This window comes from Crocuta crocuta, unplaced genomic scaffold, assembly GCF_008692635.1.
Source record: "Crocuta crocuta isolate KB4526 unplaced genomic scaffold, BGI_CrCroc_1.0 scaffold286, whole genome shotgun sequence".
NCBI classification, from domain to species: Eukaryota; Metazoa; Chordata; class Mammalia; order Carnivora; family Hyaenidae; genus Crocuta; species Crocuta crocuta.
The window spans coordinates 892,014-1,036,192 of NW_027530979.1; the positions used below are offsets into that span (position 1 = coordinate 892,014).

At 38.5% G+C, this 144,179-nt stretch overlaps 1 protein-coding gene and 2 long non-coding RNA genes across 5 annotated transcripts in view; 1 reads left to right on the forward strand and 2 right to left on the reverse strand.

The window, feature by feature from the left end:
- Positions 1-800, reverse strand: part of LOC144236519 (uncharacterized) — a 34,091-nt gene extending 33,291 nt beyond the window's left edge. For both annotated transcript variants that reach the window (XR_013336582.1, XR_013336583.1), the window contains exon 1: positions 709-800. This is a non-coding gene — a long non-coding RNA (uncharacterized LOC144236519). The remainder of the gene's footprint in view (positions 1-708) is intronic.
- A 28,386-nt stretch (positions 801-29,186) lies between these two features.
- On the reverse strand, positions 29,187-101,927 carry LOC144236520 (uncharacterized). Of its 2 annotated transcripts, none has more exons than XR_013336584.1 (3): positions 101,845-101,927; positions 41,344-41,472; positions 29,187-29,315 (listed from the first exon to the last, which is right to left on the reverse strand). It is a non-coding gene; the product is annotated as an uncharacterized LOC144236520 (long non-coding RNA). The 2 variants fall into 2 exon arrangements; XR_013336585.1 differs by lacking the exon at positions 101,845-101,927 and adding an exon at positions 98,686-98,855.
- Positions 101,928-125,647: 23,720 nt separating this feature from the next.
- The window catches only part of MCHR2 (melanin concentrating hormone receptor 2), a 22,029-nt gene continuing 3,497 nt past the window's right edge, over positions 125,648-144,179 (forward strand). Inside the window, exons 1-4 of the mRNA XM_077770164.1 lie at positions 125,648-125,829; positions 135,080-135,289; positions 140,743-140,937; positions 143,425-143,544. Coding sequence (XP_077626290.1) covers positions 125,648-125,829; positions 135,080-135,289; positions 140,743-140,937; positions 143,425-143,544 — 707 coding nt within the window. The remainder of the gene's footprint in view (positions 125,830-135,079; positions 135,290-140,742; positions 140,938-143,424; positions 143,545-144,179) is intronic.

The following is a 144,179-nucleotide window of genomic DNA, read 5'->3' on the forward strand; positions in this document are numbered from 1 at the left end:
GCTGGTCCAGGGTTCAAGTTTAAGTTAATAACCATCAGGCAACAGAAGAGAGGCTTGAGTAGGATGGCTTTGTTAAAGACGGATTTTAGAAAAGCTAATCTGATTATAACAGTCCAGATTTGATAGCTGTGATCACAGGAATGAAGAGAAAGTGATCCATAGGAGGGTCCCATTTTTTTAGAACATAGCACATGGTAAATAAAGGTTTAGTAAATTAAAAATGGAGATATTGTGAAGGAAGTTGCGACAAAATTCAATAAACATATATATAGTCATTCAAAGACAGAAATTGTTCCTTTTATTTCTTTTGCATCGTCAGTGCCTGTGGTCATCTGGGCATAGAGTGGGTACTTAAATAATTTTCTAATCCACTAAATGTCTTTGGAGCATAATCTAAAAAAGACTATTTTTGGTTATGCAACATCAACTCACCACATGGAAATTCTTTATCCTTTCTACTCTCATCCACACCCTGCTGGTTGGAACAGTTACAGTTAGGGAGAGCTACAAGGGAGCAGGATTTTCTAAAACTGTGGAGGAAACACATTAGAGCCACTGTGGTGCTACACTGAAATAGTAAGAGATGCTTTGGCAGAAGCCTTAGGGAAATGTTAGTAAAAAACAAAACAAAACAACAACAAAAACCCAACCGTCTTTCTTACATGGTAACTACTTCCATTTTTACCTTATGTATTATCTGCAGCCTACCTCTTTTTCCTTGTAGATATATCTTGGTTGCCCAGAAGCATCCTTTTCTTTGTAGAACCTAACTTCCTCTCTCCAGGTGGTCCCAGTGGGGCTGTCAATGACATCTCCTAATTGCAGAAAGGTGCGCTTGACTTATAAGGATCAATCAGACTAGCCACTCCCCCAGCAGAGTAATTTAGCAACAGGAAGCAGGGACAATGACTTTCTTTCATGAGTCTTATCATCAGGCCACCAGGCCACAGAGGATCTCTTCTTGAATCACACATTGTAAGAATAGGCTTAGAGATGCCCTCAGCTACCTTCCCCATCATATGAAAAGACTGCCTTCAGAATGAGTCCATCAACAGAGAAGGCCAAGAAGTTGAGATATGGGAAGAGAGAGAGGTCCTGGCATCGTCTGAGCTCCTGCCTCATTCTGTGCTCATGGCAGTGCCACCCCTGGACTTCCCAGTTACATGGTCCAAAATTTCCCTTTCTGCTTGGTCTATATAGAGCTTGAGTTTTGTCACAACTAAAATAAATCCCTGATGAAAACCCTTCTTCCTTTCGCCACCCCTCCTTACCTGATTATTATTACCCTTCTCTCCTGGCTTCTTTCCCACCTCTGCTAGAGGCTCTTCTATCAGAAAAACTTTTCTAAGTTTAGAGTTAAATTTCATACCTAATTTTAGGACCCAGCGGCATCTAAAATAAGGCTAGGCACATTGTGGTAGGTGCTGCTAAATGGAGATACTCTTCTTCACCTAGATCTGATATATTCCAGCTCGCCCCCCTAATTCAATTGCATTTTATTCCTTGTCACTAGCTTTTTGTTCCACTTTCTGGGGAGCTATTTGGACATTATATTTTATGTCTTCTTCTGAGTCTTTCATTCCTGTCATCACAATTTTAATTTCTAAGAATTCTTTTTTGTCCTTAAAAGTCACTTTTATGGCATGTGGAGAATCATCCACTGCATAAATCATATTTTGCTGAGGATATCAGTGATAGATTTTAGGAAAAACTTTTATTTCCTCATGATTGTTTGTTTTGGTCTGTATCATTTATGTTGAAGGCTTTTCCACAGGTTCTGAGGATCTGGGAGAATTTGCTCACTTTTAAGGTGGAGGCCCATGGTGCCTGGGCAGAGCTTGTCAAGGGTGGGACTCCGTGCAGTGAGACAGGCTGTTGTGTCCCCCAAGGATGAGTTTCCAAACACCAACAGGGAGCCATCTACTGGGCTGAGCCAAGAGGAGCTGAGTGGAAAAAAGAGCTAAGAGTGTAAGTGATCAGTTATGGGTTTGGTACCCTAACTGCTGCTTTACCCTCTTTTTAGAATAAATTTCCAAGCTCTTGCTTATGTGGAAAGGGACTGAAATCCAGGCTATGTGTAGAAGAAGATGAATCTGGGAACCTAAATTCTTCTTCAGCTGAACTTCAACCAGCCTTCCGTTATTAGCTAACAGAAACGTCTCATGCCTGAGGCTTTGCGGGGAGTCTGTGGTGTGACTCAGGTTGACCGTCCACTTTCCCTACTGGCTGGTTTTGCTTCTGACTCTCTCAAGATTCTGCTAAGTCTTCCATCTGCTTTCCATTTTTGAAGATTTTGTTGTCATTTCACCTCCTCTATTTTTTTAAGCTCCACAGTTTACAGAGTTTTAAGACATTCCTTTTGCCCAAATCCAGTCAAATATTTTCAAGACCGAGAAGGTAGTTCTATATGCCATTTTTACTTGGAAGTTTTCGTTCATTACTTTAATGGTATGGAGATCTTGCAAAGAAAATACATCATTTAAGTTACACATATTATAGATTTAACCCAGATTGGACAACATCCCAAAAGGCAGTGACTCTTCATGCTTCACACCCATCTTGAAACAGGACCCAGCCCCAACCCACATTCCTCCCAAGCCAAGTGAATTCCATGAAGACTTAATGATCAAGATGAGTGTTTTTGTACTTTCAACTGAAGACACATTGTAGCGAGTGATGCAATAAAAAACAAAAATGAAATTTTTCATATGTTCTGTGAAGAAAACATGGTACTAGTTAGAGATAAGATCGAGATTATGGGATGGGACTTAGAGAATGGGCAGATGTGCTTTGACGGTGATTGTAGGATGGAATAAATGAAAGCTCAAAGCCTCAGCCACCACAGGTCTGAAATGCCTCTGTGGGGACACATAGGGACACTGGAATATGAGGGCTGAGGAGCTGAGCAGACCTGTGGCAAGGCACACTTCATAGTGCAGCACGCTGAAACCCATGGCTATCTCTGCCTCACTCTTTTATACTAATTGTATATTCTAATTATTCATGGTCGACATTTAGGAATATAATTGATTTTGGTATAAGCTTATATGCAGCTACCTTGCTAAATTCATTTACTAGATTTGTTTACTTAATTGTAGATACTTTTAAGCTTTCTACATATATATGCATGCTATCTGCAAATAATCCATTTCTTCTTTTACTATCTTTATACCTTTAATCTTTTTTTTTCTTGCTCCATTACACTACTAAGGACCTCCATTTCAATGCTAAAGTAGAGACAGCTGATATCCGTTTGTTCCCAATCTCAGGGGAGAAAACTTTCAAGATTTCAGCATTAAATATGATGTTTGCTACACATTATCATAGATAATATGTTATCAAATTAAAGAGGTTCTTTACTAGTTTTAGTTTGGTACATTTTCGCTTTTTGTTTTGTTTTGTTTTGTCTTTTGGTCATAAGTGGTTGTTGGATTTTATCAAATGCTTTTTGTTGCATCTATTGAAATTATAACATACTTTTTCCTTTTTATTCGGTGAATCATAAAGATTGATCTTTTTAATATTAAAGTAAACTTGCATTCCTGCAATAAACTGAACTTAGTCTTGATATATTATCTCCGTATAGTAGTGATTCAATATGCTAATATATTGTTGAGATTGTTCATGAATCTCTCATGAAATCTATAATTTTTCTTTATTTTAATGCACTATTTCAATTTTAGTATGAAGGTTACACAGACCTCATAAACAAGTAGAGGAGAGGGAAGTGTTCCCCTTATTCTTTCTCTGGATGACTTTGTATAAAATTGGTATTATTTCCTCTTTAATTATTTCTAAGAATTAATTGTTGAAGCTATTGGTATTAAATATTTCTTTGTGGAAAGACTTCCAATTATACAGTCAATTTACTTAATAGCAGATATTCATCTTTTCTAATTTTTATTGTCAGTATTGGTAATTTTTGTAGGGGATTTTGTCTCTTTCATCTAATTGTTTTAATGTATTGACATAAAATTTTTCATAATATCTGCATACATATTTTATGTTGGTAGGATCTTTAGTGTCCCTTCTCTCATTCTTGATATTGGCAAATTCTTACTTGTCTTTTTTTAAATTTTTTTCAAATAATCAACTTTTGGCTTTTCTGCTTTCATTAATATACATCTGTTTCCTATTTCAGGACTTTTCACTCTTATCCTAATTTATTTCTTCTTATTGTTTTCCAAACTTTTACTCAAGTTTGAATACAGTTTAATTCTTCTGTTCAAAATCACTCCTAACTTCTGATGTGATTTCTTTGATCCATGGGTTGTTTTTGAGAAGCATATTGCTTAATTTTAGAACAGTTGATGAATATTCTAGTCATCTTTTTCATCCGGATTTCTACTTTAATTCCTGGTTAATAAATATTTTATCCTTTATTTTAAATTATTTCTTGAATTCTGTCACTTCATTACTAACTTTTTTCCATTCTGACTTACATTGTTCTTTCAGCTCTTGCAATATATTCTCAATTTTTAAAAGATATTTTGAAATAGCACATTACAGTTTTTTCTATTTTAAATGTATTTGTAATATTTAACTTTAATAATCTATTGTCTCCCTTTTTTTTTTTAATAATTTTTTTTAATGTTTTATTTATTTCTAGGAGAGAGAGAGAGACAGCGTGAGCAGGGGAGGGTCAGAGAGAGGGAGTCACAGACTGAAACAGGCTCCAGGCTCTGAGCTGGCAGTCAGCACAGAGTCCGACGCGGGGCTCGAACCCACGAACCGCGAGATCATGACCTAAGCGAAAGTCGGACGCTTAACCGACTAAGCCACCCAGGCGCCCCTATTGTCTCCCATTTTAATGTGAATTTAATGTTCATGAACTTTTATAAAGAAGAAAACTTCAAGATAGATTTCACAGTGTTTCATTTCATGTTCTTGTGTAGTATTAAAAAAAAAACCTAGCAGCTCTTTCTGTGATTTTCTAGCTCTGTTTTCCTCCCCCATTTTTATCTGTCCCTTCTCTTTCCTTCATCTCTATTGTCTGTGTCCTCAGCTTTTATTCAGATCTAATGTTTTCTCCTCAATGTGGGGTTCTATCATGAATGGAATCATGACTAGTCCATTTTGAGGGTTCGCAAGGGCTGGCCTGCTCCATCCCTCCAGTCCTCATCACCAGACTGTTTGCACTGCTGTTGAATTGGACAAAATCTCTCCTGGCTTCTCAAATTGGTATGCTACAGTTTTCATGAATATGCATGAATATGGTGATGTGGGGACTCTCTGGTTCTCAGGTCTGACAGATGTCTAGGGCTTTCCTGAGCTTCTTCCCACATGGAAGCTGATAACTGATACATCTTGTGGCTGTTGGTAATCTGTTCCCATAGTCTTGTATTCTGATGTTAATAGGGATATTCTGTCACCCTTTGTGTTGTTTGTGGATTTTTTTATGTTGCTGTCTAGTTGTCTATCTCTTTTTATGTGGTATTTGGGAAGATCCAAAAATTATGTTGCCACCTCTGCCCCAATCATCTCAGACTTCCTCCAAATAAATTAATAGTTTAAATGTAGTTTTTCCCTCTGAAGTCCTTATGAATTACATAGAAAGTTCCCATAATTTGGAAACTTATAAACATTTTTACCAGATCTAGATTTATTATAAGAGAAGGTTTATTGCCTTGGAAACAATTATAAACTGAATCCACAGTAATTTATAGCTGATTCACAACCCACAAATCATAAATTACTACCCAAAATGAGTTCTTAAATAAATTTAAATAAATTTATTAATCTTTAGGATAAGGGAAATGACAGAAAACCCAACAATGTAAGCAACATCGTTGCTGACAATTAGTATTTTCTGAGTGTTTATATGTCCTACACATGTTCTTATTGGATATATGGATTAATTTATTTAAGCCTCACACCAATCTTATGAGACAGAACTTATTATTATTTTCATATTATGGGTGATAAAACTGAGGCACAAGGAGGTTAAATAGTTGGCAATAATCACACAGTCACACAGAGCTAAGTAGGTACAAGCCCACTACTCTACTGTCTTCAAACATGTACTAACAGAAAGAAGTATCTTCCAAAAACGGTTTAAAGGGCAAATTTTATTCTTCAGGTAGTCATTGGGGCAGAATATTAATCTAAAAAATCATATAGGATTTATAGAACAGAGTTGAGTGTAATGCTGGGTATTCTGCATGTATCTTGAGTCAAGCTAGAATGCTCTCCTAGGCACACAACTTCCTCTCTTCTTGGCTTTTTCTACACTTAGAACAACAACAGAAAATGGCATCAAAGGTAGGTAGGGAGTCATGGCAACCTTAATTCAGTCACTTGATCCTGAGAACAAACATGTTTTCTGCCTGGTTTTCAGGAGTGTATAAAGATGAGTTAGGCAAGCAGCGGGAAAATCGATGTTCTCACCTCACCTGAAACTCTGGGCTCTGCCTGCATAGCAGCAGACCACCAAGATTTCAGGAGAACAACTTCTTCTTTGACTCCTACCAATGGGTCTTGACTTTCAATAACAAGGGGTTAATTTAGACAGACATCAGAAACCAACTCAGGCCCCAGTCACGGAGAGAGAGCCAGGAAAGACCAGAACCAGCAGGGGCTGTATGGTCTCTGTCCCACTCATCTGTTAGTTTTCCCCGTATGTTTTACAAATCTTAATTTGCACCTGTCTCCAAACAGCCCACAGAGCAGATAAGAGCATTTTAAATATATATTTCCTTAAACTTTTTAATAAGAAAGAATACATGACTTCTCTGCCCCTAAAAGACTTTCAAAGTCTGTAGGCTTTGAAGATACAGAGAGAGCAAGGTAGAGGCAATTAGAAGAGAATCGGAAGACTCTTCCCCACTCTCCTCCATACAACTTCCCTCACACCTCTCAGCTTGTATCTACAGATTTATGGAAATGTGTAAGTTAGGGTTCGGGAAAGGGACTCTGGAGAGGAGTAGGCTCTGAGTGATGGCATCAGAAAAGGAAGGAGGAGATAGCGCTCTGAGTGAAATACCCACCCAGGTGCATGTATGGTGGAAATGTGTGCATTTCATTCATAGATTAGGTCTTCTAATGACCTGCCACGCTTGGAATTTGGGGGGATTTCTGTGCAGCTTTCCGATACCTTAATGTTTGGAAGGAATGGAGAATACTTTGGCAGAAAGGAAATAATATTAGATAATAGTGGTTCCATCTAGTCACAGGGTGGGGTAAAACAATTTTTTATTTTTCCTCTTAAATTGCCCATCACCCCATACTAAAGCCATCTTAGCTCAATGTCAAGGATTTTCTCCTTTTCTGCCTCCCTCTCCTTCAATCACCTCCCAGATAGTACAGGCTACCTTGTCACCTCTTTACCTCTACCCCAAGGTATTAGGTTTCATTTATGTTTTGCCATCTGGATTCCCCACCTCTTTCTCACGGAGCTGGAGAGACTGAGTGCAGGTGGGAGGGTTTTAAATTCTTCAGGTACTTTGCAGCAATATTTACAAAGTAAACACACCTCTATCTCTTATAATATGACCACTTCTCTCTGTATAATGTTAAGGCATTATCATTACATGGTACCTTTACTCCACTGTGTCAAATATCTACTTCTAATGCTCTAGATTGACCTGAGCAGCACTGAGAGAGATAGATGAGCAAGTCCCCTGCCTCACAATGAAGAGGGTTCAGGAGGAGGAGAGCCCTTCCTATCTGGTGCAGCCTTTGAGGTACAGCACAGGTGTTTTGCTAAAGCACACCAAACAGGAAATGATTTTCACCAAAGCTAGAAAATGCAGGTTGCAAAGTTTGTCCAGGTTGCTCATGCAAAGACGTGGATTATACTAGTTAGACAAACAGGCCTTCTAGTCAAAATGGCAGAAAAACTGAATTGGGGCAGTGATTGACAGTGCTAATAGCCAACGATGGAAGCCATGAACAATTCTTTTTCCCCGGGGTTTTAGCCTTTTCTGCTTAGAGGTTTTCCCTCCTTTCACTGTGGAACATTTTTAGGAATCCTTATGCAGTACCAGGCACTTGGTACATGTTAACATCCTTATCTGTGGAACGTCATCTTTGTAAATTTGAAGGCTGCTTTTAATTAAGGGTAGTTACACTAAAGATGGAATATATAAAGAAGCACAAGTAGTAATAGAACACTCTTTAAAAGATTAGTTCCTAAATATCCTATGTTTTTTCTAAGACATATAATTACATTCTCTATGCTTTCTTCAGGAGACCACTTCAGAAATAAATGTGTCCTAAAGTAACTACTGTATCAGAAGCTGGAAAGAGTAACCAAACCATCCTCTCTCTCTCCCCTCTCTGCTGAGTCCCAGGAGGCTGAAGCAATACCAGTAATAGACACACTGGGATATGGGCAGGATACACACTTAACAAGTCCCATGCAGGAAAGCTTGTTTGCTGTGTCACTATGCTCTTCAAAGTCAACTGGGATGATGACAAAGGCCAACTGTCTTATGACCCTTTACTTTAGGGCAGAAAAACATCCTCAGTGGTCAGAATGACTCAGGGTAATCATCAAAAACATTTCTAAATATCATAATTCACCACTATAGAGATTGTGTCATTAGAGAAAATAAGATTATTAAGATAGAATAAGAGGTCAGGCTGCTGGGAATTAAACATGTCATAACAATGCAGATAGTGCAGTTACCTGAACTTCCTGCTTAAGATGAAAATCAAGTATAAGCTTTTCCTGTTACATTAACAATCATGTAATCCTCTAAGGGTGGCTTTTACGACATGAAAGATTTAACATTTTCTAGTACATATTAGGAACATTCTTAAATTTAATCTTTTCTTTTATGAAGAGAATGACATCTACTCTTTCTTAAAGCTGACCCTTTAGGGACTAATGAGCATAGTGGGCATGCATTTGGTTGACCGCTGGTATAGAAAAAGCATTCAATTGGCTAAGTACTTTTCAATAAACATTTCTTGACCACCTACTATGTGCTGAGCACAATGAGTGAGACAAAATGAGCCAAAGACCCAGAATATGCCTTTCAGAAGAATATAAACTTGTTAAGAAAACAGCAAGTGTTAAAAAAAAAAAAAAGTAAGATGAGGCAGGATATGGAGTGGACATAATAAATACCATGGGAGAGACTGCAATGAAGAGACAAGGGATGTTAGGTGAGGCCAGGAGTTTGGCAAGAAGGAAGAGAAACCATTCTGAGCAAAAGATCAGAGGGTAAAAGAGCATGGTAGGTCTGGGGCACAGTGAAGAGCCTTGAGAAATAAGGTTATTCCCACAAGGAAGGGTCAAATGATAAGAAAATTTCAATTCCAGGAAAAGGGATTTTTTCAGTTGATCCCATAAACAATGGAGTCAGAGTAGCGAAAATGAACAGGGCGAGTGGGTGGGCTGTGTACAGAGAAGAGACTCAAAGATTAAGCAGGAGCAACATGAACACTCAGAGCAGAGCTTTTGCAGTAATATACCCATTACGTGAGGAGAGGTTATGGTGAAGTCCATGGGACTAGAAATTAAAAATAAAACCGGGAATATGACAGGGTTAAAAGAAAATAAGGTGCTAAAGATCAGGCCCTAGGACAGGGCCCGACAGAGTCAAATAAAGGTTATTCAATGCTTGGTGTTTGAGTCAGTGGCTAATAAGTAAATCTCAGATTCTGAGCCTGGGCGACCGAGACATTGAGAGACAATAAATAAGAGACTGTAGTGGCACAAACACCCTCATGCTGGCTCAGTTGAGACCACACGAAATTGAAATTATGATTATCCAAGGTCAGTTCACTTAATTCAGTAAATCCAGTTTTAAAAAATCCAGCTGGCTCGGGGGCGCCTGGGTGGCTTAGTCGGTTAAGTGTCCGACTTTCGCTTAGGTCATGATCTCGCGGTTCGTGGGTTCGAGCCCCGCGTCGGGCTCTGTGCTCACAGCTCAGAGCCTGGAGCCTGTTTCAGATTCTGTGACTCCCTCTCTCTCTGACCCTCCCCTGCTCACACTGTCTCTCTCTCTCTCCTAGAAATAAATAAAACATTAAAAAAAAAATCCAGCTGGCTAGTTTAGGGATACACAGGAGAGACAGCTCGCTTTCCCATACTTGCCTTCTTTCCTCAATGTTTTGGGTGTTGTGGAGACCTCGATCCGTGAACAAGGACAGAGCCCTAACAGGGGCTGCAGACTATGCTAACTTTCCCTACGTTTTCTTCTTTTACGGAAAAGACTGCTGATGACGCGGACTATATACTTTCAATAAATAAATTTCTGGATAAGATCGTTTGCAAAGGCCAGAAAGATAAGAGGACTTCTCATGGAACAGCGTGTGGCTTTTCCCAAGCTCAAGAAGCCATTTCCGCTGCCCCCTCATTAGCCTTCTGAAGAGCTATCACTCTCTCTCCTTTCCTGTTCCTGCTTTTCAACCATTTCTTTATGGTTATTACCTTGGCCCAAAGCTCCCATAATAGCTTTTTCTTTAAGCACAAGGACATGGAAAACGGAGCGATGATCACAGCCGAGCAGCACTGCCGGCCTGAAGGATGGGAAATGCCGGCCTGTGATGACAAACGGGCAGACACACAGTATTATATCGGAAAGGAAGACCCGGGCCACAGCCTCATTCTCACACTGTGATGCTCCTGTATTATTTTCAGGTCTGTAAGCTGGCAATATTTCCTTGAAAGGGACTATTCTATGAAAGTCAAAACAAGCAATATTCAGTCTGAGGCTAGATGAGATCATTAATAATTGAAAAATACTGCTTGCACAGCTCCAGGTTGGTGGTGCCCTAGAGGTGTTATTCCTGGATGCACTATTTTTATGCGGTTTACCGGATCTTTTAATTAAAAACTTCAGTCGGGGAGGATTTGAAAGCTGTGAAGGTGCTGCCACCTTGAGGATTCTTCCTGCCTGGTTGGAGATTTCACCTTTAAAGCAAGGGTAGATTCGTGGTGGTATCATTTTATTCTATGAAGAAATTGAATGAACTTGGAATTTCCTGGTTGGGGGTGTTGCAGAACTTGGGGACAAGCATCCGGAAGGCTGACTATACTCTTCAGCCATACATTTTAGCATCAGGTGCCACAGGCACCTGTCAGAGGGAGTCTTTTGCATTTTCCTCCCCGGTGACAGCTCAGACTCACACAAACCTTATCATACAACCCCATCTTCTTTCCCCACCTCCACCTCCCATGAGAAGTATAAAATGACTGGAGAAAAAAAATGGTAGGATTCTATGTCACTGAGGCTGAAAATGATATAAAATGAGCAGATAACTTAAAATACAGATTTAGTCACAGATAAAGAACTACAAAACCCTCACCTCTCCAGCTCTCCTAAAGGCTATCACTTCTTTCAGCATTAATGCTTTAACTACAATAATGGTGCCCTAAAAATGCCCTACTCAGAAAACAGAGGACTTAGGGGTGGTTAGGATCCCATTCCTTAAATTTATAATAAGGGGCATGATGGTTGCCAAATTCATTACCATGTACAAATGAAAAGGCAATGAAGTGTATTACCCAAGGTATTCTTTATCAACTAGCCTCCATTTGATGAGACTTAGTTCTATGTACATTAGATTGACGTATTTTTGAAAAATAAACCTAAACAGTAGGCTGTTAATTTGGGGAATTTTTTTTTAATTTCTTGGCTTTCAGAAGCCCTACTCATTAAACCTTTAGTATGCTCCCCATGAATTCTTTAGAACATGTTTACCAAGATGCCTGCCTTCAGCTTGCTGAGAAAAAGAAGACTTGAACTTCTATTGAACCTGAGGCTTCAGCACAACTATGGGGCAGAAGTGGTTCCATTTCCCCATTAAAAAGCTTTCATTTGCAAGCCACAGATGAAATTTCATCTGCTTTGCATCAGTGTACTTTTAACTTGAGAGAACTTGGCACTGCAAACCCCAACCCCATTATTGGTGTTCCCCTTCTGATGGGAAATGATACATTTACGGCTTGGTCTTTGTTTATTTTGTTTGTGTGTAAAATAAATAAATAAATAAATAAAACACAGTGCTGCCCTCACAATTTTCGGCCCTCATTCAGAGCTTGTTCTGGACTGTCTCAACTGAGTGTCTCTGAAGTGACAGCCATACGTGGTTTTTGGTGTGTGTACTTTGCCAAGCAACCTGGAACTCTGTAGGCACTACAAAGGCGCTCCTGGAGGGCCGAAGATCCACCTCCATACAAACTACTGTTTTTCACATATGAAAATAAGATGGTGCATTTTAAGTTTTTTCTTAGAAAATGTAGTCATAAGCTTTCTCTTTCTCCACGTTCTTTTTTTTCCTTTTGTTTTTCATTCATAGTTTATTGTCAAATTGGTTTCCATATAACACACAGTGCTCATGCCCACGAGTGCCCTCCTCGATGCCCATCATTCCCCTTCCCCTCCCCCCCACCCCCATCTGCCCTCAGTTTGTTCTCATCATTCAAGAGTCTCTCATGNTTTTCCAGAGGAGCTGCACCAGTTTACATTCCCACCAACAGTGTAGGAGGGTGCCCATTTCTCCACATCCTCACCAGCATCTAGAGTCTCCTGATTTGCTAATTTTAGCCACTCTGACTGGCATGAGTCTCCACGTTCTTTTAACAAAGGTGTTACCACGTGGGTACTTACTAGACCTGAAAATCAGTTTAAGTTGAGGGACCCAGAATCTACTTGATGGCACATTGATAGTCATGTGGAGAACTCCTTGGGGGTCACTGCAGGACACATCAACTCAGTAATGAGTTTTTTGAGCTGGTCTCTCACATTTGGAGACTATGTATTTATTGAATAAAGATATAGAAGAATGAGAGAGAAAAAAGAGAAAAGAAAGGATGCTACTTGCTGGAGAGTGGTTGAGTACCATCACCATTACCATTGCTCAGAGAGCACCAGGCACCGAGGAGGGTCCAGGCAGTGACTGTCCATCTTCATCCCTTGCCCAGAGCAATAGATCCAGGAATGAACCATTTCCAGTTCTCTATGTATAGAATGCAGAAGTAATGGTAAAAGTGAATGCACAAGCAACTGGAATAAGCCCCCATTCATTCCAGCAGAAATGAAATGGGAGCGCTGGAATGAATGGGGGCTTAACCTTCTTCTTTTGGTTGGGTTTCATCTTCCTGAACCAAGTTCTTGTAACCTAGCTATCCTTAGCTGTTAGCACTTGCAACTTCCCTTAGCTATTACCATTAAAATAAAAGTCTGCATCAACATTTATTCTTCCAGGACAGAGAAATGGTTTGGCCATAGAGAATTAAGCTGAACTGAATAGATTTTATCATATGACAGAAAGAGGGCAAATCTTGGCAAAGAGTATAGTATAGACATTTTCCCCTCAAGTGAAACTTAAAAAGCAAAATGTTCAACTTGTTTTGCAAAGCTAAAAATAAAAGAAGGGGAAAATGCAATCATTGAACTCCTTGACAGATTAAGTCACACTACATAACGGATAGTGTGACTCACATTCCAAACTGTTACCATATCCCAATATCAGAAGCACTTCTTAAAATATCTTAACATTTAACTCAGTAATAAAATTAATTACATGTTATTCCTTCTATTTTCTTTATCTGAAAACAGAAATAAAATGTGACTTACAATGTAACTAACAATATGAATTGTTACGAATAAGTCTCTAGACTTATGAGAATTTCAAGATAAGCGGCTCACTTAATCCTTTATATGTCACTACGTTTAGATTATAATAACATAATAACGGTAACTGTAACCAGGTATTGCGTGAGAAGCTTTGGATCCACCACCTCATTTAGTCCTCAAGCACTATGAGGAAGTCACTGTTCTAATTTCATTTTATTCTGACACTCCACAACACCATACAACTTCCCCAGGGTGATATAATACTAAATGGCAAATCAAAATTCAGACAGCCAGAGTCCAACACCCGAAATCACCCTATGAGTATCCACGCAGTAAAGATCATCCAGTTATAATCATTCACTTACTCTATTTCCATTTCAAGATTCTTATCTACAGTGACTATTAACCTTAGCTCCCATGGCCCTTTGGGTGGTGACTTTTGGCATCTTCCACGCCTAAATTCATTTAGGGAAGTTCTAAAAGAATCTGCTCGTTGTTTTTCTTATTCTAAGTTACTGTGAATGAAGACATAACAATCTAAACTACCAAATCTATGAAACGTCCAACGAATTTGATTTTAAGTGAGCCAAGTCTGCAGTACAGTTTTCTCTAAGTATTTATTTATTTAGTGGGGGAGAGACAGAGATAGAGGGAGAGAATCCCAAGCAGGTTCCGAGCTGTCAGCACAGAGCTGGATGTGGGGCTCAAACTCAGGAACAGTGAGATCATGACCTGAGCTGATCATGACCTGAGCTGAAACCAAGAGTCAGGCGCTTACCCAACTGAGCCATCCAGGTGCCCCTCCATAGTTTTTAGTTCTGAAGAAGAAGACTGAGTGAAAGAATCAGCAGTTGAACAGTGCATTCATTCTGCACTCTGTTAAGCTTACAAAAAAAGAAAAAAGCTTAAGGAAAAAACTAGTAAACTAAGTTGTAGTTGTATAATATAGGCAAGAGCTAACAGCTTTCTGGCTTTTGAACTGATGCTATTTAGGAAGAGATCCCTAGAACATTGTTTTGGATTTTTTTTTTTTTACAAATAGTTTATTGTCAAATTGGTTTCCATATAACACCCAGTGCTCATCCCCACAAGTGCCCTCCTGCATGCCCATCTCCCCTCTCCCCCCACACATCCATCAGTCCTCAGTTTGTTTCTCAGCATTCAAGAGTCTCTCACCTAGAACATTGTTGTATTGGTAACGGCAGTATGTCCCTTACAACTCTGTCATATGAAGAACAAAGGGAACTACATAAACCCGATGCCCTCAACAACTTACTCATGTGTATCATCACAGCCTCAATCTACCTACGAATTTGTAGCACGTGTTGTAATTAATGAGCAGTGTTGCAGTTTGCCTCTTACAGATTTATCATTCATTGTAGATGTTAACTACCACAACAAGTAAAGAAAGAGGGTTGAAAGAGTTCCAAAAAATTGTTCACGGTTCACATAGCAGACAGGCATGTGCAAGGTCAATTTACAACAGAGGGCAGAGGTTGCCATGAGAGCCNATTTAGGAAGTCATTTTAATGACCTTATTAAAAGCTTTACTTGGTAAATAGTGGCCTACAATACATTTTAGTTTTTCTGTAATGAAAATAAATAATAAATAAAAATTCTTCGAAATTTTGTGATAGTATAATAAAAGCAAACATAAGAGGCCTTTTTCACCTCAAAATGATCCATCTAAGGCTTTTTACTCACCCCCATATGTACTGAAGGGAAGGTTTGCAGAGCGTCCTCAGACACAAACAGATTTTCCACTAGGAAAAGAAAGACATAAAAAGATATTGATGCTCTTCAAAAGTAAGATAACATTTAAATGCAGATTGTTCACATTGTTGTCCTTTCATATACAGAAAAACATATATATATATTTATATAGGTATGTGTGTGTGTGAGTGTGTGTGTATTTGTTTCCATTACCCAGTAACTCCATTCTTATATTTCCTGCAGAAGCTGTAGAAACTTCAACCCTTCCTTGCTTTCTCAATATTCCTTGGCTTCAAGTGGCTTACAGTACTTTTCATATTCCCCTCAAACCCTGGGAGAGCTTGACAATAGTTTCACCAACTAGAATTTTAAATATCAAATTTGTAAAGATCATGATATTATTTACAGATTATGTATAAAATGTTTCTGAAACATTTCCCTACCTCTAAAATTAGATGAACGCAGTCTAATTTTAAATTATATTTGGTCAAGGGTGCTTTTGTTGCTTGGGATTTTATTTATGATCTAGGATGTGGCCCTGGTTTGAATAAGATGCCTTGCCCGTGAAGAACTTGGCCTGATGAAAGGGATAAATCACCTCTTATTCATGATGCTGCATACAACATGACATAAGCCACCTTGCTGCTTATTCTGGGCACTTCATTATTCCCATTGCTGTCAGACTCCTTGGTAATCCTATTTTAGAAACCTGAACAAACTTGAAGAGTCACAGAGCGCTGAGACACTCCTTCCCTGAAAGGTAGTTGGATAAGCCACCTCTTCTCTCAGACAAGTATAAGAAACTTGGCCATTTTTAGCCATTTTTAAACAAGCAAGCCCACCTTCCTCTTGCCAGGTTTTGAGGGTGTATTTTCTCACATGTTTGCTCTGGCCCATTCATCGATGCATTTTCCTTTCTAACAAAATACCATCACCTTGTTTCAGTGTCTTTACCCAGGGCCTAAGTCTTCCATAAGAAATGGCTCCTGGGAAAGCCAAAGGGGTGGTCTGTCTCACACATCATCATGCAGATCTCTTCTATCTGGGAGCTATCTTTGAAATCTTCATTCCAAGAGAATTTTTTAAAAAAATAGCCAACAGTAACTTTCATTACTATTTTTTACTAAAAGGAAGTCTCCTAGCCTACACGATAAAAACAAGAGAAACAACTCCCTCTCTGCCAAAGACACAGTTAAATGACACCATGAGAGGCAGTGGCCTAGGTGGAAAGATCTCCTGAGTAGGTCACAGGTTGCCTACTAGACTGGGTGACCTTGAGTAAGTATTGAACTACTCTGGGCCTCTGGAAAATGATGATCTATGCAAGGCAACCCCTAAAACTCTATCGGATCTTATACATGAATATAATAGCTTTATAAATATGACAGATGGCACAAGCTTTGATATTTGACTGTCTCTTGTGCACACATATCTGTCCTTATTTCACATATTTATTCCATAACGACTCTTCTATTTTACTTCTTTTCTGATAACTAAACCATGCAGGTAAATCCAATTAGGGGAAGGCTTTCTCTCCAGGCACCAGCAGAGCAACCAGCTGCTGATCATTAGCACCCCTCCACATCTAGATAGTTATACTAAAACTAATTAGAGGGCTTATATCAGATTTTTAACAAAAAGATGTTGTCTTTGAGTAACTCCAAAGTGATATGGACAAAATGATAAGTGGCTTTCTTAGACACTGAGTGAAACACTAAACAAATTACAGTATCTATAAGGAAGCCAGCTGTTGGCAGCCACATTCCACCACCACCCTCCACCTCCTCCTGTATATCCTTCCCTGAGAATGAGTTAACTCATTTCAACATATTACTTCTGTCTTCTTGGGCGCCTTCTTCACGAGGCCCTCATGAGTTGTAGAAAAGGTTGGGTCTCCAAGATACCATCTGTCCACAGTGCTATGAATGCTTAGGACACAGCAGACCCTAGCTCCACAGATATTTCTCAGTTCCCAAACTGCATGATTATTGTTGGAGCTATTTGTGGAAAATTCTTATAACTTTGTTCTTCTGTCTCTTCCTTCTGCCCTGTTCATATGGAGCTCTCTTCCATATTCTCTCCTCCTCTGGACTCTGGCTTTTTGAGACAGCCTTCCCCATTCTCTGCCCTGCCCTGCACCAGACAGTGGTTGTTTCAGATCTCTTTCTACCCTTTTCTCCAATATGGGTGGACAATCCTCTATAAAATAAGAAGCTAAACTAGGTAATTAAGAAAAACCCAAACAGCCTACTTACATAGGTAACCATTTAGGGTTGTCTACAAAGATTCTTCCATCCTTGGTTCTTGGAACTTACTGAAGAGTTGAGGCTCCTTACCACTCACATGATGATTTGGTGGAAAGGACAAACTCTGGGGGCATGCTAACATAGGAAAAAATGAGGCCTCTTGGAAGCTGAAAGGAGTTTATCTGTAATTCATTTTCCTTCATTTTAAAGCATTCCCAGACCAGAGTCTATGGACTCTTCCTTACCAGTACATTTAGATAATAACTATAAGCAATGTTTTTTTGAGCACTTACTATGTGCTCAACACTATACGGAGTGCTTTATTTATCTTCACAGTCACCCTTTGAGGAAAGTGCCATTGTTATAGCCATTTCACAGATGGTAAAAATGTGGCTCAGAGAGGGTAAGTAATTTGCCCAAGGTCACATAGTAGCAAATAGCAGAGCTGGGCTCCCAAATTAGGCAACCTGGCCCCATCACCTATGCCCTCAAACTCTGCACTCTCCTGCCTCTGCAATATGGGTTTCAGATGCACAACGATTTGGTTGGACTCATGTGTGTATGGCATGGGGGGTTAAAATGGTATAACTCCATTGAATAGCGAGTAATTAACTGGATTCTCTTTCCCCCCTTTCAAAACAACTGCTTGTCAACGGCACATCTTAATTGTTTAATCTATCGGTTCCTAAAAATCTAAAGTTGGCAGATCTGCTCTTCCAAAATTACCCATCCTGATTTGGGTTGGGAAACAAAGATTTTCATCTGGATTGGGATGGGTACAGGCACTTTAAGAGGGTACCATGTGAATTACAAGAAATATAAAAATAGAGCAAAAGATACTTGCTCTTTTCTTATAGGAAAGAAAACTGAGGCCCAGAGAAATGAGGTGACCTGTCTGAGTTTATTAGTGATAGAGCCTAAATGTCCATCAGCTGATTAATGGATAAAGATATTGTTCATATAGACAATGGAATACTAGTTGGCAATGAGAAGGAATGAAATCATGCCATTTGCAGCAATGTGCATGGAACTGGAAGGTATTATGCTGAGTGAAATAAGTCAGTCAGAGGAGGACAGATATCATATGTTTTCACTCCTATGTGGATGTTGAGAAACTTAACAGAGGACCATGGGGAAAGGGAAAAGGAAAAAATAGTTATAAGCAGAGAGGAAGGGAGGCAAACTATAAGAGACTCTTAAATACAGAGAACAAGCTGAGGGTTGATAGGGGAGGTGGGGAAGAGGAGAAAATGGGTGATGGGCATTGAAGAGGACACTTGTTGGGATGAGCACTGGGTGTTGTAGGTAAGCAATGAACCATGGGAATCTACCCCAAAAACCAGGAGCACAGTTTACACACTGTATGTTAGCCAACTTGACAATAAAATATATTTTCAAAAAATAATAAAACACTTTGAACTTAAAAAAAGAATAAAATTAGAATCACCTATTTTCTCTTTTAAAATTCTTTCTAGAAATGGATGGTGCTTCTTACCTGGTAATATCTAAAAATATGTAAAATATCTACAGTAAATGCCATAGCCCTGTCACTGTCAAAGGACTTATATTTTGATAACATTGTAAATCTTTTCCTTTCTTTCTAGCATCAGTGTCCAAGGGGAAAGAATATGTCAATGAGAGCCAGCAACAATAGCTACCATATCTCTTCTGTCACCCGACACTGAGAAAGCAGTTCCTCACCCTCATTTCTAGGACAGAGAGGCCACCGCAGATACTAGAGTAAGGGAACGTGATGAAGAAAGCAGAGCCAGATTCACCACCTATGAGCTAGCAGTTGTATCATCTAATCCAGTCATATTCATGGTGCATTTCCCTTATAAATGCTCTTAAATCTTCCCAGGCCTTTTAAATTATTCAACCTTCCTGGAGATGTATCAGGAGAAAACGGTATTTAAAAACATATACTCCCTTTGTCCCCAAATCCTTAGTCTCAGATATGTAAATAACCTAATTCAATTATTAGACCTCCCTCCATGCCCTCTTCCCAAAGATAGGCATGAGATCCTTTCCAAATTCTTTGTGGAAAAGAATTGATTCAATAAATTCCATAACTTACTCATTTCCTCAGCTTGGGTGTCCCCGTTGTTCAGCTTGTTTGTGGCGTTCACTTGCTATGTTACTAGATCTGCTCTGCTTCTATCTGACCTTTCAGTTCAACCTCCAGCCCCAGAATTATTGTCATGTACGTGTCGCTATGGCCCATTTCTCGTGAGAGAGAATCTGGCCAATCAGTGAATTGATAGGGCGCAGATGATGTGTCCATCACTGGTCCAAGAACCATAGTGGCCAGAAAAGCAGCAAGCCTGTCTTTCTATCACCTAGTCATCATGAGACACTTAAAAAAATGCTAATAAATTCAGTAAAGCTCAACAGAAAGTATTAAGACATCAAACTGAAATGAAGAAAAAGACATGAGTAGTATTATAATGTTCTTAATAATATAGTTCAACCTCTTATGCTGGAATAAGATCAATCCAAATGCATATAAAACCAGATAGTCTATTCAAAGTACAGCATCACTTTATGTAAAAAGAAGCATTATAGAAACTCTCCAGTTTTTACCTCATGGGATTTTACTGTGTTTAAATACAAAAAGGAAGGACAGGAAGCATTTACTCAGTCCAAAGTTCAGAGACAGAAAAGGACCACGTGACTTTTGAGGTACAGAGATAGCAGTTCCATTGTTTCCTGAGGACTGGTATTTCCCAGCTCCCACCTTGAAGGTTATATTCTCTTCCTTTGAGTTCCTTAAGCTATTTCTATAGTCTTTAAAGTATTCCCCTTTTGCTTAAGTCAAGTAGACTTGTGGAGGGTTTTTTTTTTCCTTTTAACTAAACTTGAGCAAGCAAATCTACATGATCACCTCTATTCAAAAGTTTCATTTGTTTGTTTAATCATTCTTTCACTAAAATGGTGAAACATGGGAGTCTCAGTTGGAAAGAGACAGAGTTAAATACCTCCATAATTTGAAAGATCTTTATTTAGAATGTTTCCACACCAAAACTACATCTGTGTGTAAAACCCGATTAATTAGCAATATGGTTAGTGTGAGTTCTGCCACCATCACAGATGTCACTTGTTGAGCAGGAAATGCATGTGATTTCAGGCTCCAGGTTAAACTAGTTATCATCTGGCAAAGCTGAATCTCCACAGCCAAACCCAGAGAGCTCAGGTTCAGTAAATAGAATCCTAGCTTGGTATTTCCAAATCAGAACGTATACTATGCTTTCAACATCAGTCATCATAAATATAAAAACCAAAGATACACACACACACACACACACGCGCTCACACACACACACACACACACACACACACAAACACACACACACACACACAATTTAATAGTAAGCAGCACCACATAGTGGTGAGACAGGGAATAGCCACATAGCCACTGTGGGAGAGAAGCATCAGCATTTGTCTCCCTTAGAGACAGAGGATTGGTTCTTTGTTATCTTTCCAGAGCCTTAGATGTGATCAATGCCATGTCATTTCTGTGAGAAACCATTTTTGTGATGTTTTCACTTCTTCACCTCTGGACAAAAACAACTGTTGGCTGAATTTCAAACTCACAGATGAAAATGCTAACAATGAAAAAAATAGTCATATTTTGCCATGTGTGTTTGTTTTTATTACAACCAAATGCATTTCAAAAAACAAAGATTGAAAAAATGTTATTGCCCGAGGACTTTCCTTTTATGCGTTGGCACAGAGAACCTTTTACTGCTAAATTTAATCAACTGAAAATCAAATTTAATAACTGAAAATTTAACAGAAATGTAACCATTGGCATTATAGTGATCACATTAACTAAATGAAACTAAAATACACCTCTGATATTGTAAGTTTAGCTACAATTTTGCTTATAATTTATTCCACGTATGAAGTAGAAAACAGTGATCTGAAAACCATTCCCACCTCTTTCCGTCTAAAGATACTGCTTCTTCTGTTCTTTGAGGTAAAAAGACTATAATTTCTAGAATGTATTCTGTTTGTGTCACAGTGGGATGTTCATCTTTCCTCAACAATGCTTGATCTCTTAATACCTTCACTGACAACCTCAGTGGACAGCCTTCCTAGGCATTGCTCCATAAGTGAAGAGTTTTCAAGAGAACTTCAGTAAAACCACTGGTTTCTAAAGAGTCATTTTCTCATTATTTAACTTTTTAAGCCTTCTTGCTATTGAATGAAACATGATTAGCAGTAGAGCTGCAAACTAATCTGTAGTTAAGAAGAATGCACAGGCAGGACCAGCAAAGCTCAGAGAGCATCTTTGAATGGTTAACAGCATAAAAGTAAAGACAGCCCTTAGCATAGCTGAGTGACATACCGAGTGATGCCAGCCCTAGTGTTTTCAATACTTTTCCATTCTTCATATCCCGGAATGAAAGGTCCTGTATGACCCACATTCTCATATTTTCTCTCAATTTTTTTGATGCTCTGGAGCATCAACCATGGGGAGACAGCCCCTGGGGGCAATTCCTAGAGACTGTAGAGGAGTTGTCTGCAAGCACCCCTTTCATAGGCGAACCAACCAATCCAGAACCTTTACTCCCCAAATACCTCCTTAACTGAAATTTCAAATACCAAGCCACCACCCACCCTGCTGCCCCCCCGCCCCCAGTCACCTCAGGACTAGGCAAAAGACAGTTCAGAACAACCCAAACACCCCAGAGCCTGCTGGGATTACTCAAACTAGCCAATCCTAAACCTGCTTACCTTGCCTTGCTCATTCTCTCCCACGGAAAATAAATAAAAGTTTTCACCCATGCTTTCCCCTTGCCTTCCCTCACCTACTGACAGACCCCAGTGCTTACAGTGTGGACGAGCGCGGCATGCCCAGCCTCCAGCTTCTAAAGACCTGTGAGTATAAACACTCCTTCCTTCACCGTAGTCCTTTTCAAGTCTACGTGTCTTACCATAAAACAAATTAAAACAACTCTTGGGCACATTTTAAAACAGGTTCCCGATAATGTAGTGCTCTCTCACCTCCATCCTTTCCATTTCCCGATACCTCTCTATTCCCCAAATTAGGTCAAAGTATGTTTTGTCGAACACTGTGTGTAGATTTGAAGCCCAAGAGATGTATAAAGAGAAGATGATTGCTCTCTTTGTTACTCTGTTTGTGGATCTTATTTGTGCCATTGAGAAAGCTCTCCCATAAAACTCAGCCCAAACAGTGATTCTGGAACCATGCTTTCTGGGGCTTTATGACCTAAATTTAATTTCTTACATTGAAATTTGATTATAGCCCTGGTCTCTGTATTAGTTCCAACCATTTTTTTTTTTATTGCACTGGCTTTTAACTGATTTTAAAGTGCTAAAAACAAATGCAAACTGATTAAATAACCAAGGCATTAATTTGGTGGTAATCAATAGTCGTCACATTTACGTATTTGCCTCACATGGCCTGATGCATGTGGCATATTGTGACGTCGTATATTTTGACTAAATGATTAACTTCCAGTCTGCCTAAGACATCATTTCACTCTCCTCATACCTTGTGCCCAATTGACTCTGCTGCTCAATTTCTTCTATTGGATTTCTAGGGCCCCAAGGCTCAGCCCATTTTATTTGTGCAACTAAACACTGTTCTTCTAGGGTTACATTTAATTAAACCAGTATTTAAGAGAAATATTTCACTTCCTAGGTCTAAACCATCCTTTGCTCGTATAATTACTTCATAAAAATCACACTGTGGCAAGATAGGGGAAAAACAGATGCTATTATGGAATCACTCTCTGAAAGCTGGAAAACGAAATCATCAGGAAGCAGCTGTCATTTTTTTGCCTTGTTTCTACTTAATAAACTGATACCTCAAATATATCAACAAAATACCATCCACAGTAGATGCCCAAGTCTCCTGCATTTTTACTTTGCTGAGAGAAAACAGCTTCTGAATCATATATGTGTGTAGGTGTGTTGTATGTGTATATGCATGTATGTGTGTATGTGTATTCACGTGCGCATCAATGAGTGTGTGTGGACATGTGTTATGTCGGGGGCACTATCATCAATTAAGCTCCTCCCACACACAAGGCAGTGTGCTTCACCACCACGCATTTGCTCTCTTATTTATTCTTACAATTCTAGTAAATATTATTATTCTTACAATTATAGCCCTGTGCAATGAGTTTTCAACATTAAATATTCTCAGTAATATAAAGATTAATAAGAATGGATGTTTATGTTTTATATGTGGGTAGAGAACTTAACTGCTGAAATGAAAAAAGTTTTAGAAACTCGACTTACTTTATAAGAAAGTTAACATTTCTGTGCCAGGCCCTGAGTTGAGAATTTTATATATGTTTTCTCATCTGAGCCTTTCAACAACTAATGAGATGGGGTTTGTTATTCTATTATTATTGTTGAGGAGAATCAGGCTTCCAAGAGGTAAAATGATGTTTTACATTTATGTAACTCTATTCTGTATTTTTTGTCAAGGGATATCCAGATGGTAAAGTAGACAATATTTTAAGATCTTAACTGAGGTTCCTTTTTGTGAATTTTCTTGATTTGCCTGTGGCTTTCCTCTCAGTGGTTTTGTGGGACTCATGGCTTCAGCAGAGTGAGCAGACATAGAATTCCAGACCTCACAGAGAAGCCCTAAGCCACGGCCAACATGGGGCCTGAGCAGTAAAAAGCAATCATCCAGGCCAAGACTTCCCAAGCTACTTTTTTAATACAAATAAAATAATATAAATGAATTATGAGGTATATGAAATAGAAAATCCAAATGTATCAAAAATACAAGCCTTAAGTTTTAATTATTAAATTCAGATTTCTACAAAAGTTTCTGAATATTTACTCTCCATTCCTGTACTGATCTCATTGATAACTAGTCACAGTAATTTAAATAGTTTACATACTAGTATCATGTCCATATAACACCCTTTTTATAGCCCTGGTCCAGGCGATGGGCCTTAGTGTAGCCCCTATTCAGAGTTCTATCCACCTTAGTTTGGGGTGGGGACCAGTCATGGATTCCTGGTCCCTAAGAAGGCAGAAAAGTATTTAAAAGAATGATAGACTAAAGAACCCTGTGATTGGGTCAGGAAGGACAGGGAGCATGGATTATACAACTGGAAGCCAAAGTAGGACAACAACCATCCGTGGAAGATGAAGTGGAGGCAGAAGTCCGTCGCCAAGACCTGATGAGGTGAGTCGCACCTCAGCGAAGGCCTCTGAGGGCAGGAGATCACCACGGACAAAAAACGCACACTTCAAATGCACCACCATTCCCTTAGCTAAGCCTCCATAAGCCCAGATTTCTTTCAAAAAGAAAGGAAGAAGGGGATAAAGAATCTTGAATGGCTGAGTAGTAAGTCTTCCAAAAGACTGAGTTTAAAACCAGAGGTGACTGACTTACCTGGAACTGGCAAGATTCAGTTTTCTATTATTGAAGAGAAAGAGGGTACTGTACAGGAAAACAAATGCAATTCCAGGTATTTTTTAATTATATTTCTGAAACTTGAGTATGCATTTTGTAAAACATCATATCTTTTACATAGAATTACATTTTAACAGCAGACTATCTTCTGATCTAGGAAAGTGAATTTTTTCTAGAATTCACTTACTTATTTTGAGACAGGGAGAAACAGCAAGAGTGGAGGAGGGGCAGAGGGAGAGGGAGAGAGGGAAAGAGAGAGAAGCTCCAGCAGGCTCTGCACTACCAGGGTAGAGCCCAATGAGGGGCTCAAACCCACAAACCAGAGATCACGACCTGAGCCAAGTTGGATGCTTAACTAACTGAGCCACCAAGGCTCCCCTAGAAAAGTGAATTTTTTACAGAAGAATGTCTACTAAGAATCACAAGTCACCAGGAGAGACATTTTTTTTTTTTAAACAGGGAATTTTAATCTTGTTAATCACAATGTCACAGAGAGTCACCTACCCATATGTCCGACCCTTTTGAGAAGTTCTGCTGTGCCCCACAGAAATCATTGGCAGATCTGTAATACTATAGGACACTGTAGGGCTTCACATTTTAGGAGTCATTTAATATTCCATGTGTATAACTGAGAATTAAGTGTGATACTGTTAAATATCTGAGTGATAAGTAGTCTGTCTAGATGGGAACGGAAATTGCTCTTTCAGTCAGGTGTTGAACTACGGCATCGGCATGTTGCTGAGACCCTCACTGTCTTGTCTCAGTGCCGCAGCCATGCCCCCCAGCCCTGGCTCCTCACCTACTCTGCGTGGCAATGATAGTGAGTATCCAAACTTCTTAGCCACCAGCTTTCTTTTTTTTTTTTTTTCAAATAAAACTGAGTACAAAATTTATAAAACAGAGACAAGAGGTAAGGAATGAAAACACACCCACTAGTAACCTCCTCCTCATGTCAGTCCCTGAGGCTAGGCAGAACCCTGGATCTCTGAAGAACAAATTTGGAAACGAGTTCAGGGGCTCCACCTACACAGATGCCTACCTCCTCTCTGGGGAAAATTAAACCAGGGGCTTTACCCAGCTGTGGACTTCCCTCATATTTAAAGTGGTCAGCAGTCAGGAGAGACTTTGGTGGGAAAAGTTTCGGCTGTTTAACAACAGCTGATGAAGAGAATGTCTTAGCTCTGAAGACACGGCCTGTGTGATATTGCAGATTGGGGCTCAACATAAAGCCACTGCTATGTGGCCATATCATTGGACTGGAATGAAAGATGTGGTTGGTTTTATTCATTACGGTTTGATAATAAGGCACTGCCTTAAGGCAAAAACTTACAAAGTCCTGGGTTCCTGTCTTCACTTGTTGACACTGACTTAGCTAAATGACATCACCAACATGTTTTTAGTCCCGTATTTTCACTGCATATATCCAGATTTACTATTTTCATTTCTTGTGATGACATCTTGTGACATCTGAAACAAGTTTTGAAAAGTAATGATATGAATATTTTATGCTGTCTTCCACTTCCTGTACTTTAATCTCCATATTGAGGGTACAGTTTCTTCCATGAATCATCCTCCTAACTTTCTGTTTGGTTGTACAACGACATATGGTAGCTATTATCACAATCAATAGCAAAAATAACTAAAAAATGTTCAATTTTAAACATGACCACTTTCTTAAACTATTGATTTAGAAAGATACTTTTCAGACAACATATTTATACTTTATTTAAAGTCATAAAAATAAGCCATTATTAAATTCATTCTTTGCCTTCTCATTATTTTAAATATACATTAATTGAACACTTACCTTATATGATGCCCTGTTTTGAGATAACCAAAATGAATGAGCAATGATTGAACTGAGCTATCTACAGTTTAGTAGCATTGTCAGAGATTTAGAAAAGAGTGGAGTCCACACGTCTCTCTTCCTAACAGAACCTTGAGACTCTCAGGCATGCATTTTGGTTGTAATTGACCTCAGCTCTATTCCAAGGACAGCCTCTGATTGGCTTAAGCCATTAAGCATAATCCCATTCTCTTGACCTAGTCCCAGAATGAAAGAAACAGTCTAATTTGATCCAATCAGAGTGAAGCCCTGTTTGGAGCTTTTTACAGGGAGAGGGAAAGGGAAGCTTTCTCTTCCTGAGGACTACAGTGATGGCAGGTATGACAGATTGTATTATCACCATGAGAGAAGCAGCTGGAGGACAAAACCTAGAACAGAGCTGAGAGAACCTAAAGAAACAGAATCAGAGCCATGATCAAACCAATATAGGTTTTTATTGTATGGACAACAGATTATCTGGGCTTTCTGTCACTTTCTACAAAGGCACTCCAACTAAAACAATGTCAGTATCAACCTCAGGGAAGGTGGGAAGTCATTAAAACTATAGTCAGAAGATTCCAGGGGTGCCTGGGTGGCTCAGTAGGTTAAGTGTCTGACTTCGGCTCAGGTCCTGATCTCACAGTNAGAAGTCATTAAAACTATAGTCAGAAGATTCCAGGGGTGCTTGGGTGGCTCAGTAGGTTAAGTGTCTGACTTCGGCTCAGGTCCTGATCTCACAGTTCATGGGTTCGAGCCCCATNTTTTGATGACATCTAAAATTGAGCTGATATTTGTCAGCAGTTCTAAGTGATAAATTTTTCTCTAAAAAAGCACAAACAAATATTCCAATATCTTTTCAAAAAGTTGACGTCTGTAAGGAATTAACTTTAGATATCTATGGTGTTCTTAGATACCACCTTATCTTTAGATAAATGTTTTATTAAAGTTCCTCCTTAACTTTTGAAATAGTTAAATATGGTTCTGGAGTTTGAAATCATGTGAATCAACTAGAAACCTTGTGAAAAGAAAACAAATCACTGCATATTTACAGTGATCCTTGTTATTCACCATCGCCCACCATCAACTAGGCCATCCCAGCTCTAGCAATCTATGATTTTAAGTATCTGTTAGGCAGCTACTCTGGACTTGACATTGTGTGAAGCTCTGTGAATTTCAAACAGTTCAGTGAAATCTGTAGAATACTAAACATCTCAACCATGACCCATGTGAAGCTTACTAAAAATAACTGGTTGTTTTCTTTAAGTAAAATTAAAAGTTGAGTTTAAGATATAAGTTTGGTTTACTCTGAGTCTATTGATATGAAAAAAAATAATTAAAAAAAACCCCTCTTTTCTACTTTAAAATATTCACCCATGAAACAATGACTTTATCACTTTCTTTCTTTCTTTTTTTAACTTGAAAATTTAACTTTATTTACAAATGCTCTCCTATAAACAAAGATGCCATTCTATCACTTTAAACTATTATAACTGATAATTTCCAGAAAATCCATTTACATAATCTTAATCTTCCTGCACATCACTCTCTTAGAGAGAATTGGCCAGAGACATTGTATAAACACTAGGTGGCACTATAGTTTGAAATAACACTCAAATAAAAGAAGCTATTTATGAGAAATGGTAAAACAGAAGAAAACCAAGAGTATAATAAATCCATATTTAAGAAAAGATTAAACACTCAAGTCTTTTAGTGCTTAATAGAGAAAATGAATTAACCTTATGCAATTAATAAATTAAATCAATAAATTAACTTATATAACTTGTCTAGTAAAAAAGCTAAGCTTTTTTCTCCAGTTGAAATAAGGCCACTCCTCACTGGAAGGCAGTAACTAATTAAACCAGTCATAATTATTCAAAAATAGTTTTGTTTTTCCAGATGAAGTCTAAATTTAGGCTCCAGCTTATCCACCAAATTTTACAAATATTTTTTTCTCAGAAAACAAAAACAAAATATCTACTGGCATTCCTTAGTGAAAGAATAGGTTGCATAAAAAGTTAAGTGTACAGTTTATTTCTTTCTTCTATTTAGAGCACAGGCACACAGGTAGTTTATATCCAATAAACACAGTAAATCATAACTTTAATGAATTTAGGATATATGCCTGAAGTATCAAGTTACTTTTATATACTGTTAAATACAGATAAATATATAAATTTATATTAAATATAAATATATGTGCAGTATTTTATTGATCATGCATAGTCTCTTAACCAGATGGGGGAGGGGGTTACTGAATGGATGATGAGTACTAAGGGCACTTGTTGGGATGAGCACTGGGTGTTATATATAAGTGATGAATCAATAATTCTACTCCTGAAACCAATATTATACTATATGTTAACTAACTTGAATTTAAATAAAATCCTGAAGTTAAAAAAACCTGGAGGAGCACATAGGAGCTACTGGCCCCCTGAGTGAGCAGTCCACTGGACTCTACCTTGTCTTAGACCTTGAGCCATCCAGAGATCTTGGTTAGTTTTCAAACTCATGTCTTCTGTCCTTCAGACCAGTCTACTTCTATGATATCAAGCAGTGGAGAACTTCTTCCCAAAGTCAAACAGTAAAGCCTAAGAGTGAAATAAAATTGATTTTTAAAAATATCATCTGAATATTTGATTTCATGGACCAAAGACTTTGTAGACTTAAAATGTAAGCTTATTTTTGTCCCATTTCAGAGGGGGGTAAAGTGCTCTCTATTTCGATGGGTCAGTTTGTACTTTCTAAATGTTCTCTGCGAGGCTCCATTCTCTCTTATGGAAAACGGTTCTGTTAGGTCACTAGGAAGAGATATTTTCAAAGTAATTAAGCAGGTTCTGTTAGGGATTTCTCAATAGTGCTTGTCTTTACTCACAAAATATTGCTATTATGGCTGAATAAGCTTAAATGACATCTGCTATCTAAGGCAGGAATATCATTTTCATAACGAAAAGAGGCCAAAATAATTAAGAATGAGATTTATAAAATTTGGACTAATACCATGTTACTTTATTTTATTAATTTAAGAAATGAAAATATTTTATCTTTGGAGCCAGAAACTTGAATTATAAACAATGAAAAAGAATATAGGATGTCTAGAGTGGCCAAAAATCAGAAACACATACTGAACCCTCCTATTTTTAAGGAACAATATTAAGGATCATGTAACATAAAATTCATAAAAGAAAATCCCAGTCTTTTAAGGAGCTTATAATTTTGGAGAGAAAAATCTATAAGCACTCATAAAGTTAATTAACAATAAAAAATATAAATAACAGTTCAAGACAGAGATAGATACGAAACTAAAGGTAATACCTAAGACTTCTTACACGAATGGTACAAATACAAAAGTGTAAAAGTAGTTCAGAGATGAATATATTTATTAGTTGCGGTATAGACAAAGCTACTGTAGGAGAGTGAGAGTGAGACCTAAAACTTTAGAGGCTCAAACAACACAGACATTTAGAGGAAAGGTGGTCAGGGCAGATATGTATCTTGGCTCCACCGGATCATCTGGGAAGCTCAAAACCCCCTTCTACTTAGTTGTTTCACTGCCTTTCAGGGTATTGTATTGTATTGGATAGAGTGAGGTTAGCATCCAGGGTAGATAAAATAAGCATCTTAATGCCACCACACAGTCATTTCTCACCTACATAAAGTCTGGAGGGTGACCAGAGTGATAGCAGGGAAGGTAGGACATCTGCTCCATGAAGACATTTAAAGACCTAGGTTGACTGAGGCTCTTCTGTCATTGGCAGCATGGTCCTGGGCATAGATATCCAGTACTGATTGCTTATGAAAATGAAAAGGTTCCGGGCGCCTGGGTGGCTCAGTCAGTTGAGCGTCCGACTTCAGCTCAGGTTATGATCTCACAATTCATGGGTTCGCATTGGGCTCTGTGCTGACAGCTAGCTCAGACCCTGGAGACTGTCTTCGGATTCTGTGTCTCCCTCTCTCTCTGACTGTCCCCTGCTCACACTGTCTCTCTCTCTCAGAAATAAATAAATCATTATAAAAAATCTTTTTAAAAAGAAAATGAGAAGGCTCAAAAGGGTTTTTATCTTATATATTTTTTTAATTTTTTGATTTCTTTGACAATAGAAATCTCTCAAAACCAAAGTAAGCTTCTAACCTATTTATTCTCTTCAGTTCTTGTAGGCAAAATTCTAAGATTGTCCTCCAAATTCTTATCCCACTGTGTACATGCCTTATTTACTATATATAGTATATAATGCCACCTTGACTTTGGGCACACCTGTGAATATGATGGGACATCACTTCCATGATTCAGGTACTAATCAAATAACTGAGCTAATCAAAAGGGAGAGTATCTGAATGGGCCTAACCTAATCAGGTGAGCCTTTAAAAAGAGGTGGGCCATTCCTGAAGCCAGAGATGCATGTGAGGGAGATTCTGTTGCTGGCTTTGAAGATAGAGGGAGCTATATGTCAAGAACTTGAAAGCATCCTCTAGAAGTGGAAAGCAACTCCCAGATGACATTCAATAAGGAAATGGTGGCCTTAGTTTTATAACCTGAAGAAATTGAACTCTGCCAACAACCAGTAATTTTGGAAATGGACCTTAAATCTCAGATGAGAACACAGTCCCAGTCAGTACTTTAAATTCAGCCATGTGAGACTTGAGCAGAAGATTCAACTATGCTATGACCAGACCTTTAACCTATGGAACAGTGACATGATGTTTTAAGTTGCTAAATTTGTGGTAATTTGTTAGGCAGCAATAGAGAGCTAATATAATTCCAAAGTTGCTAGACATAATTCTCAAGCCCAATTTCTTTCTTTCTTTCTTCCTTATACTCACTCTTTACTCCTCAATTCAAAGTATCTTCCTTGAGGCCACCAGACTTGGGAAAAAGGGCCACAGATGGGATCTTGTTACTTAAAATTTGCTTCTTCTTTTTGAAGCTGTCTTAGTCAGTTCAGGCTGCTGTAACAAAGTACTATAGACTGGGCATCAACAACATAAATTTGTTTTTTCTCACAGTTCTAGAAGGTGGGAATCCCAGATCATGAGATCGTGGTGCCAGTATGGTCAGATTCTAGTGAAAGCTTGCTTCCAGGTTTGCAGCCGGCTATTTTCCATTGTCTCCTCACATGGCAAAGAACAGAGACAGGAAAGAAGCTCTCTCGTGTCTCTTTAAATATAGACATCATTCCCATTCCTGAGCGCTCTGCCTTCATAACCCAGTTACCTCCTTACTTCCAAATACTATTGCACTGGAGATTGATTTGGCATACAAACTAGGGGAATGGAAGGGGAATGAAGAGGATGGGCACAAATATTCAGTCCACAACAGGGGCCTAGAGGCAGTGGGTATTTCCAACCGCTCTAAATCCTAAATTTCTGGACTGACTCTAGTCCCCATCCTTTCTCTTGCAAACCAACTAATTCTTATGTTCTTCTCTTTCTTATAAAACTTGCTAAATGAAACCAGGTACAATCACACACACTACTAATATTCTATTTTCCAACTATATTTGAAAATCTGAATAAAAAGGATAATTTTCCAAGAAAAACATATATTATAAAAATTTGTCCATAAAAAGGACAACAACTTGTACAAACAAATAGTAGAACAAAATGACAGTTTTGAAAAAAAAATAACCTTGTAAACATTGGCTCAGATAAGGTTTTTTGGTCCAATTTCAATAAAACCCATAGAAGCAATTACTCTCATACTATTTATATAATTCTAGAGTGAAGAGAAAAAAACCCTCATTTTTCAAAATAAGCTATTATAATTTTGAATCTCAGACCTGACAAAGATAGAATATAGATAGAATTTACACCAATTTCACTTTTGAATAGTATGTACAATCCAAAAAACCTGGCAAAATATATATACATTTTAATGTATATGTAAAAATCCTACCACATTAGCAAAGAATCCTACAATACAACAAAAGAATAAAATTCCATCACCACAAGAGGGATATTAAAGTATTGTGAGCATTGTTCAATATTAGCATTGGTTAGCAAGATGAAAATACATGCCATTATACAAATAGACCAAAAAAGAAAAATCAGATCTTGATAGACTTTTAAAAAGATGTTTTGCAAAATTTAACATTTATTTCTGATTAAAGTTCTCAATAAGATTGAAATATAACATATTTCCTTAATATGGGAGAAGGTTATAAATCTGTTTCCAACCAACAACCAATGTCATGCTTAGTGTCAAGATAATGAGGAGAGGGGCTCTGGGGTGGCTCAGTCAGTTGAGCATCTGACTTTGGCTCAGGTCATGACCTCACAGTTTGTGAGTTTGAGCCCCACATAGGGCTCTATGCTGAGTGCAGAGCCTGGAACCTGCTTTGCATTCTGTCTCTATCTCTCTGCCCCTCCCTTGCTCATGCTCTCTCTCTCTCCTTCTCTCGAGAATAAATAACATTAAAAAAAAATTTTTTTTAAGACAGTAAGGAGAGAACCAGGACTATTTATTATCACTGTTATTGTCTAACAAAGTCCTGAAGCAAAGTCATTTTAGCCAACAAGCTGTAACTGATTGTAATTTGCAAGTATACCTGAAAATTCCAAATAATCAATTGAAAAAAACATTAAACATAATTTATAAAAACATTATGAGTAAGGCAACAGATTAAAAAGATAAACACACAATAATATTTTAAATATAAATTATAATCAGTCAAAATATAATACGTTAAAGGCTTATTCATAATAAGAACACAAAAGTAAATACCCAAAATGTACTTAAGAAATGCAGAAAACATATGGGGGGAAAACCCACAATGTTTTTTAAAAATTATTCAAGAAAAGTTGAAGTGTTAATGACAAAAACAGAACATCTGAGACACATTGATAACCACCTAGAAGCATTTGGAAGATCCTTACCTCATAATTTAAAATGTAATGTCTTTCAAGCTAAATTAACTATAAAGAATAAGATTATAAAACTAAAATGAAGGATCAGTGAGTATTTTTAATTTTGGTGTGCATGTGAACTTGTAAACGTGACTTCAAAGGCAGATTCCTCAGTGAAAAAAAATCGGTAGTTTTTATCATATAAACTTAAAAACCATTACCCATCAGTTTCAATGGAGAGGAGATAGTGGTCAAAAAGCAAGGCCTGTCCCATGGACAGAAGCATGTCAGAATTTTCATGTATATGAATTCTAAGATTACTTTCACTTTGGTTTTTATTTTTTTAACGGTCATTCATTGAGTATTTAATATGGGCCAGGCAATGACCATACAAGGTAGACATCATTATTCTCGTTTTACAGATGCAGACTGACATTTAGAGATGTTTTTATCACCATTATATTATTAGTACCAAGATAACACGATTAGCAGCTTGCATATTCTGAAAAGAGTGCTGAGTACTTTATAAGGATTCTCACTTAAGTCTCATCATGATTCTATGTGATAGGAACTATTAGTATTCTAATATTCAGATAAGAAATCTCAGGTTCAAAGAGGTTAAAGAATTTGACCCGGCTTGTAAGTAGTAGCCTGGAATTGAGCCCACATCTGCCTTCACACACCCCACCCCCACAAGCCAGAGCTCAGAGGCATTAGTTATGCTATTTAAATTGTGTTGAAATTCTCAAGCAATCTGAAAGATGGACATGAGATTTTTATGTTTTTCAGAAGCAGATGTTTGTTTGAAGATGTTAAGAAAGAGTGACTTAAAACTTCTATAAATTCAAAAAGTATCAATGAATAGTTAAAATTTAACATAAAAATTATGAAAAATTATATGTAACATTTAATAAGTATTTAATGAATGCCTCTTATGGGCTGGACACCATTTTAGGCACTGAATATTTAGAGAAGGAGTAGATAGGTCCCTAACTTCGCTTCTCTAAAGGGACTTTAAGGTCCCTTAAGAGTAAGGTAAATGTTCTTACAAATCATTAAAGAAAAAAATGAGCAGCAATCCAATATAAAAAGGAATAAGGATGCAGATAGGCAAGAAAGAAATGAATTCTCAGGAAAATATACTCACATTCTTATTAGTAATAAAAGAAATGAACTTAAACAATAAGATTCCAGTTTTTATCTATCAGAAGAACAAAGATTAAACAAGAATGATTTCATGTCATTTTGTGGTTGGTGTGTGGAAGGACATACGCTACCAGTCAGAGCATAAATGGGCCCAGAATTGATGTAAAGCTGAAGGTAGAGGACTGTTACCAACTCCAAAAGTTGGATGTAAACAGCCAACAATAAAGAATAAAATAAAATAATACAATGGAATTTACATATAATGGAACATATCTAGTGATCAGATATGATGATTTGATCACTACTTACCAAAAGGAAAGATTGTTAAGAAGTGAAGAATATCATTATGTGAAGAAGAAGTTATAGAGAAAAATATATAACATGAACTCATTTTTTATGAATCATTGTATCTATATCCTGTAACAATACTAGGAGATATTTTAAAAATTTGCCTACCTAGGATCTAATAATAATGTATAATTTCTATGGTCTTCAGGCTGCAACTACAGCACACTAACGTCAAATAAATCTAAGTTGAGTAAGTTGAGGAGAAGGTCAGAGACTCACTCAGCTGTTGGGATCTTAGACACAAAAAGCCTAAGGTTAGAATCTCACTGCCCCTCTTCTATTCTGCCTCTGAACATTGGCTCACTTTTAGCAAACCTGTTACATGCAGAGAGATAAAATATACTAGAATTAGAGGGCATAGTTCAAAGCATTGTCCCTTAGAAAATAACACAAACCACAATTATTTAGCATTTGTTAGTCTCTAAAAATAGAGTATTACTATCCATGTCTCAAATAGGCATTAAAGATGTAGAAGCTCTGAGTCATGCTTGGCAGGTTAAATATCTTATTTGCCCCTAGAACTTGGACCACGTCTTTATATTTCATCAGGTAAGCCAAATATGGCATCGGGGGAACAGCTAATTCCCTCTGCTGTCCTAGGTCACTGTTGATATTAAATGACCCTTTCATCGCTACTCAAGTGCTGAGAACTGGCTGAAGCAACTACAACTTTGTTTATTTTGGGAATGATATAACTTGATAAGCTCAGGACTTGCTGAATTGGGGCTACTAGTCTAAATGTTTGTTCAATTGGCAAACCAATTGAGTGTGCCTCCCCAACTAAATTAATTTTTTTTAATTGAGAGAACTGTCAGTGGTATTGGCATCACATAGATATAGTCTATTATATTATTATTAACCAAGGATCCTTTGAACCTAAATGTTTTATAAACAAAAGATCCTTTGAACCTAAAAAAGAGCATTTCTATTAGAGAAATAGTACATCACCTATATTTAATTTCTAGCCAGAGATTGCCATCTAATGTAAGCCAGAACATTGTGTTTGTGAAGGGTAGAAACCCTTTAATTATGGGAATGTAGGGTTTCTGCATCAGGAAAGGATAGATTTTTTTTTTTTCATGACACTCCATTCTGCAAGAAAATGTCTAAAGCTGTAGAAATGGGTGTGCTGAAGCCTCACAAACTGTTGACTAGCTAGCTAACTTCTCAAAAACACCCAAATTTAAATTTTATGACAAGATTTAAATCAGTATGTCAAATTATTATCTAAAGCTTTTATTTAGTGTTTTACAGTTCAGAGGGAACTTAACGTAGTTCTCACTTGGGATAATTCACAAAACTCTCGCAGCTCAGGGGGGTTAAGTGCCCTGCCCTGAAATACTCAGGTAGTAAGCAGCAAGGTCCAATTCAAATCCAGGTCTTCTGAGTCTATATTTGGTCAGTTGTCTTTCTACACCCTATATTTTCTTTGGGTTACCTTTGACCCGATCACAGCTTTGAGTAGAATGCCCCATAAATCTTCCATGCCCATCACAACACTAGGCATTAAGGCAAAGAGCATGAATGACAAATAGCTGACATTTATGCTGGCTCTCCCCACTCTGACACTGCACTCCTTCCTGCTATTCCTGGATGTGGCCTCAGAATCCTTCACAACACAACCCTCCATGCATCCACTATAAATTAATGAGATTTGGAACGCCAGGGGACACCTATTTTTGTCATCCCTGAAATAATGTTCTGTCATCTTCCATCCTCTTAATTCTTAACAATTACAAATTCGTAAAAAAATATTTCTGTGCATCTGGAGTGAAGAAATTCTCTGTATTTTTAATCATAGATTATTAGTACTCAGCTTTTGAATTGTTTCCCGGTCCTCTCATTCCACAACAAGGCTGTCTTCCCAAAGTCCTCTTTTCATCATAGCACCTCTTTGTTTAAAAATCCTCATTGCTTCTCCAATGTCTACTGGGAGTCCAAACTCCTTGCCCTGGCATCCAGGTCTCACTGCCACTATTTCACAACATGTACATCATTCCCGGGCAATTGGGACTGCTCATTTTTGAATACACACTCTCCTTAACACCACCCTCTTTTCTTGATAAGCTTTATCAGAAATGCCTTTCCTTCCTTATCTTACTCCAACTTTATTCATCAATATTCCTACCAGTTTTTCAAGGAGACCAATTGCTATCTAATTTTTTTTTTATTTTGGTTCTTCCACTTAAAAGCTGCATGAGGGGCGCCTGGGTGGCTTGGTCGGTTAAGCGTCCGACTTTCGCTTAGGTCATGATCTCGCGGTTCGTGGGTTCGAGCCCCGCGTCGGGCTCTGTGCTGACTGCCAGCTCAGAGCCTGGAGCCTGTTTCAGAGTCTGTGACTCCCTCTCTCTCTGGCCCTCCCCTGCTCACGCTGTCTCTCTCTCTCTCCTAGAAATAAATAAAACATTAAAAAAAAAAAAAGCTGCATGAAGTTGGGCAGGTTACTTAACTTTCCTGTGCCTCTAATTTGCCATCTATAAAGTGGGAACAATAATAGCTCATGAAGTTGTTATGAAAATTATTCCATGCAGAGGCCTCAGAAAAATGACTGGCACATAGTTATGGGCTATGCCATTCTTGTTATCGGTATCATCATTATTATTTGAGAGCGATTGTTTCTCATTATACTCTAAGACCATTAGGTATTATCTTGTGATAAAACACCACACACTGCCTTGATGCATTGGTATATGTATATATGCCCTATAGGCATTTTAAGTTCTAGTAGGGAAGTAGCCATGATGTTAAGACATTTTTATTTCACAAAACCAATAATATAGGGCCTTGAACATTGTAAGTAAGAAATAGAGATCTATTGCATCTCATGTTTTCACAAAAGAATGCTATGCATAGGCATAATTTAATAAGTATCATATTTTCAAATTCTGTTGACTTTTTCCACCATACATAGAGTAAGAAGTAAATTATTTGCTAGAATCTCAGAGCAGACAAAGAACTTGAAAAGGATTGCAATTCATTCTCTGACTTCTAGTTTAGGGGAATCTAAGCTATTCAAAACAAATGACTACTTCTCCACAGTTAATCGATTTCAAAGGACAAAAATACTTCAATCACCCCATTTGTATTATTCCAGTGTTTATGTAGCTAAATGTGTTTCCTCAAGTCTAGCCAAGTTCTCTTGACACAGTGAATATCTCCCCAAGATATTATCTTCTCCATCTTTAATCCAAGTAAAGCAAGATTATTAGTTTCTTCTCAAAGGATCTATTTTTCTTGTCTTTAAATCAACTTGAATCCTCTTTCAAGATTCATTCTTATTCCTGCACTGAAAGAAAATATAGAAACCAGTGCCAAGAATCAAGGATGAATGACTTTCTGGATACATTAAAATATTATCTTGTATTTTTCATAAAAGCTAAATTCTTGTCCTGTGCTCACTGTGATTAATAAGACCCTTGAAACTTGGCTGCATTTGTGTGGATTTTATCCGTTCCAGAGCTGTCTGACTTAGTTTTAGTCCCCAAATGAACTGTTTTGCAATGGGGTCTATAAACCACTCTCAAATGTATCAAGGAAACTCTAGGAGGTGTTATTTGCCCCAGATAATTTAGTGTCATGAACAGACGTGATGAAATCTCAATTTCTTCATCCAGGTCAGAGTTATCCAATAAAATTAGCCCTTGAGGGGCCCCTGAAGAGCAATTCCTAATGGGTGATCTTTCAGACTGTTATTTTATGCACTAGCAGTGGTTTGGTCTAGATTCAATCTTTTTAGCTTGTAGACAAGACTATCAGAAGGCAAGTTAAGTGGTAGTGGTGAGGGGGAATCCAAATCCTTATTAAAATCAGTCAGGATATGCCAATTATTCCTCCTTTGTCTGAATGCAGCCCATGTCTCATATAGCACGAACACAATATTTTATAACATGACTCACTGCACCAAGAACCATGCCTCTCACATCTAATACTTTGTGTTCATTTACATCCTTGCAGCAGATCACCGGGTCATTTTTAACAATTCAAGAGCTTTTTCTATTACTTTTAACATTGTACCGGTCTAGAAAACTATTTTAAGAATGCTCCTATACATTATAGCAAAGACTAAGAAGTTTACAAAATAGTGGATGAATTTGTGGTTGAAAGCCTAAAGTGATAAATGATAACCACAAAAATCCCACATGTGAGGAAATACTCTGTTCTTTTTGGAAAAGGAAAGGCACTAGGGAAGATTAGATCTAAAGTTTTCCCAAAGGCTTATGCCCTGAAAATTGGAAAAAGACCAAACTCTGGAAACTGTTAAGATTTTTTTTTAAGGGATTAGGTCTGAAAGCAGACCAAGGGATAACTACTCTAAACTGAGAGATGGATTGTGCCCGATTGATATCAGATGTCCCAAGTTAAACACCAAGTAATCTTTCCATTTACTTTTCATGATAGTGACAGGCAAATCAGAATCTATTTTTGATGCTCTTTCATGGCAGATACTAGAGAATCTGTCCTGCCTTTGTACACTTGGTGTTTATGACAGGTCATATTTTCTTTGAAAGCCATAGGGATTGAATATATACTAACCCAGGAAGTGGCATAAATGATCCAATAGAGATGTTACTCATCCCTAAATGGTATCCATAGCTTTGAAAATCTACCAAAGGGAGTAAAATAACAGTAGCAACAATAGCAATAATAGAATACTAATCCTCCAATGCAGCGCATTTGCACTTGAAATGAAAATAATGTGTTGTTTTGCTCATTACAAAAATTACAGATATTTACTGTCTACTAAAAATACTAAGAAAACAGAGAAAATCACAAAAAATAGAGTAAAAATCATTGAAGGCCTTTCATTAGGATAACTACTTTTAATTGGTCTGTAAGCATCCTTCTACCTCTATATATACATTAGCTCATGTAAAATTGTATTTCCAAATTTACATATACAGGGCCATATTGTACAATATATTTTCATTTAACAAGATAGTATGCATAGTTTCATGTTATTAAATACATTTTTAAATGATTGCATAGAATTCTATTGGATGCATGTATCTTTGGGTTAATAGATATTTAAGCTATCTTCAATTTTTTTTTGCTATTATAATTAAGACTTGAACAAGCAATCTTTAGCACATGTATTGGCAGATTTGTGCCACTTTTTCTTCATAAAAAAGGACTGTCTTTACATTTTAATATGTATTGCTGTCCAGCAGAGTTGTGTTAGTTACTCTGGAAGCAATGCATGATCAAACTCATTTACTTTTCTAACATTAAGCTTACTGTTGCAAGCCCAAAGTTCCATCACCTTTGTCATCTTTGCTAAATTGATGGGTGAAAATGATACTTAATTGCGGTTTATATTATTTCTTAAAGTCACAGTGAAGTTTAAAATATTAACCTGAATTATTAATTCTTTGTCAATTGTACATTTATCATGTTCTTGGTCAACTATTTTTCTACCATTGATTTCAAAAAGCAAAATATATTAGGGATTGTCAATTTGGTCTGCCTTGTTTGGTTGTTCAAATAGCTTCTTGAATTGTCATTTGCTTTTCAACTTTGTATTTAGTATTTTTTAATTGTATAAAATTTGTAATCAACATTAGTCAAAATTGTATGCAGCCGATTCCACACTTCTGATTTTCACATCATGATGTGCTTAAAAGAATACTCAGCCCTAATAATTTTATGTCTTTACTTTTTACATTTAAATTTTGTGATTGAGTTCCAAATGAGGGGAGATAGGACACAAGATGTTTTAAATTTAAATGGCTAAACAACTGTCCCAATATTCTTCAGTTAAAAAAATATTCTTTTGCTCAGTTGTTGAAAACCCTCTTGTTATACACAAAATTGACATAGATACCCAGTCATCTTTTTGCAGTCTCCCTGCCACTCAATTGCATGTCTCTTCTTATAGCGTCACCACCAGCTTTAATGACTACAGCTCTATGGTATGTTTTGATATCTGGTGAAGAAAGAATTCTTCATTCTATTTAAAGAACATTTCTAGTTCTTCTTCTTATGTGCTTTTCCAGATGAACTATAGAAACACTTAATCAAGTTCCAAAAAATTTTTCTGGATTTTTAATTAAATAAAAAGATGAATTTCAGTAGAATTAAGTAGAATTTAAGATGAATTAAGTAGTGGTTTGTGACATGTCAAGTTGGGTAGACCAAACTACCTCTCCAAGAATTCATTTTCCTGTTTGTTTCCTGTTTACGTGCATCCTGGGAGAGCTTCTTGGGTGAGATTTGGCTGTGAAAGTGAAGGTGAAGCAGCAGCTATTTTGCAACTCACACTTTATCAGCGATTTGCTGACTCACTTGGTTGCCATAAGGCAGCAGCTGGACCTGCAATTGTTCCACTTCTTCAGCTAGAAACTTCTTTAGCTTCTCTGACTCCTAGACCATGACCAAGGTCCCAGCTTCTGAAGGATACCACACCAACAAGATCTGAAATGGATAGGACTAGTGTGAGGAAAGCAAGGCACCTAGGAGACCAAAGACTCTCATATTTGTGCAAGTACCACTCTATGATTGCACATACCTGAGCATGCACACTTCCTTAACTTTGATTCTTGGATCCCCTGCTCCTAACACTATACAATGCAACAAGAACTTTCCCAGGTTTTGGTTGGTCTCTGTGAGCTCCTGATTTGGTTTGTGGGTCCCAGATTGTTTTTGCTTTGTCCCACCTTTTATTTATGCTCTGGCATCAGACACAAAGACAACAGCTAGTTGAACTAGTTCCCATAATTGTATAAAGTTAAATCCCTATAACAAATCCCCCCTGCCACACACACACACACAATCCCGGAAAATACTTGAACTAATTATGGTAGACAAAGTTGAAGGACACTAAAATATAAAAATGCTCTTGAGAGTCAATAATAAAAAAATATATATAGAAAAATAGACCAAGGATATAAGAAACGAACAATTCTTAAAAATCCAAATTAATATTTTAAACTTTACTAGTAATCAAAGAAATCAATATAAGCACAATTAAACATCATTTTTCACCCATCACATTGTCAATGATGATATGTAGGTATCCCCTCAGCTCCATTCCATTGCCCCCTCCTTCAATAATCAAAATCCTATTTCTTAAGCTATATAAATGAATACCACTCCTGATTCCATCTTGTTACAGTTATCTGCAGAACTCCAATCACTGAAGATTTTATCCCCTGGCTCACCATTTTCTCTGCCACTAATGCTGTCATCATTCTTAATGTCTCACGAATTACCTGTCCAACACCCTGGACTCTCAGTTCACAGAAATCTTTCCTCTCAAGGATTTTGCCCTTCATGTCAACTGAGCCCTCTTTCTCACACTCACACCCTCTCTTGGACTATCCCTGAGCACTGCACCACATCAGAAATCTTGATGTCAATCATTTCACTGTCACCAAGCAAATGGTCAATTTAGTGTTTAACAATTATAGAAGCAAGGGTTTAGAAACTTAAGTAATGACCTCACAATACTAGCACTTTGCCTATTGCTGGTTTTCATGCATCTTAGCTCCCAGATTATAGTCTCTAATGCCATTCTCTATCCAAAGGAACCAGGTAAATGTGAAAGTGGCTGATTCTATGTCCTTGGTGAGGAATAAATCCAGATAGTTAGGTCTACAATATATTGTTGTGTCCAGAAATCAAAAACACTTGTTTTTAAAGGTGCTTAAACTATAAAGGAGCTACATAAAGTTGCTCCTGAAGATTGTTACCACAGTCTAATACCAAAATAGGATAAGTATTTGGAGAAATCTAAATCTATGAAAAGCCATTAATCTCTAGTAAAATTTATAAATATGAATATTAATATGATATATTTAACCAGTTACAATATAAAGAGAGGAAGCAAGATTAGAACATGGTCACTTTTAAAATTCCATTTTTAAAATGTAGGCTTTTGTATATATGGATGTTGTTTTTTTCTATACTTACATGCCTGTCTATGAAATGCGTTATTAAATCTGAAATTGATGGTCATTTTGACTCACAAGAAATGGCAATTTCTAGGGCTCCTGGGTGGCTCAGTGTCTGACTCTTGATTTCAGCTTAGGTCATGATTCCAGGGCTGTAAGATTGAGCCCCATATCAAGTTCTGCACTGAAAGTGGAGCCTTCTTAAGATTCTTTCTCTCCCTCTGCCCCTTCCCTCTCTCTACATTTTTTAAAAATCTTCTTAAAAATGGCAATTTCATGTGTTCAGCCAACACATACACATTTATATGTATCTGTGTAGGAAACAAAGGTTGTAAACAGATAACTATAAATGCCACAAATACTATTCAAAGAATTGTAAATAATGATTTTCTTTAGGGTTCACTCAAAATAATTGATTAGCCCAATATCTGGAAAAGAGAGCTCCTAAGATAAAATTACCTCCTCATCCTTTGGATGACCATAATATTTATCATTAAATAGCAATAGTGCTCAAGAAAGTGAACTGAGGAGACATCTGACAAATCCTTGCTGAGAATGAAGAGAGAAGCAACATCAGATATCAACAGATCTGGTTTGGAGTGTTCCATGTAAGTAGTAACTGTAAAAGGCTTTGATCTGAGCTAACAACCAGGTCCTCATAGGAGAAGAGCACACCATACTGCCTTGGTGATCACGCATCTCCTCATGGAAGTTACAGAGGCAATGCTTCACTGCCATTTGACCAATCTTAGCAGAATGTCCTGCAATTTTTCACAGAGCAAGGGGAAATAAATGTGATGAGGAGCCACCAGGAGACAGTGCCTTATCACACTCATGTGAGAGACTGCCAGTCCACTGTTTCTCATCCGTCTCCCTAGCTCCAGCTGAGTACACGACTTTAATCTTGACCCTCCCTTAGGGTACAGCTGCAGGCTTCTGTGTAGGGGTATAAAACTGCTTGGCTGCATTTTAGAGTTGGCTCCTCTACAACAGAGCAGCCCACCACCACTCATGACACGTATGCTCTGGGCTCTGATTGGTGCCATCTTGTGATACTAGGGAAACAGGAAGCTGACCCTATCCAGCTTGCTTTTGCTGTCTGAATCCATCTGGATTGATTGCTTTCTCTTTTTTTCTTTTATGTTTATTTACTTTTGAGAGAGAGAGTAGGAGTGAGGGAGGGGCAGAGAGAGGGGGACAGAGAATCCAAAGCGCGCTCTGTACTGACAGCAGAGAGCCCGATGCAGGGCTGGAACTCACAAACCACAAGATCATGACCTGAGCTAAAGTTGGACCCTTAACCAACTGAGTCACCCAGGATCCCCTCATTGTTTTCTTACCAGCTGAAGCTATAGAGGTATATGGCAAGCCAAGCTAACAGGTGCAGCACTAATACTTGTGGCCCATTAGCCACAGGGCTGCTGCTTTGGGAATGCTCAACTGCTTGACAGTCCTCTGGCCCAGCCAAGAACCAATTGTTCTGTAGTTCAGAGACAAACATCTCAGCTGGTCTGAAACATTATCCTTCTTGTTTTGAGTCTGACATGATTAATGACACCTTGAGAGGCAAAGAAATAAGCACAAAGAAAGAAAAGGAGCAAACCTATAATTTTACTACTTTGAAATGCCTTAAGTGAAACAATAAATGTTTATCATTATAATAATTTGTGTGCATATTTAAGGCAGAAGAAGCACTTAAGAAACTGATATGTTAAATCATGATATTTTTTACAATATTTAGAGATTTGTGTGTTTGAAATTAACATCTAAATGTTTAAAAGGAATTTATTTGTAATGAATACATTTTTGCTTTATTAATAATGCATTAGTTGTACCAGTAGGGTTTAAATTTTTAAAACTTAACAGATTTATAAATTATTAAATTGAAAACTGAAATAATCATAATTAGTAGCAAGTGTTCTTTCCTAACACAAAGAAGCCCAGACATTATAGATTCCAGTTACGTCACTCCTCTCTCCATCCAGCCTCCTTACCCTAAGGCACAATGCAATTCTGTGACTCTGACAGCATTTGGAGTCCATTGACCCCAGTAATTTACACTTCCTACTACTTGCTTGGTGTTCTCACATCTCTCTTTCCTGGCTTACACTTTGTAGTCCATCACCGGAAATACTTTTCTGCAAACGCATTCTGTTTTCATGTTCTCTTTCTACACATACTCCACTGGCAAAACATTGGTCCAAGGTTCACCCAAGTATTCCCTTACTCCATGCTTTACTACAGCTGGCTGACTGGTCATACTTTAAATGTATGACTAAAACTTTAACGTGGGCCTTCAGCATTGCTTAGCAATTCTAGAAAATTGTCTCAATCCAAGATGACAACTTTATACTTCCTCTCTGTTTCAAATCTCCAGAGTTTTTTTTCCATTTCAACTGATGACCTTGTTTTTCTGTTCACTGGGAAACCAGAAGAAAACGATCTCATCTTCCTGCCAGCAATCCTACTAACATCCCCATTTATATTGCCATAAACTCTGCCTTCCTCCTATTGTTAGGGATGGCCACTACCTCCACTTATAAATTTAATTGAACACTCTCTTAAGGACTTTGTTCCTACAATTACCTGCTTTTTTCTCCTCTGATTACCTCATGCTCTTTCCACCAGTATAAAAATGCACTAATTTTCATAGTAAAAAAAATCCTTATTGACTCTAAACCTTCCCCCAAGCTCCATTTTTCAGCAAAACTCTTCTCAAGAGTTTTCCATATTAGCTTTCTTTCTTTCCTAACACTCATCCTCTCCATTTATTTAGTCCAAATCACTTCACTCGAAGGGTTTGTGTCAAGGCCACCAAGGATTATCTTGCTGAATTTAATGGTTAATTTTTACTCTTCATATTCCTCCAGCCTCTTAGCTTATCTCCTTCTTGACTTCCATCGCTTAGCTCTAAGATGTCACACTGTCCCTGTGTTCCTATTGACTAACGCTCCTTCTCGGTTGTCTTTGCAAGCCTCTTGGCTTAGTTCTAGGTCTCCTCTTCTCCATGTCGTTCTCCCTAAATATCTCATCTAACTACATATTTTTATTTTTTAATGTTTATCTATTTATTTTGAGAGATAGAGAAAGAGCAGGGGAGGGGCAGAGAGAGAGGAAGAGAAAGAACTGATGCAGGGTTTGATCTTACGAACCACAAAACAATGACCTGAGCTGAAATCAGGAGTCAGACACTTAACCAACCGAGTCACCCAAGCACTCCTACCTCCATATTTAAATCTGGAGGCTCTGTCTCCAACCTGACCTCTTCCTTGAGTTCCAGACTCCTATATACTTCCTTCTCAGTTCACTGGGATGATTCCTAGGTATATTTGCCAGGATTTTCCAGAGAAACATAGTCAACAGAATGTTTATATACAGAGAAAGACATTTATCTTAAGGAACTGGCCTGTGAATTTATAATGTCTAGCAAGTCCAAAATCTGCAGGATAGGACAACAGGCTGATCACCCAGGAAGAAGCTGATGTTGCATTTTTAGCTCAAAGGCTATCTGCCACAGAATTCCCTCTTGCTTGGAGGAAGTCAGTCTTTTGTTATAGACAGGCCTTCACCTTGATTAGCTGAGGTCTAATCTAGATCCTCGTAAAGGATCATCTACTTAAAGTTCACTAATTTAAATGTTAAATTCATCCAAAAACACTCTCACAGAAACACCCAGAATAATGTTCGACTTCATATCTGGGTGCTGTGGCCCATCTAAGTTAACACATAAAATTAACCATCACAAAAAGACTTCTTCAATTAAACATGTCCTCAAATGTGCTTTTCCCCAAAGCTTCCCCATGTCAGTGAATGGTACTTCCATTCACTTATTTGGTCAGACCAATACTTTATATTCATCCTTTATTTATTTTTCTTTTGCTTCATATCCAATCCTTTAACTCATTTGTAGACTCTATGTTCAATTTGTCCTGAGTGTATCCCTTCATACCACTCCTAGCACCTCCACCCTGGTGCAAGCCACTATCATCTTTTGCTTGGAGGACAATAATAATATAACCTCCTAAATGGTCTCCCTACCCTCAGAATGCAGATAGAAAAGAGAGAAGGTTCAAGGCCTGTGCTTTGAGCTACTCCAACATCAAGAGATCAGGAAGATGAGACCAAACAAGTAAAAGAGGCTAAGAAGAAGCAGCAATAAAGAAATTAAAAAATCGGGTGTTCTAGAAGACCCTTGAAGAAAGCATTATAAGAAAAAGCAGCACCGGTAGAAGATTTCCTTAAAAGATAAATAGTACGATTTGACAATTAGGCTCAGCGATGTGTTGATCAGTGGGACGTCAACAAGTACAAGTTTGGTGGGGTAGAGAGGACAAAATCCTTCAGATGTTCAAGAAATTATGGGAGAAAAGAAATTGGAAACAATGAGCATCTGCAACTATTTTAAGGAATCATATTATGAAAGAAAGAAGAGATATGTACTGGTAGCTGGAAGGACCAAGGAAGAGCTAGATTTTTAAAAGATAACCAAAATAACTGCAATGTCCAAAAGAGAGTAGGAAATTAGCTGTTGCAGAAGGAAAAAAGGAGAACTGTCAGAAGTGGTGAGCAATGATGAATTCAGTGCTCAGACGGACAGACAGAAGACCAGTCATTGGGTCCATAAGGCATATGGCAGAACATCCATACTGACACTGGGGAAAGACAAGTGTGCAGAGAGAGATAAGTGTGCACGGAGAGACAAGTGTGCAAGCACAGACGCACCTCACCCATGGAAGCTCTAGGTAAGTCCCTGGATAATGTCCCCTGAGCTTGGACAAAGGTGTCATGTACAGCACCCTCAAACGATAACCTCTGATGTGATTGGTCAGGAATCTCAAGATAAAGACAAGGAATAGACCTTAGGGAACACAAAACTCATAGTGTTTAAGGTTTCCAGTGTATCTGGGGCAAGTGGCTTGAAGCCTCAGCTTCAGCAAGATTTGAAATAAGGAATTTTTTACCCACAGGAGCTTGAGGAGCTCAAAGTGGCTTTTCCACAGGTAAGTGGCCAGTTTCAATCTTTTTCATATGAATTTATATTTAAATTGGGGGTAGCGTTTGTTCATTAAACTTACCCAGGTGCCTTCAGTGAGCAGAATCTGCACGGTGCCCTGTTGGCCCTATTAGGATACCCGACGTTCTGCCTGTGAAGTGGCCTTTCTAACAAGGAGCTGGATACCCTGACTAGCTGTTGATCTCATCCAGGTAAATGGATCTAGGTAACCATGGGCTTTATGGCTAAGCCCAAAGTGTTATGAGGAATGAATCTGGGAAACGTTGGTGGAGGGCACATTTAAATTCTCTTTCCCTGACATTTCCTTCCATGTAGAGGGACATAATCCTCTTGACTCCTCTGTTTCCACACCCACTCCTCCCACGGAGGGATGGAATACTTTATCTGATTGGGGGGCTTGCAGGGAGAAAGTCGGGCATGCAAAGTCCAGTTGCTTCCCCTTCCATTTCTCATGTAACCCAGCTTGCCCTCAGAGCCTATGTAATTGAGGTGGCTCCAGGACGTGTGGTAATATTACAGATAAAGTTCCTGCCCTTGGTAGTTTAGTTCTGCCTGTGATTAGGAGCACAAATCTGCTAAATTCTGGGATTCGCATTTGGAAAGCCCACTATCCCACAGAAATGAGCAACCTACTCAAATACCAACTTTACCAGTAATTAAGGTGATATTTTGATCTTCCATAAGCTCTACTCCTTGTCTATCTTTTTAAATAGCTCCAAATTCAGGTGGAGAAGAGGGGTACCACTTACTGGACCCATTTAAATTTCCAGCAATTTCACTCATAAAGGCTCAATACAAAGGCTACAGCTACTCTGATTTAGAAAGATTTAGGTTTTCTAAATACACTTGAAAGTATGAGTTCAGTCTATTTTCATTACTTTTACATTTATCCTGAAATATTTGCATATGTAAAAGTCTATTTGAGTATTACTGCCAAGTGCTTAAAATTAGTCCACAAAAAATGAACTACAGACAGAATAAAATTAACATAGACTGTAGAAAAACACAAAATGCCTTAGGCTTACCATTTTATTACTAGTACCAAGTGTGAATATATTTCCTCCTGCATATTTTAAATTATTTTGAACACTACCAATCTCTAGGATCTATTTACATGGATGATTATACATTGAAATTAACCTGCAATATAACCCAGATTGAAGTTTTTTTAATCTGCTAGGCAAAGAATGACATTGTTTGGCATCTCACACAAGTCAACAAAAAATAGAAAAGCAGCTGTTTAATGAGGTTTTGCTAATTTTTTAAATAATGAGATGCCAAACTGGTACCCACACACCAAAAAAGCTCAGCTCTGATTAAGGTGATATCAGATATCAGTGTCAACAGGATTTCTTAAATATAGTGTCTTCATGTGGGCTCTTCCAGTCTGTCACAACTTAGTGGTTTTAGTAATGAAAAATCATGCATGAGCAAAATGTTATTTACAAATGCAAATGTGCCTCCAAAAATAAGTTTTTAAAGTAAATCTTACAACTTTTCTGAAAGAAGTTAGCCATTTGACTTGTATTAGGTTCTGGTACCTACCTAAAATATAGCTCCACTTAACATAACTTGTATTCAATTTTAGTACCTTTTATTTTGTTTGTCACCCACACAAAAATTTCTTATAGAATATGATGTCATATGTAGAAATTTCCATTACATACTTCACATTCAATACTAGACATTGTGTATTTAGGTATTGTCAGCTCTCACATCAAAAAGACATTGGAACAAAATAAAATAAGTACAGTATCTTTTCTGACTATTCTAGGCAATCACTAAAGTGAATATTTTGGGTACTAAATTTAGTGACTCCATAGTTTAATAATATCTGTCGGGGCGCCTGGGTGGCTTAGTTGGTTAAGCGTCCAACTTTCGCTTAGGTCATGATCTCGCGGTTCGTGGGTTCGAGCCCCGCGTCGGGCTCTGTGCTGACTGCCAGCTCAGAGCCTGGAGCCTGTTTCAGTCTGTGACTCCCTCTCTCTCTGACCCTCCCCTGATCACGCTGTCTCTCTCTCTCTCCTAGAAATAAATAAAACATTAAAAATTTTTTTAAAAAATAATATCTGTCATTTGGGGATATGAATTCATCATTTGGATAGCTTAAAACATCAAACTAATTAGTCAACCAATCAAAAACATGCATTCTTTTGAATAAAGAAGATCTCTGGCTGAATTCAAACTAATAATGATATTCTAATCTTTGAATTAAATATGAAGTCACATTTGGCAGTAATAATGTTACCATTTATTGTGCCAGGCACATATCAGATGCTATACACTATCATATCTCATATAACTTAATCCCTAAAACAATGCTAGAGTACATAGTAATAGTCTAGTTTAACAAATATGAAAACTGAATCCTAGAGAGGTTAAGTAACTTTAAGTACGATCACACTGCTTGTAGGTAGAAGAACTGGGATTTAAAATTTTTTAAATGTTTTACTTATTTCTGAGAGAGGGAGACAGCATGAGCAGGGGAGGGTCAGAGAGAGAGGGAAATACAGAATCTGAAACAGGCGCCAGGATCTGACTAGCTGTCAGCAGAGCCCGACGTGGGGCTCAAACCCACGAACCGTAAGATCATGAACTGAGCCGAAGTCGGATGCTTAACTGACTGAACCACCCAGGTGCCCCGAGCTGGGATTTAAGCAGAGATGTCTGCCTGCAATGCTGTCCTTTGTCTTTACAGAATAAAGTATTTCAGGTGAGGATCCATTTGTACAAAGTCATCATTTGTGAAATGGTTGATCTGGCTGGCATGGGGTTGAGTTCATGGCAATGGTTTAGAGCAAGGCAAGCCATTCAGGCTGAGGGTGAATTCTAAAATCTTTTCCTTCATTAATATTATGAGGTAAGTAGTTGAACTAACTTATCAAAGCATCCTTAATGACAGGGGGAATCTGATATGGAACCATAATCCCTAGTCACGTCAGGTTTGTACAGATAGGCTAAACATCTGAAGCATTTGTGCCCATTTATTATTGAACTGAGCTGTCCACAAAAGCTGTACAGTGTGTTGGTCTTATACAGATATTATTTAAGATCGATACTTATGTATACAGAGGAAAACTAAGGGCAACAAGATAATTAATACCTCCCAATGAAAGGTCCTTCTCATAGGATTTCTTGAAGTTAAAAAAGATTATGGAACCTTCTGCCCACGTATAACTCAGTTTTTGCATACATGTATTTCCCAACCCATTCTTGGCTATAGTTTGTAGCTCCAGATAATTATTGAATAAAAATCACAAATAAATGAAATATGTTTCTAATAGAAATATATTATTGAAAGTAAAACAATAACGATGATGGTAATAGGCCTGAGTATTATGGGACAAGTAAGTATTTAGAAATGACTAAAAACAGAAATTAACAACCAATTTTCTGAGAAATCTCAGAAACATACAAGAATTTGAGGCAGTGAACAGAACTGTTTGTCACGTTAATGTTAACACTACTCTTTCCATTTGGTTGTCCACCTAGCCTACAAGTCGAGTGGTTCGGGTTACAAATCCCTGAGTTCTAAAGATACTAAGCATGCTAAACTTTCATCACAGACACATATAATCCATCTCCATTAGGGAGAGTAATGCACGCCGATAGCACTAAATGTCAACAATCTGCACTCACGAACTCAATCAGGAGATTTCAGTGAATCCAATTTTTCAGAATCCTTTAGTCTTGAATATATTCATATCCTTTGACCCCGTAGCTCCACTTCTAAAAAATTATCCCACAATAATAACCACCCACATATACTAAGATATATGTACAAAGATATTCAGTGTCATAGTGAAAGGCTAGAAAGAGGGAAAGCTAAACACTTATCAATAAAAGAATGATTAAATAATTATTATTATTATGAAGTCATCAAAAAGAACAAGTTAAAAATTTTGTACTGACATGAAAATCTCTTCAAAATATACTGTTGGGTAAAAATAAGCAAGGTAAAAGGTAACATCTAAAGTATGATGTTTCCTTAAAAATAAATGTGTTTAGAATATGTGCATGTAAATGCATAGGAAAGGAACCAGGAAAAATACCAAATATCTGGCATTAGTCACTTCTTGGGAAAGGAGAGAAACTGGGAAGAAAAGTGAGCAAAGGGAAGTATTCTCATTTTTTTGTAAATATTCTATGTTGTTTGAATATTTTATAATAAGAATCCTGTAGTACTTGCGTAAACAGATAAAGAATTTGGGGTGCTTGGGTGGCTCAGTCGTTTAAGCATCTGACCTCAGCTCAGTTCATGATCTCACAGTTTGTGAGTTCGAGCCCCATATCAGACTGTGTGCTGACAGCTCAGAGCCTGGAGCTTGCTTCGAATTCTGTGTCTCCTTCTCTCTCTGACCCTTTCCCTCTCTCTCTCTCTCTCTCTCTCTCAAAAATAAATAAAAAGACTTAAAACAATATTTTTAATAAGATAAACAATTCAGTTATGAGACTAAAACTTTGCTTTTAATATACTAGGATATTATTTGTGGGGTGCCTCAGTGGCTCATTTGGTTAAGCATCTGACTTTGGCTCAGGTCATGATCTCACAGCTCGTGAGTTCAAGCCCTGCGTTGGACTCTATGCTGACAGCTCAGAGCCTGGAGCCTGCTTTAGATTCTGTGTCTCCATCTCTTTCCCCACCCTCTCTCCCCCTTCCCTGTGTCTCTCTCTGCCCCTCCCCAACTTGTACTCTATCTCTTTCAAAAATAAACAAACAGTAAAAAGTATTTTTAAAGGATATATATTTTTATGTGGTGGGTGGGTGTGTATATATGTATATGAAACAGTTTTTAACTAATTTGACTCTTTGACCCAAGATATATTTATAGTTATAAATTGTTCCCAAATCTGTCTAGTATGAAAACTTTTTGTTGAAATCATGTAGGGATTTAAAATGTGTATATAATTCATGTAGCAAACCAAGCTAAACCACAACAGTGATATCAAAGTCCAAATGCACTGCTAAGTTTAGAATTCCAGACCTAAAATATTCTTGGGAACGTTTCCTCATGATTCAATCTTGGTTTTAAATAATAGCATTTATAGTTTTCCCACATCTAAGTTGCTGAATAGAGGACAAAGTTAAATGGAATGGTCATGACTGGTTAAGTTGGAAGGAAGCCTCAGGCCTCGATTTATATTTTAAAATTAAACACAAAGACCCCTCTATCAGTATTCACTGTGTCACACTCCCTCATTCGTGCATGGCATTGTATAGTATGGTGCTTGAACTTCTCATTTCAGCACCTGCAGTGTGGAAGGAGCAGATAAGAATTTTCCCTTTTATTAATCTTATGTTAAAATGTCTAATTCAAGCAAGAAACACTTTACCTCTACATGTCATAGTTACTTAATGAAGAAGGCACAGGAATGGAAGCACTGTTAGATCTAAACATACTAAGAAATTAATTAACCTTCAAATGTTGTGATCGTGGACATCGATGACTATTAAGTAGCAGCAATAAAAATGCAATCAAAGACCCATAAACCAGGAAGCTTATCACAAAACTCCTGAAATACTCCAGGCCTTTTTTAAATTTCTAAGGGTCTTTGCTATTCATTCACTGATTTTTTTTAAATTTTCAGTCAAAATCTTCCCTACATTAATCCTACTTCCTTTTATTTGGTCTATCGTTAATATGTAGAATTCAATTTCCTTATCACAAAATCTCCTTAGACATTTCACTAAAGCATGAACAAAAAAAATTTTTTCTTATGATACCTGGGTTTCACTGAGTAAAGCCAGTTCAATCTCATCATGACCTGTAATTACTTTGATAATAACAGCAAATATCTGCTTTCACCCTTGTGAGAGATTCTTTAACTGGATGAAGTCCCAGTTGTGTTGAATATTTCTACCCTTATGCCTCACATAAAGGTTATGAGCTCTATTTGTTTCAGTTCTTTTGGCTGGATAAAGGGGAGGGATGAACATATGGTACCTCTGCAGGTTAGGCACTGTGCTAGGTGTTTTCAGAAGTTTCCCTGTTTAATTTGCCCAACTAACTACTGAAATGGATATTACTTTCTTCACAAAGACTCAAACAGTTGTGTAAATTGTTGAATATTACATAGCCGGGAAAAGGCAGAGCCTGGATTTCATGCTTGTATGACTCCATAATATCAGTAAAATCCAACTCTTGAAATATGAAATTCCAGGTCTAGCTAATACTCATTGCAAAGCTGATGCTTCTCAAACACCTGTCCAATCTCCTTTGGGCTTTCTGTCATTGCACATTTCTCTGCTCTCAGATATTTGTAACACTTCCCTCAAATGAAAGAAAAATTGATCCCACCAAACAGAAATACTGGGGAAAACATCACCTGCAATTGGATTACAAAAACATTCAAAAAAACAACAACACTGAGTCACAATATAAAAATTATTCATTCAAATATTTTGCTGCATACCATCTCTACAATTCACAGGATTCTTTTAGACAATGAACATAGTTGCATGATATTTCACTGGTAGAGGTAACATTCAGGGAACTATAAATGGCAGAACTGACGGACAACACTTTCAAGAAAAGATCACTCACTGTAGAGGACGCCTGTGTGGCTCAGTCAGTTAAGCATCTGACTTTGACTCGGGTCATGATTTCACAGCTTGTGAGCTCTAGTCCCACACTGGGGGAGCTCGAGATCCTCTTCAAGTAAACACAAGAGCCCTGCTTATCTCTTTCTCTGACCCTGGTGTGATTCTCTCTCTCTCTCCCTCTCTCTCCCTCAGTTGCACTCTTTCTCTCTCTCTCTCTCTCTCTCTCTAAGAAGAAAAAAAAATGATCAGTCATTGTAGAAAGAGTGTTTTTTAAGTGCAGATGTTTGATCTTAAATTAAACATTTCATACCTTTAGCAGATGTTAAAGAACACTGATTCCCACATTGTTGGGCTGCATAAAATAATGAGTTCCTCCAACCTGTGTTGTAGCTAACTAAAAGGGTTCCTGAGGGGGGAAAGTATGCATTTGGGATAATGGAGGATGGGAAAGATGATGATGGTATTAAATGGACAAAGGGAAATACTAAGTCTATAGATAAGGATAATAAATAAGGTCAGTGATGCCCTGAATTATTTGAGGAACAAGGCAAAGAATAGAGGACTTAATTTACTTTTGAAGCTGATATATAGTAATATAATATAGAATTTATTACGGAAAAGTAATATGAGAATCCAGCCTTCAGAGATCTTGATAAAGGAGAGAATGGAGAGAGAAAGGAAGAATATAGTTGGCCAGAAGCCTTTTATGGGCTAGTCTGTGGCTCTGTGAAAAATTAATCAGTTTTCTGTTCTGTTCCTGAATAGAGGATGCAATTTCACAAGTATTATAAGAATTAATAATAGCTACATGTTTAAGGAATTAATATTACTAAATTGCTTTTGAATTTCAGGTATTTATAAGGTAATAACAAATGTTACTATAAAAGGCTTTTTGTTTTAGTATAAAAAGTAATGTACATTTGTCATTAGAAGTTTAAGCAACACAAAAGTATATAATATAAAAACTGAAAAATGCCTCTAGGTAACCTCCCAGGACTCACATGCTTGTTTCAAGAGGTAACCACTGTTAATTCTTTGATAAGTATCACTGCCATGAAATTATAGTCCTGCAACTAGCTCTTTTTTTTTCTATTTGATTTTTCCTTCCATGTGAGCACATGCAAATTCTCATTCCTTTTACAGTTATGTAATATTCTTTAATATATACAATAAGTGGATTTTAATGTATATATGCCAATTATGTACCAATTTTTTTCATACCAATTTTTTAAAAATTGATTTACATTTATTTATTTTTGGGGCGCCTGGGTGGCTTGGTCGGTTAAGCGTCCGACTTTCGCTTAGGTCATGATCTCGCGGTTCGTGGGTTCGAGCCCCGCGTCGGGCTCTGTGCTGACTGCCAGCTCGGAGCCTGGAGCCTGTTTCAGAGTCTGTGTCTCCCTCTCTCTCTGACCCTCCCCTGCTCACGCGGTCTCTCTCTCTCTCTCCTAGAAATAAATAAAAATATTTAAAAAAATAAAAAGAATTGTTTTACATTTATTTATTTTTGAGAGACAGAGTGAGACAGAGTATGAGTGGGGAAGGGGCAGAGAGAGAAAGAGACACAGAATCCGAGGCAGGCTCCAGGCTCTGAGCAAGTACTCAGCACAGAGCCTGGCATGGGGCTTGAACCCAAAAACAATGAGATCATGACCTGAGCCAAAGTCAGATGCTCAACCGACTGAGCCACCCAGGCACCCTCATACCAAATATTTTTAACCTCTTGATGAACCTTTAGAAGGCCTACAGTTTGGGGCATTTCAAATACTACTGTGGCGAACAATCATGTATACATGGACCTCAATAATGTCATTAAAAGAAAAATAAACCATAGTTTCTAACTTTGACAATTTTTCTTTAATGCTATTATTAGGGCTAAATTCTCTTATTTTGTAGCTCCATTTAATTAATTGTTTAGGGGAAACAGGTGATTCAGATGGTTAAGCATCTGACTTCAGATCAGGTCATGATTTCACACTTGTGGGTTTGAGCCCCATGTCAAGCTCTGCACTAATAGCTCAGAGCCTGGAGACTTTTTCAGATTCTGTGTCTCCCTCTCTCTCTCTGCCCCTCCCCCACTCATACTCTGTCTTTCTCTCTCTCTCTCTCTCAAAGAAAAATAAACATTTAAAAAATGTTTCAATAAAATAAATTTAATTTTTTAATAAACTTAATTATCTTTAGGACAGCTCTTTGGAAAGCAAGAGAAGCTTTCAGTGTGTGTGCATGTTAAGTATGAAAATCAAACAAAATAAACAATAAACAATAACAACAGTAAGAAGGGGGGCCTAGGTGGCTCAGTCAGTTGAGCTCCTGACTCAGCATTTTGGCTCAGGTCATGATCCCAGGGTCGTGCGACAGAACCCCGTGTTGGGCTCCACACTGAGCATGGAACTTGCTTGAGATTCTCTCTCTCTCTTTCTCTCTCTCTCTCTCTCCCTCTCCTTCTGCCCCCGTCCTCTGCTTACACTCTCTCTCTCAAAAATTTTTTAAAGGAAAGAAAAAAAAAAAACAGAAAAAAATCTCCACATAGGAATGTTGGAGAATAAACCAAGAAGATCTGTGGCTAGGGACCAGGGACCGTGTTTGAGAGTCATCAGTCATATATACCATTCTTCAGCTTCAATTAGTTACTAGGGCTAACGGAAGAACTGACTTTTTCACTCATGTCTGGGGTAGAAGGAAATGCAGACATAGATTTTGGTGCTACTGTCCTAATGCTCCCAAATGATGTGCTTCTCAAAAACAAAAAAGCACATTAATGTAATGTTTTAGGCTCATACTCTGAGATACACAGTCTTTTAAAGAGTAGATTAGGGGCGCCTGGATGGCTCAGTTGGTTAAGCGTCTGACTTTGGCTCAGGTCATGATCTCACGGTTTGTGGGTTCGAGCCCCACATCAGGCTCTGTGCAGACACCTAGCTCAGAGCCTGGAGACTGTTTCAGATTCTGTGTCTCCCTCTCTCTCTGACCCTCCCCTGCTCATGCTGTCTCTCTCTATCTCAGAAATAAATAATAAAAAAAAAAAACATTAAAAAATTAAAATGAAAGACCATGAACAAATTTGCTTATGTATATCAATGTCTGTATAAGTACCCTGTAAGAATCTTAGCACCTTAGAACTGGAAAAAAAAAAACTATATAGGTTGCTTGGTCCATTGGTAAAAGAAAATGAAGCCCAGAAAGACTAAATGATTTCTCCAAGGTAACAGCCAGTGAGTCGCAGAGATAACGCCCAAATCCACGCACAGATACCTGATCCAGTGTTTTATTCATCATACCATTTACCTGAAAAGCATAATTGATAAATATCAATCAATGAAATTTTGTTGGTCTTTTTTTGCACCTATACAATCAGACTTAAAGGGAAAATTGATACATCTTTGTGTGATTAATGATGCCAGACTCGAAGTCTGCTGTGGGGCCTGAATTATCCTGATTTTAATTGACTGAAGAGGCTGCGTTACCAGCCCTGCACTCTGCATGGGCTCCCCGCCGGGCTGTAAATGCAGCTGGAGCATGGCACTGCTTCATAACCACTGTCTGGGATCAAGCAGAATTACAGCTGTCCAAACAATAATTAACCATTTTTTAACAAGCAGGCTGTATGGACAAGGATTTGACAAGAAATCAGGCTTGAGCCATGTGTGACCCTTCTCACTGTTGAGGGCAGTTTTGCTCTGTTAGATGTTCTGTCCATATAACCCAAGATTTGGTAATACCAAGGGGAATCCACCATAACACTACTTTAAAATGGTGAAAATAGGAGCCCCTGGGTGGCTCAGTCAGTTAAGCGTCTAACTTCGGCTCCGGTCATGATCTCACTATTCGTGGGTTCAAGCCCTATGTTGGGCTCTGTGGAGACAGTTCAGAGCCTGGAGCTGCTTCGGATTCTGTGTCTCCCTTGCTCTCTGCCCACCCCTTATACTCTGTCTTTCTCTGCCTCTCAAAAATAAATAAACTTTATTTTATTTTTATTTTTTAATGTTTACATAATTTTTGAAAGACTGAAAGACAGAGCACAAGTGGGAGAGGGGCAGAGAGAAAGGGGGAAGGGGTCCTTTGTTTGGTTCCTGGGTCTTCCTCTTCAACCTGAGGTAGCAGATCTTCACATTCCTGCAATGTCCACTCTAACACACAAATATCATCGAAGACAGGGCCCAGGGTACTCAGTGCTTCTTAACTCCATCAGGCCCAATCCTCTAATATCTAACGTATTTACTTAAAGTCCTGGAAATGATAGAGGAGAGAGAAAGGGAGGAACAAAGTACATAAAATCCTCTTTCTGGGAAATGACAGCAAAATTTCTGCTTACCTGGAGAAATCTTGCTCATCCTTCAATTGAATTCAAATGTCACCTCCTCAGTGACAATTCTTTGACTCCCCAGGGGTTATCATTCACCCATAAAACTGACTGTGACTGTATGTGTATGCCCACGAGGGTCTTATTACAATTTTATAAAAAGCCATGGGAATCTATAACTCCCCTAATTGTGAACTTTTTTAAGAGATAAAATTTTATTCATCATTGTTTGCCAAAAGCCTATCACATAGCAGGTAATCAGCCAATGTACGTTAAATTTTTACAATGACCTTTGTGTCATCTGATTTGGTCAGAAAGTACAGTTAACTATTCTGATGAAAAGAAAAACGTAGGCACTCTACATAAATGGTCAATTTGAATAGAAGAGTACACAATAAAATGCACTTACCACCTGAATTGTGCTAACATTTCATTGTCCTTTGATAATTCACACAGCATTTACTGTGCCTCAGGGTCATCGTTAGAAATGTCAGTTGCTGCTGTGTAGAATATGTGCAGAAATGCCAGCTAATTTGAATCTCTGGTTGATAGAGTACCAGATACACCACCTATGTCTTTATTTGTTCTGCCCTCTACAAGGCATCGCTTAGGCATCCACTTTGACACCTGTTAGGGTTACTCATGAGTTGTTTATCTGTGTGCTACTTCAATCTTTATTTATAAGAATCAGGACTGGATGCCTGTAGGCTCTTATTTCTCTTTCTTATTCTACATGTTCTCCCTCCATTACACACACATGCGCTCACACACACACACACACACACACACACATTTCATCATATTTTAATATCCACATTTAGCTCTGTAGTCATTCATCATATAAAATGAAAGTGAAATGAGCCAAGCAAGCATCCCCCAATAGTACTCAGCTTATGTAGTTTAAAAATTCTAATGTTTTATTCAAGCACTAGCTCTCTGGTAATTCTCTTCAGAAGATGTCAATGTATATCCAATTACTAAGGCCAACCACACATACAGTAGACCAATAATCTAATTTGGGGTTCAGCGAAGTATAGCAATCATACAAAATTCAAAATTTCAGACTTTTCTCATTCTCAATTTGACTTCCAAGGAAAGAAGGAGATTTAGTAATTATAAGGCAGAATTATAATAAAAATTAGGAAATATAGTTCTTCTGACTGCAAAAACAGAGTGCTACTCTGCTAGATGGTAACTACCGAGGATAACATTTTCTATCATTACGTAAACAGCTCTGACTGTTTAGAAAAAAAAAAGATAATCTTCTCTTGAGGCTCCTGGGTGGCTCAGTCTGTTGAACGTTCAACTCTTGATTTGGGGTCAGGTCATGATCCCAGAGTTGTGGGATAGAGCCCCCCGTGGTGCTCCTTGCTGAGTGTGGAGCCTGCTTAAGATTCTCTCTCTCTCTCCCTCTGCCCCTCTTCCGTGCTCATACTCTATCCCTAAAGTTAAAAAAAAAGAAAAAGATGATCTGCTCTTGACACGCCAAAATTACATGGGTCCCAAAGCACCAAGAATCAAACTTATACATTTATAAGTGGGTGATAATTACAAACATTTAATATTATTAATTATTGATTTATCAAAAGTCTACAAGCCCAGAAATGTTATTCCCCTTAAAATACATACATGTAGCGAATGTGAATATCTCTACAGAGTACACAAAAATTAGAACTACCAACTTTGGCAAATAAAAATACAGACACCTAGTTAAGTTTGAGATAACCAACAAATAATCTTTAATATAAGTATATCCCACGCAATATTATATCTGAAAACACCAATATAAATCTACGAAAGAGGCCATTTATCCAGTGAGTTGTGTGGCAGAGAAGGGAATAAAACAAAACCCTCACATCTGGCTTTACTCAAATCTATCACTCATTTCCAAAAACAGGGATGGAGATAAAACAGAAGTAAATCTATTCAGAAGTTTGCACTTTTTAAGGTCTAGAGAGGTTCAACCATTCAGTAATGTGTTTACTTTTCCCAGTCACAGCATTACAAGCCTAAATGTGGCTCTACTGTGCAGTCATTTGATACCTGAAGTTCTCCGAAGACTGAATCTCTCAAACTCAGCCCTGTGATCCCCTCAGGCAAATATGTTGGGCTGCTTGTCACCTCTTCCAAGCCTCAGGGCTCCCTGGATACGGGTCATAAATGAATTAAGAAGCATGTGAATTACTTTGTGAACAATAAATTGACACTCCTGGAGCACCTGGGTGGCTCAGTTGGTTCAGTGTCTGACTTCGGCTCAGCTCATGATCTCACTGTTTGTGGGTTCAAGTCCGTGCTGACAGCGGGGAGCCTGGAGCCTGCTTTGAATTATATGTCTCCCCTCTTCTCTCTGCCTCTCCTCCCCTCATGCTCTGTCTCTCTCAAAAATGGATAATAAATAAAAGATAAAATTTTAAAAAATAAAATAAATTGACGCTCCCTTATAGAGTAACATTATAATTAAAAATTGATAGCTTCAGGGGGGGCACTGGCTAATGTGGGACATTTTCTTGATATATTTAGACCTCCACAAGTGGCATGCAAATGTCCAGCCTCTCCCAGGCACACCTGAGTGGCTCATCCACTAAGACCCACTAGTTCACGGACAGGTCATTTTCCCACTTTGTTCTTCTAATGACACAGAACACCGGGGAAGAGTGATTCACCTAGAAAGGATGCTTCAGCAGTGACTTGATGTTAATTATGGGGACTCTGCAGCCATAAGCCCCATGGTGGCATTGCAGTGGACATGAACAACTTGAGACCAATGATCTACCATATATCATTGAACTCAAGATCCTATCAACTATCAGATACACCAATACTTATATCCCACTAAAGGAAACAAATGTTGATGCTAAAATGTAATGCTTGCTTGACATTGGAAACTTTATACTTACTGAAAAACCCCTTACACACTTTTTAAGCATAGATTTTTACAAGCAGTTATGGATTTGTGCATACGTAAGAAGAAAAGTAAGTAAAATAATTTGATGGAGGTATTCCTAGAATATTTTTGTATTTAGTATTTGACTCATCTGAACAGATCCATCTCTAACAATTCAGGCTCAGGAAAATGAAGGGCCAAATGCCATATTTCTAAATAGTTAGAAGTTATAAATTAAACGACAGCCACGGCCTGGAGCCTGTTTCCACCTATGCTCTCGAGGGATCACTCATTACGTAGAAGCTGAAGGAGCACTTCCTGTCCCAGACCAGCTTTGCCTACTAGAAACCAGAGCAGTCGCTAAGCAAGGCAGGGCAGAAGCTGGACTCAGACTTCTAGGTGGCGACTGGGCTTATCAGAACTGGGTCAAGTCCCCAGCAACTGGAAAGAACAACTTCCCCTTACCCATATCATTTTTCTGACTCAGAATTCCAGGTAGTTCTAGTACTGCCCAAGCTATGTCACACCGTACAGGGCAGGAAGTACACGCTGTTATCCTGGGAGCCTGCTCTGCCCTGATGTGGACGGCCAGCTGGGACCAAAGCAGCCCCGCTTTCTCTGCTTTCCCACGGCAAGTCCACAAACCATGTTAGCTACCTCCTCCTCATTTCCTCTACAAAGTTTGGGGGGCACCAGCCATAATTCCCAAACACTCAACTTTCTGAAAACTTACAGAATGTAAAAGAAACTTAGGCATGTTTGTGTTACAATGTGTCCTTGAAAGGGCGGAACCCAGAGCAGGGCCTCTCTTAGCTAGGTTATTGAGCAGTTCTTCTTTTTTGTAAATTTTTTTTAAATGTTTTATTTATTTCTGAGAGAGAGAGAGATAGTGTGAGCAGGGGAGGGTCAGAGAGAGAGGGAGACACAGAATCAAAAGAAGGCTCCAGGCTCTGAGCTAGCTGTCAGCACGGAGCCCGATGCGGGGCTCGAAGCCGAGAACCTTGAGATCATGACCTAAGCGAAAGTCGAATGCTTAATGACTGAGCCACCCAGGCGCCCCCTGAGCAGTTCTTCTGAACCACCTTTTCACCCAGAGTCAGAGGTGTGCTGTTTTCCACTGAATTCATCCTTTGTGCTATTAAAAGCATAGATGATGAGAATTTCTTTAAAAGTCTTATGAGGATTTGGGGGCACTTGTGTGGCTCAGTCAGTTAAGCATCTGACTCTTGATTTCAGCTCAGGTCACAGTCTCATGATTCGTGAGATTGAGCCTCACGTCAGGCTCTGTGCTGACAGCGTGGAGCCTGCATGGGATTCTCTCTCCCACTCTCTCTCCTTTTCCTGCCCCTCCTCTGCATACATGTGCACATGCTGTCCCAAAAGAAATAAACTTAAAAAAAAAAGTTTTACCAGGATTTTTTTCTAAATCACTAAGAAATGTTTTCAGATTATTAAGCAAAAGATAAAATATTGGCACATTATTTTTAGTATGTTTTCCCCTTTTAAAGTTGGTAGGTAAATATACTCTATGATTAAATCTTAATATTTCTGCTTGTATTAATAAATATCTAGAAATTTCCCACAAGAAAAACATATATCATATATATTTAAATTTATTTATTTTGAGAGAAAAAGAGAGAGAGAGAGCACAAGCAGAGGAGAGGCAAAGACGGAGAAAGAGAATCCCAAGCAGGTTCTGCACTACCAGCACAGAGCCTGATTTGGGACTCGAACTCATGAACCATGAGATCACAACTTGAGCCGAAATCAAGAGTGGGAAGGCTTAACCGAGTCACCTAGGCACCCCAAGAAAAACATATTTCTTAATGCTTAAAAGTTATAGTCATATATTTTTTCTTTTTTATATACTCTTCAACCTACAAAGTCTTGAGAAAAGAAATCGAGTAAAATGTGTTCACTATATAATTTTCCCACTCTCACTTACACTTTTTATGCTTTAGAATAACAACTACTCACAGTAAAGAAAGGTTGTTGTTTTAAGGATAATAAATTGTTCCCTAACAATATAAGAAGTTGAATTTAAGAATAGCTTACTGTTTGTTGATGCAAAATTGTCAGGATTCACTTTTCAAAGCCTCATTTTTTTTCTTCTACCTTCCCTAGGGAAGGAATGTATAGAGTGCAGGGAAAAAGTGTCCTTTCAAAATAAAAATAGTCTTACTTAAAGTGTTATTTTGTTGCTGTTGTTTTTAGCTCCAACTTATTGGTAGGGATATAACTATCCATTAAGAGAACTAGATTCAAAGAGTTCTCTTGAGTGCTATACAGTTCGTTAAGTCACAATTACCTTCTAGATAATAATGAAAGATCATGAAAGCCACAAAGGATATGGTGGGCTGAATCCAGGTTATGGTATAATGCTCTTTCCTATGTAAAAAGAAAATACCAGGAGGGTGCCTAGGTGGCTCAGTAGTTAAGCCTCCAACTCTTGATTTTGGCTCAGGTCATTAGCTCACAGTCCATGAGCTCAAGCCCTGCGTGTTGGGCTCTACACTGACAGTGCAGAGCTTGCAGGGGATTCTCTCTCCCTCTTTCTGCCCCTTCCCTGTGTGTGCACATATGTGCTCACTTGCTCTCTCTCAAAATAAATAAACTTAAAAAAAATAGAAGAGAGTTTGGGAAATCTAGCCTTTTACTGACCATATTCTTCAAGGTATGTTACAAAAGGGAAGGGGAAAATGGATAATAGGAAACAATTACTGGTCCTTGTGGAGTGGGATCAGTTATTTTACTTCTCAGTGGAGGTAGCCTTCCTGTGATAATCAGAAATCTAAGATCGACTAGATATGTCATGTGTCCCCTCAAATCCAGATAGCTCCTGGGCTTTTAAGTCCTAAAATCCCCAATGGGGCAAGATGGTCATTGAGTAAATAAATATACTTTATTTTAATCTATATTTTATTTAAAAATAAAATCCTTTTAGATTTTGTTTGGGGAATATGTGAATGTGTTTATATATGTAATGGAAGATGAGCTTAGCTTACACTATACACAGAAGCATTATTTGACAGTGACAATAGTTAAACATCGAAATAGAATTTCTCAGAGAATTTATAAAAGGCCATTTTTTTTTTTTTTTTTAAGTTTATTTATTTATTGAGAGAAAGCACACACAAGAAGGGGAGGGGAACAGGGAGAGGGAGGGAAGGAATCCCAAGCAGGCTCTACGCTCAGTGGGGCTCGATCTCATGAACATGAGATCATGACCTTAGCTAAAATCAAGAGTCCAAGGCTTAACTGACTGAGCCACCCAGATAAGAAGCCATTCTTGAGAGACGGTTAAACATAGTATAGATATTCCTCATGCTGAAAGGATTGGGAGGGGAGTATAGGACTAATTGGGGTAGGGACATGACTTGGCAAAGTTCTTAACTTTATGATTTTATATGTAGATTCCAAGGGAATCATTGATATTTTTTAGAAAATAAGCTTTTTACAATATTGGATAATCTATGTTCAAAAGCTGACATAAAGACATTTATTATAATTAATCATGGTATTTAAATCCCAGGCTCTTTGATTTAGATCTGCCAAAAGTTGTGAGGAATCTGCTCTAACTTAATTGAGATACTAGAATCTCAATATAAATCTATATGCTTAATATGTCTAACGTAAAATGTCCTTATTTTAAAGGTTTTAAATAATTGTATTTCAACCTTGGTTTTAATTTCCTACCAACTGCTCCTTTCTCCAACCATACTCTGATAGTGATTGACATTGCAAAGGTCCAGCCACCTGTGAACAGTTTTAAATATCACTTTCTTGAATTAATTATGCATAAAGCTCAAAATAGGTTTGTAAGGCACCCACTGAAGCAGAATTAAATCGGGAAGTAATGTGGTGAGCACAAAAACCATTTATTTTTGGTATAATAGACAATTATCAGCTTTCTATAACCAATAATAAATTGAGACAAGCACAATTAAAATTACATATTTTATGCCAAATATATTGGTTCATGAAACTTAATGTATAAATGTCAAGTCAACTGAAAAAATGACACTTTTTTTTTCCTGTCAACACATTATTCTAGTTGGTCTTAACTCTAGGCCCTCTGAGAAAATGCAAATCAAGCAAAAGTTATGGTCTTAGCCTTCCGGAGATCTGCAATTTGCTGATGTCGAAAATATAAACATTAAGGAAATACAAACATACAAACCATAAGTACTTAATTAATTTACATCCAATACATTCATATTTTAAGGAAATCTAAAGCCAACACGATATAATTTTTGAAAGAATATATCCATTTGGATTGGCGTTTTTATATCTTATTTTTATAAAGTTACCATGAACTTACTTGATTTAATTGGATTTCATCTTAGTAAACACCTTTATTGTTTGAAATCATTCTGCTCTTAGTTAATAATTCTACATTTTTTACATCACTATACAGAATCTTATTTCCTCCAGGTATTCACATTCATTCAATATAATTTTTGACCTTACTGTGTGCAAGGCACTATTCTAAGGACAAACATGAAGTTTAACTTTCTGTCCTGTCCCATATGTAAAGGCCTATCCAATTGTTGAATAATCAAACATCTTCAAATCCCAGGTAATTTTTAAGTCATACATTTTCTCACTTCTTTCCATTTTTCATTCTTTTTTAAGGCTTCAAACTTTGCCTCTAAAAAAATGACCTCCAATTCTTTTCTTCACCCCTGATGTCTTACCTGAATTTTATTCTCATGTTATCAAACATATCTAAAACACTTGCCTTTAGATTCTCCTCTGAACTGATCCTCTTCCAGAATGTCCTTGACATCTTATGGATCCATCTGGACTCTCACTCTTCCTCTGCCCTCAGGCATAGCCCTTCCACCAGATTTTATGAATTACTCAGCAGGAGCCCTCTAGTTTACTAAGAGAGTCTTTCTGCACAGCTGACAAGCCATACTCATACTACCTTCTTTGGTCCCTTATTCCCTTTGCTCTTCAAATGTTTATTGGGCACGAGTTATGTGCCAGGCACTCTTCCAAGTGCTTGGGTAAAAACAAGAACAAAAAGCAACACTCTGTCTGCATGGACCCACATTCTAGTGAGGTTCTGATATTCTCCTGGTTGGATTAGTAATAATAACAGCTAATGCTTACAGAATGTGTGATTATGTGCTAGACTCTGTGTTTACATACAATTCAACAAATATTTATCAAACGCTTAGAATATTCCAGAATATCCCAGGTGTTTTGGATATAACAGTGAACAAAATATATCACACTGATGGGAGAGAGACACTAAACAATTACCATAATAAATTAGCAAATTATAGGGGTGCCTGGGTGGCTCAGTTGGTTAAGCATCCAACTTCAGCTCAGGTCATGATCTCACAGTTCGTGAGCTCAAGCCCCACATCAGGCACTGTCCTGACAGCATGAAGCTTGAAGCCCACTTCGAGTTCTGTGTCTTTCCCTCTCTCTCTGCCCCGCCCCTGCTCACACACTCTCTCTCTCTCTTAAAAATAAATAAACATTTAAAAAATTAGCAAATTATAGAATATGTTAGAAGACAACCACTATGGGAACAAAAAGACTAGAACAAGTAAGCAAGAACAGGAGCCTTTGCGATTTTAAATATGGTTATTAGGGGTAATTCACCTTGAAAAGGTAACATTTAAGCAAATACATCAAGGAAATGAGGAAGTTAACCCTATTATATCTGGGGGAAGAACAGATAAGGAAGACGGAATAGTCCATAAAAATATTCAAAGAAGACAGTGTGCCTGGCATGTTCTAGAACAGCAAAGAGGCTGAAGTGTCAGCCATAGAATGTGAAAAATGTAGAAAGAGTAGAGGAGGTCATAGGAATAAGGGGGACCTTATCAGCCAGTGTAAGGAGTTTAACTTGGACTCCAAGTGAAATAAGTAATTTCAGAAGGTTTTGAACCAAACTTTTTAAAATGTTTTTAAAAGATCATTCCAACTGCAGAGTTGGGAATTGAGCATAAAGGGACAAGAATAAAAGGATCAGTGAAAAAAAGTATTTTAAAACTCCAGGAAGAGATGACAGTATAGCTCTATGGTACAGCAGGAGAAGTGTTACTGGATGAAGAAATGGAGCCTTAGAAAGCAGAAGTGACATGTCCTCCGGGCCACCTCCAGACACCGAGCTCTTTAACTACTATGTCTGCTACCTTCCACTGAGATCCCTTTGAGCTCAAAAAGGACCTAATGAAGTCAGTATGAAGAGTGCCTTAAAAATAGCAGATCATTTGCTGGGATACTATTTGGTGATGAACAAGAATGAAATCTTGCCATTTGCAACAGGGTGAATGGAACTAGAAGGTATTATGCCAAGTGCAGTAAGTTGTCAGAGAAAGACAAATACATGATATCACTCATACATGGCATTTGAGAAACACAACAGGTGAACATAGGGGAAGGGAAGGAAAAATAATACTAAAAACAAAGACAGAGAGGCAAACAATAAGAGACTCTTAAACAGCGAGAACAAACTGAGGGTTGCTGGAGGGGGGTTGGGGAGGAGATAGGCTAAATGGGTGATGGGCATTAAGGAGGGCACTTTTTGGGATGAGCACTGGGTGTCATATGTAAGAGACGAATCACTATGTTCCACTCCTAAAACCAAGACTACACGATATGCTAACTAACTTGAATTTAAATTTTTAAAAAATGGCAGGTCATCTCATGAGGTAAGACTTCAAATTGTTAAAGGGAAAGCTACTTTGATACCCAAATTACAAGTCTTGCTCACCCTTCAAAGCCCATTATCAAGTTCTAAGAGCTACTATGGTTCTTATCTGAAATATTGTTATGCTGTGTTTGATACCATATGGTTTCTTTCATATCTCTGTATAAGTTTTTATAATTCCTCAATGGTATTGTGAGTCCATGAGAGCAGGAAATAGGATCACATCTGTATCCCCAACATTGCCTGGGATAAGATAGGGATACTAATATTTTAAGATATTAATTGATTTAAAAAAAATTTTTAAATATTTGTTTGCTTTTGAGAGAGAGAGAGAAGAAGAGAGCAGAGGAGAAGCAGAGGGAGAGGGAGACAAAGAATCCAAAGCAGGCTCCAGGCTCTAAGCTATCAGCACAGAGCCCCACACGGGGCTTGAACTTAAGAACCGTGAGATCATGACCTGAGCCGAAGACGCATGCTTAACCACCTGAGCCACTCAGATGCCCCATCAGCATCCCATTTTGAAAGTGTTCTGCAAATAATACAAATGTAAAATTATTTTAAAATGCTCATATTGGGGAGCCTGGGTGGCTCAGTCGGTTAAACGTCTGACTTTGGCTCATGTCATAATCTCATGGTTGGTGGGTTCGAGCCCCGCATAGGGCTCTGTGCTGACAGCCAGCTCAGAGTCCGGAGCCTGCTTCAGATTCTGTATCTCCCTCTCTCTCTGACCTTCCCCTGCTCACGCTGCCTCTCTCTCACACACACAAATAAATTTTTTAAAAAATTAAAAATTAAATGCTCTTATGGAAGGGAAAGGAGAAGATAAAATGTCAGTGCTCTATATATAAACTCTAACAATAATAACACACGATGATGAGGAATTTATTATTGCTTAATTATTCTCATTGCTCATTCATATAGCACACTACTGATTACTTAGTCATTTCACTCAAATTATCTAATTTGATCATTGTAGTGCCCATGATTTTATTCTCACGTTGATAATTTTTGAGACCAAAATTATCAAGTAATGCTAGATGAAAGATGCATAATGTATCAAGGGAAATATCATTCCAAAGTTCAATTTAAGTTCTGTGCACTGTACCTTTAGGATTTCTATTGCATAAGAACTACTAAAATGTGGGGGGGAAATGATTAATTAAGTGTACATTCTAGGGATTTGAAAGCATTGTTAGTAAATACTTCTACTTTCCTCGAATATGGTCCCTGCATAGACCCACACCTACTCCTTCTCACAGGTGAACTAAGCACATACTTAAAGCTGACTTCTCTGTCCTCTTTCAGCCTTGCCATTTGATGTGGGTTTTAAATGTCATCTACTTGCATATCCTTTTTTCTCAACCACACAAAGACCATTGAGTCATGCTCATTTGTATGCAACATTGTACAGAGTCATATTAACTCCTATGCGTGCCTATAGCTCCCATTCCTCTCAGATGGGAGATTACCACATCTGGGTTCTCAACCCTTTCAGATTTTCACAACGCATTCCTTCTGTGGAATTCTAAATACCTTAACACAGCTTCCTCTTTATTATTTGTGCTAATGGCTCGCCAGGGTAAGTGAGAGTCACAGAAAACTTGTAACTCCAATTTAGCCTTTGATCCTCCCCTTTCCCGCCCTTTACGTGAGTTGCTAATGAGCAGTGAAGTTGACAGATTGAAATGTCACCTCTTTCTGCCCTCTGATATAAGTGTTAATGAAAATGAATATGACAAGAGGCTGATAGGACATTAGGCAAAGAAAAGTAAGGGCCTGCCTGACCTATATGACAGTCAACTCTTCTTCATAATTGAGTTTATTTTAGTTATTTCTTTTACAAATTATTCTGTGACTTGGGGCTGCATATTATACTCTTCTTATTTCCGATTTTGTGACCAACTAAGTCACTGAGTACTTCCAAGTCACGAATTTCCTATCTATTCAGGTTGGTCAACTAAAATATTCACGGCAATTTCATAACTCAAAACAATAAGACATAGCTTTCCATTTCTGATTTGCTCTCTTTTAATTTCTCACTAATGAATCCATAAGAAGGCAGAAAAGGATTGCCAGTCATAACAGAAAATCATGACTCAAAGCCATCCTATTGCCAGGAAATGAGAGAATTTTCTACCAACTACATCATCAATGGAGTGGACTTCAGAATCCCACATGGTATCTCATACATATTTTGCTGTCATAAATGGAACATACCTACCAAGCTGAAAAAAGCAAAGGGAATGTTAATAGCCTCATAATTTTCTACTCTCTCCCAGAGACCCAGAGGCCATAGCAGCAGGAAACTCAGCAGCTATCCTTTAGAACAGGATACTGTTGGAAACAACTCCCCTTCCCAAAGCATATTTTTCTACTGCTCTTCAGAAACTGTAATTTCTGGAAACCAACACACTTAGAAATGAGAGGCAAAGAGAGGTAGCAATGATACATCATCCTCTGAGAGATCCAGCATTTGACTTGTTAGAGTCAACACAAATAGCAAACAGAAACAGGAAAAGACTGGCAACAGCCTATACTAAGAAGGAAAATTATAATGTCTTGCTCAGGGAAAAATACTACTAAATTCAAAGAGTCGCCTTAACGAAATGCCCACCAGAGGGTGGGAATTTGAAGAGAAGCTTTAAAACGTCAACCTGCCTTCCAGTTAAAGATCTGAGGGTATTTTTACCAATGCCCAAATAGTCAGGGAGCCAGGAGAAATGCAATCCACTCACCTGGCCTATTGGCAAATATCAAGATTAGAGAGACATCACATCATTCAGAGCCGGTAAATGAAATGAAGAAAAAAAAAAAGAAATCCTGAAAAAGTGGAGCAGCTAGAGAAAAGGAAGATCATCCTGATCGTCCCTCTACTTAGAGCAGAATTATACTTTTCAAAATAATTAACTAGAGTAACTAGACGTTTTTAAAATATTATTAATTATGAGTTATCCATAAGGTATAAAATTTTATTATTTCTCTGAGACAGGATAAGAAAGTCATGAAAAAGGAACATATAATAGCAACCCACTAAGTTAAAAAGATAATATGCTGAAATAAAAAGAGATCTGAATGAGATAAAGAAGGATTAAAAGGAATGGAAAATGCAATATCAGAAAGAAGATGATATACTAAGAAGGTCAGACAAGAGAAATCCAGTCCCCAGGTGATAGATACTCCTTAGGAAGAATTCAGTGTGGTTGAAAACAACATAACAATGAGGACATAATTAAGGAAAGAATCTCTGAAACTGGAAAACAAATAGCTAAACATATCAATTGAATGATCCTTTTATTCCCTGAAAAATTAGTGAGACTAGACCTATGTTTATGTACATGTATTATTTTATTTTTAGATAAAGTATTTCAAAAATACAGAAAAACTAAGCTAGTTGCATGTTTTCTTCATTTTCTATTTTTAAAAGATGTTATGAAATGTTTATTTATATCTTTCAAATTTCATCTAAAGCTACTTACGTCCTTAAATGAAAGCTTTCTTTGAAAATAATATTTTCTAATAATAAGTCCATTGCCCATAGGCATGAACCTATTGTCTTGTATCTACAAAGGTGTGTTCATGGCAATAGCTAAATTGTTCAGCATTTTAGATAGTGGGAACTGAGTTTCTGGGGCATACTGAGTGGGAGAATTGAAGAAACTAATGGCATAGAGACACGAATGATTTAAGGGCAGGTAGAATTGAGGGTCCAGGGAAACAGGATGCCAAAAAGAGTCAGCTAGTGACAGATACCCAGGATCGTTAAGAATGGGTGTTACTGCATGAAACGATGCTCAGCATCCCTCCTCATCAGGGAAATACAAATCAAAACCACACTGAGATACCACCTCACGCCAGTCAGAGTGGCTAAAATGAGCAAATCAGAGAACTCTAGATGCTGGCGAGGATGTGGAGAAACGGGCACCCTCCTACACTGTTGGTGGGAATGTAAACTGGTACAGCCCCTCTGGAAAACAGTGTGGAGGTTCCTCAGGAAACTAACAATAGAACTCCCCTATGACCCAGCAATAGCACTGCTAGGAATTTACCCAAGGGATACAGAAATGCTGATGCATAGGAGCACATGTACCCCAATGTTCATAGCAGCACTCTCCACAATAGCTAAAACATGGGAAGAGCCTAAGTGTCCATCAACAGACGAATGGATCAAGAAGATGTGGTTTATCTATACCATGGAATACTACATGGCAATGAGAAACAATGAAATCTGGCCATGTGTAGCAACATGGATGGACCTTGAGGGTGTTATGCTGAGCGAAATAAGTCAGGCAGAGAAGGACAAATATCATATGTTTGCACGTATAGGAGGATTAGGAGGAACTTGACAGAGGATCATGGGGGAGAAGAAGGGGGGAAATGGTGGGGGAAAGGGAGAGAGGCAAACCATGAGAGACTCTTGAATGCTGACAAAAACTAAGGACTGATGGATGTGGGGGGGAGGAGGGATGGGCATGGAGGAGGACACTTGTGGGGATGAGCACTGAGTGTTATGTGGAAACTAATTTGATAATAAACTATTTGTAAAAAAAAAAAAAAGAATGGGTGTTACTGTAGTCGCTCAAAATAAGTACAAATATTTATCAAAAACATGAATAAGAATATTTACAGTATTTTATTTATAAATAGCCCCAAACTGGAAACCACCCATATGCTCATCAGCAATAGAATAGATAAACAGAACGTGTTTTATTCACGAGGGAATACTATATATACTCAAATACAAATACAAAGACAATAGTAACTATGACTTCAAGCAACAATACAGATAAATCTTATAAGTATAATTTTAAGCAAAAGAAGCCAATAAAAAAGCATGCTTTATTGTATGATTCCTTTTAGATACAGATTAAACTGAGTGAAACTAATTTTGGTGTTAAAAGTCAGGACAGTGATTAGTCTTGGGGGCATTTTGACAAGAAGGGAACACAGTGAGGGAATATCAGAACGCTGGTAGCATGCTAGGTCCTGGATGCCGGTCATAACTGTGTTCAATGTGTGAAAATTTGTTGAACTTTACAACCGTGGCTTATGCCTTTTTTCTGAACATTTGCTATGGAATACAAAAGGAAAAGGAACAGGGACAGAGTTCCCGGGGATCCTTCTGCTGCCTCAAGAACTCTAGTGTAAGTATACTCACTACACCAGAACCACACTGAGAGGAAATCAAGGCTCTGTGTTCTCCACACATCTATCAGATGGTTTATTCCTTCTTTTCCCCCTTTTTGATATGTTTCCCTCTACATCCTCTGAAATATGGCTCTAGCTCAGTTGCGCTTCCAAAACAACTGGTATTGAATTTCATACAAAACCTAATTGTCTTTCCTCTATCTTTTTTTCATCCAATAGAGAAATATATATTGAGAAGCAACCATGTGTAGGCCACCGTTCTAAGGATTAAGGATATGGAAGTGAATAAAAACAGACCCAAATCCCTGGCCCTGTGATGCCTATATTTTCCACATGGGGATAAACTTGGCAAATGATCATTCTCTGAATCAACCATTATCATACATTAGGCTGGTACCTTACTACATCTCCAGGTTTCACTGTAGACACTTAACTCCCATCTGCTAACTTTTAGGTGTTACCAGTCCTTTGCTTTTCTCTGATATGCTCCCTTGGAGAGTTCACTTTTACATGAAGTTCCAACACCAGCCTGTTTCTTAGGGCTTCCAGTTCTGTCTCCCCAGCCCTGAACATGTACCCAGCCTAAAGCCCATTACTATTTGTGTGATAACTCCTTTGGAATACCCACTTCTCACTGCCATAGCACATGTACCTGATTGAACTCCTCGTTCTCTTCAAATTCCTCATGTTTCTCAGTAAAAGATATCATTTTCCATTACCATTTAAATGAAAAGTTTGGGGCCAATTTTTACTTTTCCTCTGTTGACTACATTTGATTTGTTCTTAAATCCAAGTTTTTAAATCAAATATGTCTCAAAGAGTCCAGTAACTCAACACTCTATCTCTATATGACCACAATAAGTTGGTTCTGTTTTCCTATTTCTTTCCAGCATCCAGGGCACCCTGTGTACCATGGTTTGGATAACTTCCCACAACCCTACTTTCATGGTCAGACCCCAATGCCCACGTAAACTGGGGCCCAGGCTCTGATTCAGGTGGGAAGGAGCATCCTGGGTGAAGGACACTATCAAGGGCTGTGTGGAACAAGAAAATAAAGACATTGCACAAGAAGACAGAAATCTGGGCTTCAGAAGAAAGCAGATAATTATATTCCTGATTCTTCATTTTAATACATAGCCTTATATTTTCTAGTTAAATGCTAACCAAATTCAACACCTCATGAATTTGTAGAACATGAAAATTTCTATGTACAAAGTGAATAAAGAAACCTGCTTAGTGGAATCACTGATACTATGTTCTTTTATGTTTCTGTTTGAGTTTTGGCTCTTATAAAACAGAAACATAGGAACAATTTTCTACTTCTGAACCGTTAAAGAGAATGTCACAAAATTCACCTGTAGAAAAGATCCATCACAAGAAAGTGGAGGGAACAAGCCCTGACTACTCCTGGGCAGGAGCAGCCCATGTCGCAAACAGGCTCTGAGACGAGGCAGCATCTTGGAGAGCAATTACTAAGGAAATGGATGTTCTTGTCATTGCAAGAAAGAAGGAAAATGCTAACGTTTTCCCTCTGAACTAACATTTTCTTTCCAAGATCACAAAGTTGTACCTACTTAGCATAGTTGTTTTTATTACATATTATATATATTTTTTTTAAAATGGGAAACTCTCAAAGGTATTTCTGGATATTTTTTTTTAAATGGGAAAAACTCAAAGGTATTTCTGGATATATGGTATCTAATTTGTGGTGGCTTTTCTTTGCCCAGTGAGATAATTGATATTTTTTTTAAAAGAAATACTGAACTTCCCTGCACTTTGAGGTGGTATAGGTTTATTGGTCCATTTATTAGGCTTCTTTTTCCTAATATTGACAGCCCTACCCACTTAACTATAGTTGGTTTCATTTTTTATTGTGTAAAATACACATAGCATAAAATATACCATTTTAACCATTTTTAAGTGTCAAGTTCAGTGACATTAAGTGCATTTGCATTGTTTTGCAACTATCACCACCAACCATCTCCAGAACTTTTTCATTTCCTCCAACTGAAACTCTGTCTCCATTAAACACCAACTCCCCATTCCTCCTTCCCCCAACCCCTGGCAACCACATTTTTGCTTCCTGCCTCTATGAATTTGGCTATGCTAGGCACCTCAAAGTGGAATCCTACTATATTGTTCCTTTTGTGACTGGCTTATTCACTCAGCCTACTGTCTTCAAGGTTCATCAGTGTTGTAATATATATCAAACTATCCTTCCTTTTTAAGGCTAAATAATATTCCATTCTGTGGATATACCACATTTTGTTTATCTATTCTTACAATAATGTACTCTTGAGTGGTTTCCACCTTTGGGCTACGGTGAATAATGCGACTGGATGTACAAATGTATGATAATGCCAGATGTCCAGCTATATATTCAATTTCCTGCTTTCACTTCTTTCCAGAAATTAAATTTCTAGATCAAATCATAGTTTATTCTTTGAGGAATAACTTGCAGATTTCCACAGCAGCTTTACTATTTTACATTCCAACTAACAATTCAAAAGTGTTCCAATTTCTCTACATTTTTGCCAGCATTTGTCATTTTATGATTTGTTTTAATAGCCATTCTAATTGGTATTAATTGCTTAGTCTCATATTTGTTTTGAACAAGAGGAAAAATGCTGTGCCAGAGCTGGATTAAAGGGCAAGTCTTTAAGGGAAGCTAAGACACTGCTGGAATAAGTTAAAAAGGTGGTACCACATAACCTAATTTCTTCATACCCCTACTTAATGTAAAACAGATCAATTGTAAATTGGCTAGCATCTTGAGTTAAGAGCAAGGGGAAGTGGCACTAAAATTTCTCTGCTGAAATTGAGCAAGTCATAGGCTACAAGTAAAGCTATGACACCCACTTTGAGACTCTCCATACTCAGTCTGACATTGACTGAAGTCAATAGCTGCAGCTAATTGAAATTCTGAAACCAAATAATATATTATATAAAGCTATTTACTGGCAATTTACTAACTTATTGTATACAGTAAAACTTTTACTACCTTTCCATGTAAGCTTTCTGGTTTTCACACACACACACACACACACACACACACACACACACACANGTAGCAAAGAGCAAGTTGAAGAGTGGTGTGTGGGTATGGAGGAGGAAATGTAGCATATCCTACAGAGTAGCCTCTGTCTTCAAAAACTGTGTGATTAACACCATCCAGTTATGAGTAACAGAAACTGGTTTAAATGTAGCGTTTAACAGCAGCAAGGACTTCCACCTCTAACTAAGATGAGAAAACAGTGGCTGGATTTACTCTCACACCTGAAACAACTAAAAAGCAGGGCAAAAATAGGAAATAATGGTTTTGAAGACAATGGACATCAAATAATGAACAGTAATCACAAGGAGACAGGAAACAACCAGGGCATGATTGCCCCTGCTTACTTCCAGGAGACAGTTTCCAGGCCACCGTATGGGGCAGGGGGACCCAAGTGGAGCCTGGCAGCATCTCTGAGTCAAGGAGATGGAGAGGCCAAAGTGACTAGGTTTGTAGGGTACCGGAGAGCTGCAGAGGGTCCTTGCTAACGATCTACTGATCAGCACACGCCTGTGAGGAAACCACTCAAGGCTGAGGAAAGACCTGAAAGGAATCAAGAATATAACCTTTGGAGAATACACAGACCCATGAATAATTCCTTTTCCCACCAGCCCGAGTAAAAAACTTCAAAAATCATAGGATATTGGGTAAAGTACTCTGGAGGGATTTTCCTCCCTAGGGGGCAAAATTGGAGCTAAATTAAAGGCTGTTCTGGTCTTCCTTAATGACGAGGAAAAGCAAGGCCTGAATAGCCAAAACTGTTTCCAAGTAAATGAATCACATCCTAGAAAAAACTCAGGAATACTTAGAGGAATATAAGAATGTTTGGCATCCAACAAGGTAAAATTTACAATTGCTGGTATCCAATTGAAAATCATCAGCATGCATAGAAGTAGTGGTGTACATTCTTTAATATCTAGCACATTTTGAGGTAAATAATCAGTATGAAACCAAACCAGATGTGACATAGATGATAGTTAGCCAACAAACATTTTAAACAGTTATTATATTTACATCCCATGTGCTTAAAATGTTAACTAGAACATACAGGATATTAAAAAAAAGACCCAACTCAAATGCCTAGAGATGAAAATATGTCTAAGATGAAAACATACTGTAGGTTAATAATTTAAAAATCTTAGTGGCCTATCAATCAAAATTGAATTAATGATCACTGAGAAGAAATACTATTCTAAATTTTTTAATGTTTATTTTTGAGAGCGAGAGAGAGGCAGAGTGCAAGCAGAGGAGGGGAAAAGAAAGAGAGGGTGAGAGAGAGAGGGAGAGAGGGAGAGAGAGAGAGAGAGAGAGAGAGAGAGAGAGAGAGAATCTGAAGCAGGCTCCAGGCTCTGAGCTATCAGCACATAGTCCAATGCGGGGCTTAAATCCACAAACTGTGAGATCATGACCTGAGCCGAAGTCAGACGCTTAACTGATTGAGCAACCCAGGTGCCCCTAGAAATACTATTCTAAATATATATTCAAGATACATATTTATATAAAGTGACTATATATGAAATATACTTTATAGTCACTGACCATAATGAATCTTGAATTTTCAACATGAAGAGATACATAACTTTAATTAATTCAAAATCAATTTTTCCTCCCTTCAGTAAACCAATGTGAAACCAACACTAAAAATGTATCATTTAGAAGGAGTGCCAATTGGGCGCTTGGGTGGCTCAGTCGGTTAAGGGTCCGACTTCGGCTCAGGTCATGATCTCACAGTTCATGGGTTCGAGTCCCGTGTTGGGCTCTGTGCTGACAGCTCAGAGCCGCCTGGAGCCTGCTTCAGATTCTGTATCTCCCTCTCTCTCTGACCGCCCCCCCCCGCTCGCTCTCTCTCAGAAATAAATAAAAACATTAAAAGAAAATTAGAAGGAGTGCCAATTATCATTCTGCCAAAATCCAGTTCTGATTGGAACCTAAGTGGCTGGCCTTCCCAGTGTGCATTATCTTGACACCTTTGATGTGGTTAGGTGAGCATTTCTTATAAATGTTTGTAATCATTAATTCCATTTGATTGATAGGCCACTAAGATTTTTAAATTATTAACCTATAGTATATTTTCATCTTAGACATATTTTCATCTCTAGGCATTTGATTTGAGTCTTTTTTTTAATATCCTGTATGTTCTAATTAAAATTTTAAACCCATGGGATGTAAACATAATAACTGTTTAATGTGTTTGTTGGAGTCCCAGCTTCATCTCCTTGACTCAGAGATGCTGCCAGGCTCCACTTGGGTCCCCCTGCCCCATACGGTGGCCTGGAAACTGTCTCCTGGAAGTAAGCAGGGGCAATCATGCCCTGGTTGTTTCCTGTCTCCTTGTGATTACTGTTCATTATTTGATGTCCATTGTCTTCAAAACCATTATTTCCTATTTTTGCCCTGCTTTTTAGTTGTTTCAGGTGTGAGAGTAAATCCAGCCACTGTTTTCTCATCTTAGTTAGAGGTGGAAGTCCTTGCTACTGTTAACACTACATTTAAACCAGTTTTATTTTGGTTTAAAAGTTTGTTTAAAAAGTAAGTATCAGGGCGACTGGGTGGCCCAATTCGTTAAGCATCTGACTCTTGATTTTGGCTCAAGTCATGATCTCACATTTTGTGAAAACGAGCACCGTGTCAGGCTTGGCACTGACAGCATGGAGCCTGTTTGGGATTCTGTCTCCATCCCTCTCCGCTCCTCTCCGATGTGCATATATGCTCTCTCTTTCTGTCCCTCAAAATTAATTAATTATGGGTGGCTGAGTAGGTTAAGTGTCCGACTTTGGCTCAGGTCATGATCTCACGGTTTGTGGGTTTGAGCCCTGTATTGGGCTCTGTGTTGACAGCCAGCTCAGAGCCTGGAGCCTGTTTCCAAGTCTGTGTCTCCCTCTCTCTCTGACTCTCCCCTGCTCACACTGTCTCTCTCTCTCTCTCTCAGAAATAAATAAAACATTAGAAAAAAAATTTTTTTTTAATTTAATTAAAAAATATTTTTTAAAAAATATCTACAGTCTTTCAGGTTTCATATGTTTAAAATATAATACAGTTGGGGTGCCTGGGTGGCTCAGTTGGTTAAGCAACCGACTTCAGCTCAGGTCATGGTCTCACAGTTCATGAGTTCGAGCCCCATGTCGCACTCTGTGCTGACAGCTAGCTCAGAGCCTGGAGCCTGTTTCAGATTCTATGTCTCCCTCTCTCTCTGACCCTCCTCTGCTCATGCTGTCTCTCTCTCTTAGAAAGAAATAAAACATTTAAAAAATTTTTAAATATAATACAATTAATTTTCCCACTTGTATTTAAAACTACAGAAAGCAAGTACAGTAACCATTCTTATTTAATTTCATTTTTATATAAATATCAAACATGACTTGATAAGTACAAGAAAATTATGCTTATCCCATTCCCAATTATTTTTGAATGTTCCACTAAATTGTATCTCTAAGCTCAGTGGAAATAATAAGGGTGTTGTGTCAGAATTTTGACACCAGCGTCTCCAGGTCCTGATGCCTTGAGCACAACCTTCACCATAGCAGTGCCACTCTCATTTACCTTGCAGACAAGATACCATTTGGTTTTGGATGCCTGCTTCTACCACAAGTAAAAATTAGAACTCTCATAGTCTCTTTCAAGGCTGCTAGAGCTGCTTGCTACAATGTAAGCAAAGAACAGCTTCAAAACAGTATCAGTTCACCAGCAATTGAAACATCCCATGTTCTTCTCTTCCCTAAGATTCCAGCGTGTTCTTGGACCTAGAAAATTCATATATGTGTTCTGTCCCTGGTAAATGCCAAATATGTTTAATGAAAATATGATATTCAAAATAAGAGATCTCTATGCAAACACTGATTCTTACAGATACTTAACTACCTGTTCTTTTCAGTAAACATAGGATGTGCTGTATGGATATCAGAACTGTGTCTATAACCAAAATTCTTTTGTCTGTTGTGATCTTAAGGACTTCACATCTTACCTTAAAGTTCAGAGGTGATCAGGGCTTTGCTGGGAAAATCCACTTATTAGCCAATGAATAGCATTAGGATGAAACTATTGGAGATGATTGAAAATAGGATATTAGAAATACATTTTTATTCTAATTCTGCTAAATTTCTACTTTTTATGTTGGTGGAGTCACAGACTTTGAAACAATATTCAGTTCTGCAATAAACACCGTCCAAAGGATGGATGGACCTCTTCCTCAGCAACTATTGAAAGAACGAGTAACAACACTCAAGTTGTTCAACTGTTAAAAATGAGGTCTGCTTAATATTCTTATCTGCTTATACTCTAGACTTAATTTTGCATATATAGTAAAATCTGTATTTTACCTTTGAGTAGATTACGTTACCAGCTCACAAAACAAGAAACAAGCAGACAAAGTGAAAATTAATAATGTGTTTTGAAATTCAATTAAGTGTTATTTACTGGATGCTTTTAAATAAAGCATAATGAGAAGTAAATTATTTTTCTGGGAAAAAAAGATGACATTGACATTGCATTCTATCAACCAGGGCATTTCATCTGATAATTTCTACCAGAGGATCCTCCTTGCTGGAGCAAACCAGGCGCTCTCCACACATGACATTTGTGTTCTGCTTCCACACTCCATCTGTCCCTCTACTCCCAGAACTTCTCCAAGGACTTCCCAGTCTCCAGAGATCTGAACTGGCACATCCCTCCTCCCTGCTAAATGGGTTTGTGCCTCTGCCGGTCCCCTTCCAATCCTCCCCTTCCTTCCCTTCAATACTATTGTCAAATAGAGGATTTTCAGAGCCTAGCCCAATACTTTACTCACTAACATCTCCACAGTGCAGCACCCACTGCAGAGTCAATTACTGCCCATGAGCAGTCAATCCTTCCAGAAGGGTTCAGTTTTCCACACTATATGCAGATTTTCCCTTCAGAAAGGAGCTCACCCGAATTCCACTCCGAAGTAGAAATAAATTCAGAAGGAAGCAAGCGAGACCAGAACTCCAGTGTTGGGGAAGCACTGCGTTTGGCAACTCAGTTCATCCAATCATGCCTCTTGAGGACAGAAGTCAGTGCTCAGTGTTATCTGCTGCACTATGCTTTTTTCCAGATAACACGAAGAACATTTTTTCAAACTAATCTCTTCTTCCTAAACTCTTTGGCTTTTATATTACCTGGCATTTCCAGGCTCTAGTGACTTTACTCAACAAATTCTTAGTTAGCCTCTGTAGAGTATCATATATCCATTTTATTTTTTACAGTAGTGCATTTTTTCATGGTCATTAGACATAATATTCTTCTTTAATCTAGTCATGATTACAATTCCAATATTACATTGATCCTATCTGCCTTCTATTTACCAAGTTCAAGTGTAGATGTCTCCTTGAACTTTTCATAAAAGATGCAAGAGCCTCCCATGTGTCTTGGTTTCCCAAGGACATCTATGGCATGGGACACACCTCACCCCAACTGGATCTGCCTCCCAGTTGATAAGTGGTTCATCAGTGGAGCCGAGATTGTTTCTAGTCAGCCTGGCCTCAGAGTCTCCATGCCCACATCCTACTGCTTTAGCAGATACACTGCCTTGGCTGTTTCTGTATGCTCAGTTGGTATCTGCTAACTAAACCGAAAGGAGATATAAAAGTTTCTGTCATAAAGTAACATGTGGAATTAAGTGATATGCAGAAATTTATCAAAGCAATAGGCAGTAATATGTAGCATGTATAACATGCTGATTGGTTTTGGATGCTAGAAAACAATGCCTTAATATTTAAGGAAGGTGAGTGGGTAACCTTGAGAATATTTCTATTATTTTTACTCTTTTATTTATTTATTTTGAGAGAGAGAGAGCAAGCTGGAGTAGGGAAGGGGCAGAGGGAGAGGGAGAGAGACAGAATCCCAAGCAGACTGCACACTGCCAGCATAGAGTGTGGACTGAATCCCATGAACCGTGAGATCACGACCTGAGCCAAAATCAAGAGTTAGACGCTTAACCAACTGAGCCACCCAGGCACTCTGAGAATATTTCTATTATGATGATGTATAAATTCAAGACAGTTTCTGGAAAAAAATATGAAAAGTTACCTTAATGAATATTGAGCTTTTTACTATGTGCTTTTCTGAAACTGTGACTTATCTATAAAGCATTATTCTGTGAATATAAATTTTTATCTTCAGCATATATGAAGAGTTTTCAAATGTACCCAAACTCTGCTCAAATGGGTAGTTTTTTAATATATAACTAGTTCTCCCTAAATGATTTCTATGTGATAAATGTTTCAGCTCTCAAAAAGCCATTAGTAAAAATAACTTCTTAATTATGATTGATGTTAATAGTCTCTTCTATAAATAATTAAATTATATTATTAAAGCTAAAATCACAGATCTGATTATTATGGGTTATATTGGTAAAACTGCCCTCAGTGCCTAGAATAAAACAGGTGGTCTGTAACTTCAGCATAGCCCGTCCAGACTGCAGGCAGACAGTGTGACCAGTCGAGTGGCTGAGGGCCATGAGGACACTCTTCAACCTCCACAGTTGACATTTGACTCTGACTCTGGTCCATCCTCTTAGCTCCTCCATTCCCCCAGAGGCTCTTTCTCTGTCACCAGCCACTGGTATTACCAAGATGCCTTCCTAAGTCTATGGTATATTGGAGTCAACCTGCATGTTTCTGATACAAATTAGTTTGAAGAAACACTTATTAACATAATTAATTCAGATTATCCAGAGCAGTGATGGACCTTGCGGCCACTCTTTTCCCATTTCATATTGTTTCAGCTCAGCACAAAGGAACCCCATTCCACCCTGTTGAACCTAAGGAGTTCTCCTTCCATCCCTCTCCTCCTTTCCCTTATTGCAGGATGGCCTGCCCCTCGTCCTTCCTCACTTGCCTCATGTCATCCCGAAGAAATCACACTAGTCATTGTGTCCCAGACCTGAATGATTATGTCATCAATGAGAAATTCCCAACAGAAACATTCATTTGCTATCATATAAAACAGTGTGACCATTTCTTGATGTTTTTCCACATTGCTGAAGGCCATCTTGGGTTTCTACTCTTTACTCAATGATGCCTTCTAACAGAGGCATAGGTCATAGATGAGTCATAGGTGAGTAGATCAGGAAGACCTTTGAGAGTCCATTAGGACACACCCAGCCCTTCATAAGAAGGACTCTTTGCCTAACTGAAAAATAATTATGGATTTTTTAAAATTCTCCTAAGTTTCAAAATCTTTATTAGAAGGATGAATGTTTCACAACTTCTCTTGGTTGGATATTCTTTTGTTATAAAAATAAGTACCCAGGATATTTTAAATCACCTTTTTAAGGATATATTAACTTTCTCCCCCCACACACCAAAATTAGGTAAGAATCTACTCTTCCTGAAAATTAAAATGTAGAAGAATAATATTATCATAATAATAAAATTCCCATTGATAAGCCCTTAGACATTCTTGGAGCATTTTATGGTATCTAGGCCCAATTTAGAAGTATTTGTGCAATGCGACCTGAGACAAGATTAAACTGGCACCAGGCTTAAAGTCTCAAAGGTTAGTCTTAAGACTTTTTGTTCAAAAAAATACAAGCATCCACTAACCCCACCTCCTGGGCAGAGCTGACACACTTCTGCTCTGGTAGGCAACTTTCTTCACATCTGTGAAATTTATAAATGGGAAGTTTTACATCTAGGAGATTCCTTAATAAAGAGAATGTATTTTATATGCCTACTGCCATCATCAAATCAGAGCTTATCAGAGAAATCCAGTCATCAGTATTCTATGGACTAACCTGACTTTTAAAACCCCAATAGTGAATAGAAACAGTTTCAGATTGAATGCCCATTCACATTTGGTCTTTTTTGAAAAGTAACCACTGACACCACCACCTTGTTTCTGAATTTACTCCCAAACAGAGCCCCAAATGAAGTTAAGAGTCACAGAAACAGTTGAAGGGTTTTTAGCCATCTTTTGTTTCACAGATGTGTAAACTGAGGTTCAGAGAAACAAATCTATTTGTGCCAGTCATCCAGGAAGTGGGTGGTGGGGCTTTTAGCTCAGGCTTCCTACAGGAGTGATATCCTTTTCCAATCATGTAAGAGTAACAAGGAGAGTTGAGAGATTTAAAATGCCTTTTGCTAGCTTTTTACCCAAACCTTTGATGAATCTAAATCATAGGACTAAAGTCTGGCACATAAAGGATTTCACTTCAGTTCTTTTAGAAATCAAAATAAATGGTAGAAATATTAAAAGGAAGATCCAGACTAAGAGGTATTTTTCAGTTCCATTATAAAGGAAAGATCTGAGCATTTGAGATTCTAGGTTCCCAGTCAACCTACTTTCTTTTAGGAAATTATATTTCCTAATGACATTTCATCTGATGATTATAAGCCTCCTCCCCCAGGTTTCTCAACTACAAATTATAGTACAAATCTTCTATGGTATTAGAGGGCTGAATTGAGGGCTTCTCCATGAAACTTGTTCCCTGTTAGTTTCTGGTCTGCCTCAACTCCATATGTGAGAAACAATAGAAAGAAAGTCCAGGAGGTTGAAAGGGATATATAGCTGAATAAATTATTTGGCTTTCCTTTATTGTCATGGTTTATGGAAAATGTAGCTGTCTTAAATATTATATGTGCCTCTTTTTATTAGTTAAGTGTTCCTTCACTTCACAGTCCACTTTCCTATAGTACCTGATTCTTTATTCTTTGTCTCCTTTTACAACAACATATCCCAGAGGAGAATGGTTAAGAATGTCCTAGAGGAAAACGGTCAAGAATTCCCTAGAGTTTAACTGAGATCAGCCACAAGCCATTCTGAATCCTCCATAACAGTCTAGAGAAGGAGAAGAGAAACTACCTGAAAAGATGGAAGGAGGAAGGAGTTTAAGAAGCTCTTGTGTATATTAGATGTGATGAGTCCAATGGGTGGTACCATCTGACTTTCTCAAGGCAGATGACAGAATCTAAGTGATGCCCATCTAGTAGGCTGAGCAAAGCAGCAAGGTAGCAGCTGTACTGTAAGAGTCCTGAGGCAGTAGCCATGCTAGGACAAGCTTGTAGCAGCCTCATGACTTGTAATGGCCTCATGATTTGGCAGGTAGGGTCCAAATTCCAGCCTACGGCAAAGAAGACATTTCCAGTCCAGGAGTGAGAAACAACCAGATAGAAGGCAGGATCAGACTTGGGCCTCGGTCTTACAAAATCCCAGGGACACCATTCAAATTGTATTCTATGTGTCTGAGCTCACACCAGCCAAACTCAATCTAATGAAGAATACAAGACCAAAGAACTTGACAAGCAGAGAAGACAATGACATGCTCTGATTTCTGTTTGAAAAGAACACTGTGTTTAGAGTATAAAAATGTAGCCATTAGGAATCTTTGTAAGAGACCCAAAAATGGCTTAGAGAGCATTGGTTAGTTCATGTTGCTGAAAAGTTCAGAAGAAGAAAGGGCTTTAGGCATGGATTTTTCTCCATTTCTCTGAGATTCTGATAGCCCTGCTTCCTACTGTGGTAGCTTCATCCTCAGGCTGCCTATGCAAGATGGCCACCAGTCTGCATACTACCTCATGCCATCTCCTCCATGTCTAGGAGGAAAGAACAAGATGCCTTCATCACCTATTTGACAAATGCCCTAAGTTTTATACTGATTGGACCATCTTGAACCAGACTTTTAGCCAGATATATGTTAGGGACTGATTGGATTTGTCCTGAATGGTGCAAATGTGAAAAGAAGTGGATAGATACCTTTTTTAATGTTTATTTATTTTTGAGAGAGAGAGAGAGAGCAAGCAGGGGATGGGGCCAAGAGGGAGGGAGACAGACGATCTGAAGTAGGGCCTGCACTGACAGCAGAGAGCCCAATGTGAGGGCTTGAACTCACAAACTCTGATATCATAACCTGAGCTGAAGACAGATGCTTAACCCACTGATCCACCCAGATGCCTAGAAGTGGATAGATTCTGAAGATAGACTCAAGAGGACTTCCAGCTAGATTGGGATAGGGGAGGGGTCATGCAGTAAATGTTTAAGTAGGAAAAACAGGTTAGAAAGCATTGAGTGTCTCCCACATCTGCTCCTAGTTTGTCTCCAGGTGAAGATGATCAAAAGAGTTGGATCCTGAGTAAATTCATTACAGTTCCATGCGTCAGGCTTTGTGTTAAGACTTATATATATTGCCTCATTAATTCAAAGATAAGTATTATCCCCATTCTCAAAATGAAGAAATCCAGGTTATGTGGGCTCAAGATTTTCGAGTGAAGGAGACTACAATTTCCCAAAGGCCACTATGTGCTGCTTCACACCTTCTGTTACATAATGGTCATAACAATGCTAAGATTGTCACATGAAAAAGAACAATGAGACTCTGAAGGATTCAGTACTGTGGACACGGTCGTATACCAAATTAGGGGAAGAGTCAGGACTCAGGCCTGGTTTTTGTTGTCTGGAGTCCTAGTCTTTCCACCACACCATGACATCTTTCTGGGCAGGGATGCCCACCACAGACTCAGGTGGGGAAATGGTAAGCTGAACTTTGACAGATGGAGAGAGAGAGGGAGAAGGTGCCTCTCAGAAGCCATCAGCACGGTCTTCTTTCCTGACTTTAAAGAAAGGTCCCAAGACTTTCTTGGGAGATCTTCTCACCCCCACAAATAAACTTTCATCCTTCATCACCCCACCACTCTGTTCTGTTCACCCCAACTCTCCACAGAGGTCTCTGCTTGAATGTGGACACTCTTGATGTCCATAATCTCCATGCCTGCACGTGGTCATGTACATATGGGAGGGCGAGTGTAATCGTAGTAATAATACATGTTGTAGCTTTTCCATATACATTCCTTCTCCCAATGGATCATTTGGCAACTCTGAGACATAAACAGAGTGATCTTTTTATTTCTTCTCTGCTTGTGAAGAAACTAAATCTCAGAGAGGTGAAGGAACTGATCTAATACTGTTTGGTGCCAGAAATGATATATATTTTCTAAATGCATGTAAATGTATGCTGCTGGGTGAGACTTCCATGCAAACAAAGAAATTGTGTTATTTCAATTTTTTCCATCCTCTAACAACAGCAGAATGGGTTAGGTAGTTGTTTCATGAGCAATGTTACAGAGAAGGATGAGCATATAAGTGGTATTATAATTATCATAAAAATCCTCTAAAGATCCCCAGCTTTCCCATCTGCAGATGACACTGAAGAAGGCAGCACTTTGAGTGGCTCTGAATGCTAATGTAGTTATTGTTTTCTCCCATGTACATCCCAGGACCCACCGCCCTGCGCAGAGGTGCTGGGGAGGCTGTGTGAGCCACACACTCCTGCTGTCTTTCGAGGGCAGACTTAAGGTCATGTTATTCTCCACCAGGCTGGCACTGCTCTCTTCTCACCCTGTGGGGCCCCGCACTGTCGTCTGTCAAGAGCATCCTCCAAATTTCAACGCAGATGAAATTCACCCAGACCATGTGTGACAGCAATTTGAAAATAGCAATATGCATGGAACAAATTTGAGTTCATTTGGGGAAAAGGTACTTATGGAACACTACCATCTTCTACACAAGATGCTGAAAGACAACTGATTTAGGGCCACAGATAATGATGCACTTAAAATAAAATTTAACATCCCCCAAAGATAATATATATTATAAATATAACATATATATTGCAAAATGTGATAAGTGGAAAAACTTCCATCAGTGTTTCCCTTATTTAAACTATTAGAAAATAATATCTCCAAAGCAAGATCCATCTTTTATTCTCTTTATTTTTTCTTGGCACTTAGTGCAGTAAAGCCAAATAAATGCTATTCACTGATTCAATGCAAGTCAGTCTGTTGAAATGAAAGAACTGATTTGGATGGATGCCTATGCCTCTTTATTTCCTGCCTTCTTCCCCCTCACCTCCCACCAAATGCAGTGACCAAGAGTGACCAAAAGATGATATTGTGTAGGAAAACTGAATAAAATTAAAAATACCTCTTTATCCCACTATTTGGCTATTTATTCACACAAATCATAATTAGCATGTGGTGACATGTCATTTTATTCCAAATGTGCTCACAGTACATATTTGCTGCAAAGGTAAACTAAAAGCAAGGTGCTTTACATATATAGCTTGTAAAAAAATTTGTTTTCAAATCTATTGGGCTTCAGATATTATTTAGTGGGAATTTTATGTGATGTTTTTGAAAAGAAGAAATTATCAGTAAATTCTAAATGATTACCTCTTCATTGAAGTAACTGGGGTTTTTTTTCCTTAACTACACGGGAAGGAGACCCGTATGTTAAATGAACACAGTCACATTGTGACTGCCATTTATGGCTAAAAGCCCAGTTATCTAAAACATCTTCTAATGAAAGGGACCTTGGCCACATGTTCTTAATTCACTTTATAACATTTAAAAAACTTAACAGTAGACAAATGTAGAACATTCTCTAAGACTCTTCAAAAAAGTCAATGATGTAAACAATGAACAAAAGAAGGCAGTGGACTGTTCTAGATTAAAAGAGGTAAAAGGGACACAGAAAAATGCAATGCATGAAGCTTCATTAGATACAAGACTAGGGGAAACAGGCCACGCAGTAAGATATTTTGGAAACAATTGGGAAAATGTAAGTGTATTTACCACATTGGGTATTATTAATTTTATTAGGTGGAAAAACATGTGTGTTCATTATATTAGACTTTCAACTTTTTTATAGATTTTAAAAACTTCAAAATTTTAAAAAATGAGGAGACAGAGATTCCAGGAGGGAGCATATGTGAAAGAGGTGTTCCACTCAGCGTCTGAGTCTCTACCATGAGCACCTGAACAGGGTTTCCCCAGGTATTAAATGCCCATATACTGCAAAGAGGAAAAGTGTTGATGTCAAGCTTTGCTACTGCTTACCTTTCATTACTGGCAACACCACTGAATATATCACAGGCTGAAAATGTTCATTCATTCATTTATCCCCTCAACAAAAATGGACTAAATATCCCCGTGTTGCCTGCTGGAGATACCAGAATGAATAAGGAGCCAATGTCTGTCTGCAGGCTGCTCAGAAAGATCTATACGTTGAGTGACCACAGAATTTACTTATGGTAAATTCTACAAACTCTATACTTTTTAAAAAAAACTTTGTTACATTGACTACCTGAATGTTTTAAAAGTGAAATAAACAGAATAACTATTTGGAGTACATACTCATGTGTTTCTATCCTTTGCTTCGTTGCATCTGTCTTAATATGTCACTAGTATTTCCTTGAAAAATGTATTCTTTATTTTTTAAGTTTATTTATTTTTTGATAGAGAGAGAGTGCATGCAAGCAGGGGAGGTACAGAGAGAGAGGGGGACAGAAGATCTGAAGCAGGCTCCTCAGGGAGAGGAGGGTGCCCAATGTGAGGCTCGATCTCACAAATTGCAAGATCATGACCTGAGCCGAAGTTGGATGCTTCACCGACTGAACCACCCAGGCTCCCAAGAATGTAGTTTTATTTTTTTTTCAATGTTTGTTTATTTTTGAAAGAAAGAGTGGGTAAAGGGTTAGAGAAAGAGGAAGACACAGAATCCGAAGCAGGCCCCAGACTCTGAGCTTTCAGCACTGAGCCTGAGTTGGGACTCGAACTCAAGAACCAAGAACTGAGCTGAAGTCTGACTGACGCTGACTGACCAGGTACCCCCTTTTCTTTCAATGTTTATTTAAGAATGTATTTTTAATATGATTTTATTATTCTTAATTTATTAATCAACTGTAATCTTCAGAATTTTACTTTGGTTGTTAACACATTTGAAATTTCTGACACCTGAAACTGACACTTGTTTATACTTTTCTCTAATAAAATGCTCTTTCCATAGAGTCCTGAAGTGCACCTGGTAAACTCAGAGCTAATCATAGAGAATATTCTCAATTCTGATTTTTCTACTTGAAATACATATATAGTTTACCCCAAATATTGTCACAGGTACTGATTTTGCCTCCATTCAGAGTACATTTCAGGCTTCCTGAGTGGCTCAAAAGGTTAAGCCACCCAACCAAGTAGGTTAAACATCCAAATCTTGATATCAGCTCAGATCATGACCTCATGGTTTGTGAGTTCGAGCCCCACATCAGGCTCTCATTGACAGCATGGAGCCTGCTTGCAATTCTCTCTCCCTCTCTCTCTCTCTGCCCCTCCCACCCCTTTGCATGCACGTCCTCTCTCTCTCAAAATAATAAACATTTTTTTGAAAAGAGTACATTTCATTGATAATTTCTGCAAGAAAAAAACCCGTTAAAAATATTCTATTTATTATTCTTTGGAATATTTTGCCAAATATATAAATATTGCAAAATCTGAGCTTTCTTAATATATTTCAGTTCCATTTGGTGATATAAATTTATACAATTAAAAGTAGAATCTCCATCCATATATTCTTTCCATAAGTCAAGATATTAAAAGCTCAACTATAAATTTCAAAGTTTGTACCTGCACATACTATTTGAGTTCTCTATAGTTTCTTCAGATCCTCTGTGGTTTTGTAAAATTCAATTTCAATGCCTTCCACGTTACAGGATTTTTTAAATGAACTTTCTCTTTTAGAATATCTTTAGATTTATAGAAAATTGCAAAAGCATGACAGTAGCTTCTACTTACCACTCACCCAATTTCCCCTATCACTAACATCCTACATAACCATAGTGTATATTTGTCACAGCTAATAAATCACATTGGTTCATTACTGTCTCAGTTTGGATTGCTGTAACATATGAACACAGACTGGGTACCTCAACATCAAACATTAATTTCTTATAGTTCTAGGGGCTGGAAGTCTGATTTCAAGGTGCCAGCATGAATGGGTTCTGGTGAGAACCCACTTCCCTCTGTATCCTCACATGGCAGAAAGAGCTAGATAGTCCTCTGGCCTCTTCTAATAAAGGCACTAATCCCATTCAAAACGGCTCCACTCTCATGACCTGATTACCACCCAAAGCCCTCACCTCCAAATGGCATCATGTTGCAGTTAGGGTTTCAACATATGGACTTTAGGGAAATAAACATTTATTCCATAACAATATAAACTAAACTCCATCTTTTATACAAATTTCATTGGTTTTTCCCTAATGCCCTCTCTCTGTTCAGGATTTCATCTAGATTTACTACATTCCATTTAGTTGCCATGTCTCCTTAGTTGCTGCTGGTCTATAAGTGTCTCAGTCTATCTTTGGTTTTAATGACCTTGACCATTTTGAGTACTTGTAAGATATTTTATAAAATGCTTCTCAGTTTGGGTTCGCCTGATGTTTTTCTTATGACCTCACTGGCATTATGGGTTTTGGGGAAGAATGTCAAAGACAATGCCTTTCTTATCATATATATCAGAGGGCATGTGATATCAACATGACTTATCACTATTGGTGTTAATACTGATCATTTGCTTAAGGTGGTGTTTGCCAGATTTCTCTGCTATAAAGCTAGTACTTTTTTTTTCTCTCCATACTTTATTCTTCAGATATGAATCACTAGATGTAGTCCACACTCAGGAGGACAGAACTGGGTGCAACTGTCTGGCTCAGTCTGTAGATTATGCAGCTCTTGATCTCAAGGTTATGAGTTCAAGCCCCATGTAAGGCATACAGATTACTTAAAAAAAAATAAAAATAAAAAAAGGATGGAATTAAGCTCCATTCCCTAGGGGAGGAGCCTGTTATTTACATAGATCATTTGAAATTCCTCTGTTTGTCTCTTTTTCTCCATTCATTTATGCTCAAAAAATATATATATGTATGTATATAAAATCAGCTATAAATCTATATCATCAAACTACTTGTAAATATACTACCCAAAAAGTCAGCTTTGGAACACTTTATTGAGCTGTAGTTACTCAAAAGAAAGCCTGCATCCAGTTTTTAGATTTTTGCTTCTAAATAAGATTCTCAAAAAAATCAGTATATATATACAAATATATAGAAAATACACACTTTTAGTATAGACAAGACTTTTAAGAAGTATGACTATAAAAGCAAAAAGATAAGGCATTAGCAACTTAAATTAAAGCAAAGTTTTAAGTTGCTGTTTAAAAACAGGAAATGAGGGGTGCCTGGGTGGTTCAGTAGGTTAAATGGCTGACTCTTGATTTTGGCTCAGGACATGATCTCTTGGTTTGTGAGTTTGAGCCCCGAGCTAGGCTTTATGCTGAAGTGTGGAGCCTGCTTGGTATTTTCTCTCTCTATCTCTGTCTGCCCCTCCCTCCCTCACTCTTTCTCTCTCAAAATAAATAAGTAAACTTAAAAAAATAAAAATATGAAATGGGAAATAACACTTAAATTTTTATTAGAAACAGTAAATAGAGGGGTGCCTGGGTAGCTCAGTCAGCTAAGCATGCAACTCTTGATTTTGGCTCAGGTCATGATCTCACAGTCATGATCAAACTCCAAATCGGGCTCTGCACTGACAGCATAAAGCCTGTTTGGGATTCTCTCTTTCCATCTTTCTCTGCTCCTCCCTTACACGCACACATTTTATCTCTTTCTCTCTCTCTCTCAAAATAAACATTTAAAAAAATGGCTCTAATCTAGTCCCCATGAAAATAGGGACTATTTTCATGAAGATAGAAGGACATGAGACCCAGAACATGTGGAAGGATGAGGCATAGGGAAGGGAAAAGATGAAATTCCATTATGGTAGGAGATAAAAATGTTAGGTCAGCAGCAAGTAATTATATTGACTGGGGCAGGAAGTTGAAGGAGTTACTTCCTGATCTTTTTTATTTTCTCTGTAAAGCAGGAGATCATTTTAGGGAACAATTTAAAAAGCTACCAAGGAGAATAGGAGAGCCTACTAAGGATATGAGAAAATTCCACCAGGCAGTGTGAGAGAGTGAAGAGGAAAGCCATTTTTTCTGTGTAATGAAGATAATCAGTGTATTCTTATCTCAGGAAGCTCTCAACCTGTAAACATGGAGGATGTAGAGAGTTGGGTTGATATAGGCATGGGGTTCCTCAGGTAGGTCCTATATTAGTTGAGTAAAGGTTAAGCAGCTATGACAAAAAGGCCTCAACTCACAATGGCTTAAATAAAATATAAGTTTAGTTCTCTCTCACTTAATAGTCACAGGTGAAAAGTTCAAGTTGATCAGAAGACTTGGATTCATGAATTTATTCATGGACCTTATTTCCTACATCATACCCCCATCTGTGTCGTCAAAGTTGGTTAGCTGGTTCATCTGTGTGCTACCTCATGGGGAAGAGAGATGGGGAAGTCTAGAGCAAGGTATTCTCTTTTTAAAAGAGAGGTAGAATTGCAGAAATCACTTACACTCATGTTCATTGGTGAGAACTTAGTCTTACAGTCACCCCAGGCTAAGGATGCTAGAAAATATAGGAAGGAAAGGAATTGGCATGTGGGGGGGTGGGGTGTGGATCTGCAACCTTCAGAGGTATCAAAAAGGATGAAGGTTAATGGAGGGAAGGGCTGCTTGATGGACCCTGGTGCCTGGATTGAATCAAGGAGTAAAGAAAAGAACTCAAGAGATTGTGGTCTGGATAGAACACAGCCTTTGTAGTAACAGTGGAAAGGGGGACAAAGGTGTTTGTGATCAGAGAGTAGTTTCACATTTCAGAGGTGGAGAAGTTCAGGGTGATAACTAGCTCTAGAATATAGCCCAGAAAGTGTGTGACTGATGTGGCATGGAGGTAAGATGACACTAGGACACTGCAGAAATGTTCATTTTTCACCTATGGGCCCGTCCTAATGTCATAAACTAGAGTATGAAACTTATTAAAATGTTCGCTATAGCTTCATTTTCAATTAGTAAAGTTTATTGAAGTTGACTAAACCCATGAAATTGACTGAACACCTTTCATAGGTCCTAAAATTTGATTGAATAAAGAGAAGTTAGGGATGGCACATTGGTGTGTACCCTGACCTATTAGGTTGGCACTTAGTTGGCACTGTCACCGCATGTCCAGTTGTAAGAACTACACTTGGTGTTAGAATCGTTAGTGAGGTATTTCTTTCCAAGTTTTCAACTCTACCAACTCTCTAGGGTAACCTTTGTGTGACAGCTTTCCAGTGAAATGAGAAATATGTCAACCCATTAAGTGAGAATTGCATTAAAGGTGTAGCCTGATACATGATCTATTCCAGCACATTTACAATTTTCTCTTTGACAATTTGGGAAAATGCTATTTTCAGAAAACTTGTACACTTATGAAAAAAACTTGAAAACACTGAAAAACAGAAAAAGTAAGAATGCTGATATCATCTTTATAGACAGAGCTGCATCTTCAGATGCTTGCAAATTTCTCAGTGCACTGCAAGATGGCAGTGACATGGATAGTCACAAGTGTCATGAACACAGCCTGCTCTTCCACCTTTCATCTTCTCCTATATAAGGAAGCTATTTTCACTCAATAATAAGGACACAGTGTATCTTTGAAATGGCCATTTGGAAGACAAAAATGAAGTGAGTCAGAACTGAGAAGCACATAGTAAACCAGTGGACCCTCTCCAATCTCTCCTTGACTTAATTGTGGCCTTTTAAAGAACTAGAGGACAAGTGAAGACTGGAAACTAAATAACTACCTTCATTTGTTCAACAGATTCAACGATTATTTATTGAGGAGAGGTAACTGTTTACTGAGTTCTGAATGATGGAGATAAAGTAATCAACAAAGGAGGCCCAAGTCCCTGTCCTTGTAGAGTTTACATTCCAGTGAACTGAGCTAGGTATTATTACCCCTGTGTCACAGATAAAGAAGAGGTGGCTCAGAAATACTGTAGAGCAAGTAACTGACATACTGAGGTTTTAGGTACATGTCTGTTCTACAATAAAACTGTGCTTGTATCTCTGTACTAAAAGCAAATACCTACGATCCATTTGTAAATCCCACAAATTCTACCACAATGGTCCTTACAAAGGCTTTCAGACACACACACTATCCTAAAATATGTCTTTAAACCTTATGAGAGTCAAGCTTAGCTAAGGGCCTCTACATTCCTCTGTGACTATCTTTTTATTATACTATTTATAGAGTTATATTGAAACTAATCTATGTATGTACCTGTCCCCTCACTGGATGATGAGGTCTTCAGTGCAGGAACTATCTTACTTATCTTTATGCCCAACAATATGCTCAAGCACTGGCAAAAGCAGGAACCAGTGGTATAGAATTTACAAAGACTAGCATCTTTGTGCCCACTGACTAGCGCCCCCCCTCCCACCCCACACCCATTACTATATCCTGACAGATTTTTTTTTATAAATTCTTGTTGACCTGAACTTGTTTGGTTTAGTCTGCAAAGAGGGAGTGTAGTTGCCAAAGGAAGGAGAGCCAGACTAAGAATCTCAACTTTGCAGGTAGATATATTTTGTTATGTCTACAAGTACAATACCTCCAAATAGACTTAAGGACAAACCCCTCAACTATCACTTGATAAAGTACTTTTGTATATTTAATCTATATTAATAATAAGTGATATTTAACATTTGCTTACCTTGTAGATCTCAGGTCATGATTTCATAGTTCATAGGTTCAAGCCCTATGTCAGGCTCTGTGCTGATACCTCAGAGCATGGAGCCTGCTTTGGATTCTGTGTGTGTGTCTCTCTCTGCTCCTCCCCTAGCCAGCACTATGTCTCTCTCCAAAATAAGTAAACATTAAAAAAATTTTTTTTAAGAATGGGATATTTCTAAGATAAAATCACTAAAAAATTGAAGACTGCAGAGGTATCATTCAATGGAGCACATGCAAAATGATTGCTCTAATTTTCTATCCAAAGCTGGATGAAGTGAGGTTGTCCCTACTGAAAATGGATCTACTAGGGTAGATCCCTTTGGAAAATATCCCTTTGTGTATCTGGACTCCTAACTTTACCAATGAGCACATTTCTGCTAGTACTTTTCTATAGAACCAGTTATAAATTTGCACATTTATGACTCATAAGCAGTAACATACACATTCAGACTTGTGGTAAAGAGATGCAACCAAATGGTCATCTTGCATACATTTATACTGTGGGATGACATGTTTTCTTTCTACCTGCTTCTTTGCTCATTTTCCAAAACCGAACTCAAACCACCACTGATGAGTCTTCTCAGAGCCCTCCACAAAGTTAGTCATGCCTTCTGCGCTCTCAGAGAATGTGTGTGTGTGTGTGTGTGTGTGCGTGCGCGCATATGTGTGTTCATGAAGTTCATGTGATGGGGTTAAGAAATGGTAAAACCTTAGAATTCTAAGCTACTGCCCCAAGGAAGATACTAATGATGCCCTACAGGAAGTATCATTAAATCCACATTTCTTCTCTGTTTCTAGTTTACACCTAATCTTGAAGGCAAACACTCCCATCCCATCCCTATAGGGTAAGTAGGACACAAAGGTAGCTGTCGCAGACATTCACAACACTGTCATTAGACACTATTAACAATCACACAAAGGCATTAACTGGAATTGTCCCAAGCAAACTGAAATATATAGTAACTTGAGTAGTAAGTAGTATGCACTTCTTAGAGCATTTTGGAAGTCAATTGTGCCTGTAAACTCTGAACTCAGAGTGAAACTTGAACAAGTGAATTAGCGGAGACTGAAAATAAGGTCCTGGCATTTCTATCTCAGCCCAGGAAGGACCGGAGACCTGGCGGAGGGTTATTAAACCTGATGCAACAGGAGAAATACCAACTGGATTAAACCAGGGTCAATTTACTTTAAATTTGCTTGGTCAAAGTTTTCACAAATTCTTGAGGATGGAGCTGGATATTAACATCTACGCCCTCTTTCTATATTATATGTGGTTTACCATGTAAGTTATGTTTAGGGTAACTGATTAGAGGACAGTATGTGGTTCTCATTCCAAAGATTAAAGGCAGTGATTCATAGTGAGTCTTTGTGGTTGTGCTTTTTGAAACTCAAATTAAAGCACCTCTTATGTTTTTTTAAATAACAAAAGTGAGGCTGAGTATTTTCTACCTCACTAACCAGTCAAAACTCTGGTCCCCAAAATGAGCAAACCCATTACGGTAGACCTCTTTCAAGAATACTGAATTAACATGTTTTACTCATGTCTGGAAATGTGTATCATACATTCATCTCATACTATGCCATAATTATTATTTTTCCAACAAGACTCCAAACATCCCTCTTCTTTGGCAGGGATGATATCTTATTCATTTTTGTGCCCCCAGTGCCTACAGTAATTACTGATATGTAGTAGATGGGTTGGCTTGTTAGTTGAATGGCTGATAGGCTGGTTGGTTGATTTTCTAGTTAGTTGCTTGGCTGGTTGGTTGATTTCCAACTAGTTGGTTAACTGGTTGGTTGGCTACTTAGCTGATTGGTTGGTTGGTTGACTGGCTGGTTGGCTGGCTACAGAGTAGATGAGTGGTTGGCTGTATGACTGAATGGCAGGTTGGTTTATGTCTAGCTACCTAACTGCTTGTTTGATCAACTTTTGCAATTGTTCATTCAAAAATTTCCAAAAGTTTATATTGATACCACTTTATTAAATCCCAGGAAAAGCAAATTAAGGTTATGTCACTAATTATAACCCCCTTAAGCAGCAAATTATTACTACTTCAAGATGTGAAATCCCAATTTTATCACTGGCCTATCCCTAAGAGTATTTCTTAGGAATTTCTAACTGCACACAAGATATGACTGAGAGATATTGAACAGAATATTGGCAAGTTCATAACTTGTCTTCCTACCCTAATAGACTAAGTTCTTCAAGTCTGTGATCATTTTATCATTGCATATGCGTGTCTTTAAGCATGCCCTTAAAAAGTATCACTTCGATGCCTTAAAAAGAATAATGAAGCTTTACTAACACACTTCAGTTAATAGATAACACCTTAATACAGACCAACTAGCCATGGGCAAATATAATGTAAAGAAAGAAGTTCACCTAAGAGAAGGAAAGGGCATAAAAGGTCAACTGACTTTTCATTTTGTTTGAAGACATTCTAGGTCATAGGGATTTATGGTTGCTAAACAGCATACTTGAAAATCTATGACCATTCTTCAAAAAGTTGGGATAAAATAAAATATAAATTATTGCATGTACCTCATTGCCAATGCTGAGTTTGAAACATAAGCATTTGTGAGTGTTTGAAATGAATACATATGCCAAGGCCTCTTAAATAATATAAACAGATATCAACAATGACACATAGTTACTGAAATAAGTAAAAAGGAGTTGTTACTTACATGTTTCCTGAAACCCTGTGTTTTCTTTGGTGCTTGGCATTGTGGTTAGGCTTGAAAAACAGCTCTCCTATACATGACCCACATTTCTCAAAAATGAGAAGGAACAGGGATTAACCAGTATTCCAGATAATTCATTCTCTTTTTTGACTCCAACATAGCTTTAATAGTGACTTTAATAGTAAATATTAGATATGTGATTTCGAGGGAAAAACACAAATGAAAGTAATTAAAATTGATCAATTTAACTCATTGGTCATTTATTTTAAAATAAATGTTCTTATACTGATCATAAAATCACTCTGAAATATGGCTGGCAACAGCAGTGGAAAATAGCTTTTAATAATTTAGAAATTTGAAGCCATACAATACAAGTCATTGATGTGAAGTTCAGTAGTCATGAGAAGGTAAATGGGAACTTACTAATAAGCGAAACTGTAGAGACTCTAATTGATTGGTAAGGCTTGAAAATCATTGACAATTGCTCTAAGAGTTCATTTCAGGTTTCTTAATAGCAAGTCTAGGATTTATATAGATAACCCTTAATAATTTTTAAAAATTTCCAAGTGTATATTCTATAGGATATTATTATGATATAAAGGTACAAAAATGAAATGAATTTGGAGAGTGATCATTACTGTGGTCTTTCTCAGAGCCTTTAATATATCAATGTGCATTTGACTCTTAAAGAGGAAGTGAGGAGTTATATAGCACACATTGTGTCCCAAACCCTTTTGACCACTATGTCAGTTACCTATTGCCACAGTAATTCTGGATGGCAAACCATCCCAAATTCAGTGGTTTAAAACAATCATTTATTCTCACAGATCTACAGTTTGGCCAAAACAGCTCTGTTTCAAGCTGCACATCTGTGGATCTGGGTGCTCCACACCCCTCTCACCTTCCTCAACCCAGCAGGTTAGCAAGAACATGTTCTCGGGCAGTGGCAGAAGGACAAAAGGGGCAATAAAAAGGTACAGTATCTCCTAAGTTCCAGGCTGAGAATTGTCACACTGCCTCTAATCCAAAATCAATTGGACAAAGCAAGTCACATGGCCAGGCCCAAAGTAAAGGGGTAATGGAATATGCTCTGTCCATGACGAGGCATTAAGAGGAAGTGGATCTAGAGAGTGGTAATAGAGCTGGGATCAATAATTCAATCTATCACAACCATAAAACCCTTTGTTTATAGATCATCTAATGGCATTAGTGTTGTATGGAACACACCTCCAGAAACCCTGGTGTTTATGCAATGGTCATGTTAGTAGGTACAAAATTACATAAAACAGTAACATCCGGAAATGCAGCAGTCTGGGAGTTTTAGAACATCAGAATCTACACGAGCATCCACCGCTAGATTCTTAACAAAGAAAGAGTCTTCCTGTTAATGGGACTTTAAAATCCCTCCTCCTGTCATAGCTCACTAAGTTTTCAACCTCTAGGGGTGCCTGGGTGGCTCAGTAGGTTGAGCATCCAACTTCAGGTCATGATCTCATGGTTCATGAGTTCAAATCTTGCATCGGGCTTGCTGTGGTCAACCCAGAGCCCATTTCAGATCTTCTCTCTCTCTCTCTCTCTCTTTCTCTGCCCTTCCCCTGCTCATGTTCTCTCTCTCTCTCTCTCAACCTCTAGAGTTGGGTTCATTTTGGGAAGAGAGCACTTCTCACTAGCCTCAGCCAGAATACCATTAAACTTCTTTGAGGGAGGCAGATCCTTCTATGGAAAGTGAATGATTAGAACTCAGTTCTCAGAGCCTGTGCTCTGAATAAGTGTAGAGCCAAAACCAAGCTGTCAGCAAGTGGATTATGGAGAGAAGTGACCTTCCAGCCCAGGCCAGGGTCCTCAGAAGAAAGCCATGGCAGGTCAGCACAGAGACATCCTTGAGCATTCCCTTAATGAGTAAGAAGAAACACCAGAACGCATCGCATGCCCTTGCCACCCACACTTATACATATGTGGACCACAATGGACCTCGTTCACATGAGCAGGTATGGTCAGTCATCTCATTCATCTTTTTGTTTCTTTTATAAGACTGGACTCAATGAACCCCACCAAAAATTCTTGAACCAGATGAAAATTTATCTGATAAGCACAGTAAGAAATCTGTGTCCAGGGTGGGACAAAACCAGGCCAGCAGAAGCTTCCCCCACACACCAGTAACACGGAAGTAGTTATCTCACCCCAGAAGTCCAGTTTCCAGCTGAGAGAAAAAGCCACAGATGTTTCAGGGATGGTGTTTAACTCTGAATTCTAACTCGCCTGGTGCTCCTTAAAGCAGGTGACATCATCAAAAGAACCCATGATTTAAGGTAAGAACTTGATGGGATTCTGTTCCTGGATTATGCCTCTACCTCACTGCCTATCATTTATTCCCACTCTTACCTCAGCTTTGTATCAGTGAAATTGGATTAAAACCATCCAATGCATCCTCCAAAGTTGTTATAAATATGTGATAACACTTTTTTAAAGTATATGTAAAAGTGCCGCCACAATAGGAGATGAAATGACATACCCTCCCTCAATGACTATGAAAATTGTCAAACACAAACAAGGATGCAATTCAATCTCATATGTTGACATTTTCCTGAATAGTGGTCTCTAGCACATTCCTTTCCACTGCCTATGCCTAGTAACACACAATCCAGTGTATTGGGCTAGAGAAACAAAAGCTGGTTTCTTCACTTTACAAATATGGCAACAACAAAAAGATTTATTCAGCCCTCATGTGGGGAGTACACAAGTAGATAGGATTTGATTGTTGCCATCATTCTCAATCTGGAACAAAGGACTGAAGTGGCAAAAATTATTATTGCAGAGAGCCCTGCCTTTTTTAAATGAATACCTTCAAGGTAAGAACAAGACAAGCCCTTGAGTTTACTTGGAAAAGACTCAAAATCTGGTCTGGGATAATAAAGTTGTACAGGGAAATAAGCCTTAAGAATTTAATCTAGAGAACACATAAGGTGTATGAATGCAGTAGACTGTGTTGTTATAGTAATAGAGAAATAGTAAAGGCTTTTCGACAAGGGCATTGCAGTGGAAGTTTCAATAACAGGTAAGAATTGGTCTAAGAAATAAATCAGGTGGGGTTTTTCTCCCCCCTCTTTCCTCAAAGGTGCTGTGATAAAATCTCATGTGTCACATTTGCTAATAATCACTCACCCTTCTAGGATCTTGGCTGCGAAGTCTCCCACTCGACACTCTCTTTAAATTTCATTTCCCATACTCATCCCCTTGGCGTTTCTGCAAGAGATTTTAGAGCACATACTCATTTAGAAGCAATATCTTTTTGCATAAACACTAAAGTAACTTCCAGTTCTAAAATTTATAATCAATGACTCCATACTTGCTTTTAAAAACTCTGATCTGTTGAATGCTTTAATCTTTCAAGTTCTCTTAATTTTTCTAATATGTAGATACAGGACATTCACCACAGCACACTGACCACTCAGATTACTGATGGAAGGAGGACTTGGAAAGGTGCTGTAATCACCATTAATTATCATTGGGATCACTTACTGAGCACTTACTACCTGCCAGGCACGGTTTAAGTGCTTTTGCATAGGCCATCACAATGGAGCCTCCCAGCATGCCTAGGAGGGAGCTATTTACAATCCTCATTCCACAGAAGGAGCAACTGAGAATTGGAGACATTAACAAATCTGCCCCAGGTCATATGCCTAATAGCAAATGATAAGTCTGGGACCGAATCAGGGCTGTCTCTCTTCAGGACTCTGTGTGGCTCTCTTGGGTAAGATGTGATCCAGGTCCATCTTTATAAGTGTCACCTTATTTGCTAAGTAGCAACCGATCAGGTTTGATCAATAGGAAAGCATGAAGCGCATGGTTACTATCAAGCAGCTTTGTTGGGTTGGGTTTACAATTTGGGGAATACCAAAGAGATTTAATCAAAGTTCCTAGAAAGAAACTAGCCCCTTGGTGATATTGTAGGTGCCTTCTCCCTCCTTCCATTGAATCTTTGGGACATCAATAAACTTGTTGAGTAAAAAGGAAGTCAGAATTCTATTCTTTCACTCCTTTGCTGAAGACACCTACAAATGTCACAGGAACCTATGTGAATAACCAGTCACGAGAAGCAACAGCAGCTCCGTGAAGAGCAGAGGCGTTTTAACTTTGTATTCGTTAGGACCTCCCAAGCTCCTAAAAGGTCTCAGGGCACACAAAAGGCGCTCAGTAAAGGTGCTGATTGAATGAAATGGCTAAGTGGTAAGAGTAAACTCCCGTTTGGGACTGCCTGTTTCTCCTGACACTCCCTTTGGAAACAGAGGTAGGGTTTGGCTCTAGACCTGTCTTAGACCGCGCTCCGGATCCAGACCCTCCCACTCCTCCCCACCTTCCACCAGCTGGACGGCTGGCTGCTCGCGGCTTTGCATCAAGGACTTGTCTGCTAGGTCTCCAGCCCCGCACGGAAGGGCGTTCGGGCCGCTTGCCGCCGTGTCACTCCATGGGGAGGACAGTGAGCACTCAGGTGACGTTTCAGCTGGCCGGAGCTCGAAGGCACGGGCGCCGAAAGTGGGAGCGCCCGGGGTGCCGCTGTCTCCGTAGGGGTGGGGGTGGGGGGGCGGTCCCTACCGGCTCCACCCGCTGCTCCTCCCAAGGGGAGGGTTCACCTACAGGTGTCCGATCTCGGTGAGCATCTTCTCCCTGCCGGAAGGTACGGAGTGTGCTTCTATGGAGGCATCGCGGGACAGAGGGGGCGGGTGGCGACTAGTTTCATACTCGGTAAAGAAAATGGAAACAGAAGTGGGAAAAGAAAGGCAGTATGGCTTTCAGGGAAGCATCAGCTCAGCTCAGAAGGATGGAGCGCACATAGTTTGTGCCCCTGTCTTTCCGGGAGTGAAAAAGGGCGGAATGGAGTGGCGACGGTGAGGAATTGACCACTGGGTTGTTTTCCTAACCAGGAGTTCAGGATGCCTTTTCTGAACTAGAAAAGCCAAGTACAGTCACACCCTTAGTAGATTTCCCTCTCTGCCTGACTGTGTCCGTGTTCACTTGCCCCTTTGGGCAGCCTTCTGTGAAGCCTCCTCCCCACTTGTTTAACTTTTTATTACTCACTGGTCACATGAGGCATGCAGGGGCATCTGAACTCCTCTGATGGCCTCCCAGTTGTAGGGAAACTGGGGTGAGAGGGAAGGAGCTAGCGTGGACTTTTGCACATTAGCCTGGGGCTTCTTAGAGACTTTGAGCTTCTCAGAGCTTCTTTCTAAAAGTTTCTGAGCAATTGAGAGAGCGATGTGCTTTCTTATGCTTCTTAATAAGGTTTTGCCCCAAAGTCTGGTATCTTCATGTGTAGTGGAATCTTATTAAAATGCCCCTGAAGCTACTACTGAACAATCTGGCGTAAACATGAAACTGTGTCCACTTGAGGTATGCACAGAAATTTCACTGAATTGAGCTCTGTGGATTTGGGGGTGGGGTGTTTTCTACCTAAATATGTTTGTTAGTATAATATAGTGGGTAGAGATGGGGGGGCGGTGCTGACTGGCTGGATATGACTGGTTTGGGTTGGTAACCCATTATTTGTATTTCATTTGGATCGTGACATCTGTTTAAATGTCACAATTGAATTGGCCTTTTGCAGAGCAGACATTCCCTCATCTATTGTCTCGTGCCATGACAAGATAATTACAAAGGCAATATTGTTTGACTCTTAGCCTGGCACTGGTTGTTAAACTGCCCAAAGCAATCCAATTCCGAGAAAAGAGTTTCTCTAGCCTAGGGAATAAAGTACCATCAATACAGGCCACCTAATGTTTCTGAAATGTTAATGTAGATTGTTAAGCAGAGATCACGTTGGGAAGGTAAACTACCAGGCAGTTTAAAGAGGAGCCAGGAATAATCTTGTGGGTCCGAGATGCTATGACAGAACCAATTTCATTTTTGGTGTCACCTTAGCTTTTCCCAAACACCAGAAATGGATTTGAGGGGAATGTCTACTACAGTATAGTGGTAAGTCCAGTATCCATCAAGAAGTGAGCCTGTAGCACTTACCACAAGTGATGAGCTAAATGCGTAAGCGGCAGCAATGGTCATGTCAGACACCCACAACTCCCCAACTTACTATGTTAGTCATAGAATAGGACACAGGGCGTCCCCTAGACAGGACTTCTAGAAGCAGATTAGATCTGATGGCTGGGGCAGTGTCTGGTCAGACGCCCTGGGGGACTTGGAAAGGACAGTCACATCTCCCACTCCACAGAGGATAAAAGATAGAAAATGCTCCTGTGCCCCGAAGACACTCTATCTTTCACCATGACACCCTCTTCAGCATTGTGACACTCCCTTCTGCAACCCACGGGGAAGGAACCAAAGGCTGTCACTTATCTTCTGTCTCATACTTACTCACCCCCAAAACTTTGTACATTTATTTTTAACATTCTGATCTCAGAAGTGAAATAATATAAATACGGATGGGGAAAATTAAGGAAAGCTGGAGATGGTGAAAGATCGTGATGGGGCAGGGCAGGGAGCCTTCTTAGTGCTTCAGGGGAGAAAAAAAGAAAACACTTTTGTCAAGAGCCAACTTTGTGTTAAACGATGTCTGGATGCTTCATTTCATTAAATCTTCACAAGAACTGTGTAAGGTAGAGAGTAGCACTCCTATTTCACCAATGGGGAACCCATCATTGGGGAAAATGAGGTTTGGAGAGGCTGGTGACTAGTGGAAGTTATACCACTAGGAAGTGATAGGACTAAGACTGGGCCTAATCTACCGGATTCCTCCAGAAAAATGAGCATGTGAGGGCTGGTGAGTAAAGCCCAGTGGTTCTCTTCTCCCTACCTTGCCATCTCCCAGCTTTCTCCAGGAGGAAGAGCTATGCCCCAGGGACACGTACGGACACTCTCTCACAGAGGCAGTGGACCCCAGAGGCCTCTCTACTCCCCTCTGTTCCCCCATCCTTTATCTCCATCCCTTTGCTCATTCCTCTTTCCCCAAACTGTTCCCCCATCCTTTGTTGGGGGAACCCTCTGTTCCCCCATCCTTTATCTCCATCCCTTTGCTCATTCCTCTTGCCCTAAACTGTCGAATGCATTGGCCCATACCCTTTCTCTCTCTGCAGCAGCACGCTTCTTTCTGTCCAGCACCAAATATGGGGATGTTATAAAGATCCCTACAATAAAGCAGGAGATGCACATTTAAGAGCCCTGACTAGGCACGGCTTCGAGATCTGCAGAATCCAGGACCTGGCGTTTCCAAGCGTCTGGATCCCTGGATGAGGATCAGAAAGGGGAGGGAGTGATGAGTGGGAATGCTGAGCCAGAACAGGGGGTCCTTTCATCTTGGGAAAGGGCAGGAAGAAAAGCAAACGGAGACAGAGAGGAAGAGAAAGAATGATTCTTATCCAGGGAAAATTGTATGATTATAGAGAAGCTTTTAGAAATTAGATTTGACTGTGTAAAATTAGAGCTGACAAAAAATTTGTGCTGGCAAAATGACAGTCCTTTTAAAATGTCTTAACTTGCAGCTAATTACCATGCAGTACAGTAACAATTGTGTATTTCATTAAGTACACATCAAAGTAACTTTGGTACATTATATTTAATTAAAATAATAAAAGTCTTAAGTCTTTCTATATACTCAAGTCTTTTTTATGTTTTTATTTAAATTCCAGTTAGTTAACATACAGTGTAGTATTAGTTAAGGGTGTACAATATAGTGATTTTAACAATTTATATATTACTCAGTGCTCATCAAGATAAGTGTACTCTTCATCCCCATCATGTAGTTCACCCATCCCCCACCTACCTCCCCTCTGGGAAGCATCAGTTTGTTGTCTATAGTTAAAAGTCTGTTTCTTGGTTTGCCCTCTCTTTTTTTTCCCTTTGCTCATTTGTTTTGTTTCTTAAATTCCATATGAGTGAAATCATATGGTATTTGTCTTTCTCCTACTGACTTATTTCACTTAGCATAAGATGCTCTAGCTTCATCCGTGTCATTGCAAATATCAATTTTTCATTCTTATTTATGGCTGAGTAATGTTCTATTGTGTGTGTATATATATATAACACTTCCTATTTATTCATTCATATATACTCTATTGATGGACATTTGGACTGTTTCCATAATTTGGCTATTGTAGATAATGCTACTATAAACATCAGGCTACTTGTATCCCTTTGAATTAGTATTTTTGTATTCTTTGGACAATTGCTGGATCATAAGGTAGTTATATTTTTAACTTTTTGAGGAAACTCCATACTGTTCTCCAGAGTGGCTATGCCAGTTTGCATTCCTAGCAGCCAGGTGAGAGGGTTCACCAATACCTGTTGTTTATTGTGTTGTTGATTTCAGACATTCTGACAGGCGTGAGCTGATATCTCATTGTAGCTTTCATTTGCATTTCCCTGATGATGAGTGATGTTGAGCATCTTTTCATGTGTCTGTCAGCCATCTGTCTAACTTCTTTGGAAAAATATCTATTCACATCTTCTGTCCACTTTTTAGTTGGATTATTCATTTTTTGAGTGTTGAGTTTTATAAGTTCTTTATATATTTTGGATGCTAACCCTTTATCAGATATGTCATTTGCAAATATCTTCTCCCTTTCCATAGGTTGCTTTTTAGTTTTATTGATGGCTTCCTTCACTTTTTATTTTGATGAAGTCCCAATAGTTTATTTTTGCTTTTGTTTCTCTTGCCTCAGAAAACATATCTAGAAAGAAGTTTCTATGGCCAATGTCAAAGAAGTTACTGCCTGTGTGCTCTTCTAGGATTTTTATGGTTTCATGTATCACACTTCAGTCTTTAATCTATTTTGAATTTATTTTTGTGTACAGTGTAACAAGTGGCACAGTTTCATTCCTTTGCATGTTACTGTCCAGTTTTCCCAATACCATTTGTTGAAGAGACTGTCTTTCTTCCATTGGATATTCCTTCCTGTTTTGTCAAAGGTTAATTGACCATGCACTTGTGGCTTCATTTCTGGGCTTTCTATGTGGTTGCTTTGATCTATGTGTCCATTTTTGTGCCAGTGCCATACTGTTTTGATGACTATAGCTTTGTAACATAACTTGAAGTCTGGTATTGTGATGCTTCCAACTTTGCTTTTCTATTTCAAGGTTGCTTTGGTTATTTGGGGTCTTTCATGATTCTATACAAATTTTAGGATTATTTGTCCTAGTTCTGTGAAAAATGCTGGTGGTCTATATATTCAAGTCTAAAAGAATTGCTCATGAATCCAAATATCTGGGATGATCATCCCTTGCAATAAATATACACATACGACAGTGTGTTTATTTTGTGACTCTAACATTCTGAGAGACCTAGATGGAAACCATGCTTCCTAAGAAGAAGTTTTACCCTTAGAGATTTATATAAAGCATGTAAAACACTGGCAAAGGTTTTGCCACACTCAACTTTAGTGTCATACATTCAGCAGCTCATTGCCACAATTTTGAAGCATGTAATGTAGGTACTATTGGGTTGCAAAGCCATCAAACACAAGAAGTCTCAGCAGCTGGTTCCCACTTTGTCCTAAATGCACCTGGAGTCCCAAAGCTTCTAAAAAAGTTGAGCTTCTCATTTGAAAATTGTCTGATCACTCAAGTTCATTAAGATGATAGTTTAGGGGTTTTTTTAAGCCTATGAACTTGCAAATACCCTGGCATTAAAAAAAATGCCTTTTAATCTTAAATTTTTTTTAAATAAATTCATGTATTGAAGCTCTTTTCTAAAGTCCAGGTGAACATTTTCCTCCAACAAAATTATTCAGAAATTTAAAAGAAAAGCTGCACTCTTCGGTGGAGATGATTTCATAGAACACACATGAAAACAACATCTTTTCAAATAGAAATGGCATAAAATTATTTACTATTAAAGCACTTCATTGTATAAATTCTACCTAAAATATTTTATATTGTCAAAATCTAGAAGGGAATTTATACAGTTTGTTCTTTATAGAGAGCGTCTATATGAGGTAATGTGTAATTTTCTCAAAGTGTTTCCTGATTCTTTTCAAGCAGCAGTGATCATGATAGTCTATTAACCCAAAGTCCCCAGAGGCTCTTCAGAGCAGTCTGGGCTCCTAACAGGATGGGAGCATTTCTGGAGAAGTGTATCTATTGTTCACCATCTTTTCAGTAGAGGTCAAAGACCAACCACACAGCTTTGGAGGCAGACAGAAGAGGTTTAATTTTGGGCCCTACCACTCATTATCAGGGTTAAACTTTGTCATGTCCTTGTCCTCTTAGCGTCTAGCCCTATTTGCAAAATGAAGGTAATAGTAGTATCTGCCATGAATGTGATTGTAAGAATTAAGTGAGATAATATATGTAAGGAGCTAAGTACAATATCTGGCACATTATACATATTCTCTACATTTACTTATTATTATAATTGACACTTTACTTCTCAGTATTGGTTTTCACATCTTCCTTTTTCATGAAAATCTAGGCAGTAATTTAAATTTGGGGTGTATTTCTGTATATATGATATAGGACCCTCTTTAGCCATTGGAAATGCTTGCTTTTAACATGTACCTGATATTTATTTTTTCTCACTGGAGTCAGGTGTGCTTGTAATGTGACTACACATGCATGTATATGTAAATATCCATTTAGATCATGGAGACATTAAGCTTGGTCTCTTCACTGACTCATAAATATCTTGATAATTTCACATTAGGGGTGCCTGGGTAGCCCAGTTTGTTGAGCATCCAACTTCTGATTTCAGCTCGGTCATGATCTCACAGTTCATCAGTCCGAGCCTCATGTCGGGCTTTGTGCTGACCCCACAGAGCCTGCTTGGGATTCTGTCTCCCTCTCTCTCTGCCCCTCCCCTGCATGTTCGCACACACTCTCTCTCTTTCTCAAGATAAATAAACATTTAAAAAAATTCACATTATTCATGGGTAAATATTTATTATGACCATTCATAATAAATGGTCATATTATGACCATTTATAGTAACAGCTTGTGTCCAAATCAGCTGTTACAAGCAAAAAAAAAAAAGATGTCTTTCAAGTGTTTCTACCTATGACAAATGCTGTTGGTTGATTATGCTCTTCTCCTTGCATTGGGTTTGTGTGGCTGTGTGCTTCAGGTGAGTTTATGTCCATCCCTAGCCCTGGGGACAACAGGGGGGAAATCTAGATTATTTTAGAATAATCACTGTAATTGTACTCCTCTTACTGTGTATGAGTTTGGCAGTGAGCAAATGGCACAATTGCAGCCATTGATACTTGTGAGTAAGTATGCAGGAGAGACTCCTTGGAAAGGACTGCACATTCTCCAGCCTGTCCACCAAAAAAGACATGGTTTCTTTTCTGGTCTTTGTGGTTATGTGAGGATATGGTGTAGGGAGATGCTGCCTCCTTCTTGTACCCTGAAGGGACCAGCCTTGGAGGAAAGCTTACCTGACGAGGGGACAGATGTGTTCACTGTAACTTACAGTTTGGGAGAAGGGAAATGTGTACACGGCACTAAAAATCATGAATACGTACAAAACCTGACAGCATAAAGGCAGGCGAGACTCACAGCACTGGAAAATAATCAGAGGATACTTCTCCATGAAGTGGAGTCATTCCTAAAAAGAAGAGTTCTCCACATCATCCAGGAGGAAAAGATAGTTTCATGCAGAGAGAACATGAGCAAAGCCCTAGGTAGAAAATTAATCGTAACAACGGCAAGAAACAGCAGGTATCTCATGGTTACTATGTGCCAGGTGCTGCATCTGTACCGTCTCATTTCCTCAAAACAACCTTATGAGATGGGCTGTATTATTCTCACTGAACAGGTAGGAAGCTAAAATTAAAAGAGGTTAAGTAGGGGGGATGGGCATGGAGGAGGGCACTTGTGGGGATGAGCACTGAGTGTTATGTGGAAACTAATTTGACAATAAACTATTTGTAAAAAAAAAAAAAGTAGCAACAATTTAAATAATAATAATAATAAAAAAATAAAAGAGGTTAAGTCATTGGCCCATGTTCTCGCTCCTGGCAGGCAGAAACTGGGTTCAGTCCCAGCATCCTCAGTCTTATACCCACACACCATTGGCCAGGTGCCCATCAAGGTCAAGGATTTTCCCAGAGGTTAGACCGCAGTTTTGAGGAAACAGCTCCGGTCACAAACTGACACCCAGCATTAAAACATCTTTTCTTTATGGCCACCCTCTTCTTTGTTCTTGAAACTCTTACCTCTGCAAGGAAGTGTTTAGCAGAAAAGTATGAATAGTACTTACATTACATGCTTCAAAACTGTGACAATGAGCTGCTGAGCTGCTGAATGTATGACACAAAAGTTTAGTGTGACAAAAGCTTTGCCAGTGTTTTTACATGCTTTATATAGCAGAAAAGTACCAATCAATTTCATCTCAACACTAGTTAATAAAATATCTACAAAACCTCCTACACATCGTTCCATAGCAATCTCTTAGATACAAGGAAGAAGGAATTACAGAAGATGGTGATGGGGCGGGAGAAGCCTCCCCTTCCATCTACAAATGCGTTTTTAAGTGACTAGTCCCTTTTTGCCCTCTGAAATCTTAAAACCACACAGTGTACTTGGGTGGAGCAAGTCTGACCAGGAGAGGAGGCAGACATGGTGCCAGCAAAAGGAAAGCAGAACCACAAAGTTTGGAGAAAAGAGTAAGCCACTAGAACAGCAGATATCATCACATCATTGGAAATTCAGCAGACTAAAAGCATATTACAGAAATGTATTACATAAACTAATAATTGTCCCTTTCATTTTCTGCACATATACTATGGGCATAGAGCAGGGAGAAGAATTAAAGTATAGCTAATATTTATGAGCACTTACTCTACATCTGACATGGGGCTTTAAATGCTTTATTTCATTCAATCTTTAAAACAACCCTTAGGAGGTAGGTACTATTATTATTCCCCGACTTACAGATGAAAATTCTAAGGCATAGAAAAGTAAAATGACCTGCCCAAGGTCACAGATAGTGTTAGAGTCAGGTTCAGTCTCAGGCACTCAGATTCCAGAACTTACTCTCTTAATTGTGACACAAGACTCTAAATCCTCTTATCCTTTGTGAAATTATTGTTAATAGGTCAGTGGCTTCCGACTTTGGAGATGATTCCTAGGCTATGGCTGGGTTCATATCAAGCATTCTTTCCCATAAACATGCCTTATCAGGGGGCACCATTCAACTCACTCTAGAGAGAGACAGGTCCAAGTCTTAAAAAGCCTGGGAAAAAATCAAGTGTATGCTTGATTCAAAAAAAGAATCATAAAATAAAACTTTAAAAGAGCACTAGTTCATATGAATCTACTTAAATTATGCTAGCAGATTTTCAGCAACAAACAACTTTATTTTTCTTTCCAGGCTGACGGCTCAAGTGCCTGAGATGGGGAGGATTAGGTGCCCATGGTTGTTTTGTTTTTTTTTTTAATAAAACCTCTTTGTTTTTTGTCCTCAGTACAGAATACTGAGTGATTGATATATGAACCATTACCTTTTTATTTGGATCACAGCTTAGGGCAGCCTGTACTTTTGAAATTAAAAATAATTTCAAAGAAATTAATAAATAAGATATATATAAGATAATAAATAAATTTATTTTTCAAAGAAAAATAAATAAGCAGATGAAGCATTATCTTAATGACCACATGAGAATTAGCAGTTAGGAAGACCCTTGTGTTTACTGTAGTAGATTTCTGACTGTCAGACTAAAATGTCTCTTCTTTTATGAGCACTTGACCTATTTGAAATAAGTGTAAATTATCCAAGGGTTTCTTTTGTTAAATTCACAACCCCATCTTGACATCTACTCAAATATGTAATAACTNTAGGGCAGCCTGTACTTTTGAAATTAAAAATAATAAATACAAAGAAAAATAAATAAGCAGATGAAGCATTATCTTAGTGACCACATGAGAATTAGCAGTTAGGAAGACCCTTGTGTTTACTGTAGTAGATTTCTGACTGTCAGACTAAAATGTCTCTTCTTTTATGAGCACTTGACCTATTTGAAATAAGTGTAAATTATCCAAGGGTTTCTTTTGTTAAATTCACAACCCCATCTTGACATCTACTCAAATATGTAATAACTTTTTATCATAAAACCAGCAGCAGAAACTAATACTACATTTTTCATGCATCTCTTCTGGGATTGTACCATCTGAATGAATATATCTTTTCTTTGATGTTTTGGAAATTAGGTTTATGTGAGCAGTACCTATATGTGGAACATTGAATAGTGACACAATAAAGAATTCTACATTGTCATTTCTGTTACACACCTCACTCCCAATTTTTAGAACAGTCAGGGTGTGATTCAACCCTGAAAACCTCAATATACATAATGTTTTATTGGTCATAATAACTAGTCCTTAGAAAGGTTATATCAGAAAGTTCTCTTTCTCTCCCCTCTCTCCCTTCTGTTTTCCTCATCCCACTCACCTCTTTCCCTCTCTCTCTCTCTCTCTCTCTCTCTCCCCCTCCCTCTCTCTCTCTCCCTCACACACACATACACACACATACACACACACACACACATACACACACACACACACACTCTTCCATACAAATGCAATTTAATCTCAGCCTGCCCTGCCCTGCCCTGCCCTGCCCTGCCCTGGCAAGCAGATGCTCCCAGGCAAGGTTATCTCTACTCAGCATGAGAACAATCCAGATCCAATGGAGTATATTGACCTTTCTTTGGTCCATCTCACTCATGGCCTCGGGAGAACCTGTGGCTCTGAAGAAAACTCATATATCTAGAAATTACTATTTAACAAATTAGTCCCTAGTTGGTTGAGTGAAGCTGTTGAGTATGCTTTTAGAATGCTTACCTTTTCATTAATTTATATGTAAACTACAAAATAATAAACTATTACAAAATAATACAACTGTAAAACCATAATCAGTATATAAATTGAAATGATCAAATTAAACAAAAATCTATACCAAACATGAGTCACCATGTTCATATGAGACTACTTAAATAATGCTAGCAGATTTTCAGGAACAAACAACACCCTTCTCCAAATAAAAGCTTGTAATTATCTGGGCAAAGTGCCAAGCCATAAAAAAAGTTTTTTTCTTTTCAACTTAACATCTTTGCCATGAAGAAACACAATTTTCAGAAATTTTCTTCTTTAACCTTATTTAAGATGATGCCTCATGTAATTCTTAAAAATAAAATAAAGTGGATCAGAATTCTATTAACAAAAGGGTACCAAACTGGTGATAATGCAAATGCTTATTGTATAAATTTTTATCAAGGATTTTTTTCCTAGTCAACCTTCTGAGGCAGAGCTCTGTACAGCAGAAATATGAGCCACCATGCAAGCCACATATGTAACTTAAGTTTCTAATAGCCACATCTAACAATCTTTTTATTTTTTTATTTTTTAGAGAAAGAGAACACACAAGTACATGCACAGGAGGTATAGGAGGTAAGGGGGGGGGAGAGAGAGAGAGAGAGAGAGAGAGAGAATCTCAAGCAGGCTCCATTCTAGCACAGAGCCCAACATGGGACTCGATCCCACTGCCCTGGGATTACAACCTAAGCCGAAATCAAGAGTCTGATGCTCAACTGACTGAGCCACCCAGGTGTCCCTCTAGTAGGCACAAGTAAAAATAAAAAGGTGAAATTAATTTAATATATTTTATTTAATCCGTTATGTTAAAAATTATCATTTCCTTATATAATCAATAAAAACTTGTTATTGAGTAGCTATTTTATATTTTTCACACTTCGTCTTAAAAATCCAATGTATTTTACATGTACAGTGCATCTCTATCCAAACAAACCATATTTCAAGTGCTCAACAGTCACATTTGGCTAGTGACTACCTTGGTTCTGGGGAAAGTTCAGTTTCATAGGTAAACTGTACTCCTATATTATATGACAAGACTCCTGTCCTCAATGAGAACCAAATGCCCAAAATTTTTCGAGCTAAGGAGCTTCCTGAAGGGGTACAAGAATAGTAACCTAAATGTGCCTTTCTGCAAATTAGAGACTCTCTCCTTCCCAAAGACATTTGACTCCCATCTGTCAGAAAATGGACAAAATATGCCAATTTAATTAAAACAAAGTACTCTACTACTATCAGCCAGAAAACTGTTTTAATAAATATACAAATCTATGATGTCTACAAAGTAAATAAACTGCCCTTCCTTAGATGTGGCACTCTTGAGCAGTGCACAAACTGCATAATCATACCAGGAGCCCTGCTGGTTCTCCTGGCCTAATTTTATTTTTATTTTTTTTAATAGTTTATTGACAAGTTGGTTTCCATATAACACCCAGTGCTCCTCCATGCCCATCACCTCCCTTCCCCTCTCCCCCACCTCTGTCAGCCCTCAGTTTCTTCTCAGCATTCAAGAGTCTCTCATGGTTTGCCTCTCTCCCTTTCCCCCACCATTTCCCCCCTTCTTCTCCCCCTTGTTCCTCAGTTAAGTTCCTCCTAATCCTCCTATACGTGCAAACATATGGTATCTGTCCTTCTCTGCCTGACTTATTTCACTCAGCATAACACCCTCAAGNATGCAGAAGCTTTTTATCTTGATGAGGTCCCAATAGTTCATTTTTGCTCTTTATTCCCTTACCTTTGGGGATGTGTGAAGTAAGACATTGCTGCGGTTGGGGTCAAGGAGGTTGTTTCCTGCTTTCTCCTCTAGGGATTTGATGTTTTCCTATCTCACATTCAGGTCCTTTATCCATTTTGAGTTTATTTTTGTCTCTTGGCCTAATTTTAGCCATGGCACATTCTCCTCTTCACAGTCCTATCCCGCTCTACACTCCAACCAACATCAGAAGAACAGGACTCTCTAACACTGCTTCAGAAAGTCCACTGCTCTCTTACTCTGATTATAGTATAAGTTATGAAGAAGGGTACCTGGTCTCCTGTATCCTCCCCATCCCACCCCCACCATGCTATCTCCTTCCTTCAAGGAAGGCCAGTGGATGACCTATATGAACCATCTTGACTTCCCATAGCCTCTTCCAGCTTCTAAAAGCTAGGCAAAACCAGGACATTTCCTCTCCACACAGCCTGCTTTCAGAGAAAGTTCAGACGGTGATCCTTAATTCTGCATCATGCGTTTAGTACAATACTTCATGTTCTCAGGGGTTTTACATTAGAAGCAATATTTCCACAATCGATATGAAAGTCTGCATTCTCAGTTAAATTAGTTTCGAGCATCATCAAGCAAGTAGGTGGAGCCTCATCTTCCTGGAGCTGCCGAAATGTTGCCTTTGGTTGTGGCCCGTCAGACGGGCTTTTCCCTTCTCTTTCTTCCTTCACAATCTCCATACCTTTGTCACATAACACTGGAACCTGCTGAAGTTGATGCTCAGAGTGTGTTTTCTTTCCTGCCCACTCAATCTGTGGCTGTAATTACTGAGTTCACCACACATTAGAAGTGTTTACATTCAGTTTATATTTATTTCCAGAAATAAACATATGATATGGCCCAAGACTGAATGTTAGCGTGATAAATTATACTCATCATCTAGTAAGCTTCACGGTGGCTCCACTGACTGGTAACAGCCTTGTTTTTAAGTAAGTGAGTCCTCTTCATTCAAAGCTGAGGGAATAGCATGACATCTTGAGTTTCTAAGTCAATACTCAGTTGTATTTTTTTAAATATAAAGATATGTGGAAATGACTCATCCATTAGGCACAGAAGCCACAATGCCCAGGGTCCACAAAACTTCTAGAGGCCAATGAAAATGTCTTAATTTCTTGTAAATTAAAAAGGGAAAAATAATTAGAATCCAACCTGGATTATATTTGTATTTATACCAATACAATTATAAGGTATAATTTTAAGTTTTTAGGGAGGAAGGGGCTCATGAAAGCAAAGCTAGGACCCATGAAAGTATTGACACAACCCTACTTTGGCTGATCCCACACCACAACTCCAGCCAACAATGCCATCGATGCTCTGTTCTTCCTAAGTAAAGAGCATATTTCCTTCAAAATGTATTTCCAACAATTGTTAAGAAAAGAAAAGGAAAGAAGAAAGGGAAGGGAAGGGAAGGAAAGAAAGGAAAGGAAAGAACCTTCTCTGGCAAAATGATAAACTGGAGTTTTCCAAAGAATCTAAAGAGTTTATAAAGTGAAGGGCTAGAATGTAAGAGTCTGGACTCTCTAACCTGTTTTGAAATCTGCAAAGAACATTCCCTTCCAGCTAATACAGTTCAAGGTCATAGGAGATTGCGAACGTGCTAATTAAAATGTTAGATAATGCTTGAGCAGAGGAAGACTAATTTTTATTCACACATTTGGAGAGTGAGTAATGAATGAGTGGAATAACATGTCAGACTGCATCCCAGACTTTAATCACTTATCAGAAGCTAAGCATTTACTTACATCAAACCAAATCCACCAAATGTAACTCCATAATAAAAGTGAAATTAAACTTAAAATCAATCAGTAAGTCAGGTAACTATTATGGTCTCTCTAAGATCACTTTTGATGTGGAATATGTGAGTAACTGACAAAGAAATGTGTGTGGCAAGGCGCCAAGCAAGTGTACGAGGCAAGAACACTAGCAAAGAATACAAATTCCTTAAATTAAAGGTAAAACAAATTTGAGCAGCAGTCCTTGGATTCCAGCCAGCACTCCTTACCTTAGCCAGGCTTGAGCAGCCCAGATGCAGAGACTGAAAGGCACTGGTGCAAAAGAAGCTGCCAGAAAGTGAGCTGAAGTAGGACCCAGGGGCTTGAAGGCAGCTGGAGGTCAGGGAAGGGCATCAGTAAACATGAGGTAGTAGCTGGGGAGTGTTGTCAGAAAGTTACAGGTAATGTTTCCTGAAAAGTGAAAGCTTTGGCTGGCTTGTAGCAGCCACACCTGGGGTAGCATTTTGGAACAACAGCATGAGTAGGTGCTGGTTTGAAGGACTGAGCTGTGGAGTAGCTGGGCTACATGACCAGCACCTCCAGCAGCCAGGCCCCTCACACCAGTCACCACCATCAGTGGCTGCATCTCCCGGAGCACGGAGGCCAACCAGAGATGCCCCAAATCCATGTACAGTCGGTGCCCACCAGATTATAACTGGTTTTTCCTTAGGCTGAAAAAAAACACATCAGACGAGGGCTCTGAGGTGGCTAAGTCAGTGTAGCATCCAACTCTTAATTTCATTTCTGGTCATGATATCACAGTTTTGTGGGTTTGACCCCCACATCAGGCTCTGCGCTGACAGTGGAGAGCCTGCTTGAGATTCTTTCTCCCTCTCTCTCTCTCTGCCCCTCCCCTGCTCATGCTCTCTCTCTCCCTCTCTGTCTCTCTCAAAATAAATAAACTTAAAAAGCAATCTCAGACACAAAGGTTGAGGCTTACGCAAAATCATAGTTTCCTAAAGCTATAGATTCTGAACTGTGACATAGATATTTTCTGTGTTGTCACTTGAAGAGAATACTAAAGACTATGCAACCAAAACATGTAGGAGAAAAGTATTTGTTAGGCAGTTAATAAAAATATTATGTTACTTTCCTGGATTTTGTGTTTAGGGTATTTTTAGCTTTTTAAAATTTGTAGTATGTCATGTCTTTTCTCATTCTAAAGAAGTGTTTGCACTGAAATTTGTACTTGTAACTTTGTTTTTTCTTAAAGAGCATCCCTCCCCATTGTATAAGATAACAGACCCACAAATCTGTGTCTGCTCCTGACCGTCACACCACTAGATGTGAGATCCAGTTCCTTCGTCATTCCAATGAAGATAGCCTTCTCTCTGCTTAGTTAGAAAAAGAATTCAAAGAGGACATCCAGATGGCCAACAGACACATGAAACGATGCTCAGCATCCCTCCTCATCAGGGAAATACNCAATAGGACAGTGTAAGCTAAGCCAATCAACTCATTCCCTGTGTTGCTTCTGCCTCTTCTCGATAAAAATCTTTCCCCTTTTCCCTATCAGTGGGGCGCTCCCGACCACCTTCAGTTTGGGGTTACTTGANTTGCCAGTTATTAGCAGCAGAATTTTCCCCCATATAATTTTTTTCTGACATTTAACTTGAAAGTGGTAACAAGACAAGTAGCCTTAAGCTGGCTCATTAGATCCACCTAATCCCATCAACATGATTATGTTCATTGAAAAATAGTTGAGGATTATTATGTTCAGATTTGTTTTTTTAAACAAATCAAACTTGTGTGAAATATCACTGCAGTGTAAGTAAACTCATCATCTGTTCTTCTGATTTATTCTCTACATCATGCTCTTCTTTGCCATGTACGTTTCCTTATCACTTTTCAGACTTCTTAACACTCTTTTTCTTTAAAAAATAAAATAAAACATCTAATTTCCTTTATATTCATTCCTCCATTTGCTTGTCCTACCCATCATGAATAAATTGTGTATGTATGAAGATGTCAGTGTATATAGATGAACAATGTGAATCAGAATATATTAAACTGACACTGTCAGTCTTCTCTCAACACCAACCTCACAAGCATAAATTTCCTTTTTTTTTTTTTTTAGAAGAAAATCTTCCTGCTAAAAGATGTCTTCAACTATTTAGGACCAGGTTTCTGGAGTTCTATTTCAAATAAGTGTCAAAACTTGCAACTTAATAAATGAAAAAGAGTTTTACACCTAGAAATTTCAAGGGGGAAGTACTTTCATGTAAAACCTGGGTGGATGGGTTTACCCCAGAGGTACCACATGAGGGTTGATAGAGATAATGTAGATAGTTTTCTGCAAAGGAGTATTTATTAAGTTAATCTTATTTAACACTGCTTTTCTTTTTTTTTAATTTTTATTTAAGTTCCAGTTAGTTAACATACAGTGTAATATTAGTTTCATGTGTAAATTTAGTGATTCAACACTTACATACATATACAACACCCAGGGCTCATCACAAGTGCCCTCCTTAATCCCTGTCCCCTATTTCACCCATCTCCTCACCCACCTCTCCTCTGGTAACCATCAGTTTATTCTCTATAGAGAAGAGTCTGCTTATTGATTTGCCTCTCTTTTTCCCCCTATGATTGTTTTGTTTCTTAAATTCCATATATGAGTGAAATGCACCCCAATGTTTATAAAAGCATTATCTATAATAGCCAAATTATGGAAAGACCCCAAATGCCCAACAACTGATGAATGGGTAAAGAACGTGTGGTATATATATATATACACTAGAATGTTACAAAAAGAATGAAATCCTGCCATTTCCAACATGGATAGACCTAGAGAGCTTTATGCTAAGTGAAATAAGTCAGAGAAAGCACTGATTTTCATTATACAATTAGAGGGAGTTGCCCTGGATAAAAATGGCCCTTAGATATAATGAAATCTTACTTACGAATTGAGAGATTCTTGGGGCACCTGGGTGGCACAATCGGTTAAGCATCCAACTTCGGCTCACGTTATAATCTCATGGTTCGTGGGTTTGAGTCCCATGTCAGGCTGCGTTGACAGCTCAGAGGCTGGAGCCTGCTTCAGATTATGTGTCTCCCTCTCCTTCTGCCCCTCCCCCATTCATGCCTTCTGTCTCTGTCTCTGTCTCTCTCTCAAAAATAAATATTAAAAAAATAAAAGAATTGAGAGATTCTCTGTATAAAAGATTGTAAAAGAGCATTCTATGTAAATATTAACAGTATTTAAAATATGAACATCATTTAAATAAATAATGCTTAAAATTTTTAATAGCTAATATTTATCAATCATCAGTGAATTAATATTTTGCTTCTGTATATTTACCTAATGAGCAGTGTCTATTAAGGATAAGAATATGGTATAAGGATAAGAAAGATAAGAATAGGGTATTTGCTAAGCCTTATGAAGCACCAAATATTGTTGAATGGTAGGTTTTCATGTTTAGCTTTTTTCATGTTCACATACCTAGAGGGAAAGAAGGCCACTACCTGCTGCAGCTAACAAGACAAGGTAAAGGACAGGAAGGTTATTTACCTTGACATGAATGTAGTATTCAATGTACAAACTTCTCAAATTGGAAATTAGTTGAATTGGAAAAGCAAGAAATTTCTTATACATATGACCAAAGGATTCATAATATTTCAATTGTATAGAATTTTTACAGATACACACATTTGCCATTAGTTTAAATTGCAACATTTACAGATGCTCAACAAAGGTTTTAATTGACAGAAAAACAGTAACTGCCAAGGTCACAGGGTTCTTAACCTTGTCCAGTTTGTAATGACATGAGCAAAGGTTTTAGATTAAAGGTTAAAGTTTACTTTCAGGGTTCTTTCCACACATCGTATTCTTTTACAGATAACTTCTTTTCCCACTCTCTGAAGTTTCTATCTTCCTCAGAGAACTTGAGAGCTGGGAGGTGAATAAAAGAAAAGGTAAGAGAGATGGAAACTGAGGCTGAAGAGATTTAGGTTGAGATTTTAATAGCTTAAGAGTTGTCAATCACAGACGACTCTTCTGGTTTTGAAAAAAATTTTTGTTAAATATTTTAAAAAATAACACTTAGCCATATCAGTTATACTCCCAAATCTTAGATGTGAGGCCATTAGTCTTAAAAACATACTTATTAGCATGACTGTTGGTTAAAACTTGGTGAGTCATATTCCTACAGATTATATTTGGAGAAGAGATATTTAAATACATAAATGATTTGAGAGATAATAGATATTGCTATACATAATTCATTGGAAAATGTTTACCTATGTCTTAAACTTAAATCATCATTTCCAAAAATGCATATATGTTCCCCAAACCTATTATTTTGAATATGTAATCCATATTTTCCATATTGACCTTGCAGAAATGCTTAAAAACTCAATTATCATAAAAGTTAATTTCTACCTAATAAACACTAGATTTTTGTGTATCCCCCAAAATCTTTCTTAAGAATTGTTTTTTCATGACCTAAATAACAGAATAAAAACTGACATAAATTAGTCATCTTGGCTTTTTCAAATTGCCACATTTGTTGTTTTTAAAACAACATGAGGTGCCTGACTGTGAATATGTTTCTCTGTATGAGATTATTCACTGAGTTCAGCCAGTCAGTCATATATAACCGTTTTGCCTGAAAATGGCTCTTTTGCTAGATTTTTGCATATATTTTGACAATGAATTTCAGCATAACAGAAACACAATCAAACTTAACATTTATATTAGCTAATTTTTAATGTTTGAAATAACTGGATAGAAAAATAAAAGAGAACAGAGGCAAAGTAGAAAAATTAAGCATAAGGGATGTATTAATAAATAAGAATGAACAGAGATCTGGATTATTGTCTTGAAACCATATGATTAGATATTGGACTGTATTTTAAAAACTTTTATTGTTAATATAGCCTCCAGAATCATATATAAAACCCTCCCATCAATCTGACTTGTCCACTTATCACTCCTTTGCTTTTCTTTATATTTTTACCATGATTAAGTCTATCCCTAATAATATAGATTAGTTTTGCCTGTGTTTTTAAATTCTGTATAAATGCAGTCATACTGTATAATTGTTGCTTTTGCCTAATCTTAAGTCATTAGATTCATACACGTTACTGTGTGTACTTGTAGTCTGTTCCCTCTAGTGTTGTGAAGCATCATTATAAGCATTTCATTGTGTCAAGATATCACAATTGATTTATCCATCCCATTGTTAATGGGCATTTTGACTATTTTCAGTTTAAGACATTTAAAATAAGTATTTCTGGGAATACTCGGGAGCACTCATCCGGGTACATATAAACGTGTGTCTCTAGGTATATTGCATCTTGGGAGAAGTTTGTGGGGCACAGGACAATATGTATCATATTCAACTATAATAAATGATGCCTCCCTGTTTTCCATGGTAGTATATCAACTTATACTCCCACCGGTGGGGGCTGTTTCTGTGGCTTCCTATCCTCACCAACACCTGGAACTCTCAGACTTGGAAGTTTTTACCAATCTGATAGGTGTGTGTAGATATCCCATTGTGGTTTTGAATTGCCTTTTCCTTATGATCAATGATATTGAATACCTTATAAAATGCTTATTGACCATTGGACACATGTTTTGTAAATGCCTACTGAAGCCTATGGCCATTTTTCTGTTGAGCTGTCTATATTTTTCTTATGGGTTTATATACATGTTTTATATATTCTGAACAAAAGCCTTTTCTTGGTCATATGTCTTAGAAATACCCTGTGAGGCTTGCCTTTTTGCTATCTTAACATCTTTTTTTTCCAATTTCCGTGCTACTCCTTATTTTTTCTGAACATATCTTACCAATAGGCTACTGACTGAAACATGTAGAATATGAAACAGACCTCTGCCCCTTTTCTCAAACATTCATTTAGTCTTTTCATATACATTTTTTCTTATTATTCATAAAAAACACATAACACAAGTTAACAATCGTCTTAAATTTTTAAGTGAACAGTACCATGTAGAATGTGAACAAGCACAATGTTATACAGAATATCTCTACAATTTTTTCATATTGCACAACCCAAGCTTTATACCCATTGAGCAGCAACTCCCCATTCCCCCTTACCACTACTCTTGGCTACCACCATTCTACTCTCTATTTCTATGAGGTCTGCCTTTTCAGGTTCTACATATATGTGAGAACATACAGTGTTTCTCTCTCTCTGTCTGATTTATTTCACTTAGCCTAATACTCTTCAAGTTCTATCCATCTTGTCACCAAAGGCAGGATTTTCCTTCTTTTTCGTGGCTGAATAATATTCGTGTGTATGTGTGTGTGTGTGTGTATGTCTGTGTGTGTGTGTCTGTGTGTCTGTGTGTGAGACCTTTTATTCATCCATTCATGGACACTTAGGTTATTTCCATGTCTTTTTTTTTCTTTTTTTTTAGGTTATTTCCATGTCTTGACAGTTGTAAATAATCCTACCATTAACATGGGAATACAGGTATCTCTTTGAAATACTGATTTAATTTCATTCAGATATATACCCAAGATTGGGATTACTGGATCTTATGGTCATTCTACTCCTACTCATTTTTTTGAGGAAACTCCATATTGTTTGCCATAGTGGCTGTACTAATTTACATTTCTTCCAACAGCAGAAAAAAATTCCCTTTTCTCCACACCCTCACCAACACTTGTTATTTCTTATCTTATTTTAGCCATTTTGACAGGTGTGAGGTGATCTCATTGTGGTTCTGATTTGCATTTCTCTAATGATTAGTGATGTTGAGTATCTTTTCATGTGTTTGTTGGCCATTTGTATGTCTTCTTTGCAAATATGTCTTTTCAGATACTTTGTCCATTTTTTTCATTGTACTACTTGTATTTTGCAATTCAGCTGCATGAGTTCCTTGTATATTTTTTATAAAAACCACTTATCAGATGCAATGTCTGCAAATATTTTCTACCATTCCATACATTGCCTTTTTATTTTGCTGACTGTTTCATTTGACACATAGAAGCTTGTTAGTTTGATATAGTCCCACATGTTTACTTCTGATTTTGTTCCTTGAACTTTTGGTATCATTTCAAAAAAAAAAAAAAAAAAAACTGTTGCCAAAACCAGTGTTGAGGGGCTTTTTCTTTACATTTTCTTCTTGTAGTTTTTCAGTCACGGTCTTACATTTAAGTCTAATCCATATCAAGCAGTATATAAGCAATGCTTGTATCTTTAACTGCTTGCTGGCCATTATCCTTAAAAAATATTTTGAGAGTTATCTAAGGCCTTAGGATAACTGTTTTCCCTTTCAAAGAGGATTTGCATTTGCATCCATCTGGTACCCAGGGGCTTCAAACTCTTGGACCATATCAGCCTTAAGAGTCCCTGGGCTAATTAGGCTTTGCCTACACAGGGTGAAAACCTGAGAGAGAATTCTTCTGGACCCTCTTAGGGAAGGGTCTCTGGAAGCCACCACCCCAAGAAAATCTGCTTTTCTTTTTCTTTCTGTTTTCGTCTCCATTCCAAAGTTAGCAAGGCAGCCATTTTAGCAGCTCCCAATAGTTGTGGAGGTAGGAGTGAAAACTCTAAATCCAGTTCATCCAGACCTGAGGTTGTAACCCCTGGGGCTCCAGCTCAGAGGAAGTGTTCTGCAAAATTCCTCACCCTAGTAGGCTGTGGGCCTTGACTTCTCTCTGGACATAATTACAGACATGGAACCAGAGCCCAAATGGTTGTAGCAGCAATAAGTGCCTTCTAGAAAAAGAGAGCCTTGGTCCTTTAATATTCTGCTTACCTCCCAATTACAAGATCTCATCCAAACACTGGACAGAGAGGGCCCAGTAACTTTTCAGATCTTGAATATTTTAAAATTGCTGTATACACATACACACACACATTCATACATATACATATATACATTTCTCCAGCATACTTTATTGTTCTCAGCGGGAGGGTTAATCTGGGTTACCCAATTTACCATTACTGGAAACAAAACTTAGATGGCATTTTTTAGTGTGTTTTATCAAGCAAATAATTTTCCAGATCTATTTGATTTTGTTTTTTGTTTTTTTAAGGCATTCTTTTCCTGTGCCATAATTATTCTTTGTACATGGTCCCCTACTAGTTACAACACTTTCCCTTCCTACACTGTCCTTTATTGAGCTAACTCTTATTCCTCCTTTAAGATAGTCCAGGAATCATCTCAAGAAGTCTGATTGCATTCCATTCCTCAATATTCAGAGTTGGTGTTCCCCATGCACTTTATAGCAAAGACGATGTATTTAACAACTTAGGTATTGCAGGGGTACTAGCCAATACAAGTAGATACACAGACCAATAACAGATACCAGCTGTAAACCACCAGTACCAGGGTGTACTAAGTATCACCAATGTTCAAAGAATGCACTACAATAAGGTATGATAACATATGCATAAAATTGCAGTCCACTGTTCTGTAATTTCATGTTCACATATCCCCTCTTGTAATCTGTGAAGTCATTATGGACAGGAAGTAGTAATATTCACCTGGAATCTTAGGTTGCATGGATTCTTGGGGCAAAGAAGTCCCCAATAAAATTTTTTTGAATTAAGTTAAAGAAAAGCTATGGTCACGGAACTGCCTCGAAAATTCATTAAATAAATCACATCCTATTCCTTCACAGCTTTAACCGCTGGAAATTCATGAACAATGAATTCACTTCACTCATCCTGTTGGAACGCCTCTGTTGAACTTTTGAACAAATCCTGCAATAAAGAGTTTGCTTATCAAACCCTCAGTATTGTGGATACAATTCTCCTCCCTTCCATGATTGGGATTATCTGCTCACTGGGGCTGGTTGGCAACATCCTCATTGTATTCACTATAATAAGGTAAGATCTTCTTATTCTTTGCTGAAATTTAGGCAGATTCTATACTCCCTAAATGAATTCCTTTCCTTCTATAGGATTTTGCTTAATAATTGGTTTTAGAAATATTTGGTTAAAATAACTAAAGAAGATTCTACAGATATTTTCATCATGTATTAAGTAACATCTGAGTTGTAGAACTCAAAATGAAAAGACCTAAGGCAATGCTTCCTGCTGAGTTAAGGAATTTTTAGAGCAGTGATTCTCAATCTTAGCTCCATATCAGATCACCTGAGGAGCTTTTAAAAATCTTAATACAGGGGTGCCTGGGTGGCTCAGTCAGTTAAGCATCTGACTTTTGGTTTCAGCTCAGGTCATGATCTCCTGGTTCATGGGTTCAAGCCCCATGTCTGCCTCCATGCTGACATCATGGAGCCTGCTTAGGATTCTCTCTGTCTCTGCCCTCCCCTGCTCGTTCCCTCCCTTCCTCCTCTCTCTCTCTCTCTCTCTGCCCTCCCCTGCTCATTCCCTCCCTTCCTCCCTCTCTCTCTCTGTCTCTGACTCTGTCTCTCTCTCTTTCTCTCCCCCTCAAAATAAATAAACTTTAAATAAACCTTAATACATAGTTTCATCCTAGACTAATCTAGAGATAGAGCCCAGGCATGCAACCATTCTATTTTCTGGCCTAAGAGTTATGCTAAGAAGTTTCCCTGGTTGGTTGATGAAAGAGACTATTTCTCACTCATTTGGGCAAGAGAGATACACTACCTGACCACCCAAAGATTCTGGAAGTCATAGATGATAGGCTGTTCCCTTCAGTGTAGACTACCCCCCCCCCCAAGTAAGCCAAACTAAGAGACATCTGCTCCCTAGAACCTCCTGCCTTTGCTTCTCATCTCCCATCTCATTCAGGTAATTTCCTCCTTCCTCTCAAACCCAGGGCAGAATGTTCAACCTGGAGAACAGGAATAGATTACTTGTTTCCTATGGGTTTTGAGACAAGGGTTCAGGGTTAGTGTATATATGCCCCATCACTACTTGATATTTTTGCTATACTGATTATTTTCACATTTAAGTTTTACTTATTTTAATCAATATAAGATGTTAAATTTAATTATCCTGGTCTCTAATCATGTTTATAACTATCAAAAAAATTGTCCATGTTTCTATATAAGAAAACATTTTTGAGAGTACCACCTAATAGCATTTTCAGCATATTAACACACAATTACAAGAATCTTTTGTGTAGCATATTACACTTACAAAGCACAGTTGCAAACCCATTTAATCCAAAGTAGCAGTACAATTATTATACGCATTTAGGGAAAAAGGTTTAGGAGAGAAAATAACCTGTCCAGCATCACACAGCTAGTGACAGTCCTGGCATTGAACTCAGATCCCATAATTCCAAATTCCAGATTATTTTCTCCACATTAATAAAAACAAACAGAGAAGTCTGGGTGGGTCAATCAGCTGAGCATCTGACTCTTGACTTTGGCTCAGGCCATGTTCCCAGGGCCATGAGATGGAGCCTTGTGTCTTAAGCCCCGTGTCTTAAGATGGAGCTTAAGCTTCTCTCTCTCTCTCCCTCTGCCCCTCTCCCCTACTTGGGTGCTNATTAAAATTAAAACAAAAAGGGGCACCTGGGTGGCTCAGTCAGTTGAGGGCTCGACTTTGGCTCAGGTCATGATCTTGTAGTCTGTGAGTTCGAGCCCTGCATTCGGCTCAAAGCTGACAGCTCAGAGCCTGGAGCCTGCTTTGGATTCTATCTTCCTCTCTCTTGTCCCCTCCCCTGCTCACTCAAAAATGAATATTTAAAAATTTTTTAATTTTTTTCTCTCTCTCTCAAAAATGAATAAATATTTAAAAATAAATAAAAACAAACAAATCATTAAAACTAGAAAGATGGTTGGATTTACTATGTAGATAGAAGAATCCTTACAGAATCAATTAAGAGCAAGAGCAACCTGAAGTATGGTTCACTATCCCAGAGGAAGCTCATAACTGATCACATTCTCCAGGTGGCTTCTTACCAGCCAGCCCACTTTCAAATTTTTTAAATGATTGCTTTCTTTTTTTTTTTTTAGTTTATTTATTTATTTATTTTGAGAGAGTGAGAGAGAGAGGAAGGAAGAGAGAGCAAGCGGGGAAGGGGCAGAGAGAGAGGGAAAGAGAAAAAATCCCAAGGAGGCCCAGCACTTTCAGCAGTGTGGAGCCTGACACGGGGCTTGAACTCATGAATTACGAGATCATGACCTGAGCCAAAATCAAAAGTCAGATGTTTAACCAATTGAGACGCCCAGGCACCCCTCAAATTTTTATTGTCATTACCTCTGCAGTTAAGTGTAGCATATCAACAGTATTTACACAATCCATAATGGAAGATTTATTTAGTATATTAGAATTCTACACTTAATGAATGCAAGCATTTATTATTGTGTCCCACAAGGCCATTTGTGAATATCAAGCATTTTAAAATAATTTTTTTAGTGCTGTAAGTAGTTCAACTCAATACACGTTGCTAATACCTATTGCAACCTATCACTAAGGGCTATATAAATACCAAAGAAATGCAGCAGCATCTGACTCTAAAAAGTTCATAGACTAGTAGAAAAGCTAAGATTTAAATAATTTGAAAATTAATACAAGACATTAAAAACAATCAAGTGAAAAACAAAAAAGGTGGTTCAAATATTAAGTTCCCGAAGGAAACCAGAAGTAATCAGATATTCTCAGGAAGCCTAAAGGAAACAATAGCGCCAAGTCAAGAGTTTATAGTCAGAAATTCAGGAATGTTTCTCGCTCTCTGCTGTCTGCCTGTTGCTCCTGCCCACTTCTCCTTCCACCTTTCCTTCATACCCCTCAGGATCTTTACTGTTCTTTCCTGGAGATACATATAGTATGTCTCATATCCATAGAGCCGTGGCCTCACTGGTTCTCTTGAAATCAGGTTCTTATCATGTGTTGGCCTTGCAGAAATGGTTGTATTTTTTACAGGCAATTTTTCAAAAATTTTTTAATGTTTTATTTATTTTTGAGAGAGAGAGAGAGAGAGAGAGAGACAGCGTGATCAGGGAAGGGTCAGAGAGAGAGGGAGATACAGAATGAGATCACAGGCTCCAGGCTCAGAGCTTGCTGTCAGCACAGAGCCCGACACAGGGCTTGAACCCACAAACCGTGAGATCATGACCTAAACCGAAGTCGGACACTTAACCAACTGAGCCACCCAGGTGCCCCTCCAGGCAATTTTTATATGTAAAGACTCTTCAGTGTTAGATTTCAAGCCCTGTGACAAGTTGTCAAAGAGATATTCAGGGCTGGAGAAAATTCTTGGTTCCCCTCTAATTATACCAACAGACAATGGCCTGATCCTAACTACTTATCTGGAGACAAAGCTGGAAAAAAGAAGAAATGTGGAATGTGAACTCTTCTAAAAGTCACTACTTGAGCTATAATTCCTGGAAACAGATTCTCAACATAAGTAATCATTTAACTGGAAAAAAAGAAAACTTGAGCCATCATGCTGACCAATTTATTTGCAATGGTTGTGAAAAATCTGTCTTTTCTTCTTGTCATTACCATTTTATAGATAATATGTGAGAAGAGACATGTTAATGGAACTTTTAAGATGAATCTTTTAATCTTTCAAAAAACATCTGGAAGCAACTTAATTTTAATTTTTATTACTAGGACTTTAATATTTTTCTTTCTAAATTGCTGTCCAAAAATGTATTAGTCTTTCAAAAGTCATTTGAAAGTAAATTAATTTTAATTATTTTTTGGCTTGGAATTTATCTAACACTTTGTTTTTGGAAAATTGTTCTCTAAAAATTTTAAGGCAATTTCTATTAATATTTTCATCATGTCTTGCCATGATCTTTTATTTGTTACCTTCTTAACAGATGGGTGGCTTAATTAAAATGTTAAGACTACACTAAAAATAAGAAGAAATAGATACATTTAAAGAAGATTTAGCGACTTTCCCATTTATGATGAATATTTGTATCAGAAGAGGGTGAACACAACTGAAAGTCAGTAAGATCATTAGCAATACTAGGAAGCAAGCAATGAACTAACTTCTGACTTTGCCAAAAGAAGACTAGAAACGTATAATAAAATAAGTTTAAGGAAGATGGGGCTTCCAGAATAAGAGATGCCATGTGGCCATTTTAAAAAGTAAGAAGCAATTTGTGCATTAAGAAGAGACTATAAAGTAGTGAGACCAGATCATTACTAGTTGGTCACACTTTATATTCACAGCAGGTCAAAAGGAAGCCAGATTAGAAAATGTGGGAGGGAAACTGGGCCAATTATAACATAATCATTTCTCCCTTTTATTCTTCAGAGAGAGACTAGTGAACTCAATCCCATTACACAACTCTGCTCCACAGTCATAGTGGGCCCTGGGAAGCTACTTCCATCAAGGGGAGAATGTTCTTTTCCATCAGTTCCCTACCCCCACCTCCTGAACACATCTTCACCTGTCTTCTAACAGACAGCTTCATGTAGGTAGAGATTCTCTAAGGGACGCCCTGTTTCCTGATAAATAAAAAGTCCTTATTCTGTCATTCCCTGACACTGTCAAATCATTGAATTCACATTAGATGATAACTTCTGAAATACCTTACTTTTAACCTTCCCAGTGGTATCTACCTTTTATACAGAGATTACAAGAGGGTCAGTATATTAGCCTGAAGCAATACTAATAATCAAATACTCTTTTTTTAATGTTTATTTTTGAGAGAGAGCAAGAGCACCTATGCATGAGTGGGGAAGGGGCAGAGAGAGAAGGGGGACAGAAGATCCAAAGCAGGCTCTGCACTGACGGCAGTGAGCCTGATGTAGGGCTCAAACTCAAACCATGAGATCATGACCTGAGCCAAAGTCTGATCATCAACCCACTGAGCCACCCAGGTGCCCCAGGAACACTAATGATCCAATGGTGGAATACCAGCTGATAAAACAGACAGAGATTTAAAACTTAGAACAAAGACTTACCATTTTTTTCTACCCAGCTTAAATCATAACTACTGGCTCCGTCTGACCCACCCCTCAGCCATTCTCAGAGTGTCAGCCATATGTAAGTTCTTGTTGGGGTTGACCATACTCTTGCTGCACACATATCCTATGTTTCAGATGCTGTAGAATCTTTCACCCACATCTGGAAAGTTGTGGGGAGAGCCTCACTGCAATGTTCCAATGCACCAAGACAACTCTGGAACCTAAAGGGGTTGAATGTCCTTCCCAAGGACACAAGGAGGGCATAGAAATGAAAATGGAATTGCCAATTAGGTTCTCTTTCAACTGTATTACACTATGTATCTAGAGTAGCATTGGCAAATATGTCAGTCTACCCTACACTCTCCCATCCATACCAGTCATCTGGTGCACAGATCTGTGCACAGATCAGTTCTGTAAGCAGTGACTATGCAAAGACTCAGAATTCTTCTCCGCACAGTGCTTCACAAAATCACTACTAATCCACTGCAGGTTTTTCACAAGGGGAATCTAATTCAACTAGAGTTAAAGGTCAGACAGGGGCTGGTAAGACAACCCAAACATACACAAAAGCAGGAAGCTTTTGGGGTACCCGGATGGCTCAGTCGGTTGTGCATCCAACTCTTGATTTTGGCTCAGGTCATAATCCCAGGGTCATGGGATCCAGACCTAAATCAGGCTCTGTGCTGACAGCATGGAACCTGCTTGGGATTTTCTCTCTCTCTCTCTCTCTCTCTCTCTCTCTCTCCCCCCTCTCTTTCTTTTGCTGCCCCTCCCCTGCTAGCTCTCACACTCTCATTTTGAGAGAGTAAATAATTATTTAAAAATAAAATAAATAAAATTTTTAAAAATCAGGAAGCTTCTACCATGTCCTATCACCATCTCCCACTCTAACACCACCACCCTTCTCCCAGCCCTGAGCTGGATGGAGAAAAGAAAACACGTAGTTTTATAGGCCCCATGATCTAGACTGCCTGGTGGGAGCTGTAGCCATAATGGAATCTAGGACCATGGAATAGGGGCTACAGGAGGAAGATGGTGCCATGGAAGATATCCAGCCACTGGCCAGAGCTGCCAATAGCAAAAAAGATAAGGAAATGCCTTGGCCTCTCCTCTCCTCCCATCCTCTAATTTCCCTCCAACAGTGCTTCCTATTGGCCAAAACCAACCAAAAACCAATTGGTAAGGACACCTAGGAACAAAGCTGGAGAAGGGTGGGAAAAGGATTTGAGAGCAAGTTGATCATCAAAGGAGCCTCCTGCATGTGTGGTATTATGTGTTTTACTAGCTTTGTTTAACCCATAGCATATGTTATTTATGACCATAAAACATAAACATGTTGTTAATAAAATTTTTTAAACATAAATAATAGTCATGCTATTATCCAATAGATAATCATTGTAATCACTTGACATATGATTCCAGCATATTTTTAAACAAATGTTGAAATAAATTATTTAAATGTTAAATAAGTTTATGCTGTATACATAACTGGAACTTTCTTAATCAGTATGTTTCTCTTTTGGTTAAATATTCTTGCAAGCTGATTTGTAACAACTACATAATTTATTGTAGGGTACTGTGCAATACCATAATTTATTTTATCATTCTTCAAATTAGTGAGCATTAGATATGGCAATGTTAACCATATGGAAAACATGTTAGCTAACATGATCACTAGTGTACATTTTTTATTTTAAATGTTTGAGTCATGACAGAAATCTAATGAAGGCTGGCAACAGAGAATCCAGAGATAAATTAGACCTAAAAAAAGAATGCAGGTTGTATAGGTAGAAATTTTACAATTTCTAATTTTTTAAAAATTTCTATGCCATCACTCTTACTAAAGAAAGCAACAATAAATATAATGTGTTATTTTTATTGCCCTATCATCTTATGTCCAGATCATCATTTGCTTCAGAATTCTCTTTTTCTATACAGAATATCATCTAGAAACACTTTGTTTAATTCATTTTAATTGCCACTTAATGGCTTGCACTGTCTTCAACAATGGAATTACAATTCATTATCAGGAGATGATGGGTGCCTGTCTAGCAAAGAGCAAGGGCCATGAATCTAATTGCTGCAATTAGACCCTAAGCAACCATTTATAGTTTATATCCTAATTCAAGTGAAAATAACATCTGTTTATAGGCTAAATTTTATGGGGGGTTATGGTGTTTTGCTTTGTTTTTTGTTTTTTTACTGTGGAACTCTTTCTACTTGATCTCTAGGAGCTATTCTCCTCCCCTGTCTCCTCCCCATCTCCCATTGTCAATGGGCTGGAGACGACAGAGGATAAGAGACCAAGGACAGTCACTTGACTGCTCTTTTGGTTGACATGATCTTTTCCTCAAATCTCTTCTCATTCTGGGTCTTTCCTCTATGAGTCACCAACCTGCTGGGGACAGGGAACCAACATGATTTATAGTGTCATCAACCATGCCCAGAGTGTGGCTGCTAAGTATGCTATTGCAGTACCTTCCCACACAGTGTGTGCTTGCCAGGATCTGGAGAAAATACCCTCTCTGACTCGTCTCATACAAGGATTTGATGGCTTAGAAATAAAGTTCACAGGCTGTAGAAGTTTTAGCTCATGGATAATAAAGACACACACTAGCTTCCAAACCACAGAGCAAAGCCGTGTATTCAGAGTGAACTAGCAATTGTGGCATAATCTTAGGGCTAATTTTTATGTGCTCTTTACAGCCTTATTTGTCCTCACTTCAGATGCCACTTCTGCCAAGGAATCTGCTTTGACTGTCTCTAGGGGAGGGGGCAGGAGCCCCTTTTATGTGCTCCTTGTGCCTGCTCTAGCTTTCTCTCACCACACTGCAGTGATCTTTATTTATACACATCTTGACTACAAGCTCCTTGACGTTAGGGTTTATAGATTAGTTAGCTTTGCAGCCCCAGAACACAATTTTATGCCTGACACATAATTGGTGCTCAATAAAATGTTTGTTGACTTAATGAATAGCATCTCCCAGATAAAAATATTACCTGTTTCTTACTGAATGTCCTAACTCCTTGAAGATAGGGACCAACTGAATTTTTTAAATGTTTATTTTATTTTATTTATTTTGATAGCGAAAGAATGCTCACACATGGGGGAGGGGCAGAGAGAGGGAGAGAGAATCCCAAGCAGGCTCTTGTGCCATCAGCTTGGAGTCCGATACAGGCCTGGCTCCATCTCATGAACTGTGAGATCATGACCTGAGCCAAAATCAAGAGTCAGAGGCTTAAGCGACTGGGCCACCCACATGTCCCATGGGACCAACTGAATTTGAAATTTAAATTTCTGCTCTTAGAAAATTCTTTTGCTTACAGAGAAGAGTGCCACATCTAGACAGCAATGAACACACTCCCTGCAGCAGGGGCCATGCAATTATTCTCTGTGCCCTCTAACACTTTACTCTTTTCAGATTTCTTCTCCACACTGTATTTCAGGGAATATTTCAAAGTAATGGTTGAAATTTTTTAACAATGATCTGTTTGTAGATGANTGTTCAGCTGTTTTTGGTGATAGGATTAAGTAAGGAGTAAGCCTTTTGCCTAAGGGAGCTTGGAATTTGTATAATTTGTTGCTTTGTAGAAATTACCCCCAAAACTTAGTGGTTTAAAAGAGTCAACATTTATTATCCCACAGTTTCAAGGGTCAAGAATCCAGAAGCAGCTTAGCTGGGTGGCTCTGGCTCAGGGTCTCTCAAAAAGTTTCAGTTAGCTGTCCTCCAAGGCAACAGTCATCTTGGCAGGAGCTTGGTCATCTACTTCAAAGGAGCCTACTCACATACCAGGGAGACTGGTGCTTGTTGTAGGCTGGGGGCCTCAGGTCCTCTCCATGGGGACCTCCCCAAAGTTATTTGAGTATCCTCCCAAGATGGCTACCCCAGAGAAAGTGATCCAAGAGAGAGCAAGGAAAAGGCCTATAATGCCTTTATACTCTTATGTCACACATTGCCCTTTCCACCATATTCCATGTGTGAAAAGTGGGCTACTACGTTTAACCACACTCAAACAGAGATAATTAGGTTCCATCTTTTGAAAGCAGTATCAAAGAATCTGTGGACATATCTTTAAACCACTACAGAAAGTTATCAGGTATATGGTTCAAAATGTTTAAATGTACACAAGACTAGGCATTCATACATGCATTTGTGTAGGTTTTCTTTTAACTTATTTTAAAATGCATTTAGACAATTAAGAATCTGTAACACGTGGCATAAATTGTGTATCATTTCAATATCAATCCTCAGTTTCCCTGCTTTTCTTTCAGGTCCAGGAAAAAAACGATTCCTGACATTTATATCTGCAACCTGGCTGTGGCTGATTTGGTCCACATCATTGGAATGCCTTTTCTTATTCATCAGTGGGCACGGGGAGGAGAGTGGGTATTTGGGGGGCCTCTCTGCACCATTATCACATCCCTGGATACTTGCAACCAGTTTGCCTGTACTGCCATCATGACCGTAATGAGTGTGGACAGGTAAGTGAAGAAACTCTGAAATGGCTTCACATAATTCAGAAGTGCTTGCGCTTTCCCATGTTCATCCAAATTTAAGCAATACCTGCTGGTTTATAACAGCAAAGTTACTCTTACTTTGCTTATTTCATTGTAGGGCTTAAGAATATTTTTTCCAGCTTTCATAGAACTATGTTTTTAATGGAAAATTTAGAACACTAAAATCCCTTTTCCTATTTATTCTTTTTTTTTTTTTACTTCAGTCTTAGTTCTAATTCACTGCAAGATAAATATATCTTGAAATCATGAAATGTTGGAAACCAGAATGAGTGCCCCCCACCCATCATTCTTGCAATTAGGAGACTGAAGCCCCAAGAAGTGAGGGTATTTTCTGAAGGCACATAGGGAGTCAATGGCAGAACTGAGAACTGGAGTATGTCTCCTTACTCTCTGTCCAGGGCTATTTCTGGTATGTTCAATGTCTCATAGATTCTTATTATTACCTAGCAGCTGGAAGGAATCTGGGGAATAGATCTGGGCTCCTGGATAGCTATGAAAAGATATTACAGTACCAGGAAGACCATATTTTACATCTTTTACACCCACCATTATGACAAGTTAATACAAGTACTGATATTTAATGAACATCATTAGAAATGCATTAGACTGTGACCTGGAACGTGCCATGGCCATGTCCACCAACCATGTAAGCTAATGTTATTCGAGGAGATGACAGTGATGGTGAGTACTTATGGAGCCAGGGAATGGTGGAGCCCAGTTCATATCCAGACTGTCTCTAGAGATGGCAGATGGCTCGTAACAACCTTATCATATGACCTCTTCAAGAAACAGGCGATCTAGGATGTCCCTGCATTATCTAGGTGCTAGGACCCTCAGACTAGGTCTTAGCAACACTCCCCAAATAGAAACAAGCCCTAAAGACACAGAAATATGCAACAACAGGAATTGTCTCAGAGAACAACTCACTTAAAATCTCCATCCATCTTCTTCCTATCCCTACCCCAACGCAGCACACTGGACCCCCTCTTGCTCTGATCTACTTTTTCTTTCTCCCTTGCTTCCAATATATTACATAGTTTAATTCACTTTTTGTGTGGATGTGTGTGTGCACACTGTCTATTGTTAAGTTTCCTCTACCTCTCAAATGTAAATTCCATGAAGGCAGGGTCCTTGATCGCTAATATATCTCGTGTCTGTGTGACAGTGCCTGGCATTTAGGTGCTCAAAAAATACTGACGAAAAGGGGTGCGTGGGTGGCTTAGTCGGTTAAGCGTCCGACTTTTGCTTGGGTCATGATCTCGCGGTTTGTGANTATGTTAAATTTCCCTGGGTCCATCCATGACCTCTTCCTGAGCTCTGCCTCTTTTACCATTCCATGTGTGTCTTTTGGATGAGGAAGTGATGATCAGTTTTTCAAATGAATAAACAAAGGAATAGCAAGGTTCATAGAAATCATTCCGTGGATCATTATTCAGACATGATGGGGATGTTTAATTCATTTTTTATATCCTATGGCTTTTCTGCAAAAGAATTCTCAAAATATACACGGTGCTTTTCAATTTATAATTAACAGCACATTTAAAAATCAATGTAGGGGCACCTGGGTGGCTCAATCGATTAAGTGTCCGACTTTGGCTCAGGTCATGACCTCACAGCTTGTGAGTTCGAGCCCCACGTCTGGTTGTGTGCCAACAGCTCAGAGCCTGGAGCCGGCTTCAACTTCTGTGTCTGCCTCTCTCTCTGCCCCTCCTCCGCTCACACTCTGTCTCTCTCTGTCTCTCAAAAATGAATAAACAAAAAAAAAAATCAATGTAGGTCTGTTTGGTTCATCTGATGCCAGCCATCTCTGACAATGTCTTAGGTAAAGCCTGGTGAGCTTGGCCCCTGCTCCAATGCAGAGCAGGCTCCCTGCAAGAATGTAATCTAATGCATAGGTCTTACCAATCATAAGCCCATTCTGAGAGATAATAAAAGCTTCTTTATGCCCCATACCCTGAAGGCAGGAGAATTTTGGCTTTTTCTTTAAAGAAGGGAAATTATACCTCTTCTGTAAACCTCTTACTGCAAATAAAGTGAATGGACATTGTCTGCACTGGAACAAACCAACTGTATACATTCCCTAATGTTCACAGGTTCTTTTCTGTGAGCATATGTGTACATGTGCATGTGCATCTTATATATCTGAATGTCACTTTTTTTCTTTTTTTAATGTTTATTTATTTATTGAGAGAGAGAGAGAGTAAAGGGTAGGGGCAGAGAGAGAGAGAGAGAGAGAGAGACAATCCCAAGCAGGGTCCACACTCAGTGCAGAGCCAAACATGTGGGTCGATCTCATGACCATAAAATCATGACCTGAGCCAAAATCGAGCCGATACTTAGCTAATCGAGCCACCCAGGAACCCCTTAATGTTACTTTTTTAATCTAATGGACACAGCATGCTAAAATTTTATTTTAGAATTAAGGTCCTTGGGTACTTATCCTTCTCTCTGCCCTCACTCTAGAGGATCACATGGACAGAGAGAAATTAAAAGTCTGTAAAACTGAACGTTTTCCTTCTCAGCATTTCTTACAGTTCTGACTATACTAAATGCATAAAGCTTCAACAAAATCTGAGATTTTGTAAAACAGAAATGGAGTTTTATTTGCAAGGCCATAACCATGGCATTCGCCATGTCAATGCCATCAGTAAGACTTATTGCTTATACATTTAAGTCATTTTAAAAGTTTGCTTATTTTTTGGGGTGCCTGGGTGGCTTAGTCGGTTAAGCGTCCGACTTTCGCTTGGGTCATGATCTCGCGGTTCGTGGGTTCGAGCCCCGCGTCGGGCTCTGTGCTGACTGCCAGCTCAGAGCCTGGAGCCTGTTTCAGAGTCTGTGACTCCCTCTCTCTCTGACCCTCCCCTGCTCACGCTGTGTGTCTCTCTCTCTCCTAGAAATAAATAAAACATTTTAAAAAAAAAAGTTTGCTTATTTTTTGAGAGAGGGCACATGCACATGCAAGCAGGGCAGGGACAGAGAGAGAGGAAGACAGAGGATGCAAAGCGGACTCTACTCTGATAGCAAAGAGCCCAATGCGGGGCTGAACTCATGAACCTTGAGATCATGGCTTGAGCCAAAGTCAGATGCTTACCAACTGAGTGACCCAGGCACCCCTACATTTATTTAAGTCATCTAAATATTGCCAATTTAACAGATCACAAATTTCAAGTGCATCTGATAATTTTCATATTTCTTTCTCTGATTCACAATAACTATTGATGTGTGGAATATCTCAATAGTGGATTCCTCCCTCCAAGTCGATACCAAAAAAATTATGTAAACATCCAAAATATTAAGCGTATATACCTCCAGATGAAAGCTGCCTAGACTTTCATAGATGGCTACTTTTGTAAATAAATTCTCTAGAACATCAGGAGTCAGTAAGTAGGAGCCAAATCTCCCATTCAACAAATATTTATTGAGTATGACCAAAGGCCAGAAACTATGCTGGATACAGGTGATACAAGACCATTAAACTAACAGTCAAGGTTCCTGCTTTTGTGGGGCTTCTATTCCTGAGAGGTAGACAGACTTTAAATGAGGAGTCACACAGTAAATGTGTATTTCCACACAGTGATACATATTAGGAAGGAAAAGTAGAGTTCGCACATCATCTGCATTTATAGTCATGGGCCCTTGTATAGAGTGGTCAGGGGAGGCTTCTCTGAGACACACAGACTATTTTTTAATAACTTTTTGAGTTTATATATTTATTATTGAGAGAGAGAGAGAGAGAACACAACCTGGGGAGAGGCAGAGAGAGAGGGAGACACAGAATTCAAAGCAGGCTCCAGGCTCAGCTGTCAGCACAGAGCCCGACTTGGGGCTCAAACTCACAGACCCACAGACCATGAAACCGTGACCTGAGCCGAAGTCAGACACTCAACTGACTGAGCCACCCAGGCACCCCAAGACACACAGACTATTAAATGGAGACTCAAAGGAAGAGCAAAAGGAAACAGAGGGAGATTCTGCCAGGCAAGTAAGACAGCATGCACCTGATCCTGAAAAGGGAGAGAGCTTGAAAGCCCTATAAAGACTGGAACAAGCTTCAGCCTGAGTGACAGGCAGGGCCTGGTGGAGAAAGACTTTGCAAGTAACGGTAAGAATTCTGAATTTTACCTGTGAGGCAATGGAAAACCAGTGAGGGGTTTTTAAGTGGAGGAAGGAGGGTTTTGGGGTGAGGATATAATCAGAGAAGATTCCCTAATCTATTGATGCCATGACTCCATTATCCTTTCATCCCAGATGGAATGATGGCTGGACTGCTGCACAATCCCTACCTCGTGATTGTACATGAGGGAGGGAGGGGTCCTCCTCTCCTCAGCCACAGTGATGAAGGTGCAGTGTGCAGAAGAGGGTACCCGGGGCCATAAGCATCTGCCTGAATGCGGAGGAGTCCCTTAACTAAGTGTCCCTTAAAACGTCCTGCCTCTTATGCAAGACTGAAAGAACAGGGGACAAGCAATTTTTTTTATTTTTAGAAATCTTAAGTAGCTCTACAAAAATTAAATAACCATCAAATCATGTTTCACATATATTTAATGTGTATGGATATTGCCATCCAACACCCCCACCTCCAGAAAAACTGTGCTTTCACAAATACCCTTCCTTCTGATTCGAAGCTCCCTCTCACCTTTCAGCTTTCAGTTGGCTCTGAAATATTCTCAGATTTGCTGGAAAACCAAATATATTTGATATGTCAAGACTTCAAGCTTAACTAATGATTATGCTTTTTTTATGAGTCAAAATGTGAGAGATAAAAAAGAAAAGAAAAGAAGGAAAACCCCTTCTCCATGAAATTAGCCCGTTTCCCCTCTCTGGCCTCCAGCCTAAATTCCCAAAGGAATCTGCCTTGTCTGTACTAGTCACCTTGGTTTATCCTCACTGTGATTTCTGTGAACTGAACTTTCAAGAGCCTGGGGCCCCCACTGGAAAGCCATCTGGGCAAAATGTCTGTCCCAATGGGCCAGAACCCCATCCTGCCTGGGGGATTCTCCTACCAACTGGTGCACTTGCCTCCTTCCTGCCTCCATGTCAGTAAAGCCTACTGGAAGAGGGTCCCTCCTTCCTGGAGGAAATCCCTGCTCAGAGACAGAGTTTTCCAGAACGCAGCCTACACAGGGAGCACTTCTGTAAAGACAGAGTTTGCACAGGGTAGAATTTTACCATTATCAGTGTGTTCGAGGAAGTGACAGCTATTTCAGTGAGTGGTTTATTCAGACTTGCAGGGTCAAGAGTTGTTTTCTCTACAGGTACCAGCCAGCTCTTAAAAAATAGAACTTTCTTTTACCCTGATAGAGGTGTGCTTCAGGGAAGATAATAATACTAATAATTTACTCTTGTCATGAACCTTTCATCCTTGCAGCTCAGTGTTTTATTGATTGTTCCCAAACCCTTCTTAACTGGCTTTGCAGGTACTTGGCCCTCGTCCAACCATTTCGACTTACAAGTTGGAGAACGAGGTACAAGACCATCCGCATCAATTTGGCCCTTTGGGCAGCTTCCTTTATTCTGGCGCTGCCTGTCTGGGTCTACTCGAAGGTCATCAAATTTAAAGACGGCGTGGAGAGTTGTGCTTTTGATTTAACATCCCCTGACGATGTACTCTGGTAGGTTGTTAAAACTTAAGAAAAATAGAGTTGAATTAAGTTGTGAAGTGCTTCATCCTCCTTGTCAACACGTGAGCAGCCACGCAAGTGTCCTTGGGGATGCTCTAAGGGGCAGTCTCCCCACTTCGCTTTCTGCTTTCCACAATCAAGTCAGTAGTTTGATTTTAAGAGGAGAGTAACCCTTCGAAAAAGAGTTGGAGTTTAATTCTGTAGCCTCAGTGGACACAAATATATTTAAATATGATTTTTAAAGATCCACGGCGACCACACACAGTGGGAATGCAAAAATCAATGGAGGGGCAAAATTTCCAAAAGGGTCTAGGCGTTACCGAGACTGCAACCTTATCAGTGTGCCACTGGAGTTCGGTTTGAGTTCGCCCTCCCCTCCAAAAGATATATTCAAGTCCTAACTCTCAGTACCTGTGAATGTGACCTTATTTAGAAATAGAGTCATTGCAGATATCATCTAGTTAAATGAGGTCATACTGGATTTGAGTGTGCCCTAAATCCAGTGATAGGTGTCCTCAGAATGAGAGTGAGGTTTGAAGAGACACACAGAGAGCCTGTGAAGACAAAGGAAGGGATTGGAGTGATGTGTCTACAAGCGAAATAACACCACAGATTTTCAGAAACTACCAGAGAGGCATGGTGTAGATTCTCCCTCAGAGCCTCCAAAAAAACCCCAACGCTGCCAACATCTTAATTTCATACCTTTTTTTTTTTTTTTTGAGAGGGAGAGACAGAGAGAGAGAGAGTTGGGGAGAGAGGAAGAAAGAGAATCCCAGGCAGGCTCCACACTCAGCACAGATCTCAACTGGATGTTTGATCTCACGACCATGAGACCATGACGTGAGCTAAAATCAAGAGTTGGACACTTAATTGACTGAGCCACCCAGGTGCCCTTTAACTTCTACCTCCACAACTGAGACAATAAGTTTCTGTTGCTTTAAGCCACCCAGTTTGTGGTCATTTGTTACAGCAGCTCTAGGTAACTATTAAGCAGCCAATACAGTTTATTTCTCACATTTTAATATGAAAAGAAAAATTAAGTCCAAACTTTTGTTTGAAATTGTGAACATACCAATGGAGTCTATGACTAAAATTTTTTTACCTCCTACTACAGGCTACATATTGTGCTAGGTGCTTTTTATATATATTATCTCAAGTCAGTCTGGAAGATTCCTTTTTCCCATCCACCACTTGTCAAACAGATGAGTCATTTCTGCATCATGTAGTCACAGCCCAAGAGGGATAGAGGTAGAGGCTCTTGCAAGGCTGCAAATCCAGTAACAAAAATCTCCAGAGGACCACAGCATCAGTAGGATTGATAGTTAGTATTCACTATTTTCTGCCACCAGCACTGGCTACACTCACAGCCAAAAACCGTCTGCCAGGCTAAAGGTGAAATGATATTTAATCACCGGTGGCTGATAGATTGTTAATATGGATCCCAGCATATCTAACAGAGCAGCACAACCTGAGGTGTGCACAACTAGAGGTGTGCTGAGGTAACTAAAGGACTCAGCCTGTGTCAAAGAAATAACAATGATTGACTATTTTGCACCAGCAGCTGCATCTGCTGTTTTGCGTTGGTTATCATAAGGGCTATTCTGAGGTTCTAGCCTCTGTTGCTTCCCTCCAGAATTAAGTTCTTATGGTGAACTGAGACTGAAACCACTGTGTGGCTTTCTGAGTCCCTCTGCTCCCAGGTGCTCTCCCTCTGCCACCATGTGCACAACCACCCAGCGTGGGCTGCCTTACACCAACACCAAGCTTCTTCCAGGCAGGAGGACACCTGGCATCTGTGCAAAAATGGAATTGGCTTACCTGAGAATGTTCCCCCGGGGAGCATGGAGGAAAAGACTGGCTCATTTCACAACAGGCCCTTCGAAAGGCCATCTGGGGCCTTGATTACAATGGTGGGCTGTGCAACTCAACTCTCTTGTGGATTCAAATCCCACCTCTCCTACTTACTAGCTGGATACTCTTAGGCAAGCCACTTAACCCCTCTGTGCCTTAGCTTGCTCGTCTATAACATGTGAATACAAATGGTAATTATAATCAGAGCAGTTGCACAGAGTCAGTGGATTAAAATATGTAAAGTACTCAGATCAGCGTCTACTATATAATAAATACTACTTGCTGCTCTGTATTGTTGTAGATACCACTAAAGATAATGGTAATAATATGTATCTGCACCTGTTTGTACTCAGTAGTGCTGGGCTTGGCTAGAGAACAGATGAGCACCATTGTTGGCAAATAATGAAGAGCAAGATTTCTCTACATAAAAGCAGCAAAGATTCTTAACTTTTCTCCAAGGACTTTTATCCTGAGCCCAAATTATCCTGAGGCAAAATTAAAGAATCATGCCTCATAAACTGTAAAAAACAATTCCTGGCATTGTGATTATAACAGCCATGTATTTCTCTCCCTCCCTCCCTCTCTCTCTCTCTCTCTCTCTGTCTCTCTCTCTCTCTCATTTTACAGGTATACACTTTATTTGACGATAACAACTTTTTTTTTCCCTTTGCCTTTGATTTTGGTATGCTATATTTTAATTTTATGCTATACTTGGGAGATGTATCAACAGAATAAGGATGCCAGATGGTGAGTATTTACCTTATTTCATTTTATTTGTTGAAAGAACAATTTAGAGATCCTAAGACATCCACAACAGAAATTTAAACAACAATCACTTGAAACATACCACATTTAGACATACGGGCATTAATGTCTAGATGAGGCATTTTCTGAAAATAAGACATGTTCTGAAGCAGCTATTTGAGGACTTCCCAGTGATAAATGTTGCAATACTGATGTAAGTTTCATAAAAATCTAAACAGAACTCAATATACTATTAAAACAATATTTTTATATTTATTATCAACATTACTTAAATGTTTTGTTTATACACTTTGCAGAGTTGTGTACATATGTAAGTATCCTAGATGCTGTGTATAACTTTCTAATTTTGTGTTTAATGTTTTAATTTGGAGGAAAAGAATCTCATTAATATTTGAATATTTAGGATGAGATTAACTAGGACTAAATAAAACCAAAGACTTACCCTAAGACAATAGACTTGGGAAGAACCTTTAAAAATAGTTGTCTGTAAAACTGTATGAATAAATCTAAATTAATTTCTACTTGAAATTGTCTATACCAAGATAACTCAGTGAACACATGTTGGATTTTAAGACAAATATTAAATTTTGTCTTTAGAATAGATTACTGTATTTGTC